This window comes from Coturnix japonica, chromosome 3 (genome assembly GCF_054131305.1).
Source record: "Coturnix japonica strain WE chromosome 3, WE-NBRP24, whole genome shotgun sequence".
Taxonomy (NCBI): domain Eukaryota; kingdom Metazoa; phylum Chordata; class Aves; order Galliformes; family Phasianidae; genus Coturnix; species Coturnix japonica.
The window spans coordinates 25544201-25688379 of record NC_140665.1 but is presented as its reverse complement, the minus strand read 5'-3'; the positions used below and the strand labels follow the sequence as shown (position 1 = coordinate 25688379).

Below are 144179 nucleotides of genomic sequence, written 5' to 3'. Positions count from 1 at the left end.
ACTTTCCTAAACTAAAAGTACTTGCTTCAGAATACTTCACTGTTCCGAGGTAGATACAATCAACCAAAGGTCAGTTAATTATTTTCTTAAAAGAAAATTATTTTTGCAGAATAACTACTTTTGCCTACAAACTAGAAAAGTCAAATGAAGTGGTAAAGTTACTTTTTGCTAGATTGGGAGAAGTAAAGCATAAAGTAGATGGACAGAAGCCCTCCTCCAGCACTGTTGTTTGTTGAACTATTAAGCAGTGTGGGTATTTGCTCTTTAGAAAGAGACAAAGAGCGGGTCATGTGCCCATCATAATATGGATTTGTGCTGTGATTACAGTGGATGCTGAAAGAATTATTAGGACGCTGTTTCACAAGAGCAGACATAAGTACAGTATTAGTTTTTGAAGATTTACAGCATAGGTTCCACTCGAATATGCAGAGAATACAAGAAAGAGGAAATATGTTCCAAATTTTTTTCACACCTGATAGCTTAGGAGATATTACACCTCCAACCTAATTCATTTAGGAGCTTTAAGATTCTTTACTCACACGTCCACAGCTTTAGATCATTCTCTCTGCACACTAATGCTTGAGTAAATTACTACTCAGCTATTCACATACTGAAATGGAGTCTATGAGCACATCAACACTAGGCATGGGAGCATGGAATGGAAGACCAAGGCCACTGAATCAAAGCATTGCCTACTATGTAATACAGAACTCATTGGCTAAATTCTTCGATCACAGCCAGGGACACTGCATTATTAGACATTATCTCAGATGAGAGGCCAGAACTGAGATGTAATTCAATGTTTTTAGTCATCAACATCAACTTTGCTGCTCAGCACCATGAAAACACTTGTCTTGCTCTTGGAGGTGACCACAGTACCCATTCCTCAATCTTAGTCAGTCTTTGACTTTGACAGAAGGATATACTTCCTTAAATCATACTAATAGAAACTTAAATAAATAAATAAATCCTTTAGTTAGGGTTATTTTAAGAACATGCTTAAGAAATCTGCTACATTGGGAGCCATGATAGGTCAGGTATTTTACTAGGTCACCTCCAAGTACTAAATAAGCTATAACTCAAGATCAAAACCACTCCAGTTCTCCAGTAAAAAGGGTTCACATGATTAATAAGTGCATTGAAGTATTTGCCGTCCCTGAAACTCTGATGAAACAAAGAATCGTTCTATGATTGAGGTTCAGTGAATCATGTATTCAGTCATACATTGAAATACTGCAGCGCTTATGAATCGCTAAAAGTAGTATCATTTCCAGGTAGCCTATCTCCTCCTGACTAAAAACTGTATACTCACGTCTTTGAATGGAAAGGGAGGAGTATTTGTTTCCTTCTGCTAAGCACATCAGACAAACGCAGAAAGTCAGTCTTCCAGCTAACTATTCTTTGAAAGATTTCTTCAGGGAGGTTTCAATTTGGTTCTTAATCCCTGCTCCTTCAATTGAGGTTATCAACAAGGGTGCCAATTAGTACATGCTGTAGTACTCTACATGATGTAGAAACCTAACACACAGAGAACAACAGGGAAACACGCTGCAAATATGCCCTTCACTTTTTTTTTTTTTTCCCCCAAGCATTAGCTTGAAGATTTCATTATATTATGGGGTCAGATATTAAGAAGAAAAATGAACAGTAGCTTGAGTGTTTAAAATAGACACAACTAAGGAGGGAGTATTAGCACATTTGTTTTTTATTGCCATCATTTCTACATAGCAATTCCCTTTGGTCAGCCAACCTGAACATAGATATCAGTGAAAAAAAAAATATCTGTCGTTCCTTGAATTTTCAGATGATTCAAAACACTTAAAAACAAATTCCTATCTTAATAAATAAATAAATATAAAGGAATACAAACCAGCTGATGTTTACTGAGCATTTTATAGATGAATAATTTAAATGCAGTCCTATTAACATCATTCCCACATGCCACCTTAAATATTATATACCTTTGTAACAGTCTGCTCTTTCTTCCTGAGCCCTGTGGGAACTGATAAACTCTAACTCTTCAGAATCAGTTTTATGGCTGTATTGCAGACCTCTTCTCACCAAGCATTCCTCAGCATTCTTTTCGAACAAACCACGTGGGGTTTTCTCATGGAAAATAAGGTTGGACTAATGAACACTCTTATGCAGGTTTGTCACAGCAGAGTGAAAACACTATGAGATCAGCAAAATTGCATATGCAAAACATACCCGCACTTTTCAAAAACAACTTTAATGAAGGAATTGAGTGGTGTCTTGGAAAATCATTGGGACAGCTGTATCTTGATATTATGGCTTACCTTTATATAAATATTACTAAGCTATTCAAAATAAGAATAGACTGGACATACACCACTCATTCTAAGGGTGTATTCTGAATGGTAATCCACAAAAATAAGTAATAACAACAATCCATAAATTAAAACACTGTTTGCAATTCTGAACCCATATTTGATTAAGTATATTTTGCTATTTGTACATGCTGTCAGCTAGGCACCAAAGCATTCGCTTCTACACAAAGCACTAATGGACTTGAATCAGGTATGTCATATATACCCATAATCCTACAAACATATAGTCACACCACTTTTATAGAAAAGCTTCTTAAAATCAAATCATGTGAAAAACACCAGACTAAAGCACAAAAATGCTGTATAAAGCATATTCTCCAGGTTTTGGCATCAGACCCTAAGGTGAAACAGGAAGATGGAAAACAACAATCATAGTATACAGCAAGAACTCTTACAGACTGAAGGTAGATTTAGGAAAGGGATTATTGCAGAAGTATTGGATGTAAAAAGGAAAGCATTAAGGTATAACAATTGGAACAAGAGATTACTGGGAAGAGAGAAATAGATTTAATAGTCGAAAGCAACAGTCAGCAGAAATAGAAGTCATTCTATTCACCTCGCTTGAGGTAGTTGAAGAGGATTCATAAATCTGTTCACCATGGTAATTTTGGAAAAGATGTAAGACATGCTAATTTTTTGAACAAGTGGTTAGAATCAGAGTTTTGTATCTACAACAGGTATGTTTAAAATCACTGAATTTGGGAGCATATATTATTAACTAAAATATTCCAGGTAAGGGCATTTTTCTTGCTCTCATTGTAATCAGAGAACATGGAAAAGAAACACAGCATTAAACAGGAATATGACTGAGGTGCTGTGATAAGATGGCTGATGGGCATAGGAAGAAGGTGGAAGAGAAAAAAATGTTTGGAAAGGAGAAGTTAACCAAATGGCGATATGGCCCTTGGCCCAGTGGGGTTTGAATATATCTGCAATGAAAAAAAGACGAGTCTGGCCAGTGTCACTAGAAGTTGCCAAGAATCACATCATAGCACCTCTGAATCTCATCAATCCAGCAGGAAGGAAAGCCAGTCCCTGCAAATGGACTGTATTCCTCCCTGCACTATTGAAAGCTCACTAATGATCTCAAAAGGTATCATTTACCATCTCAACAGAGAGGAGTCCAAAACAAATAGGCTTTAAATTTGTGTCTAATTCCACAGAGAAGTCCAAGGATGGCAGAACATGGTATCTACTTCCTTTGTTCAAGCACAAAAAATATGGATAGGGGATGGAATGTCTACAAAATCACTGCTTAATTTTCTTCAGCCATCCAAAAGACACTGTCACATTGTTTAAGAAAGCTCTGAGCAAACAACACTACACACAAACTCAGAGAAACCAGAATCTTATTCACTTCCCAATACAGTAGCTGACTGAGATAAGGAAAATGATAGATGGGAGACTGGCCTGAATTTATAGATTCTACCACAAAATACGTGCAGTTTGACAGCTATTTACTCTGTCCCTTCTCTTAGTTTGCTATTGACTCAAACTTAAATCCCTCTTGATGGGCTTACAGAGCTACAGTTTTCACTTACTAAACTAAAAGCAAAAAAAAGGTTACTGATTATAAACTCAATTCCAGCATATTCTCTTCCTTAGGATTACAGTTTATTTTTATTAATCATTAATTTCTAACTTCTGAAAGTATGCCTTTTACCCTGACTGGAGCATGGGCTTGGGATTTAACAAAATTCAGCTTTACTTCAAGCAGTTTAAAAGTACTTAGTAAAACTAAAGCAAAAAATGCTTGCTCCATAAAGTCCATGATAGAAATTACTTTAAACCAAACTGAAATCTGCTCTCTATACTGAAGACGACAAAAATTATGCCACTAGCTGAATTTCATTGCCAAGCTGTCAACTTGAATTTCTTCTGTTTAAAAATAGCTGTTCATTACATTCTGTAATGGGCTGTCAAAGCACTACAGCACTGAACCTATATCATATACAGAAGCAATTGGGCAATGTGCATTATTATGTTTAGATTACTAGCATTTTTACAAGACCCCTGGGCTAATTTTAAATGAGATGGTTGACTTGAACTAAATCAAAACCAATTTTATTTTACTTTAAAGCTACTACATATTTTCCAATTGTGCCTGGCTAATTCTGGCCTTAATGTAAGCAAAACAAAAGATTTACTGAATGTGAACATATAGTATCCTTGTTTTTGCTTTCACAGACATATTTAGTCTAAACAATGTGTGAATGATAAAAAAAAATACTATTTGCCAAATTAAATAATATTCCCCATGGTATGAATTGGTATTGTTGCTCCTATTAATACATAGCAAGTTGTTAGCAAAAAAAATATAAAATAAAATAAAAATCATATCTGAAGTATATATGCAGTAATATTTTATCACAGTGAAATAAGACAATTAGATGTGGCCCTTATAGAATACTCAAGGACTCCACAGTGTTTAAACTCTGTAATAACTCTTATGAATAAATAAATAAATAACATTATTATATTATTTAGATACCACTAACTTCTCAAGGAAGAAGGGTTTCAAATGTGGGACTAAAAACAATGCCAGAAATTCTTAAACTAACCAAATCAATTATTTTTCCATTATATAACAGAATCCGAGAAAATCAATCAGACAAAAACTGGAGGTCTGCTGGTTGAAAAAAGGGGAATGTCCCTTTATGTGTAGTGATGCATCACTTTTCCTCCCTTCTTACTTGATACTATCACACAACGATGACATAGTTAACCAAAATATGCATCGAATTTATTATCTTTGTAGAAACACTTCCAGCATTCTTGATAATAAGTATTAACAAGCATGAAAGATTGCATGATTTATTTTTAAAAAGTGTGAGAATTATCTAAATTCCCTCAATTACTCACAATAACCAGCCTAGGAACCCACAATTTATTAGAAAGTGTAATACTAGAATTCTCATCTGGCTTAACATAAGAATGTGTATGTGGTGGTGTGTTATCAATTGAGATTCTTACAGTATTTAATGTCAAACGCTCACCAAGAGGTCCACACTAAAACATGGCACAGCATATCATAACACCTCCAAAAAGGCAGGTTTGTTCTACTGTGCCAAAAATTCAATTCGGGTAGGCTATCAGGGTGTCCAAAGCCTCTGATCTTTGATATCATACAAGTTCTTCAGCTGTGAATGAAGATGGAAATTATCTCAATAACAAATACCTCTACTACCTAGTCAAATCACTATTCCAAGTAAATAAAAGACAACGTAAAAATCTGGAAGTTTATAGAAGAGTAATACAGAAAGCTAGGAAAGAAGAAACAAATCTAGTGTTAGAGACATCAAAAGTAACTTTGTGCTACTTTGATGCATGTTTCCCAGTAAGTTATACAAAAAGCCAGAAGCAAGGAAAACAACTTCCATAAAGCCAAGGTATCCTGAAACAGAAAACAAGCAAACAAACAAGAAAACAAACAAAAAAACAACCAAAAAAACCCTTTTCTCCCAAGTAATCTGCAGTTTATGAAAGTAATTGATGTCTAACACTGTCAAATTCTAGAGCATAACCACTCTTAAGTAACTGATAAGGGAAGGGATTTCTGATGGATTAGCTAGGTATGCTGTGTGCCCTGATAGAAAGAAAAGATAATGTGATAGATTACATAACGTGGGCACAATGCTGTGTGAGATGATTTACTAAACAATATAGAATATTTGCAAAACAAAACTGTTTACAAATGATTTTAAGTTCTCATTTTTAACATTTAAAAGCACGCTGCACATGATTCTACCTCATATTCAAGGTTTTAGCTTAACTCTAACATTGTCAGCAAAAAGACAAAACATTCAACACCTTTTTCTTTTTCCAATATACTCTGGAGACAGACCTTATTCATACCTCTCAGGCTCTGAGATGCCAGCCACTTGCTTTCAGTAGCATCTTCTATGATTATATATACCTCCTTCCAAAACACAAAAATATATGAGGAATTCTGTTCACAACTGAAAATGCTGTGAACACATCTATTCTATCAGTCTACTTAGTGAAACAATACAGACAGCTCTGGAAACTGACACTAAGATATTTCAAATGAAAACAGGCAATAGTGTACAAACACCAGCTGTGGAAGAGAAAGACCAGAGTCACACACACACACAAATCAAGGAATGAATGGATGTTGTGTTAAGGGACATGGTTTAGGGGGAGCTATTGGTAACAGATGAACGGTTGGACTGGATGATCTTTTAGGTCTTTTCTAACCTTGGTGATTCTGTGAAAAAAAAAAACAACAAACTTTAAATACAAATAGGAGTTAGAAATTGATCCACTGTGAGCAACAAAAGAAAAATGAATGGAAAACAAAAGATGAGGGAATAGACATCTAAAATCATGTCTTGTAATCAGAAATTTAAGTTCCTCAGACACAGCAAATACAAGCACAATTATTCTTACTCTCAGCTGTACCACACTGCTCTACTTACTCTCCCTTACTATGAGATTCCTCTCTTCTTTTTCAGTTCAAACTCTGAGTATTAATCTTATTCAGACTATTTTTACTTCTTCATATAAGACTAGTTTCCAGTCTTCTAGAAATATAGAAATAGAATTTACCAAGATGTCCCTTACTCTCTTCTGCTTACATTTAAATGATTTTTTCTCCATATTTACTCCCTAGACTTTAATACCACAGGTACCTTTTGGACTGTGTTCATAAGACCCTTAATCAGAAAAAACAACAACACGAAACAAAAAAGTCCCAACAACAACATAGCACTCTTTTACCCACAGTGGGTACGTGCATACATTCCTTCACCTCTTCTTTGTCAACACCGTTTAAAGTCCTACAATTTCTGTCTCAATACCTTCATCTGCAAACAGATATGCACTTCTGTATTAGCAAACTCTAAGCTCTCTCTTCACAGCCCTACTTAGTCACTGACGTAGCCTCCCCCATACTGGCTAGCACACTGTCAAATGAAAAAAGCTTTATGTGCATTTTTACTGTGCTCTCTTCAACTCGATAAATGTGTTACTCAGTTGCTACAAAACACAATCTCAGAGTCAAATTTGCAGTCCTGACACTGGTTTTCACTCATCATCCAATACTCCTAAAATTGTACCAGCTGATAAACTCCAGCTTTGCATCTTACACTTCCCTCAATTTCACTTACACACTGTTTATACTGCTAATTCTATTAGCACTGGTTTTCTTCTTGTCTGACCACAGATAAGTCATGCACCCTATAGATGCTAGTTTTGTTTTGCATGAAGAGTGCAACACTACGAATCCAGAAACTAAAATGGGTTATAATACACAACAACATACTTAAAAAATACTGACATTTACTCGAAAAGGAGCTGAATAATTAAGAAAAAGGATGACGTTGTTAGTCATTACTGTCCCAGTTTTGCTAGCTAACATTATGCTAAATTATTTCACATATATATATATAAATAAATAATATATATGTTTTTATATATACATATATATAAATAAAGAACAATTCTTAAGCCCTAGTGTTTCAGTATGATCTCAAGATGTCAAACAACCATCATAAAAGCCAATATCTCTTAAATTCTTGAAACAATTGCATTTTGGTTCTCTTCAGAAACAGAATTATTTTCAAATATCATTGGTAGAAATTACAAATTAGATGTGATTACTTAATTTTTGTACTGATATTCTCCAAACAATACAGCTGCAGAGACTATATGAGGACAAGGTACAATGAAGTGAATTCACATGATAAGGGCATCCTGTTTATTACAGTTACATGAGATTGCCACAACATTTATCTGCATTTTAATTACAATATTGCTTCCTTTAATACACATAGCAAGGGTACAAACTAATTCCATATTTGATTCTAACTCTGATTGTATCCTGTTAATCTCAGAAGGAGAACTGCCAAGAACAGTCAAGGTCTATATTTGCAAAACAATTGTAAAATCCACCTCTGTAACTTTCTGAAATTAACTTAGATCCTGCAGACCAGTTCCCTTGAACAGCATGAAGCACTATCTTCACCTGCAGAATGGGAACACGTTTTCATACAGATATTTTAATGAATGCATTAAATACACCAATTGTCCAAAGTTTTAAGGCTATATACAAGCCCATCAATCACTCAAACTGCTCGTTCTATCCCACACAGTTTTAACATCACTGATTATTCCCTCCTACTGTCCAAAACAAGTTATGTAGGAAAGTTACAGCAGGCCAGTTCCCTTCAACCAATGGTGTTATTTACATTAGAAGATGAAACCAAGTTTCTTTTCCTCTCTCTAAAATAATTTTTACAAATACTTGGTGCAAATCACTACAGCAGAGAAATGGTTTACTTTGAAAATTAATGATTCTATACTGTCTTATGGCTTTCAGTCAACAGTCTCGAGAAATGTGCATATACATACATACAACTTTACATACATGCACATGTATGTACAGACATGCATAAAAGTGCTTAGAATTAAGTGTTAGTTTTTATCACTTCTAAGAGCTCAAGTTAAAAAATTGTTTTTAAACAAGAGTCATCACTGTTAAATGCTAATTTTAAACTATTTAATTACTGGTATTACGAAAGAAAATATATTCTCAGCAAATTCTTAACAATAATAAAAACAAATTAACTTTTCCTTTCCCCTCCCAAAAAGGGAATTTGAGCTACTGTAGCACTCCTTAATTGACTGCAAATTTAAAAAGACATCTGCGTGGCTTTGTTTTGTACTGGCAGCAGACAAAGAATGAGTCAACACGTCTCCAGAACAAAAGAAAATGTTTCACATGAGAAGCAATGGTGTACTGCTAGCACAGAAAAGCTGTATGCAAGTCATTTTTTTTTTTTTTTAAATAATATTACAGCGATTTTTCAGCATGTCAATTTGCCACATCACATTAAAAATTATTATTTATCCAACTAATATTTTCAGTGCAAACATAGAAGTACTGAGAAGAATTCAAAGTAAAATCCAAGAAATACAAAGTTATAATTGGGATACTTTTGATCACTAAAAATATCAGTTCTCCTTCTCTCTCCTCTCTTTAACATTTCTAGTTTGTTGATGAACCAACCGTGTTTGGCATAATTAACACTAAGATCTTCAGAACTCAATGACTGAAAATAATTGCTTCTCTCTTTTCTTTCCTGAGTACGCTGAAGCCCAACCTAAAGATTTAGAGCTGACTGGACAAATATAAAGGATGTCAGAAACAGTGACCGCTGACATGCCATTCAAGGCACATGGAAGAGAGTTCAGGCTTGAATGCCTCTAAACTGCTCATTGGTAAGATCAGCTATCAGTGAGACACAGTGTAAGTCAGCACAATTCACTGAGCCTGCTATGACCTTAAAATCATTGCTCCTGGGGCATGTTCATCCACCAATTAGTTTATACGCTCACTGGAAATCCATTGCTCAGTAAATGCACTGGTCTCTCATTCCACGGTGTTGATGAAGTGTGTGTGATGGCTTTCTCTTCACAACTTGACCCCTAAAGCTGACCCATCTGGAACCAAAGTATTCATGCCACTTGAGCACATCCTTGGTTATCACAGAGTTTGATATTTTCTTTAAAAACACCATTACTCACATTTTTTTCCTCTTAGCTAAAACTTCTTTGCAGCCAATGAAATACAAATAACTTTTTAGGGGAAAGAACTTTAGTACAATGCACGTTAAAGTACCGATATAAATAGCAATTAACAAATGCATAAGACGACTTCAATAAAATTGGTATAAAGACTGTAAATACTGTTCTGCTCAGAATACTTATTATGCCCAAGTATTAATTCACCACAGCACGCACCTTTTAGTAAATATACACCATGGGAAAAAAAAAAAAAAAAAACACCCAACAAGCAAAAAAGTCACATGCATAGCAGAACCATAGTTATGGTAACACCATGGTAAGAGAGTATTCCCTCAGACTGAATTTAAAGAAAACTACATTTATTTAAATATTATGTAATTAAAAGTGCAGTGTACACGGAATGCTTCTCTCTGGAGAATACCACTACTTTTAATGACAAAATGGAAAGAGAAGATTGAAACCAAACAGTGCATATGCAGGTGTTTGGGGTTTTCTGTTGCTGTTTTTGTGTTTTCAGGTATAGTTTTTTAAGAAAAAAAAGAAAGATTATGGTTAATTATTTATGGTAAATGAAAAGAGGGGACAGTAAGAATTGGCAAGGAACCCAAATATAATTTTACTGCAAGACAAATTTCTGCTGTCAGAGTACAGAGGGTAATGTGAGACTTCATAAAAATTATGCCCCAACTTTAAAGACATATCAATAAGTAATGACAGATGGATTGAATAGGTGAAGGTTAAGCTAGCTTGCTACATTTCAAAAGCTAAGTGTAAACAGAATTCCAGAAACCCACAAAAAGTAGATAGTCTTCTAGAAATAAAGCCATAAAAACTCAAAAGACAAGAGAGCTAGAAAAAATCAGGTTAGAAATTAGACACTGGTTTTAATTAGATTGATTAACTGTATGGATTTTTATTGAGAGACAGCTGGTTATCCATCTCTGAGATATTTAAGAAAAAAACTACTCACCTTCTGAACACTGCACACCAATTCAACACAAAGATATTTGTTTTTAATAAAGGAGTTATTAAACGCACAAACTTTCAATCAAATTACTGCAGCACAGTCACCTAACATCATGCGAATCAAAGCAACTAAGCCTGTTAAAACCAAGTTAAAGAAAAAAAATTCTGACCATAATATCTGATGTTATGAATTTTCTGACTTCTGTACAAGTAAGAATAGCTGATTGTAACAGTCCTCAATACTTCAGGTAAAATACTGATCCAATACAGACAACACAAATCTTGTCATGAATTTATGTCAGTCTTAACTTCAAGTCTTCAACATACGACAAACTGAGTAGCTTTAACGATAGTCCTTCGCAAATTGTTATGTTAAGCCAAGCTTTGCAATCCCTTTATAGCCTCTTCTTATGTTTACAGCCAAAGGCTGTTTGCTTCATCTTGCATCTCTATTGGATATTGTAAGTAATAAATAGTAAGACATTTTTAAGAAATAAATTCTGAATTTTTAACATAAAACTTTTCAATTTTCTTATTCTTTGAGGAAGAATGTTCCATATGCTTTGCTATGGTTGGGAGCCATTGAAATCCCCTCAAATCCATCTCTAACTATAACCTAGGATTATTATATTGCTCAAAGGAATTAGTTACGAATACTTATTCAAGAGATGTAGTTCTTATCTCACCTTACCACAGTAGATAAGAAGAGTAAAATACCTGATTTTAAGGAAAAGACAAAAAAGAAAATAACAGAATGCTATAATGCAGCACAAGCTCACTGTTGTGAATTAATAACAGTTACAGTGAGTTGGTTAAATAGCACTATCAGAAGTTCCATCCTTTTCTTCACCCTTTACATTTTTGGATATGTAATCCTATAATGCACATGGTCCGTTAAAGCAGGCTGGTGCTTCTTAGCCATTTCCTTCACATAATGTATTGAAGTTGCAGAAAGCTGCATGGTTTTCTACTGTGTTAGTAAGTTGCATCAATGCTCAAAAGAGCATCACGCAACTTGCTGTGATGGTTAAAAACAAGAGGACTGAGAAAAGAAGAGATACACAACCTTATCTGGGCATCCTGTGTCAGTGTCTCACTACCTTCTGAGTAAAGAATTTCCTCCTAACATCTGACCTAAATCTCCCCCTCCATTAATATAAAGCAGTTCCCACTTGTCCTTTCACTGTCAAACCATGTTAAAAGTTGTTCTCTAAAAAAAAAAAAACAAAAAACCCACCACCAAAAAAAAAGTCATACAGAGTTTATTTGCTTTCTACAAACAGCAAAACATCAACAAAGGATATATCATTGAAGTGAAAGGATACATCCAAAACGATCAAATATTTTACATCCAAATTATCTATAATCTAATTTCCCCTCCCCCCCCCCCCCCCCCCCCCCCCCCCCAATTAACGATAGTTTCAAAGGGTTCTGTGCATTTAACTCCAGTATGTTCTTCTAATAGAGAAGTTCTGTTCTTTCCCTTTCTTGGCATACTTCATTCTATCCCCCTCAGCAACTGCTCAGTGAACTGGAGTAGAGAGCTGATCCAGCTGAAAATTAACCCTAACAAATCAAAAAACAGATTAGCCAGATAATCTGGCAGTAGCAGCGCAGTCTCAAAGTTACCATATTTGACACCAAGATCATAAATTTGACACAAAGATCATACATCAGCCGAGGCTGGGAAGTGAACCATGTGAAACAACTACAGACCGAAGGTTTGGTTACCTGAGGTTTAACATACTATGAAGCAGTATACATTTCTAAACATACATAATAGTACTCAAATCTAGCTTTTAAGTTTTATTTCCATTTCCCAGCTTACTGAACTACTGTTTTTTGTATCTTTCATGGGCATGTGATTTCTTGCCCTTAGTCCATTGATAGGCAATTGCCAAAAGGTGATGCTGATATACAATCAAGAATCATTTCTCTCAAAATTAGCTTCTCCCGTTGTTAAAGAGCCACACAGCACAAACGCTTCAAGCTTGTGCAAGTTTGATCCTGAAAACTATGCGCTTCATTGTCCCAAAGAAACAGAGCTGTCTTTGGTTGTTATGAACAAGGGCAGTCTCAGAAGCACTGACAATTGACCCAGAGAAGATCTTGAATTTTAACAGGTTGACAAATGGGAAAACAATTTGTGAAAATCAGTGTCAAAATTGCAGGTTTGAAATTCTGACTTATGATAAATATTCAAGTAGACTTTTCCCACTGAAAAACAGTTTAAAATTTTCCAAAGATCTTGAAATTTTTCATATTTAAATTGCTTAATTTTTTTGCAGTCATTCTAAGGGAAAATAGGACTATTATTTTAGGAGATATTTAAATCACACATCTCAGTTACTGCTGAAAATCATGAGGAAGGAACTGAAATGTCTTCTTTTAAGAGAGACTTGACATACAATTCACACCAATTATATATGCTGTTAATATATATAATGCATATTTAAATATATAATGTGCATATATAGATTGGTAAGATATATGAAAAATCATATCTTTTTATAAACATATGAATATATATATACATATATATATAGGCAAGCTTTTGAATCTCTATCAAAAAACTCCTCATATACACCCCCTAGTGCAGTGTATATCATCCAATTTTACACAGTCAGTCCTTAAACTTACCAAAACGCTAAGCACTGAAAGTCAATTCTGACGATATGAAGCTCTGAACAGAATGATCCAATAGTAGGATATTTCAGAAGATCAAAATTCATTATTCGTTCCCTCTTATAAAACAAAAGAGGGACAGTTGGGACAGAGATTAAGAAATGGAAGAGGAAGGAATGCTGAAACTCAAGCCTCTCAAGGATTATAAGTGAATTTTATTTAGCACTGGGCAGCAAGTCACTGCTACAGTAAATTACATCTCAATACATAGCAAAATTAAATTGTCAGAAATAATTTCCAAGTGAAGGAAATGAGGAAGTATCAGACATAAGTATTTTTCTGTTTCAGCGTCCCCTCCACTGGAACTACTAACATTGCTCCAGTCTTACATGAAGTCAGTTACAAAACACACCTAAAGAACTCATTCAATCTTTCAGTTCAGATATTAACAGATATTACAAGTTTTGGAGGAACGTTTGGAGCCTTAATGCATTTCAAAAGTTTCAGATGCACTTGGAGCTCTAGTAAGACTTCACATTTTCATCTCCAACAATGAATTCCATGTAATTCTAGATGTAGCCATTAAGAGGGGAAAACACCTCAATGCAGCAAAACAGCTTGAAAAAAATTTACAGCACTAACAGAAAGAACTGTTGCTAAGCCAAGACCTACTCAAAAGATCTTAACAAAAACAAATGAAAACCAAGTAGCAGAGGCTTTCTATGTCCTGATGCAGACTTTCCCACACACACAACCCAGATGAAGCCCTTCCCCCTCCCCAGCTGCCTTCTCCCAGGACGGCCAGCTTGAACTATAGCCTGGGATAAGGTCCATACCTAGAGATGAGCACCCAGCTGCTCAGAAGGTCCCATGTGGCCACCATGGATAACCATACCTCAGGAGTCTGCTACTGGTGTGAGGAAATGCATCAGCCAGCCTCTCAAAAACAGTCTCAGTTAACGTGTACAACAGGAACAAAGTTGAAAGAGACCACCATACAAATTCTTTAAACTAAGAATTTCATTGTTTACTTACTCAGTTAAATAAAATCTACAGCGATACCCATGGTCCCACAGCAATAAAATGAGGAATTATAGCTGCTCCAGATTACTGGATTCACCACCCCGCAGTGACAGAAACAACAGACCTACTTTTCCCACACACCCCTGCTTGACATCTCTTTGAATCTCAAAATGAACAATTCTCTTCCCTCCAAAAAATAAAACAGCATTTTTATTCAACAAGATCGCTGGAAGAGCTTTGCATTCCCAGTCCAGGACTCGTGGGACAACCATTGAGGCTGCCCTGACTGTGGTGGGAGTTGCACAAGTGGAAGATGGTTCATACAGAAGAAGAGATGGCACTACAAAAGAACTGGACTAGACATGAACGCCCCAGAGCCTAGAAGCTTTTCTTTTCCTTTTCACTTAAACACTAAAAGTACAATTTGTACCATTAATTCATTACTTCGTACTCCTTCTATTCACATGCTTTCAGTTTACCCATGTAAAAGACACCTACTTACATCTTAAAATCTAATGCATTAATCTATGCTGAATGGACATTTCCTCGAAAACAAACAAACAAACAAAAAAACACCTGTATTTGATACTTTAATTTTATAAAATTGTATTGTTGGATTGGGGTAATTTATAAAGGCCTCACCGTGGGCCAGAATATCCTTTTAATCTACAGTGACACGATGACATTGAATTATGTACAGTACTGCACCTCCATCAGTGAGAAATATTTAATATCATAATAGTGCTTAAAATATTATAAGCTCTAGTCCTAGTTTTAAAATAGTATAAAAGACAAAATGCAGCAAACTGAAATATTAAATGTCCCCTGAATGCATTCTTAAAAGATTAATGTTTCAGAAAACATTTTTAGCTTCAAAATTTGTAAGTGGCTTCATTAGTGAATCCTCTCACGAAGAACTAAAAAATATACAAACATACAACAGATTTCAGCATTTTCAATTTTAAAGAAGGAGATAATATAGAGGCATAACTGAACGTAAATTTTCTTTCAACACACGAGTTCTATTTTGTTTCCAGTTCCCACCCTCGTCCTACTATGGAGGGAGGAGTGATCAAATGGCTACGTGGTGCTCAGCTGCTGCCAGGTTAAACCACAACAGTTCTTGTATTCCTTAAGAAGAGACAGATACCACATGGTATAGCTACCATTCCCAATTGTTTATTCCCAGACCCAGGTTCAGTAAACTGGTGTTCTAAATGACTGTCTTTGATCTGCTCAGACAGAAAACTTACAAATCTTCACTGTCATATTTTAGCAAGTGTGTATGATTCTTAGCCCTGCACTTTGTAAGATAATTACAGCAAAAGCAAGTAGTCAGGAATACAATAGTAGACATAGCAGGGTTTCAGGTTTTTTCAACACATTTACAGAATCACAAACGCTGCAAAGTTTATATACATCATGACCTGAAGACATCTGATAATATGAAAGCCACAGTCAGCTTCAGAGTTCAGAAAGAAGGGGTGCACAGCATTACAGTAGTTAGCACTGCTGGCAAAATATGTGTCTTGGTGACCAACACGCTTCAATAATGACAGGATTTAGAACACGCTAAGCTGACTTTAATATATTATACTCTTAAAATGCATCAAAGAACAACATCATTTCTAAGCTCTGAATGATTATCAGTGAGCTGCAGTTCAGGATAAGAAGTGCTGCTAAGTTTTGCATAATGCTTGCCATTCCAAGTAAGCACTGCTTTTCCATTCTCCTAAAAATGTCATTTAAGGGTTTCGACAGTTCTACTAAACCTAGATTGTAAGTGCCATGCTTGAATCTATTTTTTTGGATGTATGCCCAACAATAAATGATCCACAATGATCTGAGGACAGCACTCTCATCCAAGAACTTAATCAGATTAATGATGTATTTGTTTTATAAAAAATGAATAACATTAAGCTTGAGAATGCCTAATTTACATCTTAAATGATTGAAGGAGACAAAAAATACAGTGGTTTTATAAAATTAAGATTACAAAATTGACTATTGTCTTGAAAATCTGCTAGTAAATTGCAGAGATGCATAATAATAAATAAGTGTTCATTAGCAGTGTTTATGTAAATTCATGAGTTGATGCTTAGTTGTTCAAAAGACTTAATGATGTTTACATTTACGAAGAATTTATTAAAAGCAATGTTGTTATCACAACATAGCAATGGCAGTAACACCAATATTAAATCCAGAATGTTCCGGTTCTTTTGACCCAAAGAATTCAATTAATACTTAAAATTTTAACATACACTTGAGAATGCTGAAGGGAGAACTGAGAAAGAGGTGTGAAACCAGCAGTGATATCATTTGCATTGGGTTAAGTTTCATACAATATAAACAGATTGGCCTAATTGAACGAATTAAATTATACAAAACTGACTGATTTTATAGGGTTAAAGAGAAAAAAAAAAACAACCTATAGTTCAGATTCCTTATACATTTCTGATATGTTACAGATAATCAGTGTTTCCCTATCACTCCTATTATTTCAAAAGGCCATTACATTCATTAATCAAATTTTCCAGAAATAGAAAAATCGTTCCCATTGCAAGGAATTAGTTTCAAAGTAAATTACTTCAGTATATTACTGGAGAACATGATTTATTACACCAAACATAGCATTTTTGTTGTCACATTAAAGTAAGCAAGCATCACTTCACAACATACACTAGTAGAGTTCATCAATTTCCAAATCTCAGTAGGTTCAACTCTGCATATGAAAAAATAATTTGAGAAGCAAGATAAGCAGCACACAGCACAGGTTGGCACTTGCCATCTGGCACAATAAATCATCAAAGTAATCGAACAATGCCCAATTCCACAGACATCACTCAAGAGAACTTCCTTCTACCCTTATCACAGAAGTACTTCTATTTGGTCAAAGAGATGCTTGCCTAAGTATATACAGTTCTTCTGATGACGCAAGATGGTCCATAAGCATTCATGTAAGTCAGAACACCTATGCAAACATTCAAAGGCCAAAAGATACATCATATATGCAACTACAAACAAATCCAAAGTAGTAGGCAGTAGTTCTTAGCAAACTGTTAGGAGAGCAAGAAATTCCATTTCCCCGATACCTACAGCTTTCCCCATAAAGATTTAAAATATTTCATTAGATGTATTAGAATAAAATGCTTCCATCACCTCCAGAAGCAGGACCTCAAAGAGTAAAAGCAATAAAACAAGCTTTTCTTGCTATACTGGGTGGAGGTGGGAGCGATATTCACAGAAGATCAGGCAAATAAAATAGCACTTCCAATGACAAATCTCATCTTCAAACCCTGAAGAAGAAAAGAGGATGAAAGCTGAATTTCTCCACAAGACAGGTGGGTGGAAAATCTGTGGCTTACATGAAGATTTCAACAAACTTGCTTCCCCACTGATGTACAAAACTCAAACTGCTTGGCAAGTCTATTGAAAACCCATGCCTACAACTGAGTAGTATAGGAACAGCAATTGCTGGCAAACTTGTATCAACAGAACCCAGCAGTTGGCTCTATTTCAGCTCCTATCTAATCCTTACTTTATACTGTGCTCATCACCACAATATGTGAATTCCCATGTTATAGCTAAAAGACAAAGCCCACAGCAAAATACTTGCAGCTTTGGAAATGTGCAATTAATATTTCAGTGCAGTCTTAAAGAATAGCAGGGGATGTTGGTACATAGTTATCTATAAGCAAGATAAGCCGTGATCCACACATTCTGACCAACGTATCAACCACCTGACAGAAACGGGAAACAAACTTCACTATAGCTTCTACACGTTAAAGGAACATTTCTATATGAATGATGGCTAGCGTGTTTGCCAGGTGAAGTTTTTCACAAGAACATAAAACATCTGCTAACTCAACACTACCTACAACATTGTCTCTGAGACGAGACCAGTGTTATTTTACCTTTATTATTATTATTATTATTCCTTTTTTAAGGGCTATGACAAATTAGTCAACTTCTTTATGGGTAACCTTCAACATCATCCTCACAATGATTTATATCAGCAGCTCAAGAGAGGTCTGAAGGCACATGCATGTTCTGTGAAATGCAAAAGGAGAAAACATGGCAATTAAATAAGCATTTGTCCCAGCAGTAGATGCTTTTCAGACCATTTTCCCTGTACCAATTTTGTAACATGATTCTGTGATGCAACTACTACTAAAATTGGTAGTAAATACACCGTGATCTTAAACAACTGCATTCACCTCATCCATGGCTAGAAAATATCCCCTACATTTACAGAGGATCTGACTCTCGAGAAAGTTCATCAGGCTTATTGTATTGGAATACTGCCACATACTGGGCATGAAGGGCAAGGTCCAGTATGAGGGAAGGCCTACATGGTCTAAGGCCATTAATTACTGTGTTGACAACCACAGTCCATTGGGACTGCATCTGAAAATGCTGGGAGCAAAGCATTCCTCCCCAAAACTTCAATCAAAGCAGCCTACAGCATTTGTGCTTAGACATTTCTAAGAAAGACTTGCAGTCGATGGAGGAGGAGAAATGAAGGAGACAAGTGGAATATGATGGAGACACGCGCTAGGAAGAAGGCCAGAGCAGATGCACTACCAAAGGGACAACAGTGTCAGACTTAAGACCAAGAGTAGTGGACGTTCTTTTAAAGCTATTAAAATTTTAATTGCAAACTGAAAAGAACACACTTGTTATGCTTAAAGAGCAGCAGTATCCACGCTTATCTTTTTCTTGATATGGTCTCTAGATGGTTGATTTAGGTACATGTACTAACTGGACTCCAGTGAAAAGCACTGAACCCAAAACTCAAACCCCAAAGCATTGAACTGATGATGAAAGGCAAATATCTTGCTTCAGTTTGATAACAACATGAAGTATTCAAATAGGGTCTACATCCACATTTCTGACTTGAATTTCCAGGAGAAAAAAAAAAAGTGAGATTCTGAAGTTAGAATATTTGGCATCATTTGTTCTATTTGTTTCCTTCTCAGGACTGACAATAAGGCAATAAATAGTATACACTTTTAATCTATAGTTTTGATTGGTATAATACAGAATTTTTTTTTTTTAGCAAAAATTACACTTAATAGAAATTCTGAGGAGAAAAATAAAATCTTTTTTTTTTTTTTTTCTGGTAGGTTCCTGCCATTTTACAACACTCTAGTACCAGGCCTGGGGTGCTGTTCAGATTAACACTGACTTGAATAGGAATTCATTCTTTTCCTTTCCTGAATGAATGCCATTATTTGGCTGTGGGTTATACATCCAGTTGTATTTCTAAGATTTTTATTCCTGTCTATAACAGCTCAAGAATAGGAATATTACTTATGTTCCATTTCATAGTTCTGAAAGCGTTTTGACCCCACATAGAAATTTGAAGACCTTTTCTGAATAGGGCCTTCTATTCACATAATGATGTTTTTCTATATTATTTTATTAATACAAATACACTTCACCTAGTGAAAGCAGGTCTTACATAATATACAAGAGGCATCTTATTACATTGTGATAACTTTAAATAGAGCCTTTTGACTATGAAACTTATTTTTTCCACCTAAGTGGATATAAACTACATGGACAATGAGAAACAACATCCTTCCAAATGACCTTCTGCTGATATTCAAATAAAAAGAAATTATGTAAATATTTTCAGATCGAAGTAAAATACAATAAACAGACTTGAGTAGCAAAGCAATGGAAGAGCTTATCTTGTTTCACAGAGCTCTAGGTGTTTGATAGCTGTTTTTTTTATTTTTTAAATGTACGTCCATTTAGAGGTAAGTCCTTGGCAGATACTCTCTCAGAAGGGTGCACGCTATCATTTTGATACGGCTAGAACACATTTGTTATTCAGCACCTCTCTTTCTTCAGGCTGTTTCAGGAAAGCAAGAAACCTGTAGCAGCTTCACAATACTTACAAAAGCAGCTGCTGTTTGCAGAGACTTGGGACTACTTTTTCTAAACAAAATATTTTGCAATCAGACAGCTGATTAAAAGAATAATTGCAGTGCCACATTTTATGTTAGTCCTTCCTTAGTTTGCTAAACGGTTTAGTATTGATTTTCCCAGTCCCTAAGCAGCCAAATTGTCCTTCAAATCGGCTCGCACATGGATTCATTGTTTTACACTGAAATCACCAAGAATTGACTGAACTCTTACCTATTTTAGCCCAGCTAATGATGGGATGCTGAGGGAAATTTCTTTGATTTAAAAGCTGTTAACAATCTGTTCTTTATTTTGTCTCCATGGTTATCCAATCACAGGTTAATGGTTTAGCCATATCAATCACCTACCATTCTCAAGGACAAAATAACTTCACACGTAGGAAATTGAACGTTATCAATAAAAAAAAAAATCCTTAAGAATATCACTGAAGCACCCAGTACCACTCCATACACTGCTGGGTCCACTCAGTGCCAGCGCTGGCTTTTCAAAAGGGCTTCCTGAATGGCCTTACTGGGGGGATCAGAGTCTAGCATCTAAAAAGAGCAAAAGCAAGAACATCTTACCCAGAAGGTAAGAGCCCAATGTATTCTGCAGCCCCTTTAATCTAAAATTTCAGTGCTCTGTCTTTCTATCTTGTTGTTCATGTTCTCTTACTCTCCAAGCCTGATGCTAGGACAGGATGGAAATGAATCAAGGGCAGAAGGATAAAAAAAAAGGCAGTTTTCACCTTCAGCACCAGAGCCACTTTAGATAGGTTTAAAACGTTTGTCACATCAAATTATTACAGTTTTATTATTCTTCATCATCTGCTCTGAGTGATGCTAGGTTACTAAGGCCTACAAAACTAAGTACATCTACAAACCATGTCCCACAGCTCAAGATAGAAAACAAAGCTTGAAAAAATAAAAAGACAGAAACACTATGTACGATAAGATGCTTTTTCTTCAAGTGCTGCAGGAAAGAAAAAAGAACACTTGAATGCAAAAGTGCCCAAACATTGAAAGCAAAGGTACTGATAAATTTAAAATGTTCAGAATTATCTTTAGGCCACCAGCTGAGGACTTCCACAATTCAAACTGTTAAGACTATTTGCCATTTCTCAATAATGTAATAAAGTGCATCTGCACTTACAGACAGATAACACATTACATGTGAACAGAATTCCAATTAAAACCTTCCCTTTAAAGAGGGCATATATATATATTCCAGAACAGAACAATATGATTATTCTGACCAAATATGATGTTACTATCAGCTAAAGAAGCATATTCAATATTTTTTCAAAAGGTCAATTTCTGCAAGCTGATGTGTTTGTTACTTAAAACATTACCTCAAATTACCAAAAACATGCAAGCAGTTTAATAATAAACTCCAAAATGTAACTCCTAAAATATATTAGTACATCAATAGCAATCCTATTAATTGAAGCATCACTTAAAAGTGTCAATGGCTCTTACAACACAAGTTGCAATCCCTTACTAATTTAACACTATGACTTCATTTCTTGTTCTAATCTCATCTAATTTACCCTTCTTATTTCCTTCCTTCTGGATATACTAGTTTTGCCACCCAATGAGTTTATTTCACCAGTCATTCACTTTTAACAGTAAAACCAAACTATTTGAGGGGAATAATCTCTCCGCAAATCCAACACAGGATAAAGAGCTCTTATTTACCGAGCATTTTGTGCCTTGAATTGAAGCATTATTGCGAAGAGTGAGCAATAAACAAAAACACCTCAGGGGCCTGGGAGGAGCAATGTAACCAATTACATTTAATTAAATCAAAGGATGGGAGCCCTAGGGTTGAATGAGCTGAAGAACAAATTTGCATTAACACCTAGCAGCCAAACAAGTAGTTCTTGGTTTAGTCTGGAAGTACAATTGTTGCCATCTATTCTCGGCACTGAAGGGGGGCCATTAGCTAAATTCTTAGGAATTGTTTGTCCACTGATGAGGGGCTGCCTTCTCAATGTTTCACCTCATCTCACATGAAAATTGCCTACTAAAATAAACAGCTTCCTCTGAAACCTAACAAACAAACATTAGGACATGACTCACAAGTTTGCAATTCTGTAACACCTTTGTTCGGAGCCAACAAAGAGAACAATGCCAGGGCTCAACACACCTGAGAGAAGTGGATACCCTACAAGCCTTATTTGGAGTGGAACTGGGAAGAATTAACCCTAATCTGACCACAATCTATTCTAGAAACTAACATACAGGATAACGATTACCTACAGTACTTTCAGAATGGATGCAAACATTGAGCCTTTGGCATAATTGACAAGAGCTCCTAACACCCAAGTAATTACCGGCGACAACACAGCTCAAGCCTTCCTTTCAGAGGTGGGAAAAAGACCAAGGAAGACTGAGAAGGGCAGGGAATTGAAATGTAAGGAGTATAAAAATGACAGAGAAACTAAGAGCAGCGAGGTACAAAAATGCAAGGAGTCCACCTCTCTGAATCTTCCAAACTAGAAGTTTCAAGAGAAAGCAGGAGGAAAAGACAACACATGTTTAATGGGGTCAGACCTCATCCCAGACACAAAGTATATCTTAATTTACATCCTCCTAGAGCTTAATTTTAGTTTATAGAACAAACAAAAGGAATTCATTAGTTTCAAAACACTTTGCTCTAACTCTCAATCTAAAGGGTTGAATTGCTAATATATATATATACACACACACACACAATCAGTGTTCATTGTGCCCTAAAACTGCAACAGCTAAGATTCTCATTTTGAAAAACACTAAGCATGCTTATATAATATTTTCTTAGCTCTTTTTCCTTGAGTATTAAGATGGAGAGCATAGAGAATAATAACATTTGTCAAGGTCTACATGCTTTCCAAGAAGTCAGCCATTTCCTTTTGACCTATTAATTTTCTTGCTTTAGAAGAAATAAAACTAAGTGACCATATAAAAGAATTTTATTTTCACCACAAAAGCTTGCCACATTTATTTACTCATAGCTACACTGGCTCTCATAATGACAAATAAAAATAGGGTATTGCTGCCCTTTCATACACTTTTCGACCCAAAATGCTAAGAGAACTAACAGCCCACTTCAACCACTGAAATAAAAGGCTTCACCCTATTTTGAACATGTACTACCACCTTCATTTTGTCAAAGCTTGTGACAACAAGGATACAAGCAGTGTTAGATATGCTTGTTGATCTGATTTATTTTTAATCTTTTTCAGAGTGGGCTAGAGTTTACATTACACCACTGATACACTGGTACCAGAAACTTTAGAGACAAATACAGTGGAAGCAGATGACCAAGCACAGAAAGCTACACAAGAGATGAAACAGGACTTATTCCCTTAAGAAGCAACTAGTTGCTAGATCAACATAGAATACAGCAGAACCTTAACTTGGACATGTTTCTCAACAGGTGAGAAGGCAACTCTTCCAAATTGGAAGTTAATTAGGTAAACAAGTGCTATTAAGTTTTTTCCCTATTTTGTTTCCAAATGTGTTCAACTAACAAATTTTAAATCCATGCCAAGGCAAAGCATGTTCTCTAAATTACAGAGGAGCAGAGGTCCTGGACAGCAAGAGAAGGAGTTGATGAAGAAAATGCCTTAAGGTTACATTTGGCTTATATCTGCCAATGTGTTTAGGTTAGAGGCTTTCTTTTAAACCCATGGATGGCATAGTAATCAGAACAAATACATCTGGGTTTGAAGTGTTACATTCAGTAAATTTAAATAAATAAATAAATAAATAAATCACTGGCAGATTCTCTAGCTTATGTCAACTTCATTTCCAAACAAAACCACCCAATAGTTCAAACCTGTTGCAGCCATCCACTGCTGGAATGAAGAACATCCAGTGGTGTATCTTCAGATTTATCTACATATGGGAAAACGCTGTTCTGGAGCAGCCTCCTTGAATACACACAACAGTGAGTTTTCTGGATAACTCTGAACACAAGACTTGCTCAGCTGAGCTGTTGTGAATTAAGACAGGATTGCTTCAAGACCAAAGAAAAGAAAGCAAGATAGCAAAGCAGAGAGAAATCATGACACTTGTTTTAGTGTTACTCCATTTATTAAAAACAAAAACAACAGGTTTTTTTAAACTGAAGTTTTGGAGCATCCACTTAGTTTTTGAGGTCAATACAAGTCTCATTTGCAATGACACAGAGATCTGAGTTTTTTCTGCCCAAGTTTTATTCACTCAATGCTATTTTCAAATCTGTTGCACTCAAAAGTTCTCAAAAAACAATCATTTCAATTTGAATTATGTCCATTCTGATACACTCCCAATTGCCTCAGTGGAAAACTGAAATGTGCTGCCTAATTATGTGTTTGCTTCATCATTCTAATTGAACTAATTGATTTCAGTGTCCTTTAAACAAGATTCATAGCAGTAGCATAAGTAACAAATGCATTTTATATAGAGAAGGTGGCTGTAAACTGATATTCCACTATGCAAACTATAGTTTGAACATATAACTGAAATTGTTTTACTCCGCAACAATTTGTACTGATTTCCATGCGTCTCCCACAGCATGTCTGATGTTACACTCTTCTCTCTAACTTAAGCACATTAAAAGTAAATTTATCTGTTCAGTTTCAAAACAACATACAGATCTCGAATGGAGCAAACGTAAGTTTCCTATGTCTTTACCCACAGTAAATTATAGCAAATGGCAAAATAAACCAATGCTCTTGAATTAAAAATAACCAAAAATCACTCTTTTAAAAAGACGTTAATTAACCCTACAGGGTACATGCAGGATTTGAAATGAGTCGAAACAATGTCCAGCTTAATGCTAAGAACTTATAAAATGAGCTATCAGGGCCTATTAGTGCATTGTAATGGCTTAGATACTTGAAGAAGTGACCCTAAAATCTCTATTCTGACCCAACTTTCAGAAATGGGGCAGAAGATTGACCTTCACACAATATAATCAGCAAAAGATCTAAAAAATGTATCTCTCTGTTATGTGAAACCACAGTTTTATTTACTCAGGCATGCTCACTTACAAGTTAAGGTCCACTCAAGCATCATTTCAAGGTTAAAGGTTATAGTATAAAGCCATTATGTTTTCAAGCAGAGTACCACGCTACCATTTGTCTTGTAGTAATATCACAATCAGATGTTACCTTTTTAGCTTGGCCCAGCAGCGAGTTTAAGACCCCTGCTACACAATGCAAAATAGATTGGTACTTTATAGAAAGTCATGCAAACTGCAGTTACGAAACTTTTCATTAGAATGCATTTTGTCTAAGCTATCTAGACGCACACACAGAGATAAAGGTTTATGATCTTGTACTTGTACTGATCTTGTATGATCTTATGATCTTGTACTGATCCATTTATATAATAATTAGGTAGATTAAATGTCCAAATAAAGTTATAATAAGTATGAAGAGAAAAAAAGTCAATACTTCAGCTTCTAGTTTCACACTGGGTCAGCATCTTTGTCTCAGAAAATTGAAAATAGTATGCCTAATAATAGAAGTAACAAGGACAATAGGGATTCCTAAATTTCTCATTCAACAAGAGTTTAAAATCTGTGCTACTGTTTACAAGTTCCTAACATTCACTACATTCCGAATTAAGGACATTCATTGATCAACCAAGAGATTACCAAGGTACATCTCTGTACAACAACCAAATCTCAGTTTGATCACCAGAGAAACAGTGCTTAACTGCCTTTACTCAACAAACAAAATAGACAAACTGATGATATTTATGCTAGATACAGTAAATTAGAGAAGTGCCAGCAACAGTACCAAGTGTGCTAACAAGGTGTTCTTAAATATTTGCAATTCATGTCTCAGAGAGGTGACATTAGCTACATACACACATAGGTTTTCTCAAGCACAGTACCCAAGAACAACAAGCTTTGAAGTTAGCTACATCATGAGGAAAACCATACACTACCTTTTGCTGCTCTTTAGAGTTTAGTTCTTATAAGAATAAATAACAATTCAGAAGAGTAACAAATACATTTTTAAAACAAATAAGCTTTTTATAACTCTTCACCAATGGGTTAAAAAAATAATAATCTAGATGCTTCCTAAAACTGCCTTGATTTTACATATTTGAACTGATGTGGGAAGACTCAGATCTACCAACAACTGCTACATTACTATATGCAATTTGGCTACTATGCACTAGCAATTTCTACCAAAACATATGTATTCTAAATCATAAAAGCATTATGAGTCATAGCATGATTCAGAGTGTGTTAGACATGCATATACAGAACACCTTCAAAAAAATATGATTTTTTCTCTGGGTACATTTTCTTCAAAAGGCATCCCAATGCTGTCTCAGCAAGTGCCACTTCAAGGTGTGAAGGATCCTTGCTTTTGTGATCTGAGGCCTACACATGCAATTCTAACATTACAAATTTGTAAATAGAATTGCAATATACGTTTCCACTAAAGTCTATATCTCGGTTGTGAAATAGAATACTTGACTGAACAAAGGCCAAAATTAGTTAGGAAATGCACTATGATCTTTGCAAAGCTCTTGTGCACATAAGCCTCGTGAAACAGTGAGTAATTAAATACCTTCACATACTACACTTCACACAGGACCACTGCCTCCTTTAAGTTCACAGAAGTGAAGGCCAGTGGTCACATAAAAGTCAATATTCACACTTCAGTTAAACACATGCTTTGAAAGATATCCAGCCAACTACCTCTAACAGAACAACCCCTTCCATGTCACAGTCCTTGTTAACTGTGTCTTACGACCTGATGGTGCTAAACCAGAGGGAATACAATTCAGAAAGAAACAGTTCTTTACACAAGGCCCTGACGTATAGAAAGTGGAAAGATATGCACTAATTCTCAGCACCCAGAACATCTAGGACCTCAATTTTTTTGAGTATACAGTCACAGGAGGACAACATGGACAGATCCCCAGAAATATAGTTCTATTGCTCACCCTGTGGGAAACTTTTTGGGGGGTAGGGAACTTCCTAATGCTCTTCAGCCTGAGCCAGTGTTGCCTCCTTTCCACTTCTGAAGATCTTAACCTGTTCTGTGCTATCTAACGTTCTAATTCTCAATGTAAAAAACAAACAAACAAACAAACCAAAACAAACAAACAAACAACCAGGAAGAGTAAAGTTTTGTGCTCATTTCTACATCGTTTCAATTATTATGCTGCTCATTATTCAACACTGAGATAATGAAACACTGAAAACATTTAATAGTTACAATACTCTAATTCAGATGAAACTCCTTCTCCCCGTCCATCCCCCCCCACTTTTTAAAAAACCACTTTTCAGGAGAAAACAATGTTTCTTATTCATTTGACAAGACTTGCTGAAGACAATTAGATTTTTTGTGTTACCAAGGCAAGTCAAATTTCATTTGTAGTAAAAACAATTGGAAAAATATGACAGTAATTCAAAAGCTGACAATGCTTTCAAACAGTTGGGGAGAGATGGCACACCACAGCTGTAGTTTCATCCTCTTACAATATATTTGTCACCAGTACGCTGCTATTTCAGGAAGGTCAAAGTAAACTGTCAGGTAAAACATTCAACAAAATCTTTTTAAAAACCAATTAAAATCTTGTTTTTCTTCTTTCATGTACATTACATTTAGGATTACATACCATAACTATATGCATATTAATATCTAATGCTTTCACACACATTAGGCCAATTAGACTGGTTTAATTACTTACACAACAATCTCTTCTAAGCATGGCCTGAACCACTGATTGATCACCTGGTGCAAGGACTGGGTCAACCATAAGACCACAGGTGAAGGCAAATCTTTTCAACTGTAACACCTGTAAAGTACCATCCCAACTGCACTAATCTTCCAACTGTACATTTGTTGACTATACAAGGCATATTTCTCATACTTTGCTTATGAGATAAGAAATATTTTGCAATGAGAAATTAAATCTCTGTATGTAAATGTTTGAATTGGTAAAATGATCCTTAAGGATATAATTGGGCTCACTGCTTCCAGGAATCTGCACATTTCACTTTGACAGTACAGACTCAATAATTAACTAGAAGAAATCTAGAAGCAGAGTAGAAGTTCAAGGGAACAAATACCAGTTATTGCACTTGGATGAGAACATCAGCTGCATAAATACCCAATTCTCCATTTACCAAACCGCATGTACAAAGGGGTTCTTTTAATACATACAGTTTACCAAAAATTAATTCTTCAGATTTCTGGAATAATAACTGGTCCATGTCTTCCACATTATTGAAAATACTTTGAGGAAAAACAAAATATTAATAGCTGTAGCATTCCATCAAGCTGAATTAAGAATGAGTATTTACTTCATCAAGTTAAGTATGTGAGTATGCTGGATCTTCATCTGGCCATCGCAACATTGATTAGTTTTCTCCCTACTTTTCAGTCAGAATTGTCAATAGACACAAAGTTTAAAATGAAAGTAACTGAAACCAAAATGAAATAAGGTGCAAGATACTTATATCACGTCAACTACATTTGTATGAAGACCACGAAGAAGAGGGACTGTCCTTGCTACTTCTACACTATAGCCACAGGAAAGCTTACATCAAAATACAGAGTAATATGCAATCAGATTTGTAAGTAAGGTAAGTCAGTAAATTTGTGTGATAATAAGCGGAATTTATTTACCCAAGGATGTACTCCAAGCACAGCATTTCTGAACAGCTACAATAAAAACATACCTAGGACAAGTAAAAAGAATAGTAGACAAAAAGAATATTGTGAGAAGTACCTAAGTTCTACCCAAGCTGCAACATCAAGCCACCTGAAACTCATCTGCAACTATTTAAATAATGTTAAAAAGTGAAATATACAAGAGAAAACTCCACAATACGTTACAGAAGTAAATTTAATTAACAACACTGTAGATCTAAAAAGATGCTTACAGTTGTTATCTTACCTATCTCAATTTAAAATGTGATTAAGGTGTCATTAACAAAAGCAAAAATACTAAATTAATTAAAACAGTTCACACATTTCTCCCTCCACCAATCTAATTAAAAATGTTATAACCTACCCCTAAATTCTTTTAATTCATTTAAACTGGAAGATCCAACTTGTCATGATAATTCATTTAGCATACATGGAATACTTTCAAAATGCTTCAGATTACAGAAGGTCAACATTAGCGAGCGAAGGCAGACTATACCAACAGTTCATACAAAGACTAAGACAACAGATCTGATGCAGAATTCCACCTAGCCCAAAAGCAGGGCTCCAAGGCGGAAAATACTGCCTTGCAGTACAAAAAACAACAACTGAAGTTACCCTAATATTTCTATTTTATCAAAAGGCTATCACTGGAATAGCCGAAACAGGTGAGCCTGCTTTGCTAAGCTGATGTTATCTTTATTATAGTGTGAGGTTATTTTGAAATACGGAACAGAAGAAAATATTTTAAACAAACAAATCCCCAGTGGCAGTTCTTCAAGTTTGTGAGAAGAGTAATTGGATTTTAATCAGTTGGGAGAAGAATAATATTACAGGGTTGTACTCTAAAACACACAAATCACTGAATTTACAGAAGAGAACAGCTTGATAAAAGTAATTCTAGTAGCAAGAATATTTTAAAAGGTATCTCCTTCTCCCCATACACTTATTTTCTGCAGCATTCCATAAACTTTATGCCAGTTACATCAATGTGTCTTCTTGGAATGATGCTGTAACCTGAATCAGTGAAGTGAATTGGATAGAGAATGGGGGACAAAACAGTTGTTTTTTCTTAACCTTGATATGTTTTATGTAAAGTGAAGCTGCATAATGAATGGCAAATTGCAGCTATCATAAGTAGGATAGTTCATTTGAAATGATGCATATTGTTGCTATCTAAACCTTCTTCCACTCAATTTATTTTTAGTTGAAGAATTTTACAAGAGGGTGTAAAATTCTGACATGGTAAACAATATAGAACTGCTACACAGAATGAATACACAGAAGACAGAGTAACAGGTTCTTGAGGTGAAAGAGGTAGGAGCCTAAGTCAGTACATTCTTCATAACAGAAAGCAAGAAGTCTCCCCTAAACAAAGAAAGGAATTTTTCACAGCAATGCTTGAAAAAAAAAAAAAAAAAAAAGTATTCTCTTGTTGAGCCTAAGAAATGCTACATGAAATACAGGAGAAGCCCTGCTATGATAAAGGATGCCATCCTATGCTGCTCCTTAGGTAGCTTGATGGCTTCTATCCTCACCAAGCATGGTAACTCAGTAGCTACCACAGCTTCCTCATAGAGGAGCACAAGTAACTTTGAGTCACCCTGTGAGAGCTATAAAGACTCAGGTAGATCTCTAAAAACATTCTCACATAGTACTACTATATATATATATTCTCCATTCTCATATAGTACTACTGGGAAGATAACACAGCCTCTGCTTAGTTACTGGTAAGGAAGGAACACAGAAGGAAAAGATTATTGTTTAAAAGCAGATTTTTTTTTTTAGTTAAATCCAAGTTATACAGTTTGCATTTTCAAATTAGCAGTTTTAAAATGAATACAATAAATAAGTGGACCACAAAACTCATTTTCTTCAATATCTTTCCTCAAGACTGTTTCTTCAAAAAGAGTGGACTAAAATTCAATAAAAAGCCTCTTTTCTTGTTATTTTCTAGCTTCCTAATTATTTTCTTAAAAGAAATACAAATGAAGGGACAAAAGCATTCGTCAATTTTGCTAGCTCTCTAGTGGGGAAAAATCTCACATTTAAAAAGCCAAATTCTTTCAATGTGAAACATATTTTGAAACAAACCTCTAAAAGTAGAACTAGTACAAATAGAAACAGTTCAGAAGATGGTGAGTAGGTGTTTCTAAATAAAAGCTGTATCCAGACACTTGTTACTCCAAGCTATAACACCTTCCAGTAAATTAGTAAAATATATTTATATAAATATATATTTTTCCAGATTTCACGTTGTCTGCCTGTTTTCCCTACGTAAAGAGAAGCAACAGAATTCAAAACCATTAAGCTTCCATCCACCCAAAACTGAAAGCTCAAGTCTACAGGGTCTATTTGACCACAGGAGCAGCAACTTTGCAGTAAAAGTCTGGAAAGCTCTGTAACTGTAGCACCCTCTGCTGCTTTTTCAGTTCCAAAACACATAATTGTACACACTACTAAGTAGAAAACGAGTGTGTATTGAGCGCTTTTCTTGCGAATGGTTACACTATCAACCAACATTATGTGTAGTTTACAAGAAAATGTTTTACTATTACATAAAGTATATTTGCAATTTACGCTACATGAAAACCAGAATACCCTGTTTCTATTTCTGTGTTAACATTCTGTAATGCAGAATTTTAAGAAAGGAGTGAAATGTGTTTTGGGAATATTTACCAGATGAAAATCCTGAATCACATTTTATTTCACTGCTTAAAATTCCACCTTGCAGACTGCACCTCGCTTAGACTTGTGGCGATTAGTAAAGAAAATCATATTTTGGCCTTTGATCATTTAACAGAAATTAATGCGGAATTTGAAGGGGTAGGATTAAACAATATATATAATTTGAAAGGAAATGACTACACAAACTCTGTAGTCACAACAGCTTTCTTTTGTTAGTAAAATAGCAGGAGATCATTCATGTAAGTTCATTCTTGCTGAATTTCCCCTGGTTTTTGGGCAGTCTTTTGCAGAAGAGCTTTTCCCTTGAAAGAACAAGCATGCCATGCGGCTCCCAGAGCCAGCTGATGCTACGCCTACAGTGCCACCACTCAGCCTTCTGCCTGGGATCTATCCATTCTGTTAAATTGAGTGTCTTATGACTAGAGGCCACAGGATGTACCATCTTTCACCAGATGGCACGCTGCTGTCTAAAAGGAACATACCAATCCTTTCCTCTATCCAGTCTCCCCCCCACCCGCTTCCTGTTTATGCACAGAATTAAAGATGAATGAAGTGCATTTAGCATTGCATCCTATCTGTGTGGAGAAGCTGTTTAGAGTTTTCATATGCAAACTGCTATCTCACAGCAGACAAATAAGGTAGATACCCCAAAAAGCTTCAAAATCTTTTCTAGTACAGTGTTGATTTTCACTCATGACAATGATCCTACAGTGAATATGCATCTTTAGTAATGTTCTTAAAAAAAGAATGTGAATACCAAATCCAGACAGGACTTTGTGCAGAGGCAATTTCTGGCATTAACACTTGGGAGACCGGCAATATACCATTTACAGCTACTGCACTTGGCTCCATCTTTTCCCTGAAGTTTTACTGGTGTAAGGCAGCACTTTTGGATGCAGTCACAAGTATTCCTCAAAAGCTGCTTCATGAAATTTTATATAATGCTGCCAGCTAGTGGCACATTTTGTACTGAGTTTGTGTGTACTGGGAGTGTGGAGAAAATGGTGTTAACTAGAAGCTGCTCTACCACTCTTCTCTTGATAGCATATAGTGATGTGGCCATGAGCAGGAAGATCAAAATGAAACAAAAAGACCAAAGAAACGTTCCCTAAAAAAGAAAAGATTTTAAAATACAAAAGACAAAATATTACTAGATTAACCAAAGAAAATAAATGTTATTTGAAATAAATGATTATGATTCAAATGATGTAATACGCATATGTCAGTTTTTACAATATCTTATCTGTTTAACAGACCATTATTTCACATTCTAATGGTCTGTAGCAAAATATTAACCTTCCTGAATCAGCATGGTAGTCAACACAAACATGCAGAGCACTAAAATACTCAATTATTTTCTGATCATTTCAGCCCAAATCATTTAAGTGAAGTTTAGTGCCCAGTAAATAAGATCTGACTGTGCAGTGTGTTCTAAAAAGAACACTAAAATCTATTATTGCTTACAGATTTTATATCAATATGGAGCACAATACTGTTGATGGGACTGTTCAGTAATGGATAGCTCTACTAATACTGAATAATAGAAGAAATAATCTTATACTTTTAAATGCTCAAAAAATATTTGAGAAATCTTTAGGGCAAACTATCACCTGATAACACCATTAATGTTGTAAATAACAAATCACTACTTATTTTTTTCCCTAAAAAGTCCCAGCTTTCAACATGTAAGAACTGTAGTTACTCTTAGGTGTAAAAGGAGGCAGGATTATCATCTTCCATTTCCACAGTGGGTTATCACAAAAAGAGCCAAGAAATACACAGAGGCCAAAGAAAAAGCCATTTCAGATCAAAGGATGATGTGACTGTATATATTCTATCAGGTATGATTGAAATAGAGCAGCTTGGTAGCACACAGTTGAGGAAACCTTACTATGGTGATGCAATACGTAGCAGTTCTGGCCTGAACACTAGGCACATTTACTCCATAAATACAGTAGCAAGGAAATATGATTATTCCTACTATACTTTATGGCAGCCTTCCATTACCTAAGGAGAGAAAGATCAACTTCTTACATGGTCTAACAGTGATAGAAGAGAGAATGGGTTTAACACAGAACAGCAGAGATTCAGGTTAAATATTAGACAGAAATTATTTTCTCAGAGCATTACAAGGCTCTGAGGTTGCCCAGAGACCCACACCTGAAGGCATTCAATGCCAGGTTGGATGGGGCCCTGGACAGCAACTGCCCACAGCAGGGGGTTGAAACTGAGAAAGCTTTAAAGGTTCCTTCCAACCCAAGCCATTCCATGAATATGCTCCAAGCCAGTAACACTGTCAGAAAAATAACTAATTTACACTGTATCAAGGTAACTAATCTGGAGTGACTAATAAAATGGGCATAAATATGCACATCAATAGAGAGAGATAACGACATTGAAAAACAAGGAAGCAGCAAATCTGAGAATTACTTCGCAAACACTGTATAATGCCACAGTACAAACCTTCAAAGCAATACAGAAGCCAAAGGGAAAAATGTGAATCTTTGTATATACAGAGAAACAGCAAAAACTACAAAAGCCATATTACTTCTAAGTTAGTGCTGTTGTTGTGTCTATTACAGTAGTAAGTCTTGTTCTGCTATCTGTAATCAATAAGAAAGCAGCTGAAATACAGAAAAGGTTAATAATCAACAGCACATTTAACAACAGAAAAACATATAAAACTTCAGAAGAGTAATTTATTTGTGTTAGCAGGGAAATCTGTATAGATCAATCACAATCTAAAGAGCTTACACAAAGAACAAAGATAAAGCATGTAACAATACTTTAAGGTACAAGCATCTTCTTCCTCTTTTTCCCCTTACTGAGTAAAATTCATGGATAAAATAAGTAAATGGTTATAAAAGTCCCTCTAGCTCCTTATTTGCAGAATCTACAACATCAGATCTCTTTAAATACCTCCTGTTATGCAACCAAAGCATTTTCTGCCAGATGCTAAATGTCTTAAATCTAAATACTTTCATTATCTAGCTCATGATGCCTACATCTCCACCTGATGTCAGCAATAATCACAAATGTGAATTTTCTTTCTCAGACTTACTCACTTGGATATTTATACAGTCCTTAGATACAATTTTCATTCTGAAATCATTAAAAATTCCCCTCCTCAGCACAGTGAAATCCTAAACTATTTTGTGGCAGGTCCGTACCAGTATTCTCAATGTTAAGAAGCAAATGAAAACTAGCAAATTTAAACAGGAGAGCAGAGGGTTTATAATTTTTTTTCTTGTGAAAACAAAAGTTTATTTTACTAAGTTGAATTTTTTTTTGCTGCTGAAAAGCCCCCACTTATTTAAACAGCACTGGAATACATTGACTGGAGTTCAGAGATGAAATAAAACCTGTTCTGAAATATGATTATCTTATAGCTTCAACAATGAAAAAAAGAGATGCGCACATTTACTGAATATCCCACAAACTTACAGAGGCTTCCTAGCTCTGTTCTTTAACTTTCCTTCTATGAAAGCAACCAACCCCTCCTGAGAAATAAGGCAAAAATCCTTATCAAAAATGAAATATCTGTAAATGTAAATTATATAATGGTAAATTATATAATGGTAATTACTACATTAAAAACATGTATAATTACTTTTATTTGGCTTCTTATGGTCTGCTAAAATTTTGTAATTGAAGTCCATTAACAGCATATAACATTTTATTAATAAATATAGAGAAGCAGAGCCAGACTGGCTCAGACACTCAAGGTCCACTTAATGCTCATCTTGTCTAAGATTAATGTGTCCAGAAGCTCATGCTTAGACAAGAGTTCAAGACCAGGATAAAAATATCATCCTACTGCCTCATTAGTTGTTCTACCATCTAGCAATTCCTGAAGCACAGCTGATACCTTCAGATTTAATAACTACAGTACATTTTCTCCCACAGTTTTCCCCCTGTCTTTAGAACCCATGAGATGCTCTACAAGCCAAATATTCTGTGGGAAGGAATTTCACAGCTTGACCGAGTTCTTTCATTTTCCTTTGGTGCAAGCTTGCCTTCTACAGGACAGAAGTATCATTATATATTTCCCCTGTTCTTATGCTGTTGCTCAGATAACAAGAGATTGCTACCAGCAGAGACAAATCAATGGACTAAACTCATTTTTTGTCCAACCAAGTTCAATTTCTCTGACACAGAACAAAAATGAACCTCCAGTGTGACAATACAAGGATGTATACACATACCACTACAACATAAAATACTACAGTTGGTAGATTAGCATCTGTTCACACTAACGGGGTTTTCTCAGGTAAGTGAGATGCAATTTCAATTCTATCAACATCGTACTGTATCTAAATAAACAATGGACTTACAGACATTTCCTGTGTTGTCAAAGCTTGTAAGAACATCTTTAACATTTATGAGTCCGTTGTGCAATCTAGAAGAAAACAAATAGCAAATTTACCAACATACATACAACAAGAAAACCTCTTCCCTCTTCAGAGAAGTTCACTGCAAATGGTGTCTACTTCTCACCCACTTCTTTCCACAGATATTTACTGTACTAACTAGAGGCAAAACTGGGAGACGACCAATAATCTTCAGAGATCTACCACTGACATTCATGTATTGGGAAAATGTTCCTCAAAAATGAAAAGTTTTGGTGTTTCCTCCCCTCCCCCCCCCCGCAAAAAAAAAAAAAAAAAAAAAAGAATAAGTTAAGTTTCAACTTAGCTATGGAAACAACGTATAGGAAAGGAAGAATTTAGATAGAGTAATTTCTTTGTAGAAGACAAAAAAAAAAAAAGAGCATTTTCAAACAACAGCAGTAAACACATCTTTATTTTCTCTCACACACACACAAAACCAAAACCACCAAGAACATTTAATCAACAATTCAAGAGATTCTGTTCAGTGAACTGCATGCTCTTCAGTTTTATATTTGTACAATTCAAGTAATTCAAGTGAAATGAACATTCAAAACTGGGGATAATTAACTAAAGTTCACATAAGCTTCAAATTTTAGAGCATGGCAAGGAAATGTGACAACCTGCAGAAGGAAACCACATCAAACTCGAGCACAAATTTGCTCAAGAATCTTACTCTAAGTGTTACAGATGTCAAGCCAGCTAGACTCACAAAACAATTACTATGTATATATATATATATATATAGTATATATAAGCTATATATAAAGACTTTGCAAAGAACTCTTTACATTCTTTACAAAGATTTAAACCTACCCGCAAGGTGATAGCATTCTGCTTTTGAGTTCAGTATTTCAGTATTTGAAACACCAAGTTACTGATCAATGGAAGATATTTTACCACAAGAATAACTTGCTTTTTCCTCTAAATGTTTAAAATAAGCCTACAAAACTAAAATCTATATCAAGAAAATGTAATGACATTGATGACTCATTTTTGAACTCCAACTAAAAAAATAAATAAATAACTTTCACATCTGAAGGACAGCACTGCCACAGGGAGATGCATCATTATGATCTATAATGACTTTCAGAAGGCCCCCTCTAATCTCTACAGCCCTGTGATTCTGTGTAACTCTATGCATGTAGCCACCCAATACCTATCATTAAAACACGGATGTAGTGTGTAGATGCATTAAAGACATCACCAGTCCACACCAAATCAGCAGAGGTTCTGAATCATAGGACAGGTAATTTGTTTTAGTAAAGTAGTGAGAAGTACTCATCAGATGCTCCTTTCATACCCCAAAACTATCACAAAGCATTTTAGAACAAAGAACACCTAAATCCTAAAGAAAGCACCTTCCGCCAGATACTGTAAATCTACATTTCATGAACCATACTAGAGATTGGCATTTAACTAGACAGGGTCACAAGAGTTTTTATTTTTATTTTTTAAGTGCAATTTTCCTTACATGAGGCTCCTTCTGCCTTCCTGCTTTGAAAGATTTCTTATAAAAAATGATTCTAAAATGAATGACCAAATAACAAAACAGCATTGCACAGGCTCTTCCACCCCAAATGCAAACCCAGTTTGAGTACAGCTACAAAAATGCAGTTAATAAAAACAAGTTGCTTTGAGAAATTCAGAAAATCATGCATACAGCTGGTAGCTCCTATTGAACCTTTCTTTGCCTAACAAACTGGTCCCCGGGTCCCTGCAGAACAGTAATTCCAGCTAGGTCATAGCATATCTGAATATAAAATTTGATCTGTTTTGATAGCCCTTGAACTGATATAGGTTGACCTTTAGACTTTTTGCCAAAAGCCACTATCAACCTTATGAACTTTATAAAGTATCTACTCTCATCAAGATATTAGTTGACAACACTTCTAACAATCCAACGCAAGCAATGAGCTACCGCAAGAAGATGTTAATACATAAGGAAAACATATATAGATGAAAATTCAAAAGCACTTTAGTAATGATTTTAGAGAGGTCATAGCTCTTTTTTTGTCAGAAAAAGATGTTGCTATGAAAAGGCTCTCCTACTAGAGCACGTAGTTCTAATTTACCTGGAAGATGTTTTTATTGTTAATAACATGTAAATAGCACGTTTCCTTGTCTGGTTCAAACTGTTTCTATTAATGAAAATGATCATTAATATTTTGCTAACAAAAGGAGAAAAAAAAAATGAAGGAAAGTCTTAAGTTTCTAAGACATGCTCAGTTCTCAAAAATTCAAGAAAGTTAACTCCAGGTTTACCTTCTAGACACGCAAGTTTTAGCTAGGAGAATGTTAACGTGCCACATATATTGAACTGTGAAGTTTACCATGTTAAAATACTGCTTCTGCAAAAGTAGGAAAGAAAACTGGACACAGACTCATAATAAACTGGATTTTGGTGCAGCTATTCATACTTTGACAAAACACACAGTGAAGAATTTCTCCTTTCTTCCTTAACCAAGAAGAGTACAGAATTTCTGATAATTGTTCTTAAACGATCACCCTGACTATATATACAGAAATCATCAAGTACCCTCTAGGAAAAAAAAAAAATAAGGGGGTGGGAAAAAAAAAAAATCCCACCAGGAAACAGCTTCCCTATCATTCTCAATACATATCTTTTGAAATCAAATGCAAGCTTGCTCCAGCATAGACAATGTACATTTCTATTGGTAAAGCTAAGACAAACATAAAAGACAAAATTAAAACACCTGTGCTTGGCTATATAGCATACAGTGATATACAATAATTGAGCCACACATTAACAAACATGACCGTAATCTAATAATTTTAACCATGTCCCACTATCAATGAAGCTACCATCAGCCAAACATAAAATACAAATAGAAGGATGACATGGTGTAACACAATAGAAAGTACAGCAACACAAGCACATTAGCAAAGTCCTAAGCTTCAAAAAGCAAGGACCCATTCAAATACAACAGCTGTGGGCACATAAACAAAATAATCTGCTTACCTTTGGAAGGCCCCAGGTACACAGGAAACTACACTGAAATGCCTCTGCCTCCACTATCAACCCTTAAATGAAGTCTGGGATGGGGTGGATCCTGGCTGCATCCAGAATCCAGAGTGCACTGCATTCACCCGAGCTCCTCTGGGCTGGCCCAGCCTTCCCACCAGGTGCTCAATCACTGTTTTAAGCTGTGGCTTAGCATTTCCACTACAGGTGGGAAGTGATGGAAACAGAAGCACTTAAATACCATGTGACGACAAGATCAGCCTGACATCTGTTTCGCTTTTGCAGTGCCAGCACAGCTGAACTTGTGTCATACCTTAAACTTCTTCAATAGTCAATCAAGTAAGTGACACCAAGTGCTGCAAATCACAGTAGTGAATTAAGGAGACTGAAAGAAGAAGTAAAAGCCAGCAGTCTAAAGTCTAAAACTCTGTAGCAGATTTAAGACAACCTGCATGCAGCTGCTTTGTTTGTTTTGAACGTTTATAACTTTGCAAAAATGTCCGAGATAACAGTGGTCATTTGTTTTTGTTAGATCTTAGTTTCTAAGACTGACTCTTACTGATGGTCCTAGTTAAACAAGAAGTATATTTCAAAACTTCCATGAGTCAGACTCCCCAGACTTTGCCTTTTGCACAGAATGCAAAGTCTGACACGCTCAGCAGGCTTAATTAGAGGCTGCAGAACAAGTATTGATTCAGGGATGCTGAAGTTACTGTTGCAATGATACCCGTTGAGGCAAAACCAAGTTACAAGTATGCATAAAACTGAGTATGAAAAGCAAAAGCAACCCACCATAATAATGAATGGACAGAGCTATAAACTTTTCTATTTTGCTATTGAGAACTCACTAACAGTTCCCTCAGAACGTACTGTTTTTCTTTTATCTACTTTGATATACATTAGAAATTAACCCCTTCTGTAGTAAGGGGAATTCGTATATTCTCTTGTTTTACCAATTGGTTTCCAAATTATCATTGAGTTTCATGAGAATCAAGAAGAAAATGCAATAAAATACAGATCACTATCAAAAAGCCTTCAGAACTTGACAAAGATCAACACATCACCGAAGTTCTGACTAAAATTACAAGTAAATTTGTTCAGTTTTTACCTCCTTTTTACATCATGAGAATGCCAAAACAGAAATCTATTAGAAATACTAAACAAAAGCCTGTCTTTGTGTTCTGCTCTAAGTACAATCATCAGTATACATTTCAGACTCAGGAACTTCACTGAAAGGTACTGAAAAGAAACTCAAAACAAACACCACCACCACAGACAAGCTGCTTACTGTAATGAACAACAATAGATAACATCTAACAATTTATTTGTAAACTATGTCTTATTTATCAAGAACAATGCAAAAATGACAATAAGGTTTAGACTCTGTGCAAGATCTTAGGAAGAACTTAAATGATGATTACCTTATGGACACACTATACTCAGGATAAAAGATGCTTCTATACTGAACCCAGATCCCAGTTTCCTCTTCAGTATTCTGACCATCAACTGAAAAGAGGTTGAACGACGTGAATCTTCTCACAGACACTTGTTGGAGATGCACATCTTTCAAGTGCTTTTTCTTCAGAACCTTTGAAATGAAGAACAAATTAAACACTGAGAAAAAAAAAAAAAAAAAGAACAAATACAGGCTTCTTCAACTATAAGGCAAGAATGGAATCAACCATAACAGCTATGATGGTAGCTAATAGCTATCAGTAACTAGCCAAGTATGTCAAGCCTGAGAAAAATATTCATGATAGGAGTCATGAGAATGGATTATGAATGTATTATGTCGCAAGAACTGTAAAGCAAATGTACTGTGGTCTGAAATAAAGGTTTCCTTAAACTCTGCCTCCAGAGAAACCCATGCCAAAACTGAAGAGGCAGATTGAGTTCTCTCCTGCTCTTGAATCACAACAGAAGCCTGACAAACAAAGCAGGGCACTCACAATGCAATTTCTGTACCACTCACTGTCCCTGCGGATGAAATGAGAAAGCACAAACAACTTCCATGGAATTTAGATGACAGCCCCAATACATGATTAGCTGATATGATCCTCAGGTGACCTAGTGCTACGTTTTTGTCAGGTAAACCACTTACTAGCTCCGAAGTCTGCAGCCACACTCTTGCACAAATACACCAGAGATGAGCAATTTGCTGCCCATAACAGGTCCCAGACTTTGAGATACTACAGCAACATACTCCTTATCATTTGCCAACCATTGCAAAAGCCTCAAATGCATTGACAGCACCAAATCCAGCACTGAGAAACCAAAGAATTCAAAACAATAGCGTAGACAGAGAACACAGCCACTTATATTTTTTTGTAACAGCTACAAGGATTAAAATATTTGCTCAGGAAAGGGACGATGAAAGCCCAACGTCCTGCATAGTGTGCTGCACCCACCCTTGTTTTCCAGGAGTGCATTACCAAGACCTCAACATGGGAAAACCCTGCGCCCATCTTGTTCAAGCTGTACCATCACTGCAAAGACAACCAGCATTTTTGTGCCACACATAAAGGCTAATTCCTCAGGTCAGCAGCATGGAAGGTGAAGAGAGAAGTCCTGGGTGTAAGTTCTTTCTCTCAACATTGGACAAAAAATAAAAAATAAATGTAAGTAATCACCACAACAGTTTTACCATCAAGGTGCATAAGCACTCCACAATGATGAAAAAATGGAGCAGAAAATAAACTCATCACTAGAGATGAATAGAGCTGCATGAGATAGCTCTATTGAGTAGGAGCACACTGCAATTTTCATGTTTTTGCCAACTAGAGCTAAATCTGAAGTCAAACAAGAAGCAGCTCTCCAGAAATGGAAGCTTTGCATACTGAATGCGTACAAGAAAATAACGGGTCAGTGATTTTTGCTGCACCCAACCTTTGTCGACCGTGCTTTAACTGGAAATGCACTCAGATCCAGCAGCCTTACAATTTGGTGCCATGACCTATTATTTTGCAGAATACTTGGAAGTACTACATACAGGAGCAGAACAATTGTATTTGCTATGCTGTTAGTTTCTAATAGCAGGTCTGATGCATCAGGCTTATTGCTTTTGGATCTTTTTTTCATCAGCAGGGCTCAGCATATGAAAAGGCACAGGCATTCTTATCAAAATATTAAAAATGACTGTGTGTTGTCCAGGCCATTTCTTCTACTCGTGTTATACATGAGAAAAATAGAAATACGAAGAAAATCACAAAAATATCAAAACGAGAGAACTGAATTAAAAGACGACCGGAATATAATATAATAGCAGCATGTCTAGAAGTGAAACACCTTGACAACTAAAGAAAACCACCAAGACCAAATTCTTAGAAAAGAACATTGTTTGGGGGCTTTCTTAAAGCAAAACCAAGCCATCAAGCCATTACTAACAGGAAAAAGAAATCCAATGACATTTTTCTGTTATTTTTTTGGTTGTTGTTCTTTGTCCTACTGAGATATCTTCCACCTACTCTGTAAAATGCTTTCTCTAAATTAGTAGAATATCTAATGAGTATCTGAGCACTCAAAAGAACATTTTTCTCCCAGCCTCAAACTAGAATCATGAGGTCTAAGATTAGAGAATTATAACAGCAGGTCCAATCTTTTAAAAACCTAAATATAACTGAGAAAGCAGTGCACAAGGGAAGAATATCTTGCATTATTTATATTTAACTCTGCATTTTTACATTAAGATCAAAGTATTTTTTTCTTAGTCAGCTCTTAAAAGCATCATGTTTGTTACCATCTACACAAAATAGCCTGCTGTTTTGCATAATCCACCAGTGCCACCACCAAGAAACAACACAACAGAAAGAGACAAACCTACCTAAACTCCTAATACTATTTTAAAAACCCTGGAAAATGGTGCTCTCTAATTTCCTTATGCCCTTTCCAATGAACTTTAATATCCCCCATTTCCTGCATACCGCCATTCTAAATGGACATCTCCCAGGGACCTATAAAACCAGCACCTGATATCAAAGCAAACTCAAGGTTTCTCAGCAGAACAGACACATCACCAGGTTTTTGCAGTGTACGTGGGCTCCAGCTCAGTGCTAGTCCTGAAGACACTGGCTGCATCTGTACCAACATCCCTACTGCTGTAGGACAACTCAATCACTGATGAAAAGCTTAACTCGGAGGCAGGAATGAGCACAAATACCACCTACAAGCTTCAGACTTGAAAGAAATCAAACTCAATAACCCTGCAGATTTGTTCAAGTAGTCCACTGCTGCTCATTGCATTGTAAGAGCCTCTGGTCTACTTGCTTGTTTTGAACCTATGTAGTCCAACAGGCATGCTGTATTTCCAAAAGGCAAAAAAATAAAAAGAAAAAATCAAGAGCTACCTGCTAACAGGCTCTGGACAGGGTTCTCAGACACAAGGTACCACCATTTTTGGGTGGTCCTGTGCAGAGACAGGAGTTGGACTTGATCCATATTGGTCCTTTCCAATTGGGGGTATTCTATGATCTTACATGGCATCCAGAGGAGGGCCACAAAAATGATCCAGGGGTGGAATGCCTCCCCAGTGAGGAGAGGCTGGTCAGCCTGGAGAATGCTCTGGGGAGATTCATGAGTGACCTTTCAGTGTCTAAAGAGGGCTGTAAGAAAGGAGGAGACAGACTCTTTAGCAGGGTCTGTTGTGACCAGGACACAGGGAAACTGTTTTAAACTAAAAGAGGAGGGGTTTAGTTTGGGTATAAGGAAGTTCTTTACTTCTTCCTTAGGCAGAAGTGGGGCAGTGAAACACCTGAGAGGTGGTAGATGTCCCATCCCTGGAGACACTCAGGTCAGGCTGGGGGGAGCTCTAAGTAAAGTGGTGTAGCTGTAGGTCATCCCTGTTTATTGCAGGGGAGCTGGGGCTAGGCAGCCTTAGGAGTCTCTTCCAACACAAACAATTCAATGACTCTGTGTCATAATCAAAACATGAAAAAAAACAGAACAAAACGAAACAAACAAACAAAAAAAACCCCCACTTAATCAAAACACAAGACATTATTAAAATAAAAAAGCCAGAAAGAACCACCATTCTGCCTCCTGTTTCAGATTGTGCATTGCCACAGATCTCAATCACAGGGCCCTTGGCATCCAGTCACTATGTTAGGAACACAAGTAGGTCTCCCTATAAGGACAATCACTAAAATTCATGCACTGAATGCTACATTTAGATCCGGTGCGGTACAAACTCAGACCCACAGCACACGCTCCCTCCGCCCCGCCACGGCCCCTTCCCACCCGCGGGCTCCCCCTACCTGTCCGAGCAGCCTCCAGCGGGCTCTGGCCGCTCCCTCACGGCTCCCCCCGCTGCTGCCCGCGGCGGGGCGGCACGGGGAGCCGGCAGCCTCGGACATGCGGGAGTGCTGTGGGGTTGGAGCGAAGAGAGAGCGTGGAGAGACGGCCCTGCGGTGCTGGGACCGGCCGGGTTAGGGCTGGGGGGAGAGGAAGCGGGGCGCCATCTTTGTTAGTGGCGGCACGTTGATTGACGGGCGCGGCGCCGCTGCTGTTCTCCTTGCGGCTCCGCAGGGGTGAGGGTGCGTCTGTAAGCGGGGCTGCCGTGTACAACGCGCTGATTGAAGCGAGAGGAACGCGGAGATTGAGGACGGTCGTGCTCGTCCCGTCGCCATCTTTGCTACGGGTACTGCCTTGAGCGAGCTCGTCCCTGCTGCCATCTTAACCCGGCCGGAGGGAGAGCCGCCCTGTGCCCAGCGGTGAGGGATGGAGCCGGCGGGATGCGGCCGGCCCGGATCTTGTGGCCTTCGGCGGGGCTGTGGGGTGGGAAGGAGCGGGGCTGAGCACTGCGGGACACGGGGGATGTCCTCCATGCAGAGTTACAGGCGCTGTGGGGTTTGTCTCTTTGCCGTTTAAGCGGCCCGCCTGGAAGTGATTCTGATACTTCTAAGTGATTCTGTTTACTTCTAAGTGATTCTGTTACTTCTAAGTGATTCTGTTTACTTCTAAAGCAGAAACCAACTTCCCGAAAGCAGCGTTTATTCAGATACATAGTTACATATTACTTGCTCTTCGATGATCATTTCAGCGGAGCTAAACTCCCAGCTGCACGGATCCACGTGTTGGAGCAACATAGTCTTAGTTGGAAGGGACCCTTAAAGGCCACCTAGTCCATTTGACCTGCACCGAACAGGGGCACCTACACACCTACAGCTGGATCAGGTTGCTAAAAGCCCCCACAGCCTGAATTTGAGTGTCTCCAGGGATGGGGCTTCCACCACCCCCCTGCACAGCCTGCTCCAGCGCCTCACTGCCCTTACCGCAAAAATAACTTCTTATATCCAGACTAAACTCCTCCTCTTTTAGTTTGAAACCATTTCCCTGTGTCCTGTCACAACAGACCCTGCCAAAGAGTCTTGTCCCCTTCTTTCTTACAGCCCCCCCTTTAGATACTGGAAGACAGCTCTTGTGTCTGCCTGGAGCCTTCTCTTCCCCAGCTTGAGCAGCCCCAGCTCTCACCCTGTCCACACTGCAGAGGTGTCCCATCACTTGGATCATTTTTGTGGCCCTCCTCTGAACACTAACAGGCAGGTTAATGTGTGAGCTCAGTTACATGTATCATGTGATATTAAACACCTTCTGTTTTACTGCTCTCATTTACCTAATGATCTTTGAAAGATGAAGCTTTATCTTCAGGTCATATTATGCATATTTCACATAGTGAAAGTGATCAGGAGCTTGGGATTTTCATACATTTCAGGTTGACTGTCAAGACGAGATTTGGATATCATGTGTTGGACTGCAAAATCTTTTGTCCGAGGGCTGAGCTTCAGTGTTAAATACTATCCTAGGAATAACCATCTTCAAGCACTATGTCTCTGTAGTAAAACAAAACCATACAAATGCCACATCCTGGACTGGTCAAGAAGTCCATACAACAGCACTGTGCCACCTAGAAGAATCCTGGCATGGAGGTTATTTTCCTGCAAGGTATGCAGTTTATGTATGGGCAATGTCAACAGCCGTCTTGATGCATCTGTTAAGGAAGCTGACTGTTTTTCAGATATCAAGGAAATGATGTCAAAGCTCAAAAAAACCTTGTCCTTTTGTATACTGACCACTAAGTCAGCATATAGCTTATAGTACTGAAGTACTATAATGGCTTCTAATAATTGTGTTGAGGTGTGATTATACTTTAAGAAGCACTTGGTTTTATTTCTGTAAGTAAATCTTGCATAAATGAGTGGTAATCGTGCACAGAATCATCCAATGACCAGAATGCTGGTTTGTAGCCATTGGTTTTTTTCCTTATTCAACAGGAAGGGACAAAAATCACATCCATAACAACATCAGAGGTTTCATGCAAAGATCTTCTGAAATCAGAGCAGGAAAACTGGAATAAAATTTCAAGAAGTTATAAAGCTGTGACAAAAAGAATAAAGGAAAAAATAGAAGAATTGCACAACAAGTATACGCTTCATTTGGAAAGCCCAAGGGTAAGTGACAAAAAACACAACCTTTTTTTGTCACTGAATACAAAGAACAGACAGCAAAGCCTTTCATGTTACAAAATGCTGTTTCACTAGTTATTTTGTGGTCATAATTTCAAGTGTTGAAGTTTTTAGTAATTGTGGATAGTAACGGCACACATTGAGAACAGCTCATACCTACTACGGTAGTATATTTGACCCTAATTTCACCATAGTCAAAAACAAATGGAGATCACACAATCCTCTGCTAACTGATGAAAAAATAGTACTGCAAGGAGCAAGGGCAGGTGATCTGAGCCATTCACTAAACCGAGAGCATATATAGGTAGCATAAGTACCCTTAACTTTAAAGTAACCTTTCTGATGCATGTAATTCCTTTTCCCCCCTATTCAATATTAAGTATGTGCTGTATACTATCATTTACATGTGGTTTTGCTGGACAGAACACTGAATATTGGGATTCTAAGGAGATAATCTATAGGTTAAACTGACAAATGTTTCTTTTGCATTGAACAGATAAGATTTGGAGGGAACATTTACTTTGAGGAGAATGGTTACATATTTTGTTCAAAAGCAGATGATGGTAAGGGATTTCTTCTTCCTAACTTGTTACAATTAAAATGTTGCGCATGTACAATTAGTGCATTTGTTTGTATTGAAGCATATGGGCTGTTTATTAAAATATTTGAAGTCTTTTTCGTAATACTGTTTAACAATAGATGAATAACTCTGGAATCCTGAATCTGAGAAGCTGGGGTGAGAAGAGTAAAGGAATCGTGTATTGTGAAATGGAGGCGAGTTTCTGGAAAGGATCTGAGAATCGACCTCTCAGAGCCCCAACTGAAAATGCTATAAAAGGCAAAGTACCTCGAGAGAGTATAAAGAAAGCATAAAACAAACCAAAAACATCCCCAAAAGCTACACTTCAAAATGTAAATCATTGACCAAATGCTATTGTATGTGTAATTTTATTTTTACACAGTGCATTTGCAGGTATCTCACGAAAGAAATCCTTGGTTTCAGTAGTACTGCAAATGTACTTATTTAATACTGGTATGAAAAAACTACTGTTGATTTTGACACACCTCAATCACAGGATTTTATTTTATTTTTTACACTTGTTAAAACACAACAGATAAAGGAAATGTTCGCATTTTATTCAGCACTGAAGATATGGGCTTTTCTGGTGCCTATATTAAACGGATCAGAATTTCACCAGATGAGAGGTACCTGGCTATCGGCTTAAAAAGTGAGAATTCTGAAGAGGCAACCTGTGTTATTATGAAACTCGGTGATGTTCCCGTTGTGGAAGAAGTAATTCCAAATGTGTTTAGTTTTGGTAAGTTGTCTATAAATAACCTGTGGTTCACACCAACTTCCAGTATAACATTGTTCTTAGTCTACAAATAATGGTGAAAATAAGCAAGTTTTTTAGTTTAAATCCTCATAGCTGTTGAACAGTTTCTTAGTTGAGAGATGTGTGCTCCTACACTGTAAAATTATGAGCTATTTGATACGAATGAGTGACTCCTTTCATGATACAAGCTTCCCTTTATTATAAAAGCAAGCATTTGTATGTTTGAACACTTTTGCACATCATTCTTCTTATTGAATTCAATATGCTTCTTTAATAATTTACTGACACAACTATTTGCAACATAAGGATTTCTGTATGGGAAGTTGTAGGTATTATACCTCTGCAGCTTCAACAGAAGTCACTGATAGCTGTAAGCACTTCCCTCCTCTGAGCAGAGTGTAAGTGCTTAGTACGGCTAAGTGTTGGTTGGAATTTCCAACTGGACTCTAAGATGTCGTCATAATTCAGAACGTCATGAAAACAGTCAATGGCTTCAATCAATTATTTCAGCACAGATGATGGAGTTTTACATTGCTGTTACAAATAATTAAACCCAAACGAATGGGATTTTTTTTAATAGCATGTTAAAGAGGAGAGCAAAAATAATGAACTAGAGCCAATGCAACACTCCAGACCTCGTATATTTCTTGGTATATCGTATACAAGTATATTGTATTGGTCAAGAACATATAGTTTAGTAAGCAGTTTGCCTGAGTAGGACAAGAATTTAAAATACTAGGGAAAAAAAGGCTAGTTAAAAGCATTAAGAAAAGCTGGAACTTAATGCTGCGTTCGCACAGTAGAAGCTTGTAATGTCTGCCAGAAAAATTAGGCCTGCTGGAAATTTGCTGTTTTTTTTCACTTTACCTTAATCAAACTTCGAGGTTTTCCTGGAAGATTCCATACATTTCAGAAGTCATCTCACTGTTGTCTGTGTAGCTGTGACAGATTATGGCAGATAGAGTATAAAAAATGGCCATTCATTACCCATTTCATAAATTTACCCAGATGTAAGTGATGTACCTAGTGGTCCCCAATCATTGATAAAGAGAATTAGGTTATACAGTTACTTGTAAAGCATATGTTTATATTGCACAATATGCAAGAGGGAGACAAATTAAAGTCCTTGAAAATTTATATTATTATTTTTTTTAATGCTAGTCTAGAAGAACCGCAATTTCTCCTGTAAAGACTTGTCTTCATCATGAAAACTCAGCTACCTGTGCAACTTAGTCACATTTCTATATTACTTATGCGTAAGCGAGCATATGTTCTTAAAGGGTATATCCTAAACATTATCAAACTGATGGCATAAGCGGCAATAATTTGGCTGAATCAGTCAGATTAGTGAATTTCGGAACAGCAAAATAGCTTTATATGTTTCTAATGTGAATACATAACAAGTACAGAAAACTGGAGAATTTTTATCTCAGGAGCACCCATGGACATAATCAGTCTTTTTTCTTTCAATGGTTTGCATGCAGTAGCACAGACCTTAGATCCTATTCACTGCCTTGCTGACTATGCAAACATCTATTTCTACATGCACTTTTAAACATCAACATATCTCATATTTTCTTGTTTATCACCAGAAGCCCCTATAGAGTCACAAGCTTTCTCCTCCTGGGCCCTGGAACTTCTTATTTTAATTATTTTCCCCCCCAAATAGATTATGAAATCCTTGATCTGTGGCATTTAAAGAAAAAAATGGAAAAATCTTTTTGTGTGCTACCCCAGCCTCTGGGATGTAGGAATGTTATCCTCAGTTCCATGTCATCTGCAACTCGTGTTTTTCAGCACCACGTCCAGTGTTTGTGGAGCTCTGTTTTCTCTCAGTAATAGTATATATAGTGTTCCAAGTTGATATGCATTTCTTTTCTTTCTAGAATGGGCTACAAATGATGTTCTGTATTACACAAGTCAGAAGAATCTTAAATGCCAGAATGTGTTCATGACCACTTTCACTACTGAGAAATATACTAAGTTAGTTTATACAGAACAAGATGCAAGGTAACATTCATCTAAAATACAATAAGTCTGTAAGATACTCTGCGGTATTCAATATGTAGGCTCTAACTGGTTTGAAAACAAATTCTTCCATGTCACATTTCAAATGGTAGGAGGCATTTTTAAGTTCTGTTTTGCTGTCTGAGAATGTATTTTCCTCTCCTCTTGATATGTGATCAGCAGCGATTTAACTTTTCTCTGTTACCTCGCGAGTTCAGCTGAGTTGATAAATGTCAAGGTCAGTCTCAGGTCAGGGTGTCCTTTAATGAACGCGTGACAGTTTCATACAGAGTGAACCAGACTGTGTGTTTCATTTTGTTTTCTCTGCTATTGATGTCTGATACAACTTTTTAAAAAACATTGAAGTTCAGGCTAATCCTTGCTCTGGGTAATGGACGAGCAAAATCATTACAGCATTCACGGAGATAGAACTATTGTTGACTGAATACCCTCTCAATAACCTTTCTTTAAGCAGCGGTTTAGGAAGACAAGAAGGCTCTTGCTGAATTGAGTGCAGTACTAGTTTTAAGCCACGTAGCACTAAAATGACAGATTTGTACAGCACGCCATAAATATTTGTGGTTATTCTTACTTCAAGTTACATACTCAGTAAAGAAATAGCCTTCATACATTCTTCTAGAAAATGAAAAAAATTAAAGTCTGCAGATGAGATGGAGTAAATAAGATCTGTATGTTCTAACTGTAGTTGATACGTACTTTTGTAAAAGTCAAACTGCACTGACCTGACGTGTCCCCACAGGGAAACTGTTGGCATAATTCTGAAGGTCGTAGTCATTAGAGTTAATCTACTAGAAACATACACTGAAGGTTCATGTGCTACTGCAGCTCATGACTGAACACAGTTGTTCATAGGAGCATGGCAAGGCATTCTTTTGCATTGCCATAGAGAAGTCATTCTATATATCACCAACTCATTAGTCAAATATTTTTTTAGAAGTTGAAGATATCTTGACTTCCTTAAAAAAAAAAAAAATCTACAAAGGAAAAAAAAAAGTGATATGAAGGTCAGAGTCCTTGGGAAGAAGTGTAACCTGCATTTCAGCTTGACTCTCTTAGAGGTAAGGTCAACAGAGCCAAACCATTAGAAGCTAGACTGAATGCAGTGGCACACTTGCTGAATTTGAGTGGATTAGAAGCAGAAAGCTGATTCCTTTAGGAGGACGCAGACAGTGGGAGTTCTAAAAATGACAAGATGGTGCAATTGAATAAAACAACCAAAAAAACTGGAATTTCTACACCTGCAAATAATTAAAGGCAGTGAAAAATGCAATCCGAGACTTCCTTTCTTGCACCAATCAAATATTTTCAAGTCTAGAAGGTTCATTATTGTCAGTGCAGAATACATTACTCAACCCTGCAATTTCTTTTAAAGACATCTAGTTGTAAAGATTCAAAATGGCAAAGAAACTCCTATGCCCCAAGATTTGACATAACGATTAATTAGCATGACTCATTTAGAGACTTGACTTGCAGCCTGAACTTGTCCAATATTAGCATCCAGACACTGCTGAATGTTTTCTGTTCCTAGATTTCAGAAGCATTAAAAGTCAATGGAGTTCCAGAAACAGTTCCCATTTTCCAGCTTTGTTACTTCAGCACTGTCCATCCTGTCTTATAAAGGCCTCTGTACTATTTTTTTTCCTTTAAGATTTTTATTTTTTCTTATATCAGTAGCACTTGGGCTTTTTAATTATTTATCCTTATAGTATAATAGCACCTACTTTTTTTTTTTTTTTTTTTCAGTTTCCACATGTTACTCTTATTAATTTCATTAACTTCAATTATCCTTTGGGGTTTTTTTTTTGTTTTTTTTTTTAAAAATAGGGCTACTATTTAAAAATTAAAAAATCTATGTTTTGCATGAATTTTAACACCCATGTTCATCTAAGACCTTCCAATCTGAATGATTCAGAAATCTGGATTCATTTGGACACCAACTGAACTGCTTTCCTTGCAGAGTTCAGGTTCCATACACAAAACTGCGTTTTTGAATGCTGGGATAAATGCAGCAGAAGTGGGTTTGGGAATCAAGTAGTCTGAAATCTCTCCAGCCCACTTACAGGCTTGCTGTTTCTTACATTGTAATTGGTAGCCCATGGTTCTGAATTAATTGTGTTTTCTGAATATTAGTCAGGTTTAAGCTTTTTTAAAATTATTTCTTCCAGATTTTTTGTGGACATATACTGCACAAAAGATAGACGCTTCCTCACTATCAATAGCAACAGCAAAACAACCTCAGAAGTTTGGCTGATTGACTGCAGACATCCTTTTAAGTTACCTGTTCTTGTACAAGCCCGAACAAAAGGGGTCATTTATCATGTTGAACACAGAAACAATGAGTTATATATTCTTACTTCATATGGAGAACCTGCAGAATATAAGGTAATCTTAAGTAATGGTAAGAGTCATAGGATTCATTCAGATGCTTGTCATTCAGATGCTCGTTGCAGACCACAGAAATAGTAAGGCTGGATTTTAATTCTGTGCTTCACAGCTTCCTGAAATAATTTAAGAGAATTACAGAGTTGCATGTATTTAAAGACTGACAGTAGTATGCGGAGTCTTGCCTATAGCATGCTGATTTGACTCAGCTTCTTTGGAAAAGCATACTCAGTTCTTGGCATAAACAGCCATTTCCCCTTTATTATAACTTGATTTCAGTCTATATAACTAAACAGCTCGCAGTTCTACTGGACACAGTGAAGGCGTTTGATATTCGAACTGACTTTTGCAAATAACTTTAGATACAAATTCTTCCATAAATTTGTTTCTCTCAGTATGAGTTTTTCTAATCACATTCAGACTTTTCAGAGGCAGCCTTTCCTTGATAGCTGAAAGTACACCACTTACTGGGAGAGAAGAAATGCCTTGCTGCTTAGTTGAGAGCATCTTCTGTATGTAGTGCTTAGGATCAGACACGGAAAGGTGACCTACTGTCAACACAGCATACATCTACACACCTTGCTCTCATGTACCAAATCAAGAATATATATTGTAGTCACTCAAATCTTTAAAAAAATAGAGAATTCTGACATTTCCTTACCCCTTACTAGGGAAAAAAGAATAAAGTACATTCAGCTTGCTATGATCCAACCTTCCACTTACACTGCTTCTAACACCTAACCTAGCTGTCTTAAACAACCGCAAATAGAGTTCTAAAATCTAATTGCCATCTGTCACACAGATCGCTCTTGCTATCAACATGTAGGTAGTTACTGAATTGTTCTTCCATTTTGCCCAAGTAAAGGGAATTTAAAACCTTCCAGTTTCAGTTATCAACAGTCTTTTGTAATTAAAATATTGAGTGACATCACCTGTATGTCTGTACCTCTAACTTTTAACACTTCATCTTGTAATTTGTTCTTATAGTTGATGAAGACTTCAGTAGCTTCCACTGGCATGGCGAACTGGAAGTTAGTTTATGCACTGGAAGAGAAAACCAAGCTAATAGACTTGGAGATGTTCCGTGATCACTGTATCATGTTCCTGCAGAAAACTGGTTATCTATACTTAAATGTGATTGCTTTTGTTTCACATTCAGTTCAATCAATACAGGTATGTTTTAGCTTGCCTCGAGCAACATACTTTTTCTATCACAATTTCTTTGTAATATAGCATTACAAAACAGAGGATAAATTCCAAAAATAGAAGTGGTTTGGAAACTAATAGTGACAAATACATTATTATGATTAATTATATTACCTGTGAATGTTCTTTACGATTTCATGTGCTGGCTCACTGTAGCAGTTATGAAATTAAAGAGCAGCTATAGTACAAGTCAGTTCTTTCCTCAGCTTGCTTCCATAAGCCTTGATTACCTGAACGCTGTATTGTTACCAGGCTTATTTTGTGGTTACATTCATCAGCCTATGCAAGGAAGTAAGCATGGCCCTCCCTGAGATTAAAGGCTAGAACATCCGTAAGACAGATATGGCCACTGACCCAAAATAAGTGGGAAAGCTGAGTATTGCAGTACAGTTTGTGTTAAGTATTTATTCATTTCTCTAGATGTTGCAAAATACTTGTGGAATACAAATAAAGCATCTCCATTCGAAACCATGGTTTCTAGAGACCATTTAGCTGAAATATTTAATTGATTTGTTTGCCTGAAAAGTACTATTTGAAGAACTTGCAAGTTTCTTCCAACAAGCTTTCAAGGCTGCATTCTATAAAACTGCTACAGAGAAAAGGTTTTCAGCAAAGTACATTGTATGGTCTGTGAAACCTTTCATTTTTGAAAATAGTTTTAGTTTATTTATTCAGAGAGAGTCTGCAGTTACTCTGGAGAACTTTGACTTCAGTGCCATTTCAGAAATCTCTCACAAACTAACTCGAGCAAGCAATGGCCTGGCAGAGGGTTTGACTATGTTCCTGCTGCTCGCAAAGAATGAATCTTGATTTCTTTTATTCTTAGTGGAGTTAAAAATCTTAAATATAATAGCAGTAAGTGTCTGAGGGTAAATGTGCCAGAAAAAGGTTTTGTTCTTCACAATGGCTGGCACAAAGAACAAAGTTAAGAGGCAGGGGTTTTTGGTGGCTTAGCATTACTGAGCTAACTCACAGCAAAAGCATAACAACTGACATGGACTTGGCTGTGCAACATGTTCAAGCGGGAGTGGAAATCAGAGGGGAAATGGGATCTAAAAATTAAAAACAGTGTAGAATCGTTTCAAATGTTTCATTAAAAAAAAAAAAAAAAGATGTGTTCAAATGCCATTTTAAACTGGATTTTAATTTAGATTTTTCTGTTTTATCTCGTTATTGAATTTTATCCAGTAGCCTTAAGTGAAAAGTTTACCAAAGTCTTTCACTTTCTGACCATTGTATTATTGAATGTGAAAGAAATACAGGCTGTGTTGCGTACAAGCTGCAGATAATTAGCTTGCTATTCAAAATCTTTTCCTCTGAAGGACACACTGGGCAGAACTTACAGAAGCCATGTAAGGGTCTCACTTGAAATGCTCTGTTTTTTCAGCTACCTACATGGGCCTGTGCATTTGAATTGGAATCTCATCCTGAACATGCCAGCAGCACTTGTTATTTTCAGCTCAGCTCCCCAGTACACCCCCCCAGGCGTTTTGCATATTCATTTAAAGAAAATAATCTCATTGAACAAGCTGCAGAAGAGGTACCAATTATTATGAATTGTCACACTACACGTTTACTAGCTAAAAGCAAGGTAAGATTTTTCAGTCCTTTTCCCATTCCCTTTATTCTTCCCTTCCTCCCCACCCATTTGTAGAAAATGCATTTGGCAGGGAATAGAGATTAAAAATGTAAAAGAGCAGTTGGTGCTGTACTTACCAGTGGGCGTTTTCTCCAGTGCTACAGAGAAGAAAAAGAAAGTCGTGATGAGATTTTTTTCATTGATCTGGGTATGCCAGAGGAGATAACAGTACGTGATCAGTCAAGGAGCTCAGCACAGAATAACTTAAGACTCACTAATAGATGATTAAATGGTTTCGTGTCATCTATGATAAATGAGAATATGTCAGCCCCTGAAAAGGACACCCCACAACCAGCTACGCAATATAGATCAAGAAAAGAAAGTTTAACAGCCTGAGTTTAAAAAAACGGTGATGTTAATAAAGAGTTTGTGCTGCAGTAAGTGGTAAACTATTTTGTTAATAATAGATATTCTCACTGTTAAAGGGAGAAGGAAGACTTGGGTGCTTTGGTAGTTTAAAAACTCCTCAGGTGTTGCACTTAAATGAATTTTATACTCTGCATCTATAAGCCTACACAGCAGAGGTTCAGTCTCTTGCTTTATTTTTCAAGAGTGCTTTGTACAATCTAAGTGAAAAAAAATTACTGTAATCAAAAAAACACATTTTAAAATAAATAATTGAAGTTTTCATTGCCATGTGTCATTGAGATTTCTGAAATGTCTGAAATACTCCTTCATTTCCAGGATGAAACTTTGGTGCCAATTACAGTTTTTCATAATATGAATTCTAAGGAGCTACGCAGGAAACCACTTCTAGTTCATGTATATGGAGCTTATGGCATAGATTTGAACATGAGCTTTAAAGAAGAGAAGCTGATGTTAATTGAAGAGGGCTGGATATTAGCATATTGCCACGTTAGGTAAGTCAAATATAAAATGGAATTAATATTTTCATTTGTGGAATATTCTGGTATTTGTTGATCTGCAGCTGAAGAGGTATGGAAATGGGCCTTCCCCCTCCCCCTGACTTAGTTTTAATTCATGTTTTTCACTTCACCCTCTTTTTAGAATCCACAAAAGCCCCTTTTAAAACAAAAATTTTCCTCTGGGAGGTAAAAAAATTCCCCCTTTCAAGACCATATACTCTGTTCATGTTCTTTACACAACAGTATGGTTACGTATTAGGTTTTAATCTTTTGAAGTCTCATTACTTCTCATCTCGTCTTCACTCAAAAAAATGTTGACACGTTCATATAGCAGTGATAAGCTTCCACCTGCTTTTCTGAGGGCACTGTGTACTAAGTCTGTGCCTTCTGAAAAGCATTTGTTTTTCTACAACTAAACATTTAATCTGCCTCTGTGTTCTTCTACTTAGTAAATCCTGTCTGTTTAGCTGCAAACCTACTAGTTTCAAAAAAACAGTATGTACAACAGACTTTACATTGGAGATAATTCAGTGGGTAAGGGAAGATTATCAGAGCCATGGTTTTACAGGTGAGCTTCTGCAGACCCTTCACTATAGCATTTAGCTGTATTTTGGTTTGGTTTTTTACCAGTTTTAGAAATTGAAACATTCCAATTCAGAATTTACCATTTTTCTCTTTTTAATAATAGAGATCATAAGATCATCATAGAGAAGCACTGTTTGACACACCAGTTCTAAAACAAGTTCAACATATAAATGTGTCCGGTCTGCTAATAAAATGGGGAGCATTGTGCAGCTCTTCCTCCCATCCTTGCAAGTGCCTTATGATGCACATCAATCCTAAGCAGTATCAATGAAGAATTCTGGCAGACCAATCTTCTGATTGTTTTTAGGTTTAGGTGGATTAAAACCAGAACTGTTGTTGTATGGGAAAGATTACAAGTAAATTTAGTTATAAAATTTTATAAGCAGTAAAAATTACATTTCCTCTCATGTTTGAACTCAGAAACTCAGAGAAAATGAACCTGACAGCCCAGAGTCTTACGCTGCACAAAAGAATTTGAGCATCTTGGCAGAGCTGAGAAACAGTCTTTTAATGCTAATAATAAATCTGGTCATAGTGATATAAGAATGGAAAATGTTTTAATTGCCGTTACCATTGTAATAGTTTCCTATATAAAAAAGATGATATCAGTGTTTGATTTTGTATTGACTGTTCTGACGGTGCTCATAGCGTTTTCACCAATCATCATGTGAGGATTTATTTTGTTTGTATGTAGTGTGTTTTAGCTGCAAGGGGAGGAGTGGGGAGTGGGTAAAGACAGGAAAGAAAGGAAAGTTAATTGGAAAGGCAAACTATGATTTTGCAGCTCTGCGGCTGCTGCTGTCCTTTATTATCTGACAATTTACTTGCAACGTTTTCCAAACAGACTCCAACTTGAACTGTTTTAAATTCCAGGGGTGGAGGAGAGCTGGGCCTTAGGTGGCACAAAGATGGATGTCAGCATAACAAACTCAAAGGCCTCTATGACCTTAAGGCTTGCATCATGCTGCTGCATGAACTAGGATTTTCTCAGCCAAAATACACAGCACTAACAGCTGCCAGTGCTGGAGGAGTTCTTGCGGGAGCCATTTGCAACAGCGATCCAGAACTTATCAGAGCCATGGTTTTACAGGTGAGCTTCTGCAGACCCTTCACCATAGCGTTTAGCTTTATTTTGGTTTGGTTTTTGTTTTTACCAGTATTATTAATTGAAACATTCCAATTCAGAATTTACCCTTTTTCTCTTTTTAATAATTTTAAGGCACCTTTTGTAGATGTTCTGAATACAATGATGAAAACTCATCTCCCACTGTCAATTGAAGAGCAGGAAGAATGGGGAAATCCATTAGCGGATGAAAAATGTATGAAGTACATCAAAAACTACTGTCCTTATCACAATATTAAGCCACAGGTAAAACTGCTACTGTATTCCACACAGGAAGGGTAGTAAAATATAGAGCTTCATAGGAAAATAATTATAAAGAAGATAACTTTTTAAAAATATAAATCTTTTCTACCCTTTCAGTGCTTTATTACCAAATGTTTTAAGACTTTGCTGCTGCTTTGCGTTAGCTTTGTTTTAAAATGAATCATTAACACAGTCAGTAACAGTTTTGGTATTTCCTTTGTTTTACTGGGTTACCCAGACCTCACTGCAGCAGGAAGATGGTACTTTGCACTGTTTAAATGCCATCAGAGGCAAACAATGAAATGGAAAAGAAGCTATGGCTTTGATATTGTTACCTGAAGGATGTTAGCTGTGTTACATACCTAATTAAGATCTTAACATATTAAAAATACTCTTGTATGTAAAAATTACTATTTTTATATACAAACTACTGCTCTGTCAAAGATGTACCATTCCATGATTATTACTCCTTTTTGGTCTAATCATCAGCATGCAGAAGTTTCACACCTTCAGCAGTAGGGAGAGGATGGTTTTTGGTTGCCTTATGTATGTAGATGACCCCCTAATATTAATTTGTTACTTTTCAGATCAAAATGCTTTTTTCAGTTAGTGATACAAGATGCTTTTTCATGAACGAGTTATTATGTAATAGATCCAGTTTAGGTAAATCTTAACAAGCAGCACTCCTTGATACACAGAGAAAAATGTGCTTACTCGTTTCAATAGATCATCAGCTGTCAAGTATCTGACTGGTTTTGATTTTTAATTTCAGTGCTATCCTTCAGTTTTTATCACAGCGTATGAAAATGATCAACGAGTACCGCTGACAGGAATTCTTCGATACGTTCAGAAACTTAGGAAGGCTACCGTAGATCATGCCAGCAGAACAAGAAAGAAAGGTAATATAAGAATATCACAGATACGTGGACTTCACTAAAGCAGACTAGATGTACTTCACTAAAGCAGACTAGATGTGTAATTAAATACTAGAGGTTGACTCTTCCTTAAATGCATCACTTGTTCAATACAATCCAGTAGCCCGCTTTTAATCAGAAGGAGAAAGCACACCTTTCCAAGCAGAGTATGTACACACTGGATGCATGAACATTTTTCACATACTCAGATAATAGAAATACAAATAGTTCATCCAACAAAACCCTCCATGATATTTTTAATTTATTTTTTAAGAAACATCAGAATTTTTTTTTGAAGGTAGAGTGATTATCTACCCCTAAACAACTTGCATCGCCCACTTACCTTTCTTTGTTCATGCTCTGTCAAGTGATCAGTAACTTCACTGTTCCAGGAAACTGGATCCCTAATATCATCTTAGACATCCAGGCAGGTGGCAGCCATTGTGACTCATCCTGGGAGGATTCGCTGAATGAGGTACGTTCCCTTCACTGTACACTTGCACAGCACCGTGCGGAGGTGTCCCTCAACTGATATTTAAACCTTAACAATTGATGCAGTCACTGAGTGCATGTTTTAAATATCCAAAACAAAACAGAAACAAACAAACAAACCTGCTGTAATTTAGTTCTTGCATTTATGTATGAAAAGAAGCCTTTGACAGCTAGACTGTTGAACCACATCATGCTTTAAATCTCAAGGCAGCATAAAACTCCCACTGTAACATGCTTTGAAGGAAAGGCTCTAAGTTGTGTTCCTGCATGAAAAGTCTTGCAATGTAGAGTATTAAGACCTTATTTCTTCCCATCTTCCTCATTAAATACATATGGTGGGCTTGAGTGTTAAATTTTGGAATGTGAGTTATAATTAAGTTTCAATGTTTTACGCTTTATACAAAGAGTGTGTGCTAAAAGCACAGGCTGCCCAGGCCTGCCATATTGCTACTCATGTCTCAGACCATCATGGATTTTGTAGCTGTTAGTTACTTGTTTTAGAAGTCCTATCAAATGTTACGTTATTGGGGCAGTTACTCACAAAATGAAATTTGTCAGGAAAAAGCTTGTTTTGTTTGAGGGCAATGTGCTGCTTAGTTTCAGTATGGTACAAGATTGTAATAACTGTATAATTACCTTGACAGTTTATAGTGCAGAGTTTTATTATTTTGTAATTATTTGCTTTAGGTTGCAAGACACGTTGCTTTCCTGAAAAAAGAACTTCAAGTGTGACCTCTCCAGCATTAAATCAAGTCCTGTAAATAGCTGATAAACACATCAACCACCTGAAGAAGTTCAAGTCCGATCTTCATTTATATGAAAAACTGAGTGTCTTCTCCAGACGTATCACTGCATGATGGGCACAAACAGACCAGATACTCAGGGACAAAACTGGGTTTGGCATCAGCTTATAAAGACGCCAACTAAACTAAATACCTTCCCTACCAAATGGTACAGAAAGAGATGCCTTCGTATACAGTTCTGTTCATAAGCAAGCAGTGCAGCACTGTACAAGTGGAGCTGTAGTGCAAGACAGTTTGTGCTGAAAGTCTAATGTATGCCTAATGTATGAAATCATGTACGTGTTACAAGCTGCCTTCCCTGTCTTAAGGCCTCTCATCCAAGAGTAAATTTTACACAAGGCAGTAAATCCTCCTGACAAAGTTGTATTTAATTAAAAAAAAAAATCTCACTAAAATATTCCAGTACTGATTTCCTTGTGTAGGAAAATACTGTTGCCCTTCCTAACTATGCACACACTACACACTGTATTAATCATATGGTGGGGCCAAACAGACTGCAAAAAAAATGGACTCTCAGGAACAGGAATTGAGAAGTAGCAGCACTCTTTTATCTGATAAAAGCACAGTAATCATAAAAATTAGGTGCATCCGGAAGATAATACAAACGAATGCCTATATTGTGATCACTATTTAAATGACAAAATTGTTTACTACCCAATACAGATACATGACAATTCTGTATTAATTTCATTTTTCAAGCTGTTTATTGTGTACAGAAAGCAAGCCTTAAAAGCCAAAAAGAATTAGCATTTCTCTGAACCAAGCATTTCCTAAGTTAACACGAAAGCTACTCTTGCATTTAGCAGTTCATGTAGAGCAAATTGAAGGCACTGGAATAACAAGCTTTTTCAGCCACAAAACAGTTTTCTCGAAAAGCTTCCATATTATGAACAGGCTTTTTTGTTTTATATTCAAGAACCAGACCTTCTCCTACTTCAGTTTTAACTGTTTTGGTATCGACAGCTTTACCGGTATTGCTAAAATTAGTACTTAGTCTTACCACAGCTTCAGATGGGAGGCTTGGAACTATAGCTTTCAGATCGACTGTTGATTCCTGTCCAAAATTGAGAACCATCATAAAGACACTGTCTAACCCATCCAGTTCCCTCACGTACACAAAAACATCACTGTCACTCCAGATGGAGCACATCCACCCCCGATGTATGGGCAGCTCATTGTTGCGAAGTAGAGTTAGTTCTCTGTACAGATTCAGGGTTGAGTTGGACTGGGTCATCTGAACCTGCAAGAGAGTCAGCATTGTACAAGATGGACCTCTCACACCCATGCCGTCTACCAAGAACACACCTCTTGGAATTCAGTTCTAATAATTAATTCTCTTCAAATTTGTCTGCTAATTCCATAGCAAAACTACCTTTTCTTGTGCACTTTCTCTGCAGTGGCACAGATTATCCAGCAGGACACAATTTCCTTGGCACAGGTACTACTGCCACCTTCCAGCTGTCCCTTACAGTGCTCAGCGTTTGTTCTACGGAAAACCACAGCCATTTAAAGCTTGATAGTGAACCTTTTTCAACAAGTCTGATCTACTGAAGTCACAGGACTTATTTATCTCCTGTTTGTTTGTTTGTATTTTGTCTTCAATATTGGTCAGCTGTAGATCAGCAAAATCTGCTCAGCTATTTAAAAAAAATGTATTTATATACATTACAAATAGTGTATGGAAAGTTATTATGAGGAAGATGCTTCACATACGCTAATATAAATCAAAAAGTACTGGATTTCAATTTGATGTTAAAATGATTCAAAGGATGTTAAGTCAAATTGCCACATCGACATTATTGTTGCAGTTTCTCTGCTTAAATGAATACAACTGAAGCAGACTCTTTGCTGATGTGAGGATTTCTTTTCCTAGCAAAATCAGTGAAGATTCAGTGTTTTTTTGTCTTCCTCCCCGGAGTTTGTTTTCATTAATTACACTGCTGGGCCCCATTAGAAGATAAAGAAAAATAGATACATTAGGATAATTTCAGACCATTGGTTTGTCACAGGCAAATACCTACTTCAGCATTGACACTCCTGTAGTCAGCATTAACAGGTACCCAGCTACTGTTGCCTTCAGTAAAACCAGCATTGTCTTTGCCATTCCACTGCATGGGGGATTTCTCTGGAAAGGTCGCCTAAAAAACATAAGCGGTGTTAGAGCCATTACTGAGTTGTGCGTTTTGATTAGCACGTTAAAAACTTGGTTCTTAAATAACTCTCAGCTTCCACACAATCACCCCTGAAGCATTATTTTCTCTGGTTGATGTTAAGAGTCAGCAAGGAGGATGTAATCCTGATGCAAATCTCAAGAGAAACAGAAGAAAAGAGCTGCTCTATGGTAATGGAAGAGAACAGACAGTCTAACAGATACAGCACTACTGGCTAAATGTGGAGTTCACAGCTGAGCAGTAGCCTCCCCTTGCAACAGATGGTTGGATGGAAGTTGACTAAAAGCAGCTAAAATATCCTGATATATAACTAGACATCACAAAAACTATGAGAAAATGAGTCCCAAGAGGACATAACAGTTAATAATGAGTAAATGCTGCCGAGCATCTGTTCTTCTCTAATCACCAAACTTTTCACCACAGATCTCTTCAAACTTATACTTGGAAGTGGTACAGCTGGGAGAGGATTACTCACGTGAGAAAGAAATTTCTCAAGTTCAACAACTACCAAATAGCAGCTCTTTGCTTACTGAGAGGTGCTGATGTAACAAGACTGAAGTTCTGATTTTGAGGGACTCAAAAATTCTGACAAAGCTTCCTCAGCGTTACTGAAGAGCTGGCCAAGAGATCTGACACTTACATTTAATGACATGAGAAGGCATAAAATATTTTGCACATACTTTGGGTGTTTGTTTCCTATGGAAATTGTTTTTCATATAAAGGACACTTCAATACAATCTGTCAGAATAGCAGCTTGACAAAAGAAATTGTCGCTTTGCTTCATGACATTATAAATAATGGTATAATAAATGGGTTTCTCCTTTTAGCACATCCTGAAAAGCAGGAAAAAAAGATTCCTAAGTTTTGAACACTTGTAAAGCTCCCTTTTATCTTTACCTTTTCATGATTCTTAAAGACTTTCATATTCTGGGACTGAAAACTGTTTCTTGAGCAAATCCTCTCTACCCAATTAATCAGGGGTTCTTCCTCTCTGGATTGAATGAAGGGTGGTTTTGCATTGTTACAAACCCATGAGCCACAGGATAGCAACTAAATGAAAGAACGCCCTGAGGAGACAAGGGCAAACCACTTTGCTGCAGAGCATCTTTGTGTCAGCCGTAATCAATGACAGTAAGATAATGCAGGACGTGTTTTTTGGTTTCTCAGAGACAAAGTGATTTCCTGTCAGAGACGTGTCTTCACAGCTCAATCAGACAAACCTAGGGACGATTCTGCTTCTCCAAGTGCATCTTTCCCTTTGGTACAAATCTGGCCAGTAATGCTCAGTAACATCACCAGAAGCTGCCTCATTCTCTATCAGAATCATAGAATGCCTTGGGTTGGAAAGGATCTCAAGGATCATCGAGTTCCAACCCTGCTTGCCCTCAAATTGTGAGGTAAAGTACTGGATCAGATTGTCCAGGGCTCCATCCAACCTGGCCTTAAACACCTCCAGGGATGGGGCATCTACAACCTCTCTGGGAAACCCATTCCAGCGCCTCACCATTCTTTTAGTTAAAAAACAATGCTTCCTTCTGACATCTAATCTAAACCTCACTTCTTTTAGTTTTAAATAATTCCCCCTTGCCCTCCGCTGTAAAAAGTTGATTTCCTTCACATTTATTAACTCTCTTTAAATACTGGAAGGCTGAGCCTTTCTTCCTTCCTTTCCTGTAAATGGGAGTGATGTTTCCCTTTTTCCAGTCATTGGGGACTTTTCCTGACAGCCACAACTTTTCAGATACTATGGAGAGTGTCTCAGCAACCACATCAGCCAGCTGCCCTGAGGCTCTGGGATACATACACGCCTTCCAGCCCCATGGATTTGTACACATTCAGTCCCATGGACACTATGATCGCTTACAACTCATCGTGCTGTAACAGAGACTTTCCACATTGAGAACTGCATCTGCATTAGGACCACGTTCTTGAGGTGCTCAAATATAGCCAGAAGAGGTAGATCTGGGCTCTTCCCTTTTGGGGAATATGACCTTTTCCCATCATGCAGGCACATCTCCAGCAAAGAGACTACAGTAGTCAGGTGCAATCATAGAAGAGACAAGAAATCATACACAACTGAAAGTCAGGCAGGTCAGCACAGTGCGAAAGGCACAGGAGCTTTGTTCTAATCCCCTGACCTTGAGTAAGTTCTGAACAAACTATAAGCAAACAAACATCCTGCCGTGCATTACTTGTAACTACGAGCTAATAAGTGACATGCATGTCCTGCAGGCTCGGCTACCCAGCTTTGGATCTGAAATCCAAAAACAAAAATAGGTGCTCACACACCTCTTTCTGGAGAGCCCCTCTTCTGATTTTGCGTACTTCAGAGAGGGCTGTGGCTTCAACAGGTGCCTCTTTACAGCAAGAACAAAGCAGACTCCAGGAGGCAGAAGCTTTAGCTCTGCTCCCATGAACTCTGAATTCCTTTAAAAATTAGCCAGGAAATAATGGACTTTGATAGAATGAATAAAGTACTGTGGGAGGAAGGAGACATGGACTCTGTTCTTCTTGCCTTAGGCACACCTATCAGAGCCACTGGCCTAGGCCTGACACTGGCAATTGCTACACCTTCTGCTGAAGCAAAGCAGAGCAAAGCAAGGCCACGACAGAGCAGGTTAGTCTGATCCAGCTGAGGGCAGAAAACAGGGAGCAGGACTGTAACCCGGCAGCTCAGGAAGCTGCTACAGTCTTGGTTCTGGTTTCAGGCCTGGCCATTTCTGCATCCCGTATAACAACTTTGCAATGAAGAACATAATACGACACCCAAAGACTGAGAAAGACTGGATTTGGTTGACGCTGCAATTTCAAATATTCCATTAATCAGAACTAAATAACAACAGGATCAGAATTTATATACTTGTGACTTACATTTTCTGATGCAACGTTCTCCATGCCTATTTCTTCACCATAGTAAGTTATGGGAGTCCCAGGGAGGGTTAACAGCAGCATGTTCATAACTTTGACGTACTTATTCCCAAACCGAGATGAAATCCGAGCAGTGTTTGGGCTTCCGACCTCAAGAAAACATCATTTCATTAAAAAGACATAAAATTCTATGCATATGTGAAACTGGTCTAAGACAAAAACCATATTGAGTGAAGTTTCATTCACAGGCACCAAAATAAAGGCAACACTTATTTAAATTCACATTATCTCCACCGGGCTAAGAGAGGATCCCAGCCTGTTCTTCCCTTGTCTAGTGACACACACCAAAATCACTGTCCAGTTAAGTAGCTCGGTATGTTTCATGTGTATCAGCCAAACACACACACATCCCAACTGCATGATTACATCAGTAATTATGTCCAAAGAGATAAATGACAAGAGACTGTCTCATACGAAGAAAAGGGCCTTACAGTGACCCCCAGTATTGACAGCCACTTTAATAAAGCAGTAGGTTACTTTTTTTCACTTTCACCTCAGGTCTACAAGGAAGATCTTGTTGTTTTGTTTCCTTTGATGCCAGTACACATTTTTGCCCAAAACATTTTAGAATGTAGGTGGTAGAAGTAAGAAAAGATGACAAATCAGCCTGGGACTTAGTTAACTCGCCCCAGCTACAGCTCCCTTGTATTTCTTCCCTTCTCACTGCCATGCAAAGGTGGTGCTCGTTTTGTGGAGACCCATACGGGGTTGTGAGAAGCTGGCAGCCCTGCAAGAGAGCCTCCCAAAGGTAAACATGCTGGAGCATGGGGCTGAAAGCAAAGAGATCTGTATGTAGGAAGTGATGAGGTGAAACAAGTGGCTGCAACTCCATATGCTCTGTATATGAGCTTGTTTTCTTTCCTAAAGCCAGAAATCCAGAAGCTTTTTCTAAATATTACCTCGGACATTTTGCCTCCTCTCACAGAGAGATGCCTTGAGGGTACAAAACTGCTTTCCTGAGGATGACATTTGATAACCAAACAGAAATGCTCCCACATTGTGATTGTGGAAATGATCAGAGGCTGTACTTTACTTTCAGTGCTTTGCCTATGGCTCATCTCTTCCCTATCCCAAACACAGTTCATAGCAAACACCTGCACAGCTAATCCCACTGAAATCAATGTGTGTGGATGTTCACCGTATCACCTTCATGAAAAGGCCTTTCCCAAAACAGCAAGTTCAGAACTCTTACCGCCCAATTTGGCCATTTCCCATCGGGCATGTTTTTTATCCACACGTTGACAGCTTCAAAAACACTGTTGCCAGATAGATTTTTCATGTTAATTAGGTGGAAATTGAATGGGAAGTCTGTTTCTTGGACGAAAGTTGTTCCGTAATACATCATTGTTGCTTCTATGTCTTCTTTTTCATCACTGTCAGAACCCATAAATCTACAAAGAAATAAACAGGGACTTCTTTTTTGTCTCATCCCTGGTTTGTTCAGAGCTGAAGGAAGCCAGGAACAGTATTCAGCATGCTTAGAAAATAATACAGGATGAGGAACCTCCTCCACAGTAATTATATCTGCCTCCCTCCTCCTCACCAAATAAAAATATACAGAGATATATGTGTAGTTAGTAAAGCAGATGAGGGGAGATCCTTGGAAAGCTGTTTCTTTGCATCATCTTTAAACTGTGGGAGTAACGGAGTGCTGGCACAGGCTGCTCAGATGGGCTTGTAGAGTTTCCATCCTCAAATACCTGGGAACGATCCTGAGCTGCCGGCTCTGGATTTCCTCCCTGTTTGACCAGGGGGCTGGAGCAGGTGCTTCCAGAGGTGCATGACAGCCTCAGCCAGGCTGTGATTGTGGCAATCTCTGATTACATATCCAATATGAACCCTATTGTTAGTACTGTACAATGGATCAGGCTCATGGGCTTTGATTAAAACAGTGCCACAATGAGCGATCACATATTCTGCCTACTTGTTAGTCCACAGATACGACAGAGCTACCAGGGCCAACTTACTGCAAGCTCCCTTTTCTGTGCACTCTGGGAAAGCACAGCCTACTTGCATATGAGGACCAAAACCTTACATGGCGACAAAAAGAGAGCAAGAAATTCCCTAGCTATGAAAATGATTACCGGTATCGGCCAGGTTCACTGCTGTATTGATCCATGGTTTGGCGGAAGCCACGGATGATATCATGCATACCAACTTGTGTGGCTGTGTAGTCGTGATAGAGCTCGGAATAGGCTGTAATGCTTTCCTTAAAGACAAAGCAGCATTATTAGCCCAATATTTTAGAATTCAAAACTCTCAAAATTCTTGCTGAGACAAAACCAATCCACCAACCCAAGCAGAGTTTTATGTTGAAATGAGTTTCCCATACCGGTGCTGCAGTGCAGAACCAAACTGTGCTTGGGGAACTGTCCTAAAGACCTGACACCCTCAGCACTAACCAGGGACAATACTGCTGTGGTAACAATGCTGTATTTGTACAGCTGATCAGTTCTGACTCAAGCTGCTTAAACAAAACTAGAAGCAAGTCTGTCTGCACAGAAATACAGTGGGTGCATGGACACTTCTCACCCACAGAGCTCCTGCTCAATCCTTGCATGCACTGCTTAAGCAACAAGTCCAGGAACCACCTTCCTTCCAAGGAACATGACTGACTCAGCATTTCTAAAGCCATGATTAAAACCCCAAAGGGTAGAAGCAGTTTCTTACCCCCATGGAAAATACAGGAGAAAAAAATAATATACATTACAGGGCTCTGAGACTTGTTCACTTGTGGCTCATCTCGTAGATGTGTGGCTTCTAGAAGAAATTTCACAGCAACAAAATTAAATCCATCAACTCCTTTGGCAAGCCAAAATTTGATAACATCCTAGGACAGAGGGAAGAGTTGAGAAATCCAAGTGAGCCCATCTCAAACTGATACACACTTAAAGAGAAAACCCATTAGTAGACATTAGGCTGAAGAACACTCGTCTTGCTGCACACAGATTTAACATATTGATCCAAACACAAGTGCAAGTTGTTCTGCACAGACCTCATGCCACCAATTTTCATTTTATACAATAGAGTTCTTAGAATATTTCTTCCCTTTTATTTGACAGATGGGAGTTTTCAGGTTTATTTCTTGATTTGCAGGGACACCAAAATTATTATCCAAGTTAACCGCTGTAGATCTATAATTTCGTTACCAAACGTAGAGGTTGGTCACTGTTAGTGAAACTATTTCTATTCCCGTAGTTATGACATTCTCACAGTTCTAATTGCTCTACTTTTCACAAACAGCTCTGAAGTTCAGTTACTCTTAAGGAGTTTGTGTAAGCGTTCCTTTAGAACAGAAACTGTTATCTCACCTCAATACAAAAAAACTTGTTTGTTGTTTCCGTACGTATGAGATACACTTGGCAGAACAGGCTGGACTCCACACTCAAGCTTACAGATTTCTGTTTGGCAAATATCAGGTACTGACTTTGTACTGAGAATGATTACTTTTATTTATGACAGAAAGCCACAGCCCCTGTTGCTAGAAGGTTTAACACTTCCCCACGCCCAGGAACTGAACCAAAAGCAATAGTGTTCTTCAGTGAAGCTAAAGCTTCCTCCTCACTCACACAGTCCTGGCATGAAACAGGATTCTGAATTAAATTACTAAAGTATTATTCCATAACATGCCAAAGCAATCGATTGTGTTCACAAGTATTTACCTAAAGTGGGTATTATCAGTATTATCAGTACCTAAAGTGGGTATTATTTATAAACTTACTAGTCTTCATTTAATTGCTTCTCAAAGGAAACGCTGAATCTATTTGCTACTTTAGCTTCAGTAGCAAAACTCACGAATTCTTCCTTATCTACAAGCAATGGGATTCCTTGCATTTCAGATCAGCATTGCCTCCCTGCCATGAACACGCAAACACCTCTGCTAAAACAAACTGTTACCCCCATAGGGCTGGCTAATAAACAGCTCCTTGTATCAACAGAGATTAAAGCTTCCCTCAGCTTGGGCATTCAGCTGCTCTGCAGCACCATATCAGTCCTTCCATCAGGCGTTGTCCTCCGTCACGGAACCATCATAAGACGAACCTTAAGTTTTGCTTACAAATATTTTAACCTTTGTCTGCACACTATTCTGTTTCAACCATTTAAATGTACTGTAATCTTCAAGTTAACTTTCTATTAAGCTGTAAATTTGTGCTATTGGTGCTGCAGCAGATCAGACACTTACATGGATTTCCTGTTGAACCGCAGGGTTGCGGAAATTTAAGTCCGGCTGTTCTTTCCCAAACTGATGAAAATAGCACTGTTTCCTCACATCGTCGTACTGCCAGCTGGAATTCCCATAGACACTCACCTGCTCATGTAAAGGGGAAGAAAAGCAATCAGAACTCTGCACTGAACATTTAGCTATGTGTATAATTTGTGATGCATTACAAGCATATAACAAGACACAAAATGCCTCATCAGTGCAACAAATTGGGTTGGTTTTAATGTTTTGTTTCTCATTTCCTACTCCTGTTAGCTGCTCCTCCTTTCAGTCACGCTTTTGCCACATGTATTTCATGTTCAATACTGTTTCATTCTTCTAAGCAGACTTTTGCTGCCAATTACAATACAATGGAAAACATAGTTTTCCAAGACCATTTTCTTTTAGAATTAGGACCTCAGCTGCTCCTCACACACTTTGCCCTGCAGACTTTGACCATCTTCACAGCCCTCCCTTGGATGTTCTCTGATAGCTTTATGTCTTCCTTACATTGCAGCACCCAACCCCTGCTCCCAGTGCTGGAGGCCATGGCCCCACATCCACAGGACAGTTGTGTTCCAGGTGCTGTTGTTACCCGGCAACCCACAATCCAGCAAGTGAATTACGGGTGATTTACAGGTGATTTACAAGCCCATCCCTGCCCACACTCACCCAGTTGTTGGGAGCAGTGATGGCTGCCCCTGCCTGCTGGCAGTCCTGCCAGATGTAGTAATCCGTGTACTTCCCAGTGCGATTGCGACTAAGCTGAAACCATTGGTGTTTGTCACTGGTGTGGTTTGGTATGAAATCCATTATTACCTTCAACCCTAAAACACACACATACTTTAAATCAAGCCTTTTGTGATAAGGATCACATCTTACAGGCACAAGGGGAACCATTTGGGCAAGGATTTGGCTTAAGGCACATGTGTCACAAACCAAAGACACAACCGCAGGAAGGAAGTCTATGTTCCCCCTTAATCTTATAATTCTCTTTCTGCTTTCTCCAGAAAGCTACAAGGCACAACTCTACCACAACAGCAAACATCTTTGTAATAGGGCTGTTTTGATCAGAGCTTACCTCGATCGTGTATGGATGCAAGAAGATCCTCAAAATCACGCATTGATCCAAACATGGGATCAATATCATAGAAGTCTTCAGCTCCATAGCCAGAATCTTTTAAAGGGGACTTGTAGAAAGATGTGATCCAGATGGTTTTTATATTTAAGTGTGTGATGTGGTCCAGCTTTTCTTGGATTCCTATTAAAAGAAAAAGGGCAACATCTGATTACAACAGACAAACGTGTTTGGTCACATTAAGTTTGATGTGGGCTTTCAAAGACAGAACACAGATCTCTTTGCTATGTAACCACTCCCAGTTTTCACCTATCTCAGATAGCGGGGCAACCCTGCCATTTCTTCACGAGCAACATGAGGCCACAGAATGGAAACCATTCAAAGCCACCACTACAGGGAAAAAGGAAAATAATAATCATTTAAAAGACTGACAGAAGACAACTTCTATTCTGCAGAATAATACTCGCCATTTCATGCAACACATTTAACATTCACTTCTGAAAACAAACACCTGTATTTTTATTAAAATACAGCACCATCGTTACTTTCTGGTTTCAAAGTCAATGGACCCTCTGACCACCCAAAGGAAGTACAGTCACAATGCAAAGACCTCAGGTTTGTCGTCTGTTAGGAAAAGTCTCCTACAATTTGCTACAGCTGCTGCTTTTTGTCTAGAAATTTTTCGTATGCTATTGGGCTCAGACATCCCGTTTAGAAGCACAGCTAACCAATACCTGATCAGTATCAGGTACATGATCTTAGTAAGATCTCAGAAACACCCAGATCACAAAGAAAACAAGAAGAAACACTTTGCTTCACCCCCACTTTGTCAGCTGCCCCGCTTTGTTACATACCTTTCAGATCACCATTCCCATCCATGTTGCTGTCCCTAAAAGAACGAGGGTAGACCTGGTAAATAGGACCATCTTGCCACCAATCGAGGCACTTTGGGGACAAAGCAATGATGGCAATCGTGGCAGACACGAGCAGGACAGCAGCAGCGATGATGAGCCAGAAGAGAATCTCCCTGGTGACCCTGTACCGGGCTTGGCTGGAGAACTTCAGCAGGACCTCCTTCGGCATTCCTGCATAGGGCTGCAATGCTTGCTCTGCCACGGCTGCTGGGCTCACATCAACGGCACACGTTTTTGGTATTTCATCTTGGCTGCTGGTGTCGGTCTCCCTGTCATCAAAAGCCTCATTTTGAACAAACCCGTTGTTCTCCACACCTCCCTTCTCACTCAGCTCCATCGGTAAGCTCTTCGCCTCCTTGTCGACTGTTTCACTTCTTGCCTCTCCTCCTAGGGACACTCAGTACAGGGAGCCAGCATACCTTTGTTCAGTGGAATGAAAAGCAGCGCAATTAGCATCTGGCTTTATAAACAATCTTGACCAACTGGTCAAAGTTCACAGGAGACAGAAAGGGCAAAGTGCTCCGGCTCTTCTGCATAACAGGCATCTTCAGTGAGATAACGCTGCAAGAAAGCAGTTTCCCACAGTGGCAGGCCTGTTCCTGGGACTAACTGCAAAGCTACATTTACTGCTGCTCTCTTCAACATCATAAATTTCTCTTCCACAATGTGCAACTTTGTAAACTGATCCTGGTCTCTCTTCCTGAACGCAATCTCAGCATTAATGAATAATGCAAAGACTGACAGAGAACAAGGCGTGGGCAGCTCCAACAGCACAAATTCAATAGGAAGTAAAAATCCAAAGCTTGATGTGCTTGGTTTCTCACAGCCCAGGGTGAGCACCTCAGCAGCAACAGCACCCATAAGGCACACACTTCAACAAGCAGCACCTTACAAGTTGCTGCACCCAAGAGCTCTGCCAGGCCAGGCATGACCAGCTCTGCACAGGCACAAGTAGCTCCCTCGTACACTACAACGTAGCCACATAACTGAGAATCTCTGAATCACTAAGGTTGGTAAAGGCATCTAAAATCTCCCATCATCAATACTTCCCCACCAAATCACGTCCCCTACTATCACACCTACAGGTATCTTGAACACCTCCAGGGACAGTGGCTCCACCCTCTCCCTGGGCAGCCGGTGCCAGTCCTGACCACTCTTTTAGAGAAGTTTTTCCTCATATCTGATCTCAACCTCCCCTGGAGCAACTTGAGGACATTCCCTCTCGACCTCTTGCCTTACCACACACGGAGCTGCTGGCTGAATCATGTTCACATAGTGTTGCCTTGGACACCATTTCATTTTCAATTTACCAGCATCTAATGCTAATCAAAGGAACTCAACCCTTGCTGCTTGTTCCCACCTTGTTTTGCCCCTGCCTTGTGCCAGGTAAGCTATCAGGTGGCTGAGGAACAAACCGCAGTGCAGAATGGATTTAGCACAATGCAAAAACCTTTTTGCTCATTAAAGAGCTCTATTCCTAAGCTGCTCAGTCACCACAGGATTGCATGGGTGCTCCTCCCAGCTCAGTGCAGTGGGACAGGGATGGCAATGGACACGGCCCAGCACTTGGCCAAGCAGTTTCTCAGTCAACTCACACATGTGATGTCTCACATTCATTTCAGCATGTTTCTGTCCACCCCTGTAGAACAAATCCTCTTGTTTCCATTCTGTGGAGCAAAAAGCCAGACATATGGCAGTTAAGTCTCAAATCAACAGATCTGTGTGCATGCTTCAACAACCAAACGAAGAAAATCAGGTTCTCTTAATGGCTTACCTGAAGATGAAGATCAGATATCCTCAGTTCACCGAAGCGGTGCACTACCACCCAAAGCATGGCTGAAATTCAAAGTTTCTCAGCCCTCTCTCCCTCAAAGCCAGTAAAAAATGCAATGTTGATAATTGCCTGCACAATCTAAAGATACAGGGTGGCTACCTTCAGCATGCACACTTCTCACAGCTGATAAAGGCCAACTTACCAAGTTGGAAGTAGTTGGAAGCCATCGCTGCATTCTGACTTGCAGTTTTTCTTCCCTTAATTCAAATGTTTTCCAGGTGCACAACTGCAAATGTCCATTCACTCCACAAACAGCTCATAAACTCCTTCTTCAAAATAGCATCTGTTGTCCTAATGCAATTCCTAAATCATACTAAACGTTTCCTAATACCTTAAGTAGGACAGATTGTGTCTTAATTGCCAAGTGTGTCCTGAAAACAGGAGGATTACTCTGCTGGAGCAGATGAAACCATGCACAAGCTGTATGCTGTCTATGGATGGAACCTGTGTGGACTACTTCAACCTCCCCAAGGCTGCTGGGCACATAAAAAACACACCAGGGAGAGTATTTTAAGATTCATGGAGAAGATAAACTGTGCTGGAAACGAGTAGGTGCCTTGGGGAACATCTCGGCTCTCTCCATAGCTTTGTTCTTGCAGCCAACCAGTTGGCATAGGCAGCTGTACTGCTTCTTAGCACAACAACTGCTATCTATTAGTCATGTATAAAACCACACGGGTGTTTAGATGCCTATTTTTTCCCCCCTCTTCATTTTCATGAGTTGCTCATCATAAAACTATCTGATAAAGGGAAAGTGTCAACTTCATCTTGATAAAGGGAAAGTGTCAAATTCATCTTGAGAGAGAGATCACCAGCTATTTTCATTAAGGTTTAACTTCTTAAAACATGCTTTATGTGTCCTGCATTATACTTCTGGCTCGCCCTCAAGCAGTTCTGAAAGCAGTTCCTCTCTGAGCGATTTCAGAGTTAAGCAGAAGCAAACAGCCTATGCAACTATGCTCACAGAACCCAATGGAAAGCATTAAAGAGTACAGAAAACACTTCATACTCTGTTTACCTCAGCGTTAGATAGGGAAACAAAACCAACCCGCATGTGGGCAGTAATAGCTGCTATCTCCACACAGATTGCCATGGTTATTTCTATAAGATGGAGGGGTTAATTTCCACAAGTATTTCTTATATGTAATTATCTTGATGCATGGGCTGACTGAGGAGTCTGCAGTTTGATGCTGTACAAATGCCAAGTAGCTTGCTGGTTACTCAATACCATACATATTGATCGTATAAAGAGGTGATTAAGCACCCTAATGCGCTAAGTGTAGGAAGATATTTATTTTTAAAGAGTTCTCTTGCTTAATGCTTTTTCATTAAACATTTTGTCACCTCTAAAACTGGTCTGACATAATGCACTTTGCTTCTAAATATAGCCTTATTATTTACAGAACGCAGCCCAGCCTCACACCCATGCAAAAAGGCAAACACTACAGCCCACAACGTTTCCTCAGCGGCTCCCACAAGACCAATGAATCATCTGACCTTTAAAGCCGGCTCACATCCGGCATTAGGAATATCTTCCCTTGACAAAGAGAGCAGACATTAGGAATGAGACGCTCCCCACAAACCAATCTCTGATGCAGCATCCTGCACCCAGGGTTTCCCTGGCCACACGTGAGCCTTCTGCCATCACTGTGCAGTCAGCAGCCCTGGAGAGCAGCACAAGCTAATTGCACAGGACATCATGCCGTGGCTTGGTGGTCTGTCTTCTTTCTTTCTTTTTCTTCTTTCTTTCTTTTTTTTTTTTTTTTTTTAATGCTCTTAGTCTACTAATGGACTACGTGATTAAAGGTTAATGGCATTAGAATTGTTGTAATTACCTTCAGCCTGGCTCACACGATGTTGTTGAAGGAGCTTTATGGGAGGGAGGCACCTGACCCCTGTCCTATGGGTGATCAGCATGGCTGCCTTCTCCCACTACTTCTAATAAGAACTATTACCCTCAAATCCTGGCTCATGGCACTGCAGCATGCACAGCCAACTCCTTTTGCACACACACCCCCTCCAAGGGTCAAGCTCTTGTCACACACTCATAGAAATCTTATTTTAAGGTGAACTTGTTTGATGCCTCTCCAGTTGGCAACTCACCCACTTCTACATTCTTCACAACCTACACTGCCACCACATTTCCCTGCCACATCTGTTCTAATGGATGTCAACTTCCAAGTTCCTGTTCACCCCATAGTGCTGGCCCTGAGCAACCTCAGCTGTCCTCACATAACACGGGCCGTGCTGCTTCTTACAGCACTGCCACTACCCCACATGAAAGTGATGTGATAGAACAGAAAGCTTCAACTCTAAGAGGGTTGATTTAGGCTGGATATAAGGACAAAGTCTTTCACAGTCTTTGGCACAGGAACAGGTTGCCCAGAGATGTGATTGATGCCCTGTCCCTGGAGACTTCAAGGCTGAATCAGGTCCTGGGCAACCCGATCCAACTGCAGGTGACCCTGATCACTGCAGGGGAGTTGGACTAGATGACCTTTAAAAGTCATCAAACTCCAGAGATTCTATGATTAGAAGTTTTATTTACTAGAGATGCTGAATTTCCACAAATCCTTCCTTCAGTCCCTTTGGTCAATATCTCATCTGATGTACTTTTCATTTCTTTTTAGTGTTAATGTGCAATGTTGTCCAGTTCACGGAGCAGCACTTGAAATATGGTATCTATCCCTAAGAATTGCTGCAATTACTCACACACTTGGATACATATTTTTCTCCCACAAAAAGTTGAGCAGGAAATTCAGTAAGCCTCATCTCTTCAGCAGCGGTATGGTAAGTGCTGAATGTTTTTAAGGTAAGGATGAGTAGATGAATCTAAAGTGTATTTCTCCAGCCTAAAATTTGTTACACAGCATTACGAGTAAGGTGCTCATGACCAGGAGACTGAAAATCTGTGGTACACACCACATTTCTCACCCAATTCACACACTGCTTGCACTAGCAAAAAATTTCCTACCACCGCATCTTGCAAAGTAAAAGCAGATTTAGGAGCACTAGGAAAAGTATTTTGTTTTTATTTCATTATTGTTTTCGCATTCCCTGCCCCCTGAACTGGACCAATATAACCTCAAATGCACTGGAAAAATTTGCTTTCAATGCCCAGGCCAAAATCTTTACTGCACCATTAAATTTAGATGTGTTTATGAACTGAAGATGATGACTGGATAGGGGACAAAAATAAAGTCTCAGAGAGCGTTCTCCAGTTTCCCTAACAAGAACAAATCAAATCTTGTACATTTGCCCATGACAAAATGATTATCCACAGAACTAATTTTATGGGGATGGTGTTACAAAGTTTCCTTACACAACAAGGGGAAATATTTAATGCAATCGGGCTCTTGAACACACGCATGCATCTGCATCTGAGCTTCCAGCTTGTAAGGGCAGGACACTGCTGAAACTTCATGTTCACAGATAAAGATGACCTGAAAACCAGAAAATGCTGCTGAAATGCAACTTCAATCCAGAGAGGTATTTTCATTCTAGCAGCAGATTAAAAAACTAAACTAAAACAAACATAACAAACAACAAATAGAACCAAACACACAAACAACTGAGTTTCTCAGTCAGAAGTGGATATTCTTGCAATGTACGACATTTCCAATGACTTCTGGGTGCCGTCTCTAAATTACGGCCACTAAACTCCTAAGAGGGGTGTTTTACCTCATAAGAAGCACAACATTCATTCTATGAATTTCTGTCTAATCACTGCCGCTGAAGCTCTGCAGCTCTTCCCAAGCAATAAAAGTAAACCCCATTTGGTCGTTTTCTTACTGAATTTGGCACAGAAATTTTTATAAACAATACTTATTTTTGAAAGTCTCTCTCAACTACTCAACAGAATCCCAACATTGCCTGAAAAAATGCCACAAAAGTCAGCATTTATACTTACAGATGAGATGAACTTCCAAGAACTTGAGGAGGACATTTACAAATAGGACTGTTTCCAGCTTGGTAAAGCTCAAAAGCAGGCTCCTTTCAATCCCAAACATTACTACAACGTAGCCTCAGTTTCTCTATAACTCACCTTTAATAACAGAAGTCTGAGAGAGCAGAAAATCAGTCCAACAGTCATTCCTCCAAACAGGACTTGCACAATAAGTGAGAAAAATACCACCACATCTCAAATAGACATAGAAAGCATGCAGAATGCATTCTCTTGCTACACTGTAGTTGTCTTCCTTTATTAGCAAGGACAACTTCTTTCTGTGAAAGATTACCAAACCAATGGAAAAGGGCTCTTCCTCTAGAAAACTATCTTCATGACTTGAGGATAAGGAAAAAGCAAGAATTCATCAGTGTGCAACAAAGTTCTCAGCAATACCAACTAGTCTTTAAGTCCAAGCACCCCTGCAAAGAAGAGCTTCACAGAAAAATAAGGTATCTGAGAGAACATCACCTTTCAGATGTAAAGAGTAAAGCACAGCAGCACTGATGTAAGATGCAGCAGCACAAATGTAAATGAAGTCCATGAGGGACATGAGATGACCACATGCAAAGAACTGAACACAAAAGGGACTCGGTCACGCTACAGTGCAGAAGTTACTTATTTTTTGGTTGATGACCAAGCATCCACAGGGTGGGGGGAATATAAGTCAGTATAAACAAAGCAAAGCTAAATCAGACCCATACAGCAACAGCCAAAATAAAAGCAGGACAAGATTAAGTTGTCAAATGGACAGAAGTGTTATAAAAGATGCTGAAAATCCCATGCACAGTTTCAGCTGCATGAGCTAGCTCCATACTTACGTGCACATACTGCAGCCGTTCAGTGACCTTACTTCAGTGTGATCTTGCCTAATTGCATTCATCTCTGGGAGCACCCTGTGCAGCTGTTCATTGCACCAGCTGCACTACCTTTCTCCAACTTAAACTTCCAATTTAGAGCTGAAAAGCAACACGTCTGCAGTAGACAATCCTTATATCTAAAATTTGCTTTTTATGCCAACAAAACTTGGATTTGTTGACAGATCAAGAAGCTGCTCAACAGTTTTTTTGTGCCAGAACCTCAGCATTGATTTGGGTTCTTTTTGCTTCAGCTTTTGTTTGTAATACTCAAGAAGCAAACTGCTACATCTACTCATAGCACATTCTTTTTAGAACCAAACAAAGTAAAAACTGGGAATATCCTCACTCAGTTCTTTCAGATTTCCTCCCCCCTTACCCCACCTTCGTGCAGAACCACCCAGCACCTGACCTGTTTCATGGCGTATGCTTACATTTGCCATGGAACAAATTAAATACAAATATATATATACATACGCACAGAGAGATTTCTATGTATTTGGGTAAAAAAGATCTATTAATATTCAATGGCATTACAAAGCCTTACAGAAGTTAAGGAAGGAGCCTTGTAAAGCTAGGTTCAGTTCTTAGCCTGTGATGTGTTCAAGAATTGACATCTATTTCAAATGTACACTCCATTTCTTTTTTACTCCATCTAAATAACAGCATCAGTTCACGGCAGCAGAAAAAGCACGGATATTTTGGTCAAGTCCCACAACAGTTTGCACACAGGCTTAGAAAAAGCGTATGAAGATTCATTCGTTTGAGAGTTCAAACTTAATCTCATAAAAACCTGCCGAGGTCAAGATTACAACACTTGCATTCGCATTCATTTCTTTATTCCCTGTCCCATTTAACAGGTTAATGATAATCAGTCAAATCTTTATTTTGCTTGAGATTATCAGACAGCAGATTTCAGAAGTGACACGGACTATTCTGTCTGCGGTACAGGAGTATTCACAGAAGTGAAGATTCAAGATGAATTTGACACGTCAGAAAGACCTGAGGTGGAAGTGACACTTCCTACTCTCGGCATTACACAAAGGCATGTTAGTTACCAGATGGCAATATAATTAGGAAAACATATTTTTAAACCAAATGTTAAAATTGACAAGTTATGGCATATAGTAAAACGCACGAACAAATTTGATCAAACACCTCAGATTTCTCATGCTAAGAACACACACGTCTAAAAGAATGCTATTGTTTTTCCTGCCCCCCTCCACCCCAGGCTGCTTAAATCTAAGCAGTGGAAACACCATTAGAATTAGAAACCTGGTGTACGCGCCAATATAAAGCGGTGCTTCTTCAAAGAGCAAACAGAAGTCTTGATTCACATTTCACTGAGCTGAATGAGCCGCGGCCCTTCTCTTTGGAAAAAAATGCCTATGTGCATGCTTCACTTTTACACAATAAATACTTATAGAGAGAACAAACCCTTTCATTTAGGGGAGGCAATACACATCAAGGCAAAGATACAACACATGTGAGCATTCACAGAACTGGAGCCTATGGAGTACAAGAACTCATACTTCATCAGAACGAGGTTTAAATTGCAGTTCAGCAGGACATCATGCGCAGTTTATGCTGTGAAAGCAGATCCAGCAAATGCACCCCAAGAACCACTCTGCAGACTCAAAAACCTACAGCTTGTTCCTAAAAGCGCCCATTTCACAGTAACACTAAGTGCTTGACACTTTATTTCTGCAGTGTCACCAATGGAGGACTCCGCTGGCACTTTTTTTCCTCCAGCTAAATGACTCCACTATAAGTAAAAATAACTAAATAAACTAAGTAAAAAGTGGAATCAAAGTGAGGTATTTATATTACAATTCTGCTCCTATCTACGGCATCTTGCAAGCACAGTTTTCTAGATCTAGCCTCAGATCTTTACAGAACTTTAGCAAGAGAACCTCCTGAATGGTCAGCCTGAATCCAGACTTTTAGACTTTAAACAAATGTTCTCCAGTGGGCAAAATAAGAATCATCTCAGCTGAACTTGGGAAGAATTTACTGCAGGAACTTTACATACCGTTCATAGTGTTCTGTCACCCACAGAGAAGCCTACTTAGAGACTCTTGGCTACCTGCAGCAAAGAACCACATTCCCTGTATAACACATCCATCACCAGGCCGTACCAGAAAAGAAACCTCGTAAACCCTACCCTCTTTTATAAAGAACACTTGCACTTTCTTGATGAATCCTCCTCAAGAAAATATAAAGCATATCACACTGTTTTAGCAATCCTTTATTGAAGATAACAAGTTGGTTATGTTCACTGTATTGTATGAAACATCACAATATCATACTGGGAAAGTACTATCAGTACAGGGTTGGACCAGAGCGGATAGTCTGAACAATAAACCATTTTGCATTCTTCCCTATCTTTTAACAACCCCCCCACCCACCCCCCCAAAAAAAAACAAACAGTAAAGGGACAAATACCTGTTAACATCGTCATTTAGAACACTTTTAACTTACAAAGCTAAAATCTAATGAATAAATAAAATATATTGTGGCAATAATCTTCTCTAGACCCCTTCCTCCCCCACCCCCCACCCCCCAAAAAAATCAAAAACAAAAAAGAGTTAAACAAAAAAAAAAAATCAGGTACACAGTGAATCAAAATGATGGGGAAAGCTGGCCTTCGGCACTGCTATGAAAGAGCATGTGGTTTGTACAGACTCACCATGGGGATAAAGTTACAGAAAAATACCATGAATTCCATTTCACACAAAACCAGTTGATGACTGTCATTAGCTTAAAACTACACACAAGGGCAATTTACATCCTCGCTGAAACACAGTTTAAACAAATAGGAAAATGTTTACAAGGCATCCACAGCATTTAAATCATGTACAGATGGATACATTCATTGTTTCCCCTCCCCGATAGCTTTTACTTTAGATAAATACTTTACTCTTCCCCGTTTTCAGCATTTACTGGACTCATTACATGCACAACTCAAAGAAGTCAGAAGAAAAAGTCAAGGTTATTGCAAAAATAGAATTAAACTAAGAATCTTCAAGTACCTTACATGACAGCCACTCTGTACCATGCCCATTGCTTATAAAATGAAAGGTCATTGAACCCATGAAAATATCTCTAATATTTTCTTAATTTAAAATAGATAATTTTAAGTGTATTTATAGTAATCTCAAAGTGATAATTTGAACTTTGAAAATAACGCAAACAATTAAAAATTATACCCATATTACACAAGACTTCTGTCTGTATCTTAAGCTGAAAAAAAAAAAAAAATCAAAAACCTATAGAAAACCACATATAGAACAAAAAAAAAATCACAATTTACATTATAATAAAGGCAAATTTTCAGCTTTTTTTTTTTTTTTCTTTTTTAAAAACCTGCAGCTGTGAGAGATGTCAAAACAAGTCACTACTAACTAGAAACTCATCAGTTTGGTTTTAAAAGGCTTTCTCTAGCAAGAGTGTAAGGGTGTGTTGTACACATGCGTAAAATCCGTACTGTTTTTAGATGCCTAGAATCTTTGTATATTATTGCCAAATACACTTATCTCCAAGCAAGCAGTAGGCAACATATCACAATTTGGACACCGCAGGGAAACCTAACGGTCTGGTAATACAGGTAAAACTGGAAAATTAAAAATAATAGTAATAATAATACACATCTGATAGCATATTGCCCAATTGAAATTACTTCCAAGCCACAGAGCTGCAAAGCCTTCCAACTCGGTAAAGTGAAATAAGGAACGTCTCACAGAATTACTTGTACTCTCTCATGCTCGTATGCTGTAATTTCATTTAACCACAGTGTATCTTCAGAGTACAACTACTATCCCACGCAACTCAGGTACACACACTGATCTGCTGAGAGCATCACTCCTTCCTTCCTTTTTAGGGCCAAAGTTCATTACAGATGTAATCAGTATGCCTGAGGCTGGTAAAAATACTGTAGTACAGGCAATGCTAAGAGTGGCAATATCAGAAAACACAAACATGAACGAATGATGGAAAATTCTAATATCTTTCTGCCCATTTCACAAAATGTTGGAAATCCACCAGAAATTTTCCCTTGTATTGAAGAAAACAGATTTAAAAGTTTTTTTTTCCCCCTTTCAGAATCAAAAGCATTTTAGTAGATTTGTAAGGCTACCACGGATCTTCTAGATCTCCAGCACCCTACAGGAAGAGAAGAGGAGAAATATTACTTCTTACCAAAACAAACAAGAACATTTTGTTGCACTTTGGATTTAAGTGGCACAGTTAATTAGAACACAGTAGCATCAAAAGACATTTCCCTTTTTTCCTACCTGCCAACTTCCACACAGAGACATGTTCTACCCTTCAACTACATGAGAAAATTCACTTTTATGACATGAACCCAGTAAAACTATTGTAATATAAAGACTTAAATGTTACCACATACCACATCACAGCTATCAATACACAACACTGCAATCACGAAATACAAAAACAAACAACAATAAAAAAGAAAAAAAATCTACAGAGTACTAAAACTTAACTCTTAAGATATCCCTGGTTCATCAGATATTCCCTCAGGCTGTTTCATTAAGGCAGTGAAATCTGTACCCATGTTGAACAATGATGTTTTTATGCAACTGTCATGTTACAGACTGACTACTGACACAGTGATTCCAGATCTAACTTGTTAGCAGATTAGTTACCACCACTGTAAACTCCCACTGTCATTCATGACCTACCGAAATGCATGTGTCATACACCGAAATACAAGTAAAAGATTTGGTAGAAGGCAAACCTAAGTAGAACAACTTGTTTATTCATTTATATTACTGATGTTTTAACTTGAAATTGAGAAATGCTGCCCAAATAGAGGATTAATGATGAGTGTGTCAAACTCAAAATGACTGAAATATTTGTAGAAACCAATGAACATCACGGTGAGTTCAAATGAGAAGCTATGAGAAGTTTCAATAGCGGAAAGACAACATTTCAAAGGCAGTTTATTACTTGCTTAAAAGAGTCAATATGCATACAGGTATTATTCCACAGCATATTCTTTATTTTCACTTCAACACAAACTCTTAGAACTTGAAACTATGTACTAATTCTAAGTACATTTTCATTTCTGCTTATACGTTAAGCTACAACCTGGAAAATAAGAATACAGTCATCTAGAAAATAAGTATTCATGAACAGTCGATACAATCTAAAATGAAAAAAAAAAACATACACATTTCAGGAAGAAAAAGTGACAAACTAAGACATCATAGCTTCTGTAATGTAGTTGTAATATAAACTATACACAGTTCAAATACAAACATGCAGTTATGATGCTGGGGAAAAGGATGGAAGTATTCATCAAATCCAAACCGTGTGCACAAAAGATACCATTCAGATGGGAATTATTTTACAATGAGCAAACATACCATCAAGATGTTCTCTGAGAACATACTTAGATGCTTTTCTTTCTTTTTTTTTTTTTTATCTTTTTTTAATTTATTTTTGCATTAGCAAATTAGGTTCCTATCATTGGGGTCACAGGATTTAAAAGCAAAATCTCACGTGGAACTTAACTGGCTGCCATAGAACATAAAACGCAACTACTGTAATATACAATAGTTTTCCAACTTCTAAGGGAAAAAAGTATATTTACGTCAACAATCTGTACAAATAACTGAAACTGAAAACAAACAGACTTCTACGATAGATGTGACAAATGTTGAGATATAAACAAAAGAAAATATGCCAAGTGAAGAGAAGCATCAAATTCGCTATGAAAAGCGAAGACATCACGTCTGCTTATTGCTCATCTCATTCATCCCTGAATCTTCACTCGAGCTCTGCGTTTCAGCAAGGCGACTCCCAGATTCTGAGGGGCTGTGTGGCACAGGGTCACTGGGTCCAGCATCATTATCTGAAGCAGAAGCTGCAGCTGATTCAGCAGTGCACTCTTCTCCCTGCATCTTAGCTAGCCTGTAACTAGTCAGCATCTCTTCCAGAAGGTGGCGGTAGTTCCCCCTATGATTTATTCTCATTTGCCTGAGTGCTTCCACCAATTTTCCCTGCGTTCCACTTTCCTCGGCTTCGCCAGGGTCCTTTTTTTAAGATCCAAGACCCCAAAAAAATCAGTAGTTAAACTAGGATATTTTAGAAACACATTTTTAAAAAGACAACTTTTCTGACTCAAAAAAACCATCAGTTTTGTTCTAATGCAAGTACAAAAAAAAAAAAAAACAAAAAAAAACACCTTAAAATCAACATCAGAGAACACGTTCATTTTACACAACCATTAAAAAATGAAACCTATTAGAACAGCATTGTCAATCATTTCAATTTGCTTTGAGCTGGACAGCGTCAAATGCTACCTCCGCCCAATAAACTCCATCTTTATTCAGACTGTCTCCCAGGGGACACAGTTGATGTTCTCCACAACTGTGATCGGCTGTCAGACTGTACAAAATGTGAATATTAAAGCTTCTTTAGCCAACAGGTCAGTATCTTTAACTGCGTATTTCTCACAGCCAGTGGTAAAGCAGTTCTGTGAAAAACATACTAAAAAGAATAGGCAAGTCCTTACTGCAAACAGTTTAACTGCAGCCATCACCTCAAAATAAACACTCCCAAGTGTACTTGAAAACAATCCTATGTTAAAAACTGGTTGTTGTATGCCTGATGCTGCCAAGAAAACAAAAGCCATCAGCTACTTATAGCACCAGGAACGAGGGCGTTTGAAGAATGCAAGATAGTGATTTGGGCAGATGTGTGATGTGTGCAGCGCATAGAAAAATTAACTGGTAGAACAGCCATTAAGGTCAAATTTAGCAACCTAGAGCAAAAAAAGCCAACTAAATAACAAGCACTGATTGCAGACTGTAGGTCTCTTCTGCAAAGCGTCTGTTTGGCTACAGGCCTTCAGTCAAAGGTCTATCACTGCTGTGCGCCTTTGCTTTCTGCGATGGACTTGTACACCTGCCATGTATTTAAACTTTCAAGTGCTAAAGCAGAGCTGTCATTTTAAGGGAATAGCACATTTTAAATTATTAATATCTAGCAAGTTATCAAACTAGACAAATGGAACTAGATCACTCAAAGCTGGCAGATTTTGCAACGGAGGCAAAATCCTGATTGCTCTCTTTTAATGCTGACCTCATTTGATTGTTATCTAGTCCATAAACTAAACAAAGTATTACAATCATTCATTTACAACTTAGCAGCAGTACTAAGGCAGTATCTTGGGTTCAGTAAGAGTTTTTGATTCTGTAATGTTACTGGAAGCACTAAGAATGATTAGCAACAATTAAGTTCAAAGGGGACAATTTTAGCACAAAAACAAATAAATAAAAGGGTGTTACTGCATATAATGCCATCCCTCTGAGCCTAATTTGTTGCCTAAGTAGAGATGTACTTCCATTGTGGTTTCCTGGTCTGTTTCACATGTTGCTCCCATGTACTAGTGTTTTCACAATCAGAGAGGCTTCAAGAGCCCATTGAGGAGAAGCAAATTAAAGAAGGTATTTCTAAAGCACTAAGTGAGACTCACAAAGTTGGTGAAAAATCAGAGTATTGAAATGAGACTATAGATATATTCAATTCCTTAGATTTCCACAGGGAAAAAAAAAAAAAAAAGCTATATGTATATTTTCATCTAGCTATTATTAAATAAGGCAGAATAGAGGAGGAATTATCTCTTTTGAAAGTTTGGAGAATATCTACGTTGTGTAATTCCTCAGTTCTGCTCCAAGGTTGACATTAGCAAACAAACACTAATTTCACAATACTCAGATCTTTCATATTTCTTTTGGGAGACTGAGCTTAATATTTTCACTCCTGTGTAACACGCCTGATGTTGGTCTATTCTGCGCTTACCTCATCTCCCTCAGCAACAGTACAAAAACCTCTACATATAACAGCAGGACAGAAACTCACTCTTTTATATATCTTACAATATGGATACATTACTACACAGATTTCTTGCTAATGATGCTTGGCTAGAACAGGTCCCCCAAATTCTCTGAAGGCTAAGATTACTGTGCAAGTCAGCACTCATCTTCCTTCATGTTCTAATTGAACTCTGTGTACTAGCGTAGCTGTATTTAACACAAGCATTAAATTCTTACACAAGCTATGAACATTTAAATTACTTGTATACAAAAGCCTAGTATATATTATGAACAATAAATTTACAGTGTTTAAACATGTAAGAATTTTGGCATTTTTAAAAGCAATCTGTCACAGCCCTTAATGACATCCTTTGCTTCAGCTAAGTGCCACTAAGTAAAACAAAAGCGAGTAAGAAATACAACTTATCTCAGGCAAGATAATCAAGCACAAAGCTGGCTTCAAAAAAAGGGTCACAGAAACACCTGGCACAGTCAGTAACTTTGTTTCTCATTTCTAAATTACACATACCCCCAAGCAGCCTAACTGCACTGGGCAGCAGAAGCATAAAATATGTAAGAGATTTCTATGATTTCATCTAAACACGAGTACAAGTCACCACAGCTTTATCAGAAGCCTCTCTGCCAAAACACCAGCAGAGCTGCTGATTGCAAGCCCAATGAAAGGCTCTCATCCAGCCCCCAAGTCTGCCCAATACTTGCACAGTGGTGAGATGGGTAAAAGGAAACTTCTAATGACAGCTATACCCTGAAGCCATGCTGGGATCTCTGAATGCTGCCAGAGTAATGATTCTTTAATTAACATCTCACTCTACACAATACCTACTTATGTTAAAGATTCTCAGAAGATAAACAGAACAGAGCATACACATGAAGAACTGAATGAAGCCACCCCATGAATCACAAGCTCCGGTGGCAGAAACAAGTCTAAGTCAAGCAGAATACTAATGGGTATCTGTGCAGTACAAACTTAAAGAAACCTTATCTAGATAAAGATATTATCTCAGTTTTGATTTATATACTAAGAACTTATTTGTCAAGCTATTATAACACAGGAAATGTTATATGTATATAAATGTTAACACTAAAAAGGAAATGCTTCAGAAAGGAGAAGCCAACTGCAAACATTCTGGATGGTTTTTTGTTTGGTTTTTGCTTTTTTAATGTTTCCTTGAATGCACCAGTATGTTAACAATTACCTCATTACTTGTAAGGGTAAGGGAAAAAAAGACTCTGCCCTAATATAAAAATCAACAGATAAAATGGCTGCTAGTTCCAGCAGATTTAAGCATTACACCCACACTCCTGACAAGTATGCTATTAAATACACACAAGGTATGGGCCTCAAGTTCAAGTCAGTGCACCTTCATGCTCTGCACATTCAGAGCTTTTATCTCCAGCTTATAATTTTTAGTATTAAGAACTACTCTTGCTTCATACTATGTTAAGAACAGAAGCACTGCTTAGATTACAGTCTTTCATCATTGGTATGGTGCTGTACATTTCCTTCCTACCTTTGCTTCCTGTTTAAATATGAGATGTTTAGCAACGTTATCACAGTGCATAGACATTGCATAACTCCACTGTTTCCTTCCCTTTTTTTTTTTTTCGCTCCCTCCTCAAACAGCCAGTTTAAAATACTGAGGTATCTCTAGTTCATACCAAGAACCAAGTACTGTATAAGACATTCATAGGACTCATGTTTTTTGTCACCTTGGAGATGGGGACCACATTGGGTTGGTCCCAGTCTCAAAGACAGCAGGATAAATGATCCCAAGTTGCTTGGAAAATACATATAGGATTTGTGGCCTTTACCAAGTGGCAGCATGCTCCTCCCAAACGACTTTGGATCAGAATCACTTACTACCAAAATAAAAACATACTGACTGGAAAATGGTATCTATAATTTCATCCAGTGTAGTGTTTCTAAAGGGCATCATCCATCTTGCTGCTGTTATTTTCACTCAACAGCAAAAGAAGATGAAGTTTGCAAAGCCCACTGGAGCATGCTCATATTTCACATTTTAAGAAACCAAATTAAACGGACTCCAAACAACTACACAGTGATTTTAAAGGCAATTGGCGCCAAAGCTATATTCCATTCTGAGGACGTAACTTTCGTGTTTATTTCAGTTACCTCATTTTATTAAATTGTAACAGATGTGTAATAAGTTCCTGGAGGGAGTCAATATACAAAAAAGATGCTGTCCTCCGCGGTGGGGCTCTGAGAAAACATACATGGCTATTAAGAACTAAATTTGAATTTTGATAACATATTATCATAAAACCACCTGTGGCAACTGATATTTCCACAAAGTCACCATTATATAAACTTTCTATAAACTATATATACTTTCCTTTAGTTTAAAAAGAAAAAAGAAATCACAATAAAATCAGACAGAACAAAACCCACTGGTTAGTTTGTTCTAGGGGGTACAGTTGCAGTTTGATACAAGTTAAGTGAGAAATCTATACTGTTCATCAATTTTGAGCAATAACAAAGAGTGAATCATAATGAAATAAAAAATGGAGATTTCTTCTGTATTTTTTCTTTTAACAAGATAGAGACACTGTATAAAACTTTGTAACTTAGAGAATAAATAAACCAAAAATAATGAGGCCAAAGAATAAAATGCTAGGAAATACACAAATATAACTGCGGTAATGTTGTGCACCTTGAGACTGTGAATATGCAATTACCCATTTCAAAGTACTTATTATAAAAGATGACTCCTCTCCAACACCACTGACTGTAATGACCACATGACTGAGGACCTTGTGGCCGTCTCCAGAAAAAAAAAGAAAAATCTGATGAAGAATTTATTAAAAGATGAATTCTGTCTTTGCAAATTGGTTCACATAAACTGTACAGAAGACAGCAGGTGTGCCAATAGTGACCTATTCAAATCTTTTATAATATACCACTGTAGTTCTTCAAGCAAACCCCGAAATGTTTGTTCAACAAGTTTAACTACAACTGTTATGAACTACTCTTTATACTACATTACAAAGAACCCCAAAACAGGTTTGAAGTTACCACAAACCATACAGAAACATAAATATTTAAAACAACCTAGTAGGAGCATGGTAGATTAGTACAAATCTTTTCAGAAATCAGAACTGAATGAAAACAAGAGGCAATTTAAACTGTTCTTAGACCACTGCACTCAGTGTATATATTTCCCTTAGCTACCCCAGAAGTAATTAGTATTAGTCTTGTTATCGGTGTTCCAAAGTTTTCTACACTTAATGAAAAATGATTATGCTAATGATAATTTAAGAGTAGTAAACTATCATATTAAAAAAAAGCAAACAACTCTACACTGTTGCTTCACAGGCTTGACTGAAAAAGTATTAGTCAGCTGGTTTAATGTCCTTGAGGTCAAAATTCTTTTCTAGCAGATCCATTCAAAACAAGGTCAAAATTAAACTATGTGCTCCAATACATGTTTTTATACGATATCTTAGTAGCAGCAATATACAATTTTGCTTAGTGTATGACACCAGTTTGATGTCTCAATTAACAAATGAATCAATCAAAATCAAAATGGAAACTTACCCCCTCGTTCTCTCTGTGTGGATTCAGTCTACTGTACACAGCTTCAATAATATTACGCCTAAAAAAGAGAAGTTTTTAAAAGCATGAGCATAATAATAAAGAGATTTCAAAAGCACTGAGAACTTAGAAGTTTAACAATTAACTATTTCAGAACATTCAAATGTTCTACCTTTAACCTGTCTCTTAAGATGAAACCTATTCTTGGTGTCTTCGCCCATTTTCCATACAATTTAGGCGATTAACACTAAGCCATAATTTGTAAAGACTGAGCAAGGCAAAACATTCTTCTCACGTTATCCTCCCCATGATTTATCACTTTACACCTTGAGAAGTTCCAGCTGCATGGTCAGATTTTGTCAAGAAGGAAACTCCAAGCTTAATTCAGCACGATCAACAACATGCCCCCAATTAAGATGGAAGATGTATTAGGTAAGCAAAGCCAATCAGATCCCACAAGTGCAAGAAGGATTTGAAAAGCCCTCAAAGATATCTTAACTGACAGGAAATTAAGCATTGGTTATACAATTTATCACAGCAGAACTGACTTGAAGCAAAATCCTGACTGCTGAATAATCCATTATAACATCTGTGAGCACTAAGATCAAAACAAGATCAATGCAGTTTTTGATTATTTACCAACAGTGCTACCTGCTTTAGCACACCACATCCATTATTCCCAAGCAAGTTACTCACAGAACTACTATTCTGATTTGAGTTGCAGCAAAAAACCTCATCTTCTTCTTGTGTGTTATACAGAATATATGTAATTGCATTATTCCTCGGGTCAGTGGAATGAGGTACAAATTCATCAGCACTTGACAGAGCTTCACCTCAATCTTTCTTGAGAGATTCAGGTAATTCTAGCAGCACAGTTAATTTCATTACTACTATGACTAACTATTCTGAAACATTCTGCTACAGCCTCCAGATCTGCTAAGCGGATCCATCTATCTGCGCTCCTTCCATGGCACTGAAACTAAAGTGACTTCCTTTGTAATAGCAGGTCTCACTGATGAGGAAAGAGCTGGTCAGAAGAAAGCCTAGCACCAATTCCTAAATAAGATTCTTTGAAAGAGTAGAAGAATGCATCACAAATAAGACACTCTTCATAAGATGGAAGGAAACACGCATCAGTTCAAAATTAACTTTGATGCAACACAGGTAATTCAAAAATTAAACTAATTAAAGAAAAAAATAAGACAAGAAAGAAAACAACTTCCCCACATGCACTGCAGTAATAGTCAATACCTTACGAAGAAAACTGGAAGGGTTGTGTGGCTGAGCTAACATGGGATCCACAAACACTGAGAGAACGCATTTCTAGACAAATGAAACTCAATCTTTACAGAAATGATACCAGGAAGGGTACGTAATGCCAGTGGAATGGCGGAACTCTGATCTGTTGTGTGCACTGTGGAGAGCAACAGTACACCATTCTGATGTAAAAGAGAACACCTGGACTGTCCAAGTAAGTTTGCCACAGATACAGCAGTCATTGCAAAGGTTGAAAATCAGGCTACTAGAAATACTCCAAGTATCACAATTCACTTTCATTTTTTCTACAGCACGTTTCTTTATACTATCCCATCATGTGAAAATTCAGCAGCAAGATGCTGCATGGAAATATTAATGCCCAAGTAACAGTCACGTAGGATTACTGTTCTCTTCAGCAACAAATGATTGTTTTCTGCCGCTTTTGAAGTTACAGGGAGGATCCAAGACAGGCCAGAAGACAGTCATGGAAGAGTAAGCATAAAGGATAACAGAGTTAATATATTTAGATCTCTGTTCTCAAAGAATGAAACAGTTCTGACTTCCACACAAGTGAGATGCTTGAGGAAAGTACACCTGGAAAAGCAGAGTTATTTCAAAGGAAGCTGGGTCCTGAGGTTTGCAGACTTACTCAAGAGATATTGCACTGCATTTCTACAACTAGAAAAAGTTCCCTCATACTATAAGCTAGGATCAACTATTACCTAATACTGTTGAAAAAGAAAAGGCTGTCAGCCAGACAAGCTTCTTCAGACTCTGAGCCAAGTCTAGGAGTTTAAACTGAAGAATTAAGTTTGAAATCCTTCCATCTTAGTAACAGCATAAAGATCTCACAAGTAAGAACATCCTCATGTTAGGACAGAAGTTTCAAGTTTTGTGTAGATAATTAGGAGTTGTGTAATCACACTACTTCAAGACTTCTATTCCTATATGTGAAATCAACAGAATACATCACTGTTTGTCTTTTTCATAAATTTGAAGGTCACAAAAAAGATCACCAATTCTCCTTTAAGAGGTTGTAGGTGTATCTCCTGAAATCAGTCTTCTGCAACACAGGACTTTAGAGCCAAGATAGGTAGAAAGTCATCAAAAACCAAATTCTTAAACTCAGTCCATTAAAACAAAAGAGAAAAAAGAAAAAAAAAAGAAAGAAAGAAAAGAGAAAATAGCCTGAGCCAAAACATATGAATTAGAACAACATTCCTAAGTGAAGATTCAAATATACTCAGGTAGAACACCATGCAGTTGCTAATGAGCAGGATGACAAGATGCATCGACTCACTGAGCAGTATCTGTGAATTCCTGGAATGTACACAAGTGGAAAAAATGATCCAGAATGTACAGGAACTTTTAAGGTCAGAAAAAAAATCTGAGCAAATGGTGCTCATCAACAAGTGCGACCAGTGAAAATATAGATATCCACAAGTACACAGAGAACAGGATTTTATATGTTGAAAAACAAAACCAAACACTGACCCAGACTTATAATGGAAACTGCACATTGGAAAGAGCATGATATTAGGAAAAAATCTGATACGCTGATTGACTGGTTACATTATTGATAGTTCTTAACACAATGAAGCAGTAGAGAGCTAAGAATAATTATATAAACACATATAATTAAATTTCTTTTAAGTGCATCTGTGACAACAGTAAACTAGCACATTACATTCTAGAATGTGATCAGTCTCCTCACTTACCTGTAAGGGATGGGATTAGTGATACAAGCATTGACATAATGCAGAAGTTGAACTAGCCTCAAATAAAGAAAACAACCTTTATTGACTTGAGTCAATTACACTGAAAAAAAAATTCAGAATACAGGAATAATCAGTTCCAGTGAAATAATAGTTCATGGAATTCCAGTACTGTACTTACTTGCCAGCTAAACCACCTCCTGGTGGTAAATTAGGAATATTCTCCGCAGATAAAATACGAATAACATGAGCAAGATCAGGCATTCCTTCTTCACCTGATTTCTCCATAATTTCTATTTTAAAAACAGAAGAAGTCCTTAGGTTACTGAATTAACACCAACCATTCCTTAAGACACTAAAATATAAGACAGTACTACTTGACCAGACAGTATGAAATGTTGCATGTAAACAAAGCATTTGGTGGGTTGTTTTGGTTTTTTTTGTGATGCTTGTTGGCTTGTGTTTATTTGTTTTTAAACAATAAAAGTAAACTATATTTGTATGACTGAATGGAGGTATTCAAACCTATAGCCTGCATTTCCATTCACGCTTCTTGCAAATCCCTGTCAAAGACACTGAAGCAGACCATGAACTGCATAAAATATCCTGGGGACGGCAGCTAGGAAACAGTTTCACATTAGGAAGTGACAGCCAGGAGCCTGTTTCAATTACCTTCCTACTGCACTGCAACACATACTCAGAAGTTGCATGCCAAAAAGCCAACACTTCCCAGGAATTCACTGTCATCCTTCACTGTACAGCACGGTGTATTGCCAAAGTTCTGACTCTCCTGGATAAACTAAGACCATCAAGCAGTTAAGTCAGATAAGTACAATGGACCATCATCATTCCAGTGGCCAAAAGAGAACATAGCACTGACACAACAGATAATTGATACTATGGTATTCCATTTTCCAAGCAGAAGTACACAGGTTGCTCCAGAAGTAATGCCTCCTATTTTCATGAAAACTACAACAGCTACAAAGAGGACAAGAGCACTATTTAACAGGGCTAATTCTCAGCTACAAAACAGTCTTCCTCAACACAGGCGACACCATTAGCTATGCACAAGGAGCCTGCATGCTGCACTCAAACATCTGCATGGCTGTCTGGAATGTGGGTCATCTTTCACGCTACTGTCACCACTGCTGAAACGCACCACCCACCCCCTCGCTGTTCTCACTTCCACTGTTTGGTCTCCATAAACACTCAGCAAATATCAATGAACATCAGTGGGTGACTTTTTTTTTTCCCCTGAAAATCATCCAAATTAAGGAATGAACTGTTATTTTCTGCCAACGTGCATTTGAGTTTTTTTGCATAATATTCAAGGGGATTTTTTTTCTTCTTAAGTTTCATGTCTAAACATAGAACTCTTACCTAGAACAGTCTGTATCTTGGCTGCTATCCAGAGCTAAACAAACCACTTACGCTTCTTACAATCGATTATTCTCCACTTACAGATGCCCAATTTGCTCAGCTCAGCAGAAGCAACTTCAATTTCTGAAATCAGTAAAGCACGTGGCCTACTTTAAATACTGTACTTTCCTGGTATTTAAATATCTCAACAGCTACTATGTATCAGTAAAATAAGTGATATGCCAGCTTGCAATGCACTTGCTCACTCTGCATCAAGGAAATCTGTGGGAAAGTCCAAAGTTAAGCTTATTTTTAGAACAGCCTCGCTATTGATAAGAAAGAAGGCAACCGTGCTTTTTAGCTGCAATTTTACATCAAGAAAACAAAATCCTTGCAGTGAATGAGCTGGATATACTACTAAAAGGGATTAAACATTCTTCCATGAAGCCTCACATGTATTAAGATTCATACACTCATTAAGAATGAAGCACAGCAAGCAAAGGAAGTGACAGCTAAGTATGTGTGCTTGATTGTGAAAATCTTAAGACTTGGATCATTTCATCCAAATACATCCACAGAAATCAGCCACAAGATCCCTCACAGATTCTATCCCTTTGTGCAGTACTACCTAGTCAGAAGTAGATGGTATCACTATAATGTGTTTCTGAGTCACAGCTGAGAGGAAACATCTTAAGTATATACTACATTTTAAACAAAGACTTTGTCTGGCTCTGTACATACTGAAGTAGGCACATAACAAGAATTATTAAGAATAAAGAAGCAAGCAATTTCCAAATATTAATGGAAGCTCAAGATTTTTGAAGCTTTTTAAAAGGTAATTAAAGAAGCCACAACTCAGGATTATCATGGATTTCCTGACATTAAAATCTTCTACTCAATGCTACAAAGCCACTTCTTAGGAAGCTCTGTACTGAACTAAAAGCACCTTCTTTCCATTTTCAGAGATTGCCCAACTGGGAATTATAGTGAAGAGACCAATTCCTTTTTCTTTTAGTAGTACAAAGATGAGTAATTTCACCAAAACATTTGCCCCCTTTTCTTCCTGACGTAACAGAAAAATAAACAAGAGTAAAGCAAATGACTAAGAATGACCTTTTTGCACTGCACCTTAACTAATGCGTACCTAGGTCACTTTGTAAGTAATGCCTTCTATTTATTTCCATGGAAACTACCACGGATACAAAGAGCATAACAGTAATATTTGATACAGCAAATTCTCAGAGACAAAACAATGTTTTCAACATAGTCACCACCGTTAGCTATGCATTTTCACCAGTGATAAATAGGAGCCTGCATGCCGTGCTTCCAAAAAGCTGCGCCGATGAAAGTGACCAACTGTCAATGCTGCTAGTTCTGAAATGCACCACCCACTGCCTCACAGTGCTCACGTCCTCTGTTTGGCCTCTATAAATGTTCAGCAAGTATCAATGAATGTCAATGGGTGCAATTTTTTCCACATGGAGAAATTCAGTGACACACCCTTGCTTCATATGCACTTCTATGTCAGATGCTATCTTGTCAGGCTGCCCCTCTGCTGACATCTGTCACACAGCAACAAAACAAACAAACCAAAAGGGATACTGTTGGAAGGTTCAGCCTCTACTACTGTACCACCAATACCCATCTTTGACATCACATGGGCCAACACAGCAAAATAGGAGGCATTACTGCTGGAGCAGCATTCATTTGTGTGACAAAGACTGCAAGAAAACAGATTTCACAGCCTGTTTTACATGCATTTATGAGGTTTTCACCATATCAACAATGTTGATAGTAACATTGCAATTTGTTTTTCTTGTTGTTGTTTTTTGGTTTTTGTTTTTTTTTTTTACTCTGAACATGCAAAGCACAACTGCAGAATCTTTTTTATTTCTATTGCTAACATAAACTAAACACTTGAAGAATTATTTTCTGATACTATCATATACTGAAATCCATTGAAGTTCACTACAAAGCACTATTTAACTCCTAAAATATTTTTAAGAAAGCTCACTTAACTCAGAGATAAGCCTATTGAAAGTTTCAACCAAAACTCATTCTAGTTTTCACAGATTCACAAGTTGGAAGAGACATTTAAGTATCACCGAGTCCAATCCCAAAATTCAAATGCGATGTCTGAGAGTGTTGTTCAGATGCTCCTTGAGCTCCAGCAGCTCGGGGCCATGCCTACTGCCCTGGACATCCCGTTCCATGCCCACCGCCCTGTGGTGCAGACCCCGTCCCCAACCCCCAGCTGCCCCTCCCCTGGCACAGCTTCATGCCGTTCCCTCAGGCCCTGATGTTTTCACAGAGAGCAGAGCTCAGTTCTGCCCTCCGCTCCCTGCGAGGAGCTGCAGCTGCCATCAGGCCTCCTCTCAGCTTCTCTGCTCTTGGCTGTGCAAACGCAGCAACCTTAGGTGCTCCTCACACCTTGCCCTCCAAAACACTTCACCATTTTTGCAGCCCTCGTTTGGACCCTCTCTAATAGCTTTATGCCTTTATACTCTATCACTCAAACCCGCACCCAGCACAGCACAGTGCAGAGCTGGACAACCCCTCCCCTAGTCCAGTGACAATACTGGGCCTGGGACACCCAAGGGCACAGTTGGCCTTTTGTGTTGATAGGGCACCCTTGCTGTCAATCAGAACCCCAGATCCCTCTTCTCTAGGATGTTGTCTAGCCTCTCACACATCATTCTATACAAATACCCATGGTTGCCCCATCCGGCACTCACTCATGTTAAACTTCATATGATTTGCAACTGCCCAGTAGCCCAACCTGTCAAGATCTTTCTGCAAGGTCTCTCTATCCTCAAGGGAGTTTTATACAAATGAGCATTTTTTCCCAAAGATTACATCCCCAACCAGACAGAACTACAACTGCCTTTTATATCTCAGCAACACTTCTACCTCTAGCTCTAAGATAATGACATGGGAAGGAATTCGCTTTTCTCCACTGGGTCCAGCTGCAAAACAGCTATATATAGTGTATATTCCACACACATAAAATGCACTTATCAACTAACTGAATTAACTGAGTAGCCAACTATTAAATCTATAAGTTTATGTTGAACAATTGTCCCTATTTATGATTTAAAGGCGTGGTAAGTTTTTTTCCTTTTGTTTTGCTTTTAAATCTCCATGTCTGATACACCCCCTAAAATACATCAAAACATATCAAAGTATCAACTTCTGCGCCTACTATTCTCTTACTGTGAGCCATCTGTGGATCTCTAAAAAAACAGATGAAAACAAAACAGAAAGTAGCACTTCAAAGTGACAGTAAGACAGTGAGAAGAAGCTGACCTAGCACAACTTTACCGTCCAACACAATTACATCCCTCTGGAAATTATCCAAACAACTCAGAATGAGCCATTGTCATAAGTTACTCAATAACTTGTCTGAAATTTGCAACTTAGGAATGCAGTTACACACATGCCATTAACATAAAGAACCAAATTAGTAGAACAGCTTTAGCCTGTAGCTCATCCATTCTAAGTCTGGAGAAGATCTCCCGCTCTTACTTTTTAAGGGTCTTTTGTTTGTTTTGATAACACTGGAAAGACTAGACAGGACTACTAACAGTTTACCAATGCACATGATCTCAGCATGCTACATGTGTAAAAAGAGACTACGAAAATTAATATGCAAGTATTTAACTGCTTTTGAGCACAGATATATGTGTATACATATATACATACATATATATATATATATATATACACACACGCATATGAAAACCATCAAGAAAATCATTCCTCAAACAATACCTTTACCCTAAGCCAAACCTGAAAATGCCTGTATCAGAGAAGAGAAAAACCTGTTGCTTTAAGACTTTGATGGGGTAGTTCCATCAGCTTAAAATCTAAGAATCAATAGAGTACAGGAAAATACTGTGTTGAACCGTTTACACTCATGAAGAACATCCACCCACTGATAAGATGTTCAAACCTTACATTTTTTTCCTAACCACTCTAACAATTGAGTTCTTTTTTCTTTCAATGAAAAACACTTTTGTTCACTATGTGAACCTTTAAAAAGGACTAGCGTTATATTTATTTATTTTTAGGAATCCAACTTCTTTCTAAGTGATTCTCCACTGTGCTATTTGGTTGTTTGAAGTGTTTCATTCAAGCTTCTCTATATCTTTTCTGGACTAATAACACTCAAGGCACAAATGGAACACAAAAAAACTCTAGTTTAATAGCTTTTTTCCTATTAAGGAGACTATGTCAAAATGACAATTTCATAGAATTCAAGAACGCAAAAACTTTAGAAAAGACAGAGGTAAGAATTTCAAATCTTTCCAAGCTGTTCCCTTTCTTTTCTGTGATTCTTGATAGAACTTCCTCAAATATACTAGCGCACATTCCTTGCTTAATACTTAACACTTAAAGGTCTTGCACTCTGTCCAATTAGCTGAACACAGAATGACGCAGGGAACTCATGTAAGAAAAACAATCAAGAATGGCTGAAGCAACAGAAATTCAGTCCTCAAAGCAAATGATTTCTGTTGAGTACTTATGTTGAGCTATCGTTTTAGACTACATTCACAATGGCTCTGCACAAATCCAGATTCTAAAGTCCCCATCTTATTTTTGGTATGTATAATATTAGTTAAATGTGACAATGCAGTTAAAATACATCTCTACTAAGATTTTTTTTGATCATTAGAGCAGTAACTCTACCATGCTATAACAACGCCTCATTATTAGCATACAGTGCTCCCTACATCATTTCCACAGTTCATTCAGATGATCCAACTTGAAGTTACTTAACAGCTTTACTATTAATCTTATCATTCACTTACAAAATAAATAAAATACACTGTAGCTATATGTATTTTTCAACCATCTGCAAACTGAGAGAGGAGCCACCAAGAAGTCAGGAATGCTAACTCCATAATCACCACGTGTATACCTAACTGCTGACAGCAGAGGTAACTGCTCCTGGCTCTCTCCCAGAGCCTATTAACAGCTTGTGTACTCTTGTTCAGACACAGGAAGATAATAGTTACTTATCTTAACTAGAATCATCGAGAAAGTCTGGGATGTAAGCCAAGTTCTGAGAAATGTGCCTAGAGTTCACATTTGAAGTGACCATCAGATCTCAATGATCTCAACAGTAAAAATAAATATATAAACCGTTTCAGTTTAGATCCCATCTAAACCACACGTGGAATGGGGAGAAAGAAATCAGACCGTACACAACACCAGCACATTCAGAGGCAACTGCGTTATGGCCTGAAGGTCTTCTCATGGATTTTTGATGATTACTGTTTCTTACACGAACTGCCTACATTACTGGGACATAAACAGGAAGTGCACCTCATCTGGTTACATAAGACTAATAAAATCTAACTTAGACAAAGAACATGAGTACAGTTGTTTCTCTCAGATGAAAAACTAAACACAGCCTCTAGAGTAAATGCCATTCATAGCTTTAAAGTTAGTACCAAAAAATCCTCGAACCTGAGTGGCAAAACTGACAGGCATCCACAGCCACCAGGGTACAATGACAACACAGTCATTTTCAAGCAAACTGTTGCACTCTACACTGAATTAGCGTTATGAAAAGTTATGAGTAGTTAGATGTAGTGTTTGGTTTTGCTCTGTTATACTGTTTGCTATAATATGTACACACACAGCATTTTCCTAAACTCCTCAGATCTACAGTGCAGGATTACTTCTCATTCATACTTAGTCCTACTTATTTGAATATGAACTACTTCCTAATAAGTAGGTCCAAACAGTCCTTTCCATATCTATCCATTAGAGAGCATTGAAAAGCCAGTAGGTCTCATATTTTAATAAAACCAACATGAAAAACAGGGGTGGAAACTATTACCCATGTGATAGCTCTGGAGTCCTGTATTAGTAATTCCAATCAAATACTTTTGATTTTTAATAAAAGGAAATTAGTATTTTACCTCTACGGATTATAGACTCCATGCCTGGATGCCTATAATAATTCAGGAACCATGTTGAAAAAATTAGTCATGTTTTCTTTTCAAGAAAAAAAATTACAAAATGCTCATGCTCAGGCAGGTACCCTCCAGAGACTTGGTCCATGTCAGAGACCTTGTTACAATCCCAAGATTGCAGGTCAGAACCAGCAGGAAGCCACCAAAGCCTCAAACATCTTGACCACTGCTGAACAGTTCTGCACACAGCTGATATTGCACTCCTCATCATGAACTCAGAAGCACCAAAAGCACAGCAATACTGCAATACAGCACTCACTCAACATCTAGCACAAACACACTGAAGGCAGCTGCATAACTCACTGTCCATCTACAGAGAGACCATCTCTATAAAGTACAGTTAAACCCAAATAGCGCAGTAATCAAGAACACTCTAATCCAGTCTTGAAAGAAGTCAAAGGGTTCAAATCCTCTCATCTTACTTCCTCAGCCAGCATCCTCTTCAGAAAACCCTTTCCTTCCCCTAAAAATTGCTGTTGTGACAAATCCAGCATCTGAGTTAATAAGCCACATTATACATAAACACATTACAGTTCTTCAGTGCTCCTCTGATGAGGTTACAGACATTGAGAAATTAATACCAACAAGATTTTCAAAACCTCTTCATATTTTTTCTCTCTAGTGATGCTATTCCACAGTATTAGCCCAGTCACATTTGTAACACCAAGACAAACTGTTCCAGAAACAGTTCTTTCCATGCCTGAGTTGCTTCCACAAAAGCTTGTCCCAACATACAATAAAAACACAAACTTTCAGCATCAACAATGAACCTCAAGTCAATTCTACCAAACTGAGCTTTATCTTGGATAGTAGATTAACCAACAATGAAACAGACCCAGAAGCTGCTACACACAACCATCATGCCAGACCTTACAACAGCCTTAACTGATGATAAAAAGATTTTTAATTAGAAGCAGCACTCTGAGAGTCTGCTTCATATGTCAGTTCTTCCAGCACAAAGAACATGGTAGGAAAAGAAAATAAAACACAAGGGCTTGTCTTTCATTCTCAATTAAGCTACCTTTCCTTTAACTGCTTCTGCTAAGGGGAAGATGCTGCATTCAAAACTCCAGATAAGGAAAACAAGTAAATAAATTTTAATAAATAGTGATCCAATTCACTCCTCCAAGAAAATTCTACATGTCTATACAACTTCTATTCACAAACACTTATATTTCAAGCATTCAGAATCCAAAAGGATGATACAGAATGATCCGAAGGTCTTGTGTTCTAAGGAATTTTGATCAGTTATGCTCTGTAGAAATTTACACAAATTATCTTTCAAACTGCTAATTTTACAATAAACTCACAACCGTGTTTTAACAGAAGCAGTTAAACAATTTGCCAGCTGTGAATCCTTTAATGAAGAACTGAACATTTTTCTTTCAGTCAAGCTTTCACAAAAAAAATGATGCAAATACTACAAATATCCTTGCAATGATATATATCACTATTTTATTAGACGACATAAGCCTCTGCAAGGTCAGTGGTTGAACGTTGTCTTGTAAAGACAGAAGTAAAAGCCTCAAGTTTTATATTACAAAAGCACATAAGTATGTGTCTCACCACGTTTTACCTGACAATGCTTCTCCTGATCATATCACCATGGCAGCTTTCAGGACTTTTGTTTGTTTTCACGCTCAAGGAGGCTATGAAAGTATTTCTAATGAACAAAATGGATTTCTTACCTTCAACCCGTGATTCCAAGTGCTTATCCAACTCGGCATCTTTTTTCACTGCCTCATCTGAGACCTTAGGAGCATTTGAAAGACAAACTAGTACAATACTCATGTTATCACGACTCCCCTACATGACAAAGGAAAAAAAAAAACAAACTTCAGGCACTTATTTACACGAGGTGTTAAAAAATACAGTTGTTTAAACAAAATAAGAACTATAGAAAAAGATTTAAGACAACTGGTAAGACATTTAAGCAGTCATTTGATGTTAACCTTCACCCAAATTAATAAAAAGAAAATTGTACTGGAACATGAAATGCAGGATATTTATTCTGAACTACCAGAATAGCTAGCCCAAGCTAGTAATTTACACCAGTCTGAGAACATTCATCAAAGCATGCTCATCAGACAGCATGTGTGCCACATACGTTGCAACTTAAGGAAAAGAGACAAATAACAAAATGAGAATTCACTTAGTATAGCCAATCCGATCTCACAGACTGTCTTGTGCTCAGCAATATTAGCCAAGAGCTTTTTCAGGTACCAATTTGAATGCCAATTCTTCACTCGTAAGCTTTGATAGTTCTATCCTGGTCTTTTTTCAAAATTACAGTCCATTGCTAAATATAAAAACCACATCTGCATCTTACAAGGAGACTCAATAAAACTAATGTAAACTCCTGGTTTGAAATCTAAGCCGTATTTTTTACAGTATGACTCTCTACTCTTGTATTAAACATGAAAGAATTATCCAAATAGCTCCTCCTTGTCCAAACTCAACCTGAAATTTCAGTGCCATTTAGTCGCTGCAATACCCAACCTACTGGGTAGCTCCTATCATTTAGGATAACTCTTTCTCCTGAGGAAATTAAGTAGGAATCTGACATGATGATAAATTCCTTCAAAAGTACACATGCTCACATTCCCTTCCTATATCAAGCACATGTATATATTTTTAACAGCAGATAATACTTCACATCCCAAAGACAAGACCGCATTCTAATCTCATCATGCCCTGCACAGATCCAAACTTCAAAAAAACAAGCAAAAGGTCAGAGTTCACTTTACTGAAAATATACTAGAATGACAAGCCATTAACAAGGCTGGACAAGTGCCTGATCAGAAAAGCCAGGGCATTTAAACTAATTACACAACATATGGCATTACTGAAAGAAACTACTTACCCTTCAATGTTAAAATTTGTCAGAACTGCCTGTTTGGTCTGTTGCCTCTATATGCAATAGTAAAAGCTGCACTTTTCAAGGAATGCTTGGAAATGGTGAATCTAAGGAAGATACGCAGACCAACGTGCAGTAGCTCCTAACAAACTTGAAGAGTGTAAGCAAACGCTTGTATCCGAGTAGTTTTAATTCATACAAACTTTAACAATTAGCTGACTACAGAAAAGATACTACAAGCACACACTCTACGCAAAGGAGAGCAACTGCTCAACTGAGAAATGCAATGAAAACCATGTCACAGAACTGATTCCTTCTTAAAGACCTTTTGAAAAAATCATTTTAAAAATTGAGACAAAATTTAGAGCTGGAACTGTATGCAAAAATTATACTGAAGTTGCATTTTTGCTATTGCTACTGTCTCTCAGAGGATGAGGCCATATATTCTTCAAAGGCACAGTCAAATTGGTACAGAAGTTCAGGGGAAAGAAAAATGAGAAGGGGAAGATTAGGCTGTTAACATTACACCTGTCTGAACAGAAGACAGAATATCTGCTTGGAGAAAACAGAATACATACCTTATGTAAACAAGTGTCCACTACCCAATTGCACACTTTTTCCAGGTCATCTGAAACTTCAAGTCTAGACTTAACAAATTCACAGAGCTCTTCGTTGCTCATTACATCCCAGATTCCATCACAAGCCAAGATGATAAACTCATCTTCTTCTGCCCTTAAAATTTCACAAACCTCAGGCTCTGGAGAAACAAGTTGTTCTGTAGGGCCTTTACCATCAACACATTTGTAGTCATAGTCCCCCAGAGCTCGAGAAACTGCCAATGAACCATTGACACGCTGAATCATTACACTGCCTCCTGCATTCTGGATTCGCTCTTTCTCCCTCGGGTTGCAAGGTTTGTGATCCTGTGTTGAAAAACAGACTTGTCCATTCCTATAGAGAACAGCACGTGAATCACCGCAATTGATAAAGTACACATGCTCAGGTGAAATCATAACTCCCACTGCTGTTGAGCCACTTCTGTCCATCCCATTTCTGAGGTCTGAGAAATTGCGCATACACTCATCAATTTTCAAAAAGCCAGTTCTGATTCCACTCTTGACATTTTCCACTGAAGGTTCAAGAGCAGATCCGGGTTTTTCTGCTGCTCTAAAGTCTTCATTGTTAGTGATGTGTTCTAGTAAGTGTGTGGAGCAATAATTTGCAACACGAGATCCTGCATGACCATCATAAACAGCAAAAAAGGACCAGTCCTCTAAGCCATGGGGAATACCTACAACAGCTGTGTGAGCATCTTCCATTTCCACTCTCCATCCCTGCATACTGCTGAGGCCGTAACGCAAGCCATTCCCTGCACCATGAGCATTATGCTTTTCAGTTTTTGGCTTATCCAAAAATGCACCCATGTTTATGCAATATTGAATCTGGAAAACAGAGAAGAAAAATCTTATTTACAAAGCCACCATTCTGTGTAAGTTCAATGTCAGTTTTCTTCTCCCTCTGCTTTCTTCTTTGAAGAAGTAGTTATAAAACACGCACGTGTAAAAAACAACAGCTATAAAGGGAAGAGTAATTAACAGATTACATTAACGCAATGGGAGCTTACATACTCTTGTTTGCTTTTTTTGTGTGTGAGAGTGTTTTGGTTCATTTTCTGTTTGTGTGTTTTTAAGACCTATTCATCAGAATTAAAATGTGCAAAAAGCTCTCCATATGAAGACATAGCGATGGCATAGTTCTCATACCTTTATAGCCCTGCCAATTTTGCCATTCTCTGTAAAAAACTACTCATATTGGAAAAATATTACCCATGTTACTTCTTTTCCACTTCTAGTTTCAGGCATGAAGAAAAGCTAATAGCTTTAAGTAACAACTGCTCTCATTAGCTTTGCATGTACTGTGCCACCTCTGTAATCTTGAAAAGAGTGGCAAAATTGACAGCAGAGGAACACAGAACTTCTATACCAAAGAAGATGATTAGAGCACTTCCACAGAAGCCAGAAGTCAATCCCACTTTGATCCAAGAAAAAATTTCAAACATTATCTTAAATTATGAGTTTTTGAGTTCATAAATGCATTGATCTTGATTTTAAAACACACCCAATTAAAACAGATATGCTATCTACAAGAAAAATAAAACAACTTTCCACAGAAAGTTAGTTCATCAGCATTTGGAGAAGATCCAGCTGCAAAATATGTAAGAAGCATCCTCAGAGAATAAGCTTGCAGGTAAAATATAAGTATCTATAAGCAAATTTTAGAAGAGTTCTGATTCCCTCACCTACATAAGACCAGGCCCTTCTACTTAGGCCTAATAAACCATCTTCCACTTTACAAAGTCAGCAGGAACATATTCTTTAATTCACAGGTTCCACACTACCTTTCTGAGAACTTCAGAAACACTCAGACAACTTCCAGTCACACTAACAACGACTGTCCCACGAAACTCTTAGTGACTGGCTGTAAAATGACAGCAGCCTGCACCTGGCAAAAGTCTGAGACAATTCTGCCACAACTGATCCTGAGCTAGTCACTCACGAGGTGCCTCATACTCCAGCACACACCAAGCCTGCAGTCACGATGATCTGAAAAGGGCTGAGGACTTACTGCACAGACTAAGGCTTTGCTCACCAGCTACAAATCTTTTGAGCTCTCTTTCAATGAAAACTTCAGACTATTTTCCCCAAATACTGAAGCAATTCTTTATCTGGCTTAAAAAGTAAGTACAAATTTACTGTCTTTCTCAATTCAAGCTTAATGTTCTTTGATTCGAGTGCTACTAATATTATGCAGAAAGATTACTGTGGTTTTGTAACATGCTGTGAACATCATAAAGAAAAAGGTAAAGAAAGCCAAATCAACTGAGAAATACCAGAATTCAGATAGCTCTTATGTTCAAGTACCACATTATATTCTACATTGAAGTCTTGAAATTATTCACTCTGTAGAGCCTCTCAGAGACACAGAACGAAACAACAAGCAGATTCCAAGTTTACACAGATTTCCTATGGATGTTCTTCAACATTCAGCTAGAAATTAAGGTTTTGCATACACAGTAGATGGTGCAAACACTTCCCTCTGGCTTGGTTCTGAGATCCTATCTCAACTGTAAATCATTCACACCTATTAGCAAGCTCTACAAATGTATAATAGCTGATTACCTCTAAGTACCAATATTCTGCTATCAGGAAGTCTGATGTCGTAACACAAGTCTTGTACTCAGTAAATTGTCTAAAGGAGCTATGATAAAAAAAAAAGAAAAAGAATTGTGTGGCATTAGAGAAGATATCCTAAGCACTGTACATGCTCCAATATGAGCATTTCATTTAAACAAGGCACATATCCCCAGCTGCAGAATTTACAGTAAAACCAGTTATCATGAAAACACGCTTAAGAGTGAATGTCAATTCATTTTTACTCTATATAAACAGGAAAACAGTTCTTAGACTTTAAAATGCATTTCAAGCGACAATTAACTGGCACATCTAATACAAAAAACAAGATTGACTTCACATCAGCATATAATGTTCTCAAACCATTTGAGATATGCTTTGAAAGTAATGCTTCCTATTTGATTACGTAGGCCCAGAATGTCAAAGGTGGATATAAATGGTACATCAGGAAAGGCTGAACCTTCCCAACAACGTCCCATTACATGTTGTTGCTATGTGGCAGATGGCAGCAAAGATGCAAGTCTGTCAAACTGGTGTCTGACACAGAAGTGTGTAAGAACCAAAGGTTTGACACTGAATTCTTCTCTGTGGAAAGAACTGCACCACTGACATGCAATGACGCTTGCAGAACACTGATAGAGACCAAATAGTGACTGCTTGCTTCAGCAACGGTGACAGTGGGTCAGATTTTCCACAAGCACAGTATGCAGGCTCTTGTTCACTTTTGGTGAAAATGCATAGCTAATGGTGGTGACCGTGTAGAAAAACAGCACTTTGTAGCTGTGAATGTACAATATCAAATGGTGTCACTGTGCTCTTTGTATCTGTTGTAGTTTCCACAGAAATAAATAGGAGGCATTACTTTTGGAGACACCTACACACAGTTGTGTAAAGATCAAAACTCATCTAATTCCAAAAGCCTGTGACCACAACATTAAACACACACACACATATATATATACACATATATATATGCACATGTGTGTTTGTGTATTTATATATACACGTATATAAAGTGTTGAGAAAAAGAATCAAAGCTTGTGTTCCACATCCTAGCATTACCAATTTATACGTAGATTCATTTCTTACAGCTCAGGAGGAATAAAAAAAGATCTTATTTTAAATATTCCATATATACTTTTTAATATTACAAATACTTTTAAAAACTAATAATAAGTGATGCTGAGACTGACTTATGATCAGTAAGAAAACATTATGGCTAGGTATCCAGCTTATGGCTGGTCATAAAGCTGACACCAAGCACACACGTAAGACCTCTTTCTATCACTCTTCATATTAGGCAGACTATATAAAGCAGCAATTGCTTTGAAGATCAGCTGAAGAAATAAACTGTTTTAGTAAGAAAAGAAATGGTGTCTAACTTTTTAGGAACAGTATGCATTCTTCAGATCAAGAACGGAAACTTGGGATTTTTGCAGTAGTTCTGTCACTTCTGGGAAGGAAAAAAACCCCACCATCACCACCTGATAAGTGCCAATTAATCACAAACAGCCTTTGGAAGGCCTTCAAAGGAAGCTCAGCAATATGCTGCTCTGGCAGTAACTCCAGCTCTCTTATGGTCTTCAGCTCTAGTTTTAAAATCAATAGCTAAGACATTTCCAAGTGAGTTCAGCACTGTCAGTAGAAGCTGATACACCTTTCCTGGGGCAAAAACCTAACCCAATACTTATTTATCTTAAGTCCAAACATGTACCTGACTCTCATGTTTTCACCTTGATCCAAATCTTACAGAGAATGCAAGCAATAATTCTCTATTTTCAATGACAGAAATCTTGGTATCACTTTCCACTTACTGAACTCAAAAAGCATTGGCGACACATAAATTTACATTAGGCAAAGAGCTACTGAGATTTTGAGCAATAGCTCTACTTGAAACCTGGCAGTAAGCTCCTGTAACTTAAAGTTAGTGCAACACAAAGTACTGACACAGTTGAACTGTTAAGAATGAGATCTGAACGTTTTTACAAAGAAAGCAGTGACTGACTATATGTGACCACTCACGATGGAGTCTGAGTTGTTTGTTTTTAAATCAACTGTAGCCAGAAGCTGGAGGTCAAGTGAGGAATGATCCTGGCCAAAGATTCATTTCATACTGATACAATGAAATGGAATATCAATATAAGGGAGCAAACAAAGAAATACACAAAAGAGACACCAAACTGCTTTTGAATCAGCCATTAAAAAAAAAAAAAAATTAAAAAAAAAAGTACAAACGCAATATGTTGTTTAGCTACTTCAAGGTAGTCTGAAGGAACGAAACAATCACAGGCAGCATTTAATGCCGTGGATTTACATCTGTTTCCAATGTCCACAGCAATACCTGAAAACATAATTTGCTGTGCTTCAGCTATTCCCCATTACTTTGTGCCAGCAATTTCCTGTCTTTCAGAACTGCTGGCTGAGATGTTTTTGCTGTTGCTGTTCAAACTGATTCACTAAAGAGGCGCAAAATTAGCTTTAATTTAATTTTAGAAGTCTGCGACTTTGACTGCGGTGAATTTAGAAGCCAGCAGCTCAGACAGCAGATCTGATACAGGAGTAAACTCGTAGAGATGACTATGGGACTGTGTAAGAAAGGCGCACCAGGAGTTAGGTGAGGACCTATCACATTTTTAGCAAGATTGTTAACTTCAGACACACACATATACTCGTTCCAACTGGCAGATAAATTTTAGATGACTTGGTACATCAGATACTGTGGCTCTAAAGTTACCATCAGGCAGGTAATACATATAAATAATCAGATTACTATACTGAAACACTGCAGTTCAGCCTCTGGAGTACATCCAGAATTAGGTGCAGGGTACGTATAATTAAGCTACTAGCAAAATACAGTAGAGCTAAACAGAGAATAACTAAAAAACCAAGAACTGTGTTCCGAAATTTAGGAAAAAACAACAAACCATCAAGCATCTTAAAGCATGAGCATCAGATTTTCTTCTTTTGTACCTTTTAAAAACATGGGCAAAGTCACATAACTGCATCAAGTTCAGCTGATGTGACAACTGCCTGTCTCTCATGGATAAGGTGAAAGCTTTCATGCTGTAGCCTCTTATTTATCTGGAATGCAGTTCAGTAGGTACATAGTTAAGAGACCACAGATGCCCAAGATGATCTTGACAGGAATGTACCTCTGCAATCACTGCAAACAGTACAAAGTCACCACTGGTGCTCAGGCTGACACATTTTAGAGATTCCAAGCCTTTGTCACTATGTGCAGCATCACAATTAGATAAAATGGATAGGTCACACCCATGAACTTCTGTGACCAGATGTCAACTTAAAACATGTAGTGTTCTTCCTAGCTAACGACACATAATTCAGTGATTGCTAGTATGATTTCTGACATTCAGCAGCTGGCTGTTCACATTAGCGCTTCAGCTAGGAAATTACTGAAGAGGAATGCAGATATCTTTCTCAGTAACAAATGCTCTAAAGTAGAAACTTCCTTCATTCCATGTCATTTGTCTTAGTTTTCCAGGTAACCATTTCAGATGTCATCAAGTCATTATCTAAATATTATGAAAGCTGGGAAGCTCAATTGCCATCTGGGAAGCTCCGTTTTATATGAGTTACATATTAACTATACAAGCAGCAGTATGTAAAATATGCAAATACCCAGGCTCATTCACCAGGTACTGCAATCTCAGGCCCAGACAAGTGCAAAATAAATTCACTATTGCTTCTACCACTCCATGGGAATATCAGACTCAAGTCTGAAAGCCATGATACAGCTCTGTGCAAACAAATACCCATTTCCTTGTGCCATCCTGAAGTAGGAGTTTAGTGCACAGGAACCTGAGTGAGATGGTTAAATCAGATATGACCAGTTTAAGCTTTTCAACACTTAAATCACTTTTTGCCCTTGACAGAAACTCCACAACAAGCTGTGGCATCATCATACCACCCAGTGGACTGCTCTTTGCTTTCTTCCTAATGATCATACTACTGTAGGTTTGCTAATAAGACTTATATCCCACATTTACTGAAATTGCTCTCATTTGCTTACACTGAGTCATGCTTCCTGTAGACTATTCAAAGCAGAAGTAGATGCGTAGCTTTTGGATGCGTGAATGCCCTGACCTAGTATAGAACTGATCCTGCCCTGAAGAGAGTTTAGGTACTTCCACACAGTCTTTTTATTGCTGCTTCTCTAAGCTCAACAGAGAACCAGCTGTTTTATGAGTTTAATTAAACTTTGCACCTTCTCAAAATACCACCAGACAGGTTTTTATTAAAGAAATAGTATGTAAAATTTCAAAGAAAGAGAGCTAACATACAGCTAATATAAATATCTATATCTTTAAATATAGTCTGTGGCATTGTAAGATCTGTGCCTTTTCTAAATCTGTTACATCACCGTGAATTACATTACAAACACTGAACTATAACAACAAACACACACCAAAGCATATCCAAAACCAAAAACAGTTGAACCTTCCTTTCATTAGAACAGCAGAACACAACATATTAGAGCACGACATATTAGACTGCCTGAAATCAACATTCCACCACTGCAGTGCTCCTGCCGCTACAGTCTAAGGAAACAACTTTAAGGCAAACGACTCATCCTGTCAGAGACACCAGAACGTGAAATCGAGACCAAAAGGTTTTAATTCCATCATAATTCTGCAGATCCAGCATATGCAATAAAGCAATTTCATGGACAGTCATGAAAACAGGTATTCCTTGTTTAAACACAGAATTATTCAGAAATAAATAAAACATGAAGTTTGACATTTTTTCTGTGTGTTTTTCTGCTTTCTCTTAATTCACACAGTTCTGTAGCATTTAATTTACCCTTTCTAAAAAGAAATCAAAATAAAAGAGCACGGATTTTTAGTTCCCCACCTACAGGTGGAAAAGATAGTTACTCAGTAGTGGGACAAGAGTTATTGCCACCACTTTTCAGTCTGACAGATAAAGTCAGGATGGGAAATTGGAAACCAAAACATTTTCACTGTAAAAATAAGCTTAAATGAGCTTACTGAAAATTTACAGTGAAAATGTTTTGGTTTCTGATTTAAAATAAGATTAAGAAAGTATCAAATGCAATTAAAGGCAGAAAAACCCCACATTCTTTAACCCAATCTGTTCCCAAATTTATGAGAAAGTCTCAGTCAAATAAAAGCTACAAATTAAAATGCAGTTCCAAGTGATTTTACTCTTCCATGAATTTCTAAGAGGCAGAATTTGTTCTTACCTGTAATCACAACCTTGTCAAGGTTCTAGTTCAGTGTTGAAAGAATTAGTTTACATCCCTGCTGCCAAGGAGCACATAACAGAATGACTTGCAAAACCTTGAGATAACAGTACGGGACACAACATCTGCTTTATTTTGGTATTTCCTAGAAAGAAACAAAGGAAGTAGTTAGCTACTCCAGATGGTACACAACAGATTTGTACATAAATTTAGGAAAAAGCAGCATTCCTGAAAAACAGAAGAGCTTGAACTAAAGCTATGTCTGGCTGTCATGAGATCCTTCAGTACACTCTAAACACCGTATTAAGGATTCATACCGACAACAAAAAAATCAAATCAGATTTTTGTCTCCATTTTCCTTCACCAGCACAAGGCAGCACTTTAAAAGCCATCTAGCCTACTACCTGACATTCAGTTCCCTTAATTGTGTTACAAAAGGAACAGCTTTTGCATACCTGCTAACACAAGTGCTATTTACTTGATTTTATTCACCTGCTTAAGTGGCCAAGTAGACAGTTTGACAAAAGTGAAATCCATCAAGTGTAGCATGTCTTACTTGCCAACTCTTTACTAGGATTGCTTAGATGTTAAAATGCACAGTAGTTTCACAGCTGAAGCTTACTGCTTTTCTTTCAAAGTACAACAGCTCATCTGAAGAAATAATCAGGATACGTCTTTAAAGTAGTTTCAATAAAACCAATCATAAATTAAACTTAAAACACAAATCTAACAGGTAACCAACAGTTCAGATGTACATATCTGCACAAGCACCTGGGCATCTAACCCATCATTTTCAATAGGATGCGAACAACCAAGTTCCTTTATAGATCAGAAACTACATATTTAATCTCACAAATCGCCCATCTTGCACAAGTTATTGTGACAGTACACTGGTAGAAGGAACTACTGCAGGAAGAACTCTGGCTGGCAGCCAGCTTTGTCTGGGGAATAAGGGAAAAGCAAGCTTTATGGTAACACTGACGATGATAAACTGATTACATCTCTGCTGAGCTGAATGAGGCATAAAGGGGACATACGGCAGGCTTTGACTTTAAGGATATTGACTGAAGAATGGAGCTATGACAACATTTCATTATGGTTTGCCTCTTCAAAACAGCAAATAGTGTTTTTCAGCCATCCAAAGTGCCTGTTTTCTTTATACTCATAAGCAAGAAGCTGCACAAAAGAGGGAATACTTTGCTGCTGTTGGAAGAACCGTAAGGTTTCAGATAGTTCAATGCACATAATGTCACGCTGCTGCATGCCCTGTTTTCCCCAGCATTCTCTCTCTAGGCACCACAAGATGGATGCTTCAATGAATCAAACTAAGCCAGAAAAAGTCAATTATCTTCTGCCAGTTTAGTCCTCTAAACCATCTTAGAAAACGCATTTCAGGCAAGTGCCAGGGCCAGAAAAGCAGAACCAGCAGCTGCTGCCTGTGCAGATTTGTTCTGAGTACTGTGAAACTATGACTTAAACAGCATCCACTAAATCGTTAATGAACTCTGAAGAAGTGTTTTGAAAGAACTAGATAGCAAATATTCTAAATCACTGCACTGGATTATCTGCAAAAGTCTTTCCCTCATAAGTTACAAAATTCACCAGCAAAGAAAAGTTGTTTCCATACCTGAGGACTTCAGAACAACAAACAAACAAACAAAAAAAACCATCTGAACAAAAGGCACAGATTGACAAAGCTGCAGGAAACAGCATGGCTCGCTCTCCCTAAGTACACCAGCCACTGGGGTCACGCCACCAAACACACAGCCACAAGGCAGCTCCCTTCACACAGCGTCCCACCTCCACATCTCCTTAACCAGGAGGCCAGAGGACGCTTACATGATGAGGTGCTCAACAATCTCAGTCCTTCTAATGCTGCTCCTGTCGCCTCTGAAAGGGGCTGACTCACAGAAGCAGACAAATACAAGCTCTATGCTTCCCAGAAGCAAAAGGCTTCACTCCTCCCAGTGCTACTCTAAGAGGATGCGAGAACATTCATTAGACGAGGGTGACATCTAGCCTGGAGACAGACTGCTTACGTTATGATGGATTCCAAGAGAGCCATTTTGAGCTAAGAGTATCTTACCCCTGAATATGCTTCATTTCACCACGTTAAAAGTGTTTTCTTCAGATGGAAGCAACAGCCAAAAGCATCGCAAGTAAACCACAGAATCACAGAATATCCCAAGTTGGAAGGGACCACGAGGATCAAGTGCAACTCCCGTCACTGCTAAAAAATTAAAACCAACATTCAACAACAAGCACGTTAAAAAAACTCTCTAGGCAAGAGACCTGAGAAATGTGAAGATCCCTACCAGCTTACGGAAGCTCACATACTTGTCTTTCTGGTAACTACACGTATTAACTAAACTTGGCAGCAAAGCACTAATGAACCTCAAGATAAATCCTAACACTAAAAGAAGCAAAAACCACCACACCATCCAGGTCCTTTGCAAACGTCCAGCTCTGGTCAAAGAAATACTACTTTTATTCTGTTTAACAACCAGCAACAACTCTGACCTTTTAAGGACAATCACATCACTGAGGCTTTAAAATAAACCAGCCAACCCACTCCACCTCACCACCAATAAGAACAAAGTGAAATCTCATGTGTTATACCCGACCTTATGGTATCAAATACTACCACTGCTGATACCAACCCTAAAAACCGTGGGTCATGGAGAAGTTAGTAAGAGGTATTACAGAAGGAGGAGATGCCAGGGGGAGAAGGAAAAGAGCAACACTGAAAGCCCAGTGCAGGTTTGCCAGTACACCAGAATTTCTTAGCAGCATGTTGTAAACATACGGTAAATGTACAACACTCCATCCCTCTCTTCATATAGGTATTAGGCTACCTGATTTCACAGTAAAATAAGAACATCCGCCAAGGGAGTGAACTGGTTGTGCAAGTTCAAGCAGTAGTTCCTTGTTAACCTACAAACAAAAGCCAGGAGCAGGAGTTTGCAAGTGTGCTGTCACTTGAGGCAAGGTACAACTTTCACCCTACAGAGGAAGCTGCTCAGACTTTATAAGAGAATGATGAATCTTCTCTGCATTTGCTGAGTGATTCCTGCTTCTACACAGCAACATCGTGAATCAAAGCTGAGCAAAAACTTGAACTGTTTTATTAATGCATCGAGCTTTCTGCAATTAAACCAATATCCAGGTTTTGCAAAAACTATGGCGTTAACTTTTCAATGCATTTTAGAAGTAAACTTCTAGGGTTGTTGTTTGTTCTGCAATGCAGAAGTCTTGAAACGAATTTGCTCAAGGTTCTGGTGAATATTTAGATCAGCAGTTTGAAGCTGGCTGTTCAAAATTTTAATTGCAAGTTAATCATTTGAACCAATCAAGTCTGAATTTACAATGAGAACAACACACGATTAGCACAATGTTTTACACTGGTCAAAAGCTGAGCAAGGCTCAGTACTGCTCAGTGTTCTAGCAAGGCCCACACTTACGTATTACTTCAGTGGGCTCATTTACAGCATTGGAAACCCACACTGCTTTTGATACACACAGAAGATAGTTACAAAAGCTATTCTGAACTGCTTTCTGCAAATCTTTGATACACATTTATAAGCCAAATCTTTCATTCCAAAATTCTCTAATTGTCTTCTGGGAAAGTTTTACATCACTTAATTGACATTATGGCTACAGATTTCTTGGCAACAGTGGCAGCTCAAGTAATATGTGCTCTCAGCAGCTCATCCTTGTTTCCACATTAATCCCAGCTGCTCAGCCACAGGGATGGTTATGCTTCTATAAGGGAATGCCTGAAGGAGACAGTTCGGCTTGTCACTGTCTAACTCAAACTCTGCTGAATGATACAAGCAGAAGAACAAACAGTGAAAGTCATCCTTGCTAAAACTGTGAGTACACAATCTACATTCACCTGCGCTGGAACAGCTTTTCAAACATCCAGTTTTGGAAACGCTCGGGAAAAAGACCATCTAACACATTTCAGTAAAAATACTGAAGAATAAAAGCCTTCATTGTCAAGTATTTGTCAGATTAAAGAAAACAGATGATCTTCAAGAGTTAAAAGATTTATCACATTTATATGCTAGTACACTTCCATTAAAAAGCTCTAATCCACCAAGAATAATCAGAAGTAGCAGAATTCTATGAGTCAACACATTTATTGGGGTTTCTAGGACATGCAAGAAAACAGTTTAGAGGAGTCTCGGTTGGTGCTATATCCTGCATTACAGATGTAGTTTAAGTTCTAGGTATGCACTGTGTCACCCATTGCAATTCAGGAATAACAGACAGAAAACATGTTCGTACTGTTGCAATTCGAAGCTGAATCTATTTACTTATAATTTCAAAGGCAATTGAAAAAATGTCTGCAAACATCCATCTTCCTGATGGGGATCCCAAGCCCCAGCTCAGCCACAGCAATTTGCACAGGCAGCGTTAAGAATCATGTTTACCCTTAGCGAAGTGTCTGTCTTGAGAACACATTGCTATGGTGTATCCCCACGAGGCAAATTTATTACCATATTGCTAGGGAGGTTGATCGGCAGTAATGAGTCAGTTTGAAGCTATCCACCTATTTGTGGCTTCTGCAAGCAACTGGCCTTCAGATCAATGTTTAAAAACATACAGTCACTGCAGGTGGATGGACTGCAACTCTGTGAACATCCACCTGCTTCAAATAAGTAGAAATCACAGCCTGAGCACTGGTCAAACACTCTGAGAGAGCAGGCGCCACATGTGTCATCTGAGAGCATTACCAAGTACATCTACCCATTTAAAAGTCCTCTGGGCCCTAAACCACTCCTCGCTATGCACAAAAGTGGCATGTCTCACCCATTCTAGCTACTACAGCAATATAAAAAGAACATCCAGAGTTTGTCATGTCTTCCCCCGGCAGAAAAGCAAGCTGTAAGTAAACTACAGCATTATTCAAATCCTGAAGTAAACTTGGGAATAAAAACTGTTGATTATGAAACAGAAACAGCTCGGCCCTTTCTTGCTAAGCCATTCAAGGAAATATCTTAAGGCCATGAAGAACTCTTACAGCAGCAATTTTCAGAGGGAAAAAACAAAAACAAAGCAACAAATTTCAGCTTGATTTGATTCTGTATTAACTACACGCATTTGGATAATAAAGAAATCTCCCTGTTATGGGCTTCAAAATATGGTAGGATCAAGAGGTATAGAAACCTGACATAATTGTCTTATTGCTAGGATTCAAAAGGTGAGCTGCAAAGATGCTCTAGCTGTAAGATACAGTCAGCAAGCCGGACAGTTATTTAATATTAAGGATTAATAACATTTCACAGGAAATGCTCACAAAGTGTAAGAACACACTGCAAAAAACCACAGTGATTAATTCATCAATGAACAACCTTCAGCTATTTTTAAGCCAGAGAACAACTACAGCTCCCAAAACTAAATTACTATCTGAATAGAGAATCTCACTAACTCAGTGGCTAGCAATGCAGTGAGAGTGAGAAAGCCCTGGAGTGAAATCTGGCCACTGTAACCACCGCAGTAATAGTACTTACTAAATAGTAATTATTTATCTTCAATATCACAGTTTATATTCTCACTGCACCCCTCAGTAAAAGTTTACACTGTTTTTACAACAAATCTTTCTGTGTAGATCCTGCATGCTGCACAAATATCCCATACAAGATATCCCATCCCATTTTGACTGCTGGGGAATTAAGCCATTATAATTATAATCTTGATGGTGAATCCTTCTTTTCCCACCTTACATGTATAACACACACAGCCTTAACAGGCAATGTAAGTACACCAATACTTAGGAGAACTCAAAATTCACAAAGTAGAGTGAGAAATGAGCAAGAAGATTGGAATATAACAATCCCTCAGCACCACATAAAGAAAACACAGCTAAAATTCACTTGTGTTGATGTGATTGACAATGAGAAAAATAAATGTATTGGATTTACAAGGGACTTTGAGTGGCTTTTTCCTTAAATATATACAATACTGTCAGTTACAGGGAGGACTCCCCTCTCTACAAGAGCACAAGTGATGTCCATATTCTGCCCTCATCTTCTGAGGGTGTGTGTTCACAAACAAGTGAACTAGAGCTGAGCCATCAGAGCAGCTAAGAAACAGCCTGAACGCTGCTGACGTTCCTGTTACAGGAAGAACAAATTCCCTGCCACAGTACTTAACCATTTGAATCTATTTGTGGCTTTCTTCATCCCATTACCGCTTCCAGGTTTATGTACAAAAGGATTTAAACACAAAGGTCACTCAACACCATTGCGAAACCATGAGAACATTCAAATCACTAACATACAACATTATATATTAACACTTAATATGCAATACATGCTTTAGTACTTACTGCAAAGCAGAAAACTAGGAATGAGCGTTCAAACATCTGTTCCATCAATTAAAAGCCCACCCACACGTATTAATCTTGCAAAAGTAGTAAAATCAAATTCAGCACCTTAATATAGAAACCGATGCCCTCGAATAGGAATCATAAAAATATAGTTATGTTTGCACTGCAGTCAGTTTTAGAGCCTCATGCTTTTTCCCCCCATCAGACTCCTCCACACCAATAAATGTTTAATACCTATTAGCAGAACTACTTCATTAACACTACTGTATGAGCGTAAGCGACAAAGCTCTTAGAAATGCAAAGACTTTAAACATTTCAGATTGTTTTTTCTGCCTAGAAAGATGCCACGCTCTCTCTCCACCAAAACAGATTAAGCACCTTGCTGATTTAACCCATTTAAGTGGATCGCTTCAAATGAGGAACATCTCAAAGCATATTTAAGAAGTCGGTTATAATCAGATTCTTATGAGAAGCAGCTGATTGTATAAGATATGAAACGATATACTCGTATACTCCAGCATGATCATTACACTTGTAATCACAAGATATATCCCACTCGATCCACAGTATGTGTTGGGTTTTAGATCACAGATGGTTTGTCTGTGACAGAAACACAGTACTGCTCCCTGCACTTCTATGTCATGCTCTACTTTTTTCTTTTCTTAACATATTAAATAAGCTTTCTAAGAAAAAAAACTGACAATTAAAAAATTACTATCTCTAGGATCTGCAGAGTGAAGCAAATTTCCATTACCTTTTCTTCTGGCAGCAGTCTCCAATATCGTTGCCTGGACACATGGAATCTTTTTCAGGTGTCTGCATTGAGGCTATCTGAACTGCTTCACTTGTCATCTAAACAGAGGAGTACTTGGCAAGAAGCAGCCATTTGGCAACTCACAACTTTAAATACTCCAATTGCTTTGTCCAATTACTACTGCAACTTCAGTTTGACAATAAAAATCAGCTCGACTGGCTTTTAAATCAATACAGTTTAAATACTTCCAATTGACATAATATTTAAATGCTGAAGTTTCAGATATATCGAGGCAACAACTGTTTTAATTTTGCCACTATTTAAGTACTACAGTACATGTTGAAACATACCTGCAAAAATTCAAAGGGCAGTTTTAGCAATGAGAATGTTAAAACCTACCATGCAAAATGACCATGCCAGATTAAAAAAATAAAAAATCAGCACTAGAGATGGTGCTCAAGGGCTTACAAGCAGTCAATGCAGTTTCAATAGGTCTACATAGACACGACAGGAAAAAAGATTCTGAGAAGCAAGCATGTTAATAATTCAACACTTCTTCTATGCCATTCATCAGGTCAGTCATCAGTTGCAGGCAGTTCTGGATAACAGATTAGGACACCATCTCCAACTCCACAGAAGGTTACTGCTCCTACACACTGCTGGCTGCAAGGCATTCCCTTGCAGAAAGTGAATGGTAATGGGTACATCATCTTCACACCGAGATGCCTAAGAGAACACATTAACTGCGGAGAGGGTGAAGACAGGCAACATGTCAAGATGCCTTAAAGTGATGTAACCTGAAACTTTCAAAGCTCCCATCTTAGTCTCATCACTTTAAAATATGTTATGCTCAACTTGGTTTAGTCCAGACAATTATACCTAGTATCTATAAAAGCATACTAAAAAAATAAGCAGAGTTCACAAAGGGATACTCTTAAGTATTCAAGCCTTTGCAGAATGATAACAAAGAACTCAATGAATGTAGCTGTTTGAAAGCTAAGCAAACAAGCTTGGGGATTATGCAGGTAATTCAGTAAAAACTATTAGGAAACCCACAGCCACAAAGAAACAACAAATAAAAGACAGCAATGTGAATAGAAGCCTACTGATGATCAGAACCTTCAAGTAAGTGCTGAATTCAGGACATTAAGTGCCAGTGTCAGTAGCCTCCCTCAACCCCACAAGGGCTACAGCGCCAGGTAACCAGCTGCCTACATTGCACTTGCGCTGCAACTTGCACTTCACAGTCCCCAAAACACCTCCTGTCCTTCTGACTCCACATGAAATTCTCCACCATCTGTTTTATGGCTGGATACCATGCCCTTATATTCACCTCCTCAAACAACCTGCTGTCTGCGAGGCATATCAACGTGTTTCCATTTTTATGAAGCACATACTCAGCTTTTCCTTTGGTAAACAGCATACATGATCTAGTCAATAGTGTAGCCCACCAATATATTCCCCAAGTCTGGGAAATAAAGAAGAATTACAAGCTGGGCTATGGATTTAATCACCCCAAACCTAGTTAGACTCTTCGCACTTCCCTTGGAGGCTGGGAATGATAGAACAAACATTTTATTCAATGTTTTCTTAATCTGTGAATGACAGCTGAAGGCAACAGCATCACTGCTACGTAATTCTAATGAGTCCTACCACTCCATTAGTGCTCAGATTTGCAGAGAGATGACAACTGCACAGATGCTTGAAGCAATGGCTTTACTGAAAGAAACACATCTACCACTCCTTTAGAAATGAAACAATCCTACCCTCTGATTCCCCAACTATACCCTGATGCTTCGAAATAGACCGGGCACAGCACTCCAGCTGTAACTACATTCAAGACAAATTCCAACTAGATGAGCATGGGACTATAAAGTAAACCAAATATAGTTACTGATGCAATTTATGAAGACATTCCATCTCGTATCATGCAAATTAGTATATGAGTTTTACAAGTATGAACATCTATGCTACTCAAAAGATATGGTATACATTAGTTATGAGTACCAACTTGGTTAACTGTTTTAGTGGAAGGATGCAGACGCAGCTAGATTATATGCACCTCATCACAGCACACATCCTAAGAATTATGCAGCATTTAATACTTAGTAAATATTCATAATATGCTTCAGGCTAAGTATAATGCACAAGAAAGCTGACAGATGAGAAGTAGCTCCATTTCACAAGCTTTGATATCCATGCTTTTTGCCATCTGGACACGGGCAATTTTGAAAGTCTTACCTTGAATGCAGAGCAAAAATCACATTTCTTCCAAATCTTTGTGCTTCTGATAAAGATTCAGTTTAGAGACTCTTCCTTGTATGTTAGAAGGTGAATAAAGCAGAAGAGCCTGTAAGTCTGAAATTAGGAAGATGGAATAATTGACCAATTTCTTTTCTAGTTCAACACATTATCCAACATAACCCATAGCTCAAGAGCTGCTTTATAGCAAGTTTTTGACTGGTATCAAGAAAATACATGAACTGGAAGTGGTCAAGTTAGTAAAGAGGATCGTACTTGTTTGAGGTAACGCAGAAACAGGTTACAGGAGTGTCCTTCATTTGTTAGAGACAAAAGGCATAAGGTGATATAAGCTAAAGCACTCAATGGACACTACCTGCCAAAAAATCCACTGTTGTTTGAACTACCTTCAAAAATAGGTGCACACAAATCTACTTATAAACCAAGAATAAAAGCAACCGCATAACAGAGAAAGTCTGCACTGGGTTACATGTATTCATGCATATTTAGGGAGAAGAAGATAGAAAAGCACAGCTTATTGATGCAACCATTCACAAGAGCACACATGGACACTGGAGTCAAAAGGAGACCTATAGTCGGGATTCAAACTTAATCTCATCTACAGAAACTACGTCAAAGAAGCCTGTCGCTAGCTACCATTTTTTATAAAAGCAAAATGATATTAAGAAGCGAAGCCACTTTTCTCACACACTCAAGAGCCAGGATATCACAGTTAAGCCCACCATGCCTAGTTACTAGTATGTAACCTCAGTAGCTTGGGTCCAGCTAAAGCCTTCCACTTTCAAATCATCCACATACAGCATTTAGTTGACAGTTTCTTTTTATAAGCCTGGACAAAGAGGGAACTGAATCAATATTAGCAAAACTGTTGTTGTTTCTTCTACAAGAAACTTCAAAGAACAACCGTTCCACATATTGCTCAGCTTTACTTCAAGGTTCAGAGTAATAGATGAAGGCAAGTGAGAGATAAAACATATCAGCCATTATAAAGTTCTAGAACAACTTGAACAAGGGTAGTTTTCATTTCTTCCTTTGATTAAATGTTGTTATTTAAAGAATGCACTTTGTCCATTCAGTGCTTACCCAATAGTCAGAGATTACAAGTAACTACAGAAACAGTGCACATGAGTAGTTGATCATACCCTAGTCCTTTTATTTAGGGGCACTAGAAATACATGCTTCCAAATGAAACTGAAGTCTCAGCCAGAAGCGATACTTCACAGAAATTTGAGTTGGAAGGGACCTAGGAGGTTTTCCAGGTAAATCACCTTCTCAAAGTGCAGTCAAAGCCGAGTTGCTTAGGGCTTTACCTACTCAGGTCTTAAAGATCTCTACAAGGGCAATGACATTCTCAATTTACGACCCTGTCTCATTTTCCCATTGTACTTCTCAGTAAAGAGATTAGCTCCATCTTCGTGGTATCAAGGCTTTGGAGATCCACTCTTCCAGGGAACCAAAACCAAAATAGAGTTACAAATGCAGCCTTGGGAACATAACATCACGTGAAGAGGAACAAAGCTGACAGTTTTCATCCCTATCTGACTTGCAGATACAGCTCTTTCTTAGCAGAGGTCTAACCCAGCCAGCCACCAGCCTGCAACACTGTGGGAGTGTTTCCCATTCTACAAGCAAGGTTTGGCACATGTCTTAGGCTCCTAGAGGCCCACTCTTCTAGGCTGAGTATCTCTAAATGGGCACCCAGCCTTTGAGCTGCGTTGCTGCACGTACACCACAAACCTGCTGAAGGTTGACAAACTACTAATTTATAATGTTATCAAAATAAAGCAGTATTTAACATTTTTAGAACACAGAAGAGAAAGCTTTTTTATACAACACAGAAATGATGTCTCAAAAAATCAGTCTCTAAGCTCAAATAATTTTCACAATTCAAATCTGTCCAAATGTAAGAATTCAATGCACAGAGACAGGCACATTTCTACAAACTGAACACTGTCACCAAGCAATGAAGTTTCCAGCTACTTCTCAAGGTATTTGGCAATGAGATAATAACAGCTGAGGTTAGAAGAGGAAAAATTTGGTATTCATAACTCCACTGGAAATACATAATAGAAATTGGTGGCAGAAGAAGGGAAGAACAAGAGGAGCTGCAAAGAACAGCAAGTGGTCAAGAAAACCTAAGTATGTTTTATTACAAGTATTAGGAAGAATATCTGAAATTCAGATTGCGTACATCTTCTCAGATTATTTGGCTTTCTTCCATAACACACTGCAAGCAAATTCATTTCAATGTAACCTCTGAACATGAACTAATTCAGGAACTCCTGGAAACAAAAGCAAAAGCACTCAGAGCCCAACAAGTAACTGCACACTGCAGTCAATAACAGTGCTGACAGTACCAAAGTTTCAATCAAAATACTTCAGTTCCTATGCAGTTCCCCAAAACTTACAGAGAGAAAGATAACAGGCTCCAGCTCCACATTAAGCAGTGTACAATACTGCTGCCACAGTGGATGAGCAGAGGCCCTCTGAGGATCCGGCCCTCCAGCCAGATCCAATAGTGTACCCATCCAAGCCACAGGCTGGCAGCTTCTGCAGGAGAATACTGTGGGAGACAGTGTCAAAGGCTTTGCTGAAGTCTAGGTAGACTACATCAACAGCATTTCCCTCATCCACCAGATGGGTCCCTAGATCATAGAAGGAGATCAGGTTGGTCAAGCAGGACCTGCCCTTTGTGAACCCATGCTGGCTGAACCTGATCCCCCCCACTGTCCCATACTTGCTGCATGATCTCCCTCAAGACAATCTGCTCCATAACCTTCCCTGGCACTGAGGTCAGGCTAACAGGCCTGTACTTGAGTTCTCCTTACAATCCCTCTTGTAGATTGGAGTCACACAGTGGCAAGCCTCCAGTCTTCTGGGAGCTCACCAGTCAACAAGGAGCGCTGATAGATGATGGCAAGCAGCTCGGCTGTCACCTCTGCCAGCTCCCTCAGCACTCTTGGGTGAACCTCATCCATCCCCATGGACTTGTGGCAGTGCAGTTGCAGTAGTTGGTCTCTGTTTCTTCCTGAATTGTGGGGTGTTTAGTCTGTTCCCCATCCAAGACTACCAGGTCAGAGAGATGAGTACCCTGAGGATAACTGGTCTGACCTTTAAAGACAGACGTAAAGAAGGCATTCAGAACCTCTGCCTTTTCCTCATCCTCAGTGATCACATTCCCAGCCTCATCTAGTAAAGAGTGAAGGCTCTCCTTAGTCCTCCTCTTACTGCTGATATACTTGTAAAAGAGCTACTTGTTCCTTTTTACCCCAGCAGCCAGGTTGACTTCAAGCTGGGCTTTTGCCTTTCTGATTTTCTCTCTACACATCTTAAAAACTTTTCTGTTCTCTTTCTGAGTCGCCTGCCCCTTCTTCCACAGGATATAATAGAGGTTTTAACATTAAATATTGATGGCAAGTTCTTTTACTTTAGGATCACAATACAGCTGGTGACGCTGCTCACACTGTCACAGTTGACATGATTTCCAGTACTGCCTTCTCTCCACATTCTTAATTTGAATTAAATTTAGAATATTTGATGATACTGTTTCTATCTGGACTTATTTGCTTCAGCAGATCAGAGTGACAGCCACATGACAACAGATACTACCTAGAATTGTCAAGAATGCATCAGGATTTCAATCAATTTTATAGCTTCCACTGGTAAAACAGGTTATCAAGTATTGAACAGTAACCAAACCATTGGACTTAGGCAGTGTTCTAAGTACACCTTAAGAGAAACTCCTCTGCAGTATCTCAGGGTTCACAACAAGCTGGCTAAGCTCAATTGACAGCACTCCTGCAACTCTTCTGCTCCAACCTTTGCTCTAGCAGTTGCTTTCACATCCTCATTTAGCAAACTGCTTCAAGAAGCTCAACTGAAAGAAAATAAAGCTGAGTAATAGATAAGCTTCCAAAATATTACAGCCGCTGTTTTAAGCAGCTGCAAAGTAATAAGAACTGCCTGGCTGACGAGAGAGGAGATACATCCAATGCCCTGCACTGCCACTGAGGGGACAAAACATTCACTAACTAAAAGAAGCTCATAATAAATAAGACAGATTTGATTGAATTACATACAAGCTATTTTTTTAATTGTGCTTAGTTTACTTTTGTTCTGGCCGTAACATTTCAAAAGCATTATACTTTTGCAGTGCAATCAAATCAGCTTGATTGCTTTTTTCTTTTAATGAAAAGGAGGCAAGAGATCACTTCAGTCTCTTTCCCCTCGGAACAGCGCAGTTCAATCCAAGTACATTCCTTCAGTCACCAAAAGACCTTCTTAGAAGTTCTGCTTCCTCAATCAGAGATGTAAGTCTATCAGCTCCACAACATCTCACACACACAATAAGAGGAGATTTATTCCCATAATATATTTTTCTCTACCTGCAGGACTTGGGTTTATGTTTGTTTTTAAATGCTATTCAGTGTGAAAAAACTTTGGAAAAATGCAGCACAGATTGAAGTTCCCGCCCCCCAACTCCTAATCCCTTTTCGATAAGGAATACAACAGAGAAAAAGAAAAGAGCTCAAAGAAACCTCGTTGACAGTGATAAGGACAGAGAATGAAAACAAAATACAGCAGCTCCTCCCACTCCCCAGCTGTGCACAAGTCAGTGTTCAACTTCCGCTTGCTTATACCCACGCTGGTATAAGAGTCACAACAGCTCTGCAAAGCAAGTAACACCAGTAAGCAACAAAACTTGGTAATAAGATCTTGCCTATCCACCAGTACAAACCCTTCACATGATGAAAAGGGCACACAACACAGCCCAGGGTTAAGGTATTAATGAGGAATACTTCACAGCAGATAGCGCTCTGCCTACCCCAGCATCCTTTACATTAGCAGGAGTTTTCAGTAAACTTACGTTTCTTTGGAAAGTCGTTTTGTTTACTCCTGCACTAAAAGCACCTATTACTTTTCAGTTCCTCCTATGCATGGCGTTTATTTCCCTCATTTGGCAACAGCATCATGCTTTGACTGTAGAAAAGGAAAGGATAAACACTAAGTGGAATCAATTGACAGTTCTAAAGTTGGAGCAAAAACTACAGGGCGAAGAAAGCTCCCTCACAGGTAGCCCAAGTTTGCTGACAGTTTATATACTAGTAACAGCATCAGGTGACCACTGAAAATGAAAGCAGCAGAAAAGAACAGAGATTCCAATAGAGCATACAAGGAACATTACTTCAAGAAGTAAGACAATCCATGACAGACCTGAGCTGTCATATCTGCTTCCTATGCAAGCCTCCTGTTTTAACCAGACTTGTGGTAAACTGACAAGACTTATGGAGAAGGGACAGGATGTTAAGACGCATTAAGACAACTTCCACATTCGCTCCATCTTCTCTGTGGAACCGACAACATAACCAGGTTTCATATCTGAACAAATCTCTCAATAAAAAAGTTATTGCAGTTCTGGAATTGCTATCTGTGCCTCTGCATACACACAATATTTGTCTGTTAAACGCAAACAGAACAAAGAAACATCAACAGGGGAAGGAAAAAAAGCCAAGCAGTAAGTGCTCAGCGTTCTTCCTAGATGGAGCCTTACATTCCCTTTGCACATATACAGAAAGATGGAAAACTATTTAGATTAAAAATCAGGGTCACAAACAGCTTTGAATATACAGCTCTCTTGAAGGACAATATCTTCCAGGAATAAATTAATACAGCGTTTCAGAAACACAGTTTCAGAACACTTCTCCCATGACATTTTTCTAACCACGGTAAATTCTTTTCCCTGTCATGGACAACAATAGCACAGGAATTTATTTCAGGAATCCTAAACAACGCTGCACTTTCATTCCTTCCCCTCTGGCTCCTCAAGTGAGACTCACTTCAATGAACGTCAGGAAAAAGTCAGCAGAAGATGTTTCGACAAACTCTAACCTTACCCCTTCTCCTGCAAAACTCAAGACATTCTATGTTAACACCAGTTCTTCTCTCTTAAAATTAAAATAAATAGATAAATACTAAAAGAGTGGTCAAAAACACATAGTAAACGGTTATGGTTAACAACAGCTACTATTTTGAGATCATTAAGTACTTCGGAGTTGCTCTCCTCTGGCCTATAGATGGTGAGGTTTGTTTGTTTAACTGAGAAGTCATGCCATTGGATTTAGTTACAAATGAGATATTAGCATTCAAACCAAGTGTAGCCTGCATCATGTTTTAACTCTTACACAGTGAAAAACAAAACTAAAAATCTAAAACCAAACAAAAACATGACCCCACATAGCAGAGCATAGGTATGGTTCAGCATGAGGCATACGAACCAGAAAACAGAAGTCAAATGAATTGTATGATATCAAAGTAGGAAAAAACCATCATTACTATGGCAAAGCTCTAACAAGGCTTTTACTTTATCCTGCCTGACACACAAGTTAAATAATTACTTCAGATAAAAGCACTGCACTAGAGCTTTTACCATTCCTCACAAACAGATGAGCTCTCTTAGGTTTGCCTGCAGAGGAGACTGCACAGATATTGACCCTAGTAAATACTGTGAAACATTTGCATTTCTGTACCACTCCAATTGCCTTCAGTTTCTTTATGTTGTAAGAGACATCCAAAAGAAGGGTTGGTTGGCAAATGCCTCACAAGGCAAGTGGTAGCTCCTATTAAAGCATCTCCATGACAATGCTAATGAATCTTTAGGTCCTCTTTAGACAGCAATGCAATTATGGTACGCTTGGAGAGGATTTCTGAAATAAGCTTCACCAAAAAACTGTATTAGTTCTAGCTATTGCTTTCACCAGATCATTTTCGTTTTGGTTACGTACAGAAATACTATTTGTCTGGTTTTACCCACAATCAGACAAATTACCCCTCTGAGGAACATAATTAGACATAAGTCAGACCTCAAATGTTTCCACCAGCCTAAGCCATCAGTAAGGGAACCAGGAGGTGGAGACAAACCCACACCAAGTATGGGATATTTTACCATCATTGTCAGTAATATAAAGATGGTTTTGTTTCTCAAAAAAATAGTATATGTATATATATATAAATTCAGAAAAAAGAAAAAAAATTGAAACAAAGTTCATTCCTACGATATGTCCCCAGGAAAAAAATAAATAAATAAATGTAAAGACAAAGAAAACATAAGTTAATAAGCAGATAATAGCTCACCTGAAGAGTTGGTTTGATACACCTGTGGGTACCAGCCCTACAAGCACTGGATAACAGTCACTGCTACTAGAGATGCCTGTAAATCTCATCCGCAACAAGACACCTAACTCCCTTTACATATCACTTCAGTTCTGCCTCCCAGCACCCAAAGTGAGATGCTCTTAGATCCTAATGTTCTGTGCACCAGGGCCCTATTGAGATGGACACAGCTTCTCTGCCTCCTAAAATGGAGGATCTCTAAGATGATCACTACCTAGGTGAGTCCCTAAACTGCATTGTTCGGTCTGGATTCAAGCATTACAATAGCTGAAATAAGAAAGGCTCTTCATGTTTGTCATACTAACACACACTAAAGAAATACAACCTTTTCTTGAAGAGTCAGCTATGAACATTTCTTTCTCAAATGGCCCACAGTGAATCAAACAAACTAGATGCCAGAGTAGGAACCAGTGCTTACAGCAGCACTCGATGTGACATGAGGACCTGTGTATAAACTACCTTTCAACTAGGAGAGATTCCTGTGGGAAATTAGAGCAAACAAAAATGCTTTGAGTTCTCATGAACTTAAAAGAGATCCAAAAGGAACAATTTCTTCAGTTTTTACACAAAGAAGACAAAACTCTGAATTCAGTTCACACTCCATATTGCCCAAGTACAGTATATTCCTCATCTGACAAGTGTCAAAGCACATGAGGGTTTCAGCAGCTTTTCAAGGCCACAGGAGCGATCACAAACCAAAATCCTTTCTAAATACTCATCTACCACCCCCAAAATCAAATCCTGCAGTACTCCAGGCATCAGTATACCACACATTTAAAAACAACCCTCATTCACAGTCCAGAACTACTTTACGTATCAGGGAACGCTACTAGTCTCCAGTTTCATAGAAATCATTACAAAAGACTACAATATACATCTGAGGTAACTTACATCCATTCATTTGGGGCCAGTTTAATACGTATGTTGGATGCCCTCAATAATTTTATCTGTGCTGTAGAGATTGCTAGAAAAGTTGCCACTGTTAGAAGCACCATTTTCTACCTCTAAGTAGGGTAACTTGAAACACCGGAGGGAGAGAATAAAGCAATTTTTAACTCTTATGGAAGAAACATAAATCATTGCTAAATGTAAAAAGGCTTTAGGTAAAGCAAGGGTTACCATGAATGAATAGATCAAATACAGCCATAGAAAGCCAAGCTCCAGTTCCCCTCTCTCAGCAGTTTGCTCAGGCTCACCACAATTCATAAGTTAACACAAGAGTAAATGCTTCAACAAATAATCATGTTCTGCAAGTTTTGTGGTAATAAATAGCTGGATCAAGTAGACATTCCATCCAAACTAGTGCCTCTCGAGAACAAGTACAGCAGGAGCTCAGCTTTGTCACTGAGAGCATCTTGCTGTGCAGGACACATATATTACACGTGCCCCAAACACATGAAAATACTTCCAGAGCTGACCTGCAATATTGCACTCAAAAAAATCCAACCACAAGACACCAGCCATAGGAAACCAAGCTTCACAGACACTCATTTCATTCTTGATTAACTGAAGCAAAGCCATGAAAGAACTGCTTTCCAGTATTGCTGTTTTAATAGTAGTAATGTTAACAATAATCTCAGAACTAAGGCCAATAATTTGGGAACAAAGACTCAGATACCTGTCAAAATAGACAAAATGCCTTACTTAGCATACAGGCCTGCCAACATGACTCAAGAGGCAGAAGAATGGAGGATGTAGACCCATGCACTGCCCAACACCCCCTGCAATGCTCTAAGATGCTTCAAGACTCAATCAGAACATCCTGCATTAGCCTTTTCATTTGGACCAGTAGTGCACTTCAAGGAAATCTGAGTCATCCCATTGACTGTGCTCTACTTTGCACCCTCTGAGTAGTTTCTGAACACATGATCAAAACACCTCTGAGATTTAACTCAACTAAAACTCCTAGAGAACACCTAACACCCAGCAGTATTTGGTTGGTACTCAAAGCCAGACTACAACTAGTCTAAAACACAACCACACAAACTGCATACATGGCATGCTACATATACCAGGTCCAAATAACTTACCATTCCACTCTAGAGACCATCTTCAATTACAGCATACTGCTTGATATGATACAAGCAGTATGGCAGATAGCCCACTCATCTAATGGACCTCCAAGCAGCAGTAATTTGTCCTGAGCCACCAACACATCACCTCATTGGGCCTAAGGCAGATACACCAGGAATTTGAGCCTTTCTTCTGCAGTAACCATAGCACAAGTGTTTCAGCGCTCATCCACTCTCGTCTCCACTCCTTTACAGTTACGATTATCAAAAGCTGGTGGGATACACCTAGGAAAGTTTTCCTATTAAACCTGAAAACATGAAAATCTACACATTTCGTTATCACCTACATCTACTGTAACATACAGCCTTATAAGAAACACTGAAAACACAATTCAATAACCCACATTAGTGGCCCCACTTGAGCTCAGGATAGGAAACAAGGCACATGCTCTGTAATGCTTTATATCACTTGCCCATCATCCTAAACAACACACTTGCCCAGAAAGAAAGAAAAAAGTTGTTCTAGTTTCAGAATAAGCTGACAAGCTCTTTCTGTGTATATTAAAGGATTATAATTGCTATTTATTTCAGTTTTCCACTTGGACCAAATATCAATTCCTTACAGATAGTTCTATCGTTTAAGATGATTCTCTCTAGTCACCAGCTTCTCTTTTGGCACACAAGATTTTAAATGCAAGGTTGTGAATTTTGAACAAGAAATACCTGGCTTTGATAAGACAGGAGAACTGGTGAGAATGGGCCAAGGCAGTAGTGCCTGAACCACACACAGTGATCATAGAAATAACAATGAAACATCACCTCTTTACTACACAAGTCATGATTTTATTTCCTTACCCCCTTGATGAAATGTTAGTTCACACTCTAACAACACAGAACCACATTTGCCCTACATTCAGTAAAGGTCAACTTCCTGCACCGGGGTTACCAAAATACTGAAGGTGATATTTTGTCTTAACATCCACTAATCCTCTGCAAACCACCAGGACAGACTGCTGCTTTCCTCTGCTACCCAATAGGAAGTTTGTGGTCATTAACTTGTCATTACCAAACACACCAAAGAGCCGCTTCAAGCTCTCCAATAGCCTGCTCCAAAACACCCTTAAGTGAACTGGCTATTTTCCAGAGCTGAATTCTGGTTAAGTCCTCCTGGAATAGATTCAAGCACCTGGGTACATTGTTCATATGAAAGAAAACTCAATGAAAAAATATTTTTCCATCATCAACTACACTAAAAACATCTTTCTGCCTTGTCTCCCAATGGAAATTCTCCTAAAAGCCAGAAGACTTAAGCTACACTCGTTAGCAACCCTTACATTTCACCACACCAACAGCACCTCAAGAAATGAAGATCAGTACTAAACCGCAAGAGGTCATCTCCAGCTCATGCAAAACTTCTCAGACTAGTTTTCTTTGCAACATTAATTAATTCCTAAGAATTTATGTTTGGCATTAGCACACAATACTGCTCAGGTACATTCCTCCAACACTAGAGGTTCTATACACTCGTCAACTCACAACACTTACACAAATGGTTGAAACTCTCACACTAGAAGCAATCAATATAGAGATTTGTTTGTCTCAATGTCTCCCATGCTAGATATCTGCCCCAGCCTGAAAGATGTTAGGCACATAGCTGACTTCTATCTATCTATTCTATCTATCATAGAAAAACAGTTTTGGTTGCTTTTGGAAACTCAGCATCCTTGCTCTTGCATCAAGGATGTGTTTTTCACTGTCCATACAAACAATTCCTCTTCTCCAAGCTTTTATAGCCTCACATTGGTTGATTCTTTCTTTATTTCAATTAATGTAATGCCTCGTCCAGATATTGCAGTTAAACTCCCTGAAGATCACATGCACACTAGACAGACTGAAAGCCAGGGCTAAACTCCTTAAGTGTCATAAAACATCTCTCACATCACACCACAAGTTAAGACAAAGTGAAATGCGACAGCTCACACCTTGAACATACATAAGCCGAACCCTGCAGATGATCAAACACAAGTAACTGAAGCACAGAAGGAAGGTGATAAACGTTGAAATAGGTTGCAAGAACTTGAACAGTTTTTCAAGGAATCAGCATTGCTTTCCTCCAATTTGCTGAGAAAATCAATATTCAGATCAAAGCAGCTGGGCTGCTTGAATGGCCAAGATCTGATGGATGCATCTTTATCCTCAGAGAGATGAAGAGAAACTGGAGTGCAGCAACATGGTAGGAAATGAAAAAAGATAAAAATTAGAGCGTACGAGGTGATAGAGGTGATCAATATTAGAGGGAAAAAAGTGGACACAGAGAAACACGTGACCTGTTAATCACGGTCCACAATTCACACCCTGAGTCTAGAACTCGGATTGTTTTTACCAAGGCTAGGAACATTGCACTCACAAAAACCAGCAGCTCATTGTGTCCTGGTGCTGACTAGAAAAGAGCAGCTATTGACACCGTGCTAAGCCAGCAACAGGCCTGTGTGACATGTCTGTGCACTCCTACTATAATGATGATTCAAGATGCTACCACACAGTAAATCTGTATTTTCAGATTGGAAGAGGATGAAAGCTGATCCAAATAGTGATATTTGTGATTAGAACACAAATATTTCAAATTCAAAGCGTTTTTGTTTTCTAAACCAAATATTAGAAGTCAATTAGTACAACAAGGGACAGAGTAAAAGAAAAAAGAGGCCTGTTAGTATTTAAGAAATATTAATGACACTCAATCACTTTCCCTGAGAATGGCAGTCCTTTACATTTGGTACCTTAAAAGACGGGTTTAAACACGCTGATTCTGCAAGCTTTAACTTAAATCGTGATGGGTTTCTATTTATGCAAGGCGTGGTCTTCAAGCTTAGTAAAGCAAGTCAGAAGCACATACCAGCAATCACCTCTAAAACATTGACATGACCCAGCATCCAGTGGTCATTCAAAGCAAGTGATGATGAAACACCCTGGATAATCCATTTTAACTACAGGCGAGACTTTGTTTCTCCACCTTCTGCATTTTTACTTGACCACCTCACAGCTCTCCCAATAAAAATAAACTGGGTTCTACACATGGCTTTCAATTGCTTTGCCCTTCAGAACAAGTCAAGATACCTTCCCTCCTGCTTGCTGTCTCTTTTTTTGCCCTTTGTAGCCACTACAAGTGTCCCCAACCTACTAACACCCAAAATTCCTCCATGTCTTCCAACCGCATCCTTCAAACACGTAAGGCTTCCAGCTGGCAGCCTCACACTACATACAGCCCTTTCCCATACTATGTTAATTCAGTATCTCCATATATTGATGCTATGCGCCGTAATTAAACCACACAACCCATAGCACAACCTCCTCCAAACATCTGTAAGGAACACGAGGTGCTGCGTAAACAAGTAATTCACCCTACCACAAACCTACAGAACACAGCACACACAAATGCAATTCTTCTCCATTTCCACCTGAGCCAGACAACTTCCCACTGTAACTCACTATTCCACAGGTCTCAGGACCTCAGATGTGCAGGCACTAAGCCTTCAAACAGCCCAACAACCAGTAGCTCTGACACACAGCCACCATAAGCATAAAGGTTTATGTAATGCACAAGCACAGACAGCCCAGCCTCAGTCCACACACATGGAGCTTGTCTGTACCACGGTGCTTTTAGTTAGCTGCTCACCTGCCAAGGCTGTTAGAAGCATTTGTTTCAGCACAAGTTTACACTAAGCCAATGGACAATTTAGCTACTGAGACAAACAGAACAAAATAAAGCAGGAGGAAAAAAAGAACCTTGAAGAGAAACCTCATGACCGTTTGGTAGACTCCCTTAATCCTGTAATATCACCTCATCTTCATTCATTCCTTTTAGTTTCCACTGCCTGTTACAACTATATTGTGCTGAGGGGAGGCAGGACCATCCACCACCCACTACCTGCTCAGGACACAGCTGAAACTCCAACCCACTTTGTTCAACATCCCCTCCACCACTTCAGCTTTTCACATTCACAGTAATAAAAGCCTGCCTCCTCTCTCCACACACACTATAGTTCCAACTAACTCAGCATCAGGAAAATTCCAGTTTCCCTTTTGTATCAGTACCGTTCCCCTGATACACACGTATACGCAAGGCCTAACATAACCTTCACCCCGTAGATGCAATCCCCACCAACTCAACCAATTCCCCTCTTTCCTCAACGAAATCTTTCAAAGACCCTGATGTTCACTTCTACTTCTAAGTATGAGGCCAGATACCCTCACATCCTCATAATCTACAGTAATCCCAAACAATTAACCCACAAGAAGAGCGTAATGTTGAATGCATGCAGTTAGAACCATGCGTGTCTTCCACATACCAGCTGGTAACACACATTGTGGCTAACCACGCCAGCCACCAAAGGAAACAAGTTCAGAACCCCGTAGGAACCTGTTGTCTCTATGCCTGAAATCCATGCATCAGCTTACCAGCCGAAGCTGCCCTCCCCCACAGCGTCCGGAGGCCACACAACTTATCCCTTTACCTCTCACACCCTACACAGGACTGTCCACCTATCACTGCTAGATTTATAAGCCTTCACATACCACTATCCCTAAACACGTGTGGTTTCACCCACCATCTGCATCTCCCAAGTATAAACACAGCTATAAACATGCCCCTCAGCCTACCCCACACACAGCTGCCTCCAGTCCATCAGAATGACTCCCACTCTCCGCCTCGCCATAATCAGCAGCTAAGCCATACCCACATCCATACACGGCGGCCCCAAACTCCTCCATCTCGGTGCCACGACAGGATCGCCAACTTCTTCCCCTTCCCCTCGACCCGCCGGGCAGCGCTGCCCCCGTGGGTGTGTCGGCGGCTCGTCGGCGGCTCCCCCGCGCATCCCCCGCTCCCCGCGGTTCCCGGGCCTATCGCCAGCCGCCCGCTCCGACCCGATGGCCGCGCTACCGCCCCCGGGCAGACACCGGCCGCGGCCCCGCCACTCCCCCGGGCGCAGCCAATGCACGTGCGCGGGCCCGGCTCACCCGCCCCTTCCTCGCCCCGCTCCGCTCCCCGCGTTATCTTGGCGGTACCGGGCCCGATACCGGCACCCGACCCGCGGGCCCCCGCTCGGACTTCACCTCCCCCATGATGCCGGCGGCGGCGCGGCCCGGAGCTGGGCACGGCGATGCGGAGGCCGGGCCTGCGCGGCACCTCCCCGCCACCCGATGCTGGCGCTCAGCAGGCCCTGCCCGCCCGCCGGCCCCACACGAGACGAGCGGGCCGCCCCCCCCCACCGCGCGTGAGGCCCCGCCGCTCCTCACCGCCCGCTCCCGAACCCCGCCGCCCCCCCACGTTCGCCGGCCCGGAGAAGCCGCGACCCCGCAACGGGCCCCGACCCCGCTACCTGTCGGCGAAGGAGCGCCGGCGTCCCCCGGCGTTCGGGCGCCGGGCGGCCCGGCAATAACCCGACCCGCCTTAGGTCGGCTCGGGGTAGCCCGGCTGGGCCTCAGGCCTGAGCCGCCCCGCGCTGCCCGCCGCCGGCCGCGGTCGCCGCCCGCTCGCGCACTCCGAGCGCCGCCAGCAGCGCCGCCATGTTGGAGCCCCCGTCCCGAAGGCCGCGGCTGGGCCCGCCCTCCTCAACGCCCACGTCACGGAGCCAACGGAGGGACCCGCCCCCCGGCCCGCCCCCGACCCCGCCTATTGGCCGCTCCGGCCGTCGCTCGACCCGGCCCGCCCTCCCCGGACGACCATTGGTCTCCCGGCCCGCTCGCGCTACCCTGCCGCGCCGCCATTGGCCGATCCGTTCGCCGCTCAGCCGGCAGCCCCCGGCGAGGAGCTTTCCCCGATTGGGCGCCGCGCCCCGTGTCGTTACCTACTGGCTGCCCCTGCTGTCAATCAAGGCGCCGCGCCCCGCGCCTGCCTTTCCCCGCCGGTTCCCCCGTCAGCTGTCCCGGCAGCCCCGCTCGCACAGCCGGCACCGCCTGGCGCTGCACTGCGCGCCTCGCCCCTCCCAGCGCCCTCCCCCCGCCGCCTGCTCTCCCCCCCCCCGCGTTGCTTTGCCTGCCGGCCATTGGCTCCCGGCGCCGCCACTCGCGCGGCCTCTCCCGCCCCGGCCGCTGCCGCTCCAGATGGGCGTGTCCCTGGCGGCGGTGCCTCGTTCCTATTGGCTGCCCGTGCTGCCAATCCCACGGGGGCGGCGGGTCCCCGCGGAGGCGCAGCGCGCGGCTGGCGCTGTGCGCGGTGATTGGGCGCGTGGCGGGAGGGGCGGGAAAGGAAGGTGAGCGGCACCGGGGGGCGGCGGGCAGTGCCCGTATGTGCGGCCATGACATCACCGGCAGCCAATCAGGAGGCGCGGGGCGGGGGCTCGCACTCGGCGGTTGGGGCGGTTGGGGCTGTTGTGCCCTCGAGGCCGGCGGTGTGTGGGGGGGATGTGGATGTGGATGTGGATGTGGATGTGGATGTGGATGTGGATGTGGATGTGGATGTGGGGCGATGTGATGCTCGTCATCGTAACACAGCGGGCTTGGGGACACCCTTGGAGGGGAAACCGGCTCCCGGGCTGGGCTGCGGCCCTGTGTGGTGCTGCTGCTGGCTGCAGTGAGGCGCAGGGTAGTGCTCATAAGCCAGATGTCAAAGGAGTGATGTCCGCTGCACACCTGAGTGCCCATCAGTGCAAAGGCAGCAATGCAGGAGCCCCAGCCCATCACATCCAGTGCTTCCTCCTCACTGCTGTGAGCACACACCTGTGCTGTACGTGGGCCTTGGGAGCAGAGGTCAGCACACAGCTTACACAGCGTTTTTAGTTAGCGGCCAATCTCTTCACAGCCTTTGTAAGAGAGACGGCCCTGAAAAGCCTGGAACTTTCCATTTGGATGCACTTAGCCTTCCATCTAGGCACACAATGGCGTTATTCTTTCAGAGTTATGTCCGCAGCACAGGAGATACAGCGCAGCTTTTAAGGTCATGGACACCAACACTACTCGCATTAGAAAACCTTGCCCAGAGCTCTGGAGGCAGTTTGAGTGAGGGTGAGGGCTGCAGCAGCCACTCAGAGCTGGAACTGAAGCTTTGCTTTGTGTGGCTCCCAGTGCACCTGCTCTGCCAAGAGAAGGTGGGGAAGGCCCACCGTGCTGCTTCCCACAGCTCTGAGATGGCCAAGTGCTGCCTCTACCACCCCAGCACAGCCACAAACAAGATTGGAAACAGCCAGAACACTGAGGCCGCGGTTTGCCCTCTGCCAGAGAAGACTTGCTCATAGACAAGCTAATTTGAGTGCCCAGGCCTGGCTGCCAATCAACCTAGTTAGCTCTGCAGCATCCACAAGATCTGGGACTCAAGATACTTTCATACATTTAGCTCGGAGGGTTTTCTGTTTGTTTGTTTTGCCATTCCTCACGCTCAGTTCTAGTTGTCGCTTAAATACAATGTGTATTATTAAAGGCATGACACATCTGGCTAAAAACTGCTATATCTTTTGGTCGGTGAATGCAAAATTTATTCAGCCTAGATAATTCTTGGACTACATCTTGAAATAGCAGGTTTTATTCCACGTGGTTTACCAGAAAGTTTTGGAGAGCCCATCACCCTTGAAGCTGCCGGTAAATCTAGCATAGATTTCAGCAGGTACAGATCTGGGCTGTAATTTTATCACGTCTCTGTTTACAGTCTCCACTTTGTTTCTTGGCTACCTGCCAGAGAGATACCATAGGCAGCATTAGATAATCCTGCCCAGTGTGACCAAGATATACTCCGCTGATACTGACTCTTCCATCTAATTTGCTGTAGCAGCCGTTCTTCACACAGCAGCTACTGAAACCAAAATGTACACAAATACTGGAGGAAAGTCTTTGAGTTGTCATTCAGAGCACCTGACCCTGCCTTTCTCCTTGCTTCTAGATTCAACGCTTTTGTTCTTACTGCCTTCACCTTCAGTTCCAACCGTCTGTATTATTTAATATCACGTTTAGAACAATATAAAATGCTTCTTTAGTATATCATCTCAATACCACTTCAACCTTGACAGAGCTGACTACCCAAAATAAAAAACACCTCCTTATGTTGTTTCTAATGTAACAAATCATATCCCCTGCTGTTTCTCAAGTGTGACCTGCTTATCTGTTAGAGATTAACTAAAAATCTACAGTGTGCATGAGTCCTTAACCCAGTACAAACAGCACATTCCTAATCACTAGGAAAAAAAGTGCATATCAGGCTGGATCCTGTGAGCTAAAACAAAACACTGTCATTGCTCAAGAGGTGTGTGTAGCAAGAGGCAAGGATCACAGCAGCAGGCACCAAGGGCAGTGGAGTGAAGTAATAAGTAGGTGAAATAATGGCTGCACGTGGCATTGCAGAGTTAATGGCTAATCTAGGGATTTTGTGGCTGGCCTCGGTTAATCTTCATGGAAGACTACTAAAGCACAGTATTTCTTTGTTAGGATGTGTGTGTATTGGATCAACAGTAGAGCAGGTGTGCCCAAATCTTGTGTGCTTTCATATATATGCACCATTTATCCTATTCTGAGCATTGATAAATTAACTTCAGAAATGTTAACTTATACATGGGAAGCACATAGATACTCAAAAAGTAATGCCTTCTATTTATTTCCATTGAAACTAGATTTGATACAAAAAGCACAATAACACTATTTGATTCTCAGCTACAAAACACTTCTTTTCAACACAACCACCACTATGAACTACACATTTTCACCAGCAATGAACAAGAGCCTGCATGATGTGCTTGTAAAAATCTGCACCAGTGGAGGTGATCCACTGTCTCTGTGACCACTGTGACCATTGTGACCACCACTCACCATCTCACTCAATGGGTGCCATTGTTTCCATGTGGAGGAATTCACTGACACACCTTTGCTTCGTACTCATTTCCATGTCAGACATCATGTCACGCTGCAACGAAATATAACAGAATTGTGAGGGGAAGATCAACCTCTACTGCCATACCACCATCTGCCTCTGACATCATGGGCCAACATAGTAAGATAGGAAGCATTACTTTCAGAGCATCATAGTACATACGTACGTATACATATTGTCTTCATGTTAAGAAATGAGTAAAGAAAGTTTGGAAAGGTTCATGTAATGTTTTTTGCTCATCAAGAGAAAAACGGGTAGCAAAGAAAAAGACACAGATACTGACAAAACCCAATAATAGTATTATTACCTATTAGCAGTTTGGGGAATGTATGTTACTCACAGCTAGGGCCAGACATTCCTGTTTCTGGTAGTCGATGAATTCCTCTTCCCAACTGTCACCAAGCCTTTAAGAAGTGGGTGTGGGTAGCAGCCCTGGAGTAGGTGATGGTAAGTTGTCTGAAGAAAGGTAAAGGTAAAAAAGTAGAACATTGTCAATTTCAGAAAGACTGGATGGAAAAATGAAGAAACCTGGCAATAAAGTCAGTTTGTGCAATGAAATCTACAATGTGGAAGAAGCCCTAAGTGTCTCTAACATTTTAAATCCATTGTGATTCTGATCGTAAGCAAGGCAAAGGGATTACAGGAAGAGGCTTTAAGGCAGAACTGAAAGAGAAATGACTGCAAGAGAGGTCCAGGTTATAAGCAGAGAGTATAAAACAAAACAGAAAAGGAAAGACTGGAAAGGGAAAGATCTTCAGTGTCAATTGCTCTGAGAAACGATGGGAGAAATTATCTAAGAAATCAAGTGAATTTAGGGTTTCCACATGACAACCATAGATGTTATCCAGCTGTAACATAGCATTGTAAGAAAGAAGTGATGCTGCTCTTCAGAGAGTCAGAGATGGGGATTAGAGGTAGTCTATATCTAATTCTAAAACTGAACACATATTTTGTCTTAATTTTCACTGAAGATGATGATGTTGAACATGGGGTTAGATGGCAGGATGGCTAATAGCTATGAGGGAAGGGAAATTGCTAGTAAGAAAAGGAAAGCACAGACTACAGCCTCTAGGCAGAAAAAGGATAGATAATGCCCATTCCAGAAATCAAGAAATAGTGCTGAAGAAAATTACTTGTCTCACAGTAAGCTTTTTAAATGTAGCAGGAAATGATAAAGAGTAACGTTTTTTTGCAAAGGTGGACATTACCAGATTAATCCAATATCTTTCTTATCATTCACCATCTACATAAAGGAGGAGATAATGGCGATCAGCAGAGTAGTATCAGAGACTAATGTAGGTGATGGACTATACATAAATGATCAGAGGTAAACTATCTGAGTAAAGAAGGTCTTTGTTTGTTTTGTAAAAGATCAGCTGGAGGTTAAACCTAGATATTTTCATTAATGACACCAACAGAAGATGGTGGGAAATAGAATTGTAAGTAGCCCAGTGCTAGGAGGCACAAACAGTAAAGACAGCTAGAAAACCATACACAGTTAAATTGGCAGAGAAATTGAAATACGAATAAAGTGAGGAGTTTAAAAGCAATATGGCTGGGGACTAATATCAGACATTTCCTCTAGCATCTGGGAGCTTAACACTTCAATGAGATCATGAAGAAGGGCAGAACATCGTTGTTTATTAGAGTGTAATATGAAATGCTATTCAGTTTCAGCATTAGAATGACAAATGCAATCTCAAGCATGTCTGGTGACAGGTAAGGTACCTTCACACAGGCACTTAATTAGCAGTATGCAGGTGCTTATTTGGAGCTTCGTGCAGGCAACCATGAGCTGGCTCCAAGATGCAACAAACTGAAAGGGTTGGTGTGCCTTGATTACTTCTGTTGCCTTCATTTGAGCTTAGTTCACACTGTTGAATTGGGTAGGGACAGACAGCCACAAGCTGTCAAGCCAGTTTGTAATTAAGCCATGGTTTAGCACGGTTTAATAAGTCACTGCTCCACAGACAAGATATAATAATTGTCTCTATGCATGCTCTCAGCTTGTCCAGCAGCTGAAGTAACGTGTTGGTTTAAGTCACCATACTCTGTGAGCGTCCTACCTGAAAAGCAATAGTTTGGGTTGGTAACTCAGTCACTTGTGAGTGTATGTTTGTGTTTTCCCTCCGTATCACAAAGAGCTCACAACTCAGTGCAGAACTGCAGGTAACACAAGAGGTACATTGGAAGTGTTAGTATTATTAAGGTTTTGCTCTGAGATGTATCCTTTTACCATCTTAAAACCTTGCCAATTTTTTTACCACAATGTTAGAATATCAGTTTTTGCTCAGACTGTCTTCACCTGTCATTCTTAATGTGCCTCAATCATTATTACTTCTCTGTTTAGTTCTTCACCAACTATCTGAACTTTTGATATTTTTTTCCCACCCTTTGAATGGAGCATTTTAAAAGAGCTTTAAGAAGGGTTAGAGAGTTTTAAAGTTTAAGCGTAATCAACTGTAAATTACTTCTGTTCTTATCTTTTAAGCTAAAGTTATTGAAGAAGTCAGCCAAGTTTGGCAAAAAGTCTTGTTTTTTGGCTCCACCAAATACACCACTTCTGGTAACAGCATCCTCTCAGTTTTCAGATGCTGTCTGGACACCATCTTTTACAGTGCAGTCAATTCTCATGAAAATTCAAAGCCTGAATGTGATTTTCAAATAGAAAGTTCAAAATTTAAAGAGGTTATGATCTCCATGTGCAGCTTTTTACTTAAGATACACTACAGTCTATGCAATTCCATTGCTACCTTTTCCTACCCAGTAACATTTCTGACATAAAAATGTCTGTTGAAACCAAATAGTAATGTGTTGACTACTTCCTCTTTAATCTTTGTGATCTTTTCCCCATTTATATGGAAACCAGGTTTTAAGTAGTTAATTCCCTAAGTAGAAAAGAAAGGCATCAAGAGATTAAATAAACTAAGAAAAGTAAACCTAAAAAAATAAAAATACCAGCAAGAGAAAAGCCTGTTTTTCTCACATCTTCTCTCATCTGAGCAATGCTTGCTGGTATCCAGCCCCAGTGCTGTACAGTCCCAGAAGTGGCCCAGCAGGCCAGGGCTGCAGGCATGACTGGCTGTGGGCTCACTAATGGTAGCACTTGGCATGACTCAGTCACCAGATCCATCAACAGGCGGCTCGTCACATTGCTGATGGGCAAAACTAAGAAGCAGGACTGGGAAGAGCGGTCATGATGTCTCCAAGTGGAACACCCCCAAGCTGTTTAAAAAATAAGAAGAAGAGTTAATTTTTCCTCTTCTGGATTGTCATAAGATGGTTTGATGGGTGATATCCCTGACCATCAGAGTGGCTCATGTCAGATGCTTTGTTTCACTATGGCCACTTCAGTTGAGCTCAGACAAGGGAGCTCAGTCTTCTCTGTGGTAAGTACAAATAAGTCCTCTGCGTTATCTTACAGTACTCACAGGTTAAAAATGAAGATTTTTTAATATTAAGATATCTATAAAGAATCTTCACAGAGAAAAGAAAAGCAGAATGTAGGCCAGACTCCATGTTGTTATTTGTTCAGTAAAAGACAATATGTTTTGAAACCGTTGCTGTTTCTCTGTCTCAGCATTAAATTTGTCCTAAAAGGGAGAATGAATGTATTTTTCTATTAGTAAATATGCATTAAGACTATTCACGTTAAGAATATTAATTTATATAAGGTACACTTCTGGCTACTAGAAATAATGGTAGTGTCTGGACAGGGGAAAAAAAAATAACACTCAGATACATTCTCACCATGGTGACCTACAAGAGAACTGTCACAACAGAAGCTGCTGTTGCCACTACAATTTCCAGAACTCCTGCTGTTTGTGTTGTTGCTGAAGAGAAAATCCACTGCCCTTTGCTGCACTTAAAGCTCAGTAAGATCACATTGCAGCTTAAAGATAATGTTCACTCTTCACTGTACATCAGTATCAAAGTAAAAAATAAGATGATCAAAATATGCCAATCATAATAATAGCATCAACGTTAAGTATTCTGCGCACTTCCTTTGAGGTAGCGAGTGCTCTGACTCCCTCCTGTTTCAGTGAAGGGAAATTAGAGTTGTGAAGAGAGCCCTTGGGTTCAGCTCTGCTCAAACCAGAGTGCCACTAATGACGGTCAAAATAAACTCCCCACAAGAAGTAGAGGATTGGTTCCCCTCAAAGGCAAAAAGAAAATCTAGCAGTGTTTTTGAAACATAGAAATAAATTAGTGTTTCTAGTTATCAAAGAGAAAGTGCAAAATAAGAATAGGCATGTCTCTGTACATTTAATGCTCTGACTCTGGTCCCATATTCTACCAAAAGGCTGCCAACTAAGGCAAGTGTGCTGCAAAGGTGCCTTACTGCCAACAGAACAAGCAAATTGGTGAGAAGTGGAAAGCATACACCTTTAAAACTGTCCACTTATTACCCAACCAAGTAATTGTATTATAACTGTCTAATTCTGAGGATAACTTAAGCTAGTTACAAAAGGAAATAGGATTTAAAATGTGTACATTCGACTTCAGAGAAATGGAGCACAGTTTCATGAATTTTACACTCTTCTGTACAGATATGGCAAAAAAGCCATCGTGCTGATGATAGGACTTGACACATTAAAAGCAGTATTTCTGGAAATGAAAGGGCCCCCAAAAGATCTCTGGTTGGCCTAGTCAGTACCAAGAAGCTCTGGAATAAATTACACAGAATATCTATAATTAACCACAGCTAAGGGAGTTAGAGTTAGGAGTTGCTATGATAGCATGAAGCCTCTGAAATGATAAAGTGGAGAAACGAGAGAAATGGAAAATTATTTGCAAAAATGCTCCAAATTCTAAACAGATCATCAGTATCAGCAACATTTTAGGTGTGAGCTCCATTAATTCATCCCTTTTTTCACAAGCTGTGACGTTAGGATCTGATGTGCGGTTGATATTTCTGTTATATGAAATGTATACGATCTTTAAAAGTTTTATAATAGAATTTATGCTGTCTGGGAGATGGAGACCCAAATCGAATTATAATTCAACAGAAGCAGGAAGGTAAATCTAAATTTAGAAATCAGTGTGTCAAAAGATCATTGTGTATCAGAGATGATTCATTTGTAGACAAGCTTAAATGGATTTCATTTGCATTGATAAAAATAGCTCAGGTTGATCAAAACTACCATACGATCCATGAGAGTTAGTATTACCCTATACGGAGAAGTCTGTCCAGGAGGGTGTTTGTCAAATATATGAGATTGTATAATTCCAGGTACCCAACTTGGGTTAAATCTTTTGGGGGTTACACAGTGCTCTGGCACACCCAAGAACACAGTGTGCTTCAGTGAGAAAGGTGTAAGGTTGAATGTGAGGAACTCTCAGACAGTCGAGAAAGAGCAATCCAGGAAACCATGGCATTTGACTGCCTGTCAGGATGAGATTCAAGGCATGTAAATATTACCTTCCACTGCGAAAAGCTGTATGAGCAGCAAAATTGTGAGATCTGGGAAAGAATGAATGACAACAGACACTTGAGAGCTTTACTGTGCAAAGCTCTTCAATGGCCACAGGCTCAACTTTCTAATGAAGTGTCTGAAAACACTAATAGAGGCTCCACAACTGAAGTGTAGTGAACGCAAAGGTGAGTACTCAGCAAACACTTCCAAACACACTGCTGGTACCATCATATCA

The 144179-nt window shown here is 38.7% G+C and overlaps 4 protein-coding genes across 51 annotated transcripts in view; 1 reads left to right on the top strand and 3 right to left on the bottom strand.

Moving 5' to 3' along the window:
* Nucleotides 1–44515, bottom strand: part of CAMKMT (calmodulin-lysine N-methyltransferase) — a 175571-nt gene extending 131056 nt beyond the window's left edge. For both annotated transcript variants that reach the window (XM_015857439.2, XM_015857440.3), the window contains exons 1-3: nucleotides 44385–44515; nucleotides 40557–40723; nucleotides 36096–36160 (exon numbers count right to left, since the gene is read on the bottom strand). In XM_015857439.2, coding sequence (XP_015712925.1) covers nucleotides 36096–36160; nucleotides 40557–40723; nucleotides 44385–44483 — 331 coding nt within the window. In that variant the 5' untranslated portion in view covers nucleotides 44484–44515. The remainder of the gene's footprint in view (nucleotides 1–36095; nucleotides 36161–40556; nucleotides 40724–44384) is intronic.
* On the top strand, nucleotides 44387–74839 carry PREPL (prolyl endopeptidase like). Of its 6 annotated transcripts, none has more exons than XM_085543062.1 (15): nucleotides 44387–44840; nucleotides 45842–46071; nucleotides 46401–46577; nucleotides 47089–47155; nucleotides 47708–47911; nucleotides 49816–49939; nucleotides 52123–52339; nucleotides 53327–53512; nucleotides 54933–55136; nucleotides 55869–56044; nucleotides 57509–57725; nucleotides 57855–58004; nucleotides 58774–58900; nucleotides 59308–59390; nucleotides 74740–74839. In XM_085543062.1, the coding sequence occupies exons 2-15, from the start codon at nucleotides 45871–45873 to the stop codon at nucleotides 74821–74823; spliced, it is 2217 nt and encodes a 738-aa protein (XP_085399188.1). In that variant the 5' UTR covers nucleotides 44387–44840; nucleotides 45842–45870; the 3' UTR covers nucleotides 74824–74839. The 6 variants fall into 6 exon arrangements, with proteins under 6 accessions (XP_085399188.1, XP_085399186.1, XP_015712910.2 ...); XM_085543060.1 differs by lacking the exon at nucleotides 74740–74839 and adding an exon at nucleotides 60095–60605 and having other exon boundaries at nucleotides 44387–44554; XM_015857424.2 differs by lacking the exon at nucleotides 74740–74839 and adding an exon at nucleotides 60095–60605 and having other exon boundaries at nucleotides 44387–44657.
* On the bottom strand, nucleotides 60737–75524 carry SLC3A1 (solute carrier family 3 member 1). Its single transcript, XM_015857425.3, has 10 exons — nucleotides 71443–75524; nucleotides 70592–70771; nucleotides 70183–70337; nucleotides 69493–69618; nucleotides 68020–68139; nucleotides 67394–67518; nucleotides 66502–66700; nucleotides 65253–65399; nucleotides 62232–62348; nucleotides 60737–61450 (listed from the first exon to the last, which is right to left on the bottom strand). The coding sequence occupies exons 1-10, from the start codon at nucleotides 71837–71839 to the stop codon at nucleotides 61010–61012; spliced, it is 2007 nt and encodes a 668-aa protein (XP_015712911.2). The 5' UTR covers nucleotides 71840–75524; the 3' UTR covers nucleotides 60737–61009.
* Nucleotides 75525–80369: 4845 nt separating this feature from the next.
* On the bottom strand, nucleotides 80370–135786 carry PPM1B (protein phosphatase, Mg2+/Mn2+ dependent 1B). Of its 42 annotated transcripts, none has more exons than XM_085543080.1 (10): nucleotides 135711–135786; nucleotides 120474–120590; nucleotides 118233–118330; nucleotides 113231–113374; nucleotides 111145–111289; nucleotides 103308–104171; nucleotides 101561–101678; nucleotides 92711–92822; nucleotides 89561–89618; nucleotides 80370–82300 (listed from the first exon to the last, which is right to left on the bottom strand). In XM_085543080.1, the coding sequence occupies exons 6-10, from the start codon at nucleotides 104151–104153 to the stop codon at nucleotides 82271–82273; spliced, it is 1164 nt and encodes a 387-aa protein (XP_085399206.1). In that variant the 5' UTR covers nucleotides 104154–104171; nucleotides 111145–111289; nucleotides 113231–113374; nucleotides 118233–118330; nucleotides 120474–120590; nucleotides 135711–135786; the 3' UTR covers nucleotides 80370–82270. The 42 variants fall into 42 exon arrangements, with proteins under 42 accessions (XP_085399206.1, XP_085399225.1, XP_085399224.1 ...); XM_085543099.1 differs by lacking the exon at nucleotides 118233–118330 and adding an exon at nucleotides 105909–105987 and having other exon boundaries at nucleotides 113231–113371; XM_085543098.1 differs by lacking the exons at nucleotides 118233–118330; nucleotides 135711–135786 and adding exons at nucleotides 105909–105987; nucleotides 135055–135260.
* Between the last annotated feature and the right edge of the window lie 8393 nt (nucleotides 135787–144179).

Excerpts from the sequence above, each read along its gene's own strand:
- PREPL (XM_085543062.1), top strand. The coding sequence starts at position 45,871 with ATGTGTTGGACTGCAAAATCTTTTGTCCGAGGGCTGAGCTTCAGTGTT. Across the intron at positions 53,513-54,932 it reads ATTCAGTTCAATCAATACAG|CTACCTACATGGGCCTGTGC; the intron begins GTATGTTTTAGC and ends CTGTTTTTTCAG. Across the intron at positions 56,045-57,508 it reads TTAGCATATTGCCACGTTAG|GGGTGGAGGAGAGCTGGGCC; the intron begins GTAAGTCAAATA and ends TTTAAATTCCAG.
- SLC3A1 (XM_015857425.3), bottom strand. The coding sequence starts at position 71,839 with ATGGAGCTGAGTGAGAAGGGAGGTGTGGAGAACAACGGGTTTGTTCAA. Across the intron at positions 68,140-69,492 it reads CGGTTCAACAGGAAATCCAT|GATGTTATCAAATTTTGGCT; the intron begins GTAAGTGTCTGA and ends CCTCTGTCCTAG. Across the intron at positions 61,451-62,231 it reads ACAGGAGTGTCAATGCTGAA|GTTCAGATGACCCAGTCCAA; the intron begins GTAGGTATTTGC and ends ACTCTCTTGCAG.
- PPM1B (XM_085543065.1), bottom strand. The coding sequence starts at position 104,153 with ATGGGTGCATTTTTGGATAAGCCAAAAACTGAAAAGCATAATGCTCAT. Across the intron at positions 92,823-101,560 it reads CTTGGAATCACGGGTTGAAG|AAATTATGGAGAAATCAGGT; the intron begins GTAAGAAATCCA and ends TTTTTAAAATAG. Across the intron at positions 89,619-92,710 it reads GGAGGTGGTTTAGCTGGCAA|GCGTAATATTATTGAAGCTG; the intron begins GTAAGTACAGTA and ends TCTCTTTTTTAG.